Source organism: Sabethes cyaneus, chromosome 2 (genome assembly GCF_943734655.1).
Source record: "Sabethes cyaneus chromosome 2, idSabCyanKW18_F2, whole genome shotgun sequence".
Taxonomy (NCBI): domain Eukaryota; kingdom Metazoa; phylum Arthropoda; class Insecta; order Diptera; family Culicidae; genus Sabethes; species Sabethes cyaneus.
In genome coordinates, this window is record NC_071354.1 from 81,352,755 (window position 1) to 81,496,933 (window position 144,179).

The window sequence follows — 144,179 nt, forward strand, 5'->3', positions numbered from 1 at the left end:
TCCTAAACGAATTGCTCATCAGATGAGTAAGATTCTTACTGGACATCATCCTCTGAACGCACAATCTACTGGAAAGGTATAGGGTAGAGGATCCATATTTCGCCAGGAGCCATATTTCGCCAGTTTGATGAATCCAAAGCCTTTTTGCATATTTTTGGTACACTTAAAAGAAATTATCTAACGAATTGGTAAATTGTAGGAACTGTTCCAGCAAAAATCATTCATATTTTTCACTTTTTACTAAATTATCAGATAGTACTCAGAATTTGAAAACACCATCTCATAAACGGGGTATATTTTTTTACAAAATCAAAACGAGCGGCGAAAATATAATTGGGGAAAAATGTAATAAAACTGTTTCATTAATTAATTATTCTTGACTAACATGATTCTGTGTACAATATTTCAACTAATTTTATACCAATTTCACTTTGAACTTCAGATAATTTTGAAAAATTCACCAAAATTAAAGTGGCGAAATATGGTATTCATTTTTAGCCATGGATCCATATTTCGCCACTTGATTTTTTTAAACCTTTTTCGTTGGCTGGTCTCTAATTTCGTCATTTTTTCTATAAAATTGGTGAACTAAATGTTCATCATCTATATTGAATATTGAAGCAAAGCCTTTGGTTATACACGTCTTTAAGACTTGACACTTCTTTATCGAAAGACTTTTACGGGGCTAGTGCATCCTGTTGACACTAGTAGCACCGCCCAGCGTTTATTGAATATTACAGTTTTCTTAACTGTAAAAAGTATTAACAGTGGATTAAGACTTTTAGGACTTCATCAGTTGAATTTCAGCGCCATTCACTTCACGAAATATATTGCTATTTCAATTCACTTGTTGTCTCAAGTGAAATATTGTGGAATTTTCGGCACTACAAAGCACGTTTTCAAAATTAGACGAAAAGCTTGGTAGCGCAAGTCAGGAGTAGAATAAAGTGTAATTGACGTCGGCAACGTTTGTAACAAAAAATTTAATGATACTATACTTATCACTTAACACATTTTATACTTCTCGCAATATATAAAATGAAAGCATATTGATATTTTCATCACCAGCTAATATTTTTCGAAGGAAAATTAAAACAATTTGACAGATAATATCACATCATCAAGTTATCAGAATTGTCTCAAAATGCAACGAAATTTCTTTCTTTAGCTTAAAACAAATATTTTTTAATTTATGAATGGTGTTAACACAGAAGAAAGCGTGTTGATTGCTTTTTAAATTAATGGATTGAATAAAATGCTATCGTTTTGCTCAGGCCAATATGATACAAATGCTATTTCACCAGAATTTCCTTTCGTATATATTGCTGATTGCAAGGAAAATTTTACCTTCCAAAGTACGCAATCGCTCATGAAAGTGCTAATTTACATCAAATCATTTCGGTATCTTCAGCGCACTTTTTCGTTACATTTCAAGCAATAAGTGAGCCGAAGAGACCGGAACGATTTAAGCTGAAATAGTACTTTTATGAGCGATTGCGCACTTATTGATTGGATAATTTTCCTTGCAATTAGTAATACAGTAATGACCCGATTTTGTCACCCCCATGATGAATTTAGGGGTGACAAAAACGGGACTGTGACAAAATCGGGTATTTTTTCAATTTTTATTTTTTTGCAGATAACTTAGAACGAACAACATATATTTCATTCTGATCACTTTTAGGACATTTCGCACTTACATCTACCTCTCTATGGACATTTGTCACCTGTTCACAGCAGTCTCACAGGTATGAAAACACGCGTTTTTTAATTGCGCCGAAATGGTTGATTATACTGGTTAACTATGTTCATAGAAATTTCATAGCGTAAAACGTTCTTTCTTATGGTATGAACGATTTTTTGATTAACCCCCCTAAAAGTAAGATAGAAAATTTATTTTTCAAGCAGTAAGAGATAGAGCAAAACAACGTTCTACAACATTTTTGAGAAGATTATTATAAAGAACTTTGCCAAAGAAAGCGACCTTCTAGCTATTATAGTTGTGGAGATAAGAAACAACTTTTGTGAAAACTACATGATAATCAACACAGTTCTTTTCGCAGTGTTTTAACACATTTGACATGTTTGAAAATGATTTTCAAACTAAGCTTTTGATAAATCACAAGCGTGACAAAATCGGGTAAAAAACGTGACAAAATCGGGGGTGACAAAATCGGGTCAAAAACGTGACAAAAACGGGGGTGACAAAATCGGGGAGTGATAAAATCGGGGAGTGACAAAATCGGGTTACCACTGTATTTACCGGGAAATAAGATCAAGAAAATTATACTACTTTATGGGTAAATCTTACTCAATCCAAGATCCTACTAACAAAGCAAATATCAAAATGTAAAAATATTTCTACAATTTTGGTGTTTTTCGCAGCATCGGTTATTGAATGACTATTTTTATCGTTTTTCAAAAACGTTTCATAAACAATTACTTAAAAACGAAGTAAAATCTATTAACGAACTGGATTTATTAAGAATATAAAGAATTCAATTATCATTTTGGCATTTGCTCATCTGTCTGCATAAATCAGGATTTTCTAAAGTGGCGAAATTTGGGTCTGCAGTCTAGCGAAATTTGGCCACCGGGTGGCGAAATTTGGGTTCAGCTAATACATCTAAATAATTAATATAACGAGCAAAATACGCAGTTCAGTATGAATATGAGTACTGAATCAGTAAAAGAAATGTCCGATTAATATTGTTCACATGTTATCAAAAATATGAACCTTTAAAACCTTGATCTACCTCGTTTCAAGTAAATTTTTAGGATAAAAGTGGCGAAATATGGATCCGTCACCCTATTTGTTTCATGATCGCACTCTCACGCTTCAATGAGCGTGTAGGAGATTCTGATCCTTTCGTTCCGTTAACGAGCAAATAGTGTCGAACTGTCGTTCTCACTGGAACAAGAAGACGTCCAACTCTTTTTGTATTATTGATGTCGATGTCTATATGACAGGTTACGAACAGTGTCAATATTTGCACAACAACGGGCTTAAAGTGGATTGCCACTTCTGCAGCAGTCAGTAGACAAGCAGGCAACTAAGTGGTACTTCTGTGGGTAATGAGTTAATTGGATGGCTAACTTTCACAACAGTGCGGGTGATGATCGCTACGCGCCAGGGATCCACCGACGGAAGGTCACCTGAAGCGAGTTAAATGATGATTTGTTTCAACAAAAAGTTTAATTCTTTTGTTCAACTGGATAATGAGCACTTGATCGCACAGCCACCGCAACAGCCACTTGCAATCGTCGTTCTTCTTGCATTCCTTTTACGGGGCGGTATTTGCGCCTTGTTCTGAAAATCGGGTTTGTCGTCTGCATTGCGCGCCCTACAAGGAAACTTGCTCACAATGTTCTTGATTCATGTTCCGTTTTGCTTGCCCGTTCGTACGGACCTCGCTGTTGTGTAAACTTTCAGTTTTACGACGCATGCCGGCTGTGCCGATGCAGTTTTGTTTATACAGCTTGTCTTGTTTACTAGCTATGAAATGAACATCGCATCGTGGAGATGTAAATCTATTTTGGAATGAATTTGTGTTTGATAGGTTGGCTGTATTCATGGAATCAAATTCATTTGATTTCATATAATAAAATTGTTTACGTATCACAAATGAATTCATATAAGTCTTTTAGCAAATGTGCCTCTATAAGCAGTCGTGGCCGAGTGGTTAAGGCGTCTGACTCGAAATCAGATTCCCTCTGGGAGCGTAGGTTCGAATCCTACCGGCTGCGAACAGTTTTTTGCTTTCTTTTCTTCTTACCGATACGTAACAACAGAGCCATCTATCCCTATTTTACCGTAATCTACTTGCCATACTTTTATAGCAAAGCAACATTGGTAGTTTTATCGTGAACTAACACGCACACAGCGGAGCACGCCGGACTGAACGCACAACTACTAAAGTTACGGCAGCTGTCAACCACCGGACGGGGGTGCAAAAACCAGTTTTTATCCAGTCGAAGTCGTCTACCGTATGGGAATCGCGTTTGTTGTTTTTTTTTCTCGTGATAAGAAGACGTAATTAGGGTGTGCTTATGTGCCTTTGAGTAAAGTGAAGGTTGATGTTGAAAGTGAGTCCCTTGACGTCGTCCAACAGCTGGTGGCGAATTCAAGTTCTAGGCAAACTTGTCGCTTGGTACAATGGTGAGTAATGCGCCATACAGGCAATGGAAAGAGGCGGTGTGTAGTAGATATGTTTATTCCGCAATCTGTGTAGCAGTGGGCAATGACGTACCGGCCAATTTTCACGTTGTAAGCTGATGTAAACAAAAAAAAAAGCGGAATTATACCTAGATGGATTTTACGGAACAAAACTAAGCGCGCGTGAATGTGATGATCATGAAGCAAGGCTGGGTTCTGAAATTGTTTACCAATTTGTTTGTTCAGTTCAAAATGCACTTCCAGTTTGTAAATTCTGTCCCGCACTGCTAGTTTTTCTAAGCAATAAGCTGTAATTGAGCTAATTTAAATCTCATTAACATCGGTCACCACAACCACAGCTAGAGAGCTAAACCAAAGTGTTCCCCCGAAAAGGGAAACCCCGTGAAGACTGAAGAGTAAGAATGCGTGATAAAAACAATACTGTCCTCAAATGGATAAGATGACGATGACACAGCGGCTTTCTTTGTCGCCGTCGTCGTCGTCGTCATGGCTTCTGTACCAATTGACAAAGATGGCAATCTGGACCATTGACCGTTGAACTTCCTGCAACCTCATGATGGAACACCAGAGTTGTTGCGTTGTAGGCGTAGTGGGAAGTGGTTAATTTGCAGCAATCGCTATCGTGCACTGTCGTTTGTTTGTGTTCGATAGTGATAATTCTGGTCCTAACAGGCGCTACCATGCCTATGTTAATAGGACGATTTAAAATTCTTGCAGCAATTTAGCTTAAAAAAGTATCGTAAATTAAAGGTGATCCGATTTGGTTAAAATTTTGTGTACCTACTTGTACTTTTTCAGAAAAGTTTAGACCCATATCGTTTTATTTGGCGCATAGTAGTGTCCTGCTCCTTTCTAAGTTAGGGTAGTACCAAAAATCATGTTTTTCACCAATTTGTCTTAGTAATTCACTCGATATCGATTAATTAGCATTAAACAAAAGGTATTTCAACTAGATTTTCAGGAAAAATTTTGGATGAAGCTTCAACTTTTTTTATAACTGCAATATCAATTCAAATATTAGAACAACCTCGTGTTTTTGTCTTGACCTTTTATGAGGTCAGGCATTTAATTAATTTTCTATAACGGTAGTTTTTGACGTAGGACTACGTCTCACAGGAAGGTAGCTGGTACAGGGGGTAATTCCAAAAAATCAAAAATGCGAGCGTCACGAAAAAAGGAAAGATTTTGAATGCTAATAGCTTTGCCAATTATGAACGGATTTTGATGGTTTGGATACCAATCGATTCATAATAGATGTAGCAATTATGTGGCTTTTATTATTACAGTGGGATTTCGAATTTGGCATGCCTCGATTTTGGCAACAAAAGTATGTTTCTGGCAACACAAAATATTTTACTTCCAAAAATATGCTTAAATATCAGTCAGTTTTCACATACATAGTTTAAATGACGAAAAAATATTGCCCTAAGTGTGTTCATGAAAAAAAGTTTGCGGTTTCGAACAATAATATTTTTGTTGCCGTAGGACTACGTCTTGCCGCAGGTCGCCAAAAACTTACATGCACCGCACGAATAGCTCTTGGCGGATTTTGTAAACAAAAAGGTTGCAATCGTTGATTAATAACATTTACTCAATTTCTAACGCATTTACATTCAATTTTTTCATATTAAACAAGGGTCTCGATTTTGGCAACATAGGCGACACGCATTTGTTGCCAAATTCGAAGTCCAACTGTATTTTCATTTTCAATCACTAAATAGTGAAAATTAACAAAGAGTTTCAGGTTCCAATTTCCCTATACATTTCCATCGTGGGTACCTTGCTTCACAGACAGGGACAACAATTAAACACATCACACATCATCTGTTTGATTTCCTTATACAAAAAGGTAATAAATACCCCCCCCCCGTCCTGTCAGGTCGTTTAAACCTATATAAATTTGGTGCATAGAAAGTACGCCAGAGTGCAAAACCACCTCTTTCCTTCAACCGATTTTAGAAGAAAATCAAAGAATAGGTTTTGAGCGTTTCATTTGCTGCTTTGCGTCAGTTAGTTGCTGGAAATTCTTTACATAGTTTCAGTTGTATTTCTGTCAAGTATGCAAATAGCTGTGAATTAGAGTATCGAAAGGAACCAGTAAGATACAGAGGACGTTAGCTAATTGATATTTTAACTGGCTGTCCACATGTTAGTTGTAAGACAATTATACTTCAAATCAATCTATGTGCTATGAACAAGGCGTTCCGGGTTGCAAATGATAACCTAGAATACAATTCGAACTCGATTATCCGGCGATTCGATTATCCTGGTTTTTAGACTCGATTATCCGGGTGAAAAAACTGGTTGTCAGGTATTGAACGCTATAAGCTTAGTAATCGATTCGATCGGATAGATTTTCAATATTTTTGCATGAAATTCGTAAGCGTACACCATTGAAAAATTGAAAATAATAAAGCATTGTCCAACTAGAAATCCTCGCATCCTGGTTGATTGGAAAAGACGTCATCAAAGTTTGAACGTGTTTTTCACAAAACAGTGGCAGAAATTCCCCGTACCAACAGGTCGAAGATTTCTTTACGACGTTTAAACCTGCAACAATCTGAAAGCTGTGCTTGGGAAGTAAGCCCGAGTGCAGTACCACCTCTCTTCTTCAACCGATGTTATCGTTTGAGCATTTAACCTAGTTCAATTTGATGTCCTGAACGTGAAACGTCTTTAAAAAGTGAGCGGTCTTTCATTTTTTTGCCATATTGTATTTATTTATATATGTACTGCAAGCACTAGAGATGCCAATACCGGGAGGTATTTTGAAAACCGGTTTTTCGGTATTGATAAATGTTATACCGGTAAAACCGGTAAAAGTTAACTCTAAATATAGGCTTCCCGGGAATAAAACCACCGAAACGTCGGATATAGAAGCAAAACATCGTTTTAGCTGCTAAATACAGACTACATAGCCGAAAAACAAAACCTGAAAATTAGCACCATGTATGATCGATATTCCCAAATATTAGCTTACAATAGGAGTATCATGGGAATTTTTAGGACTGCAGTACCAGCGCACCGGATATGGACAGAACGAACTCGTAAGGGCGATGTGTGAAGCTTCCAATAAATGTTATGTATATTTTAATGTTGTACCGTGACCGCACATAATTGCGATCAGCTCCTAATTCCGATCACTCAAACTTAATGGTCAATTTTTAGAAAATTGAGCCAAAACCTGTAGTAAATGAGCACGCTTAGTTATTGTGCTATGTATTTATGTGTCAGTTGTTGAAAAATGACTGCCTTTGGGGCACCATGCACCTCAAAATAAATTAAATTCGACAGGCAGAAGCAAAAAACGCCCTCAAAATGTATTTTCTTAGCCGAAGTGCTAAGTGCACGATCAAATTTGCTAAGATCATAGCAGCGTGAAAACATATTACCTTCTTCGGTATTCTATGATAGCTAATAGATACAAGCATATATAATCGTTCTGTATCAAATTTGGCTGAAAAAATGCTGAATTTGCGGAATTTATTCCATTAAAGTACTTGATCGGAATTCTGAACATAATTTTTTTTCTGCTTCTAATTCCGATCACTATATCAAAGTTATAAACTGGCAAAATGCAAGCTAACGAAGTTACTATTTGGATTTTAGGATTGATTGCAACATGATAACATGGTAGGATTATCGAAATTTGTTGACGTAGGACTAAGTCTTACGTCATCTACGTCATAGGTGTCAACCAAAATTTGGAGTTAAGCCACCGTCACGAAAGAATGAGAGATTTTGAACGCTAATAGCTCTTCCAATTTCAAACGGATTTTGATCATAAACGATGCAGCAGTTGTATGGCTTTCTTGAAAAGATTGTTTGCCAATCGCTAAATAGTGAAAATTAACGAAAGCTTTCAAGCTAAAAATTCTCCATACATTTTCCGTACGATGGTCTTGCTTCCCAGGCACGGACGACCATTACACACACCAAGCTTGTGGCTGGTGCTGATTAGCATAAGCAAGCATAAGCATAGGCACAAGCATAGGATTCCGCCCGTGTGCTGCTACTCCGTTATTGATCAGGACCGATGAAAATTACAAAATGATGGCTGGAAAAAGCATGCTTAGGACAGCGCACTGTTCCTTTTGTGCAACCTTATCAGGTCCCTGCGTGCTGATCAATACAGACGCCAGCCACGTCCGAATGCGGGTCCTGGTGGGATGGGAAGGAATGTTAGTCCAATACTTGTTGCCAATAAAGACCAGGGAATCCTCTGCATCTTCACAAGCATCAAGCTTGTGGCTGCTGCTGATTCAAGACAAAGAAGCAAAATAAACTTGCGTATATTTTATTTACTACAAAGCACAGTATAGCCTAGGTGCTCATTCTGATTTGGAATTTTGACCTGTTTTTATACGACAGACTTCGTAGCCTGTAAGAATACGGGACAATTGTGCTACAAATCCTTTGACTCTTTCAGTCGAGATTCGAAAATGTGACTGTTTTTTCTCACTTTACGCTATTTTACGCTACACATATACCAATATGGTTTAAAAAGTTTTCTTTAATATTCGAGGTTTCTTCGCGAAAACCAGCCTCACGTAGTTCTACACCAACTACGCGGTCATGTCTGGAACACAACATTTCTGATTTGATTTTTACTATTATTTATGATCAAAGCTTTATGAAAACGTCGAAGTGACCCAATTTTATTGTAAGTGTAACAGTTGAACAAAGATAAAAGAAGAGGAAAGTTTTATAATCCGCTTGTCGATCATTTGAGTACACAAATTTTATGGATATTAAGCTAATGATAATAATGATCATTAACGCAAGCAGAAGATGACTGGTAGGGGGATTGTCGTCAAACTACATAAAAGCAATACATTTCAGATCCATTTGGTACGAGTTGACAAAAGTTTTTTGCTTTAACAGCTCATTATGACGTGATCGGAATTAGATACACCTGTGATCGGAATTAGAATCACCCCTTATAATTGATGATCGGAATTAGGTGCACTGATGCATCATACTATGATGCATTTTTTTAACTTTCGGTAAATAATTTAGGTATTTTAGTATTTTTCCATGAAACATAATTGAAAATACTTGCTAAAGACATATATAGTGTTAATAAATATCAAAGCTTTATTTTTCAGTAGGCACTCAAAGATGAATCATGCCTTCCTTAGGTGATCGGAATTAGGTACTTTCACGGTAAATGTTTAAAATATGATGGGGTTTTTATGCCTTTTAAGCCTACATTATATCTCAAAAATGCTTTTCAAAATGGGGGGATGCGCCCATTCCCAAGTAAATTCAGGAGTGTATTAATTACATCTTGTGCAGTTAGCTACGGTCAAGTTGGAAACAAGTCAAGTGGAGATGCGTAAAAGAATTTTGTTCACTCTTTTGAAAAATCTGAAACCGTCCCATCGTGCTTTGGAAAAAAGCTGAACATCTGGAATTCAACCATCTCAAGAGTGTTAAAAAGGTTCAAGGATTGATTACCGATTACCGTATCACGAACCAGGAGCTGCAAGGAAACCAAGAGAAGCTTGTAGAAAGACTTTGTAGGATATATCTGGTCAGTCTGCCCTATAAAAACAGAAGGTCAAGTTTCGATAACGGAATGTAGCACCCAGGCTTTGCTTTGCTTTGCTATAAAAAAGGGGATAAAATGCACATTGAAAATTATCCTGGTATCTCTGCCCTGAGGTCGGTTGGTAAACTTTTTGAGCTTACTGTATTAGATCGCATTTTTGGATTTTGCCAACACTACATTGTTGAGGACCAGCACGGATCTATGCCAAAGCGCTCTACTGTGACCAATCTTTTATCATTTACGTTTATTTTGACCTAACAGCAGCATTTGATAGCATTAACCACGAGATTGACATAGCCAAATTGGAAACGCTAGGATTCGGCGGCAGTTAAATTGATGATAATTATTCTAATGAATTTTCTGCTCCATTTAGAATTCCCCGAAGCCGCCACCTTGGACCGTTGATATTGCTTCTATATATTAATGATGTGAATTTTAAACTCAAAGTTCCCCGTATGTCCTTCGCCGACGATTTGAAAATCTTCTATCGAATCAGCTGTTAGACAGCTTTGCAGACTGGTGTTGCACAAACAGTATCCGAGTAAATGTGCCATCATGACTTTCTCAAGAAAAAAAAAGAACCTCTCTTTCGACTACAAGCTTTTGAGTACTAGCATTGGAAGAACTAACTGCATCAAATATCTGGGCGTGCTATTAGATAGCAAACTATCGCTCCAGCAGTATATTTCATATGGAATCGGGAAAGCCTTTAGAAATCTTGGTTTCATGTTCCGGATCGCTGATGATTTCTGCCAAATTTAGAGTCTACATTACCAAAATGGAGTTGATCGTATCGAGGCTGTACAGTGGAGGTTTGTGCGTTTTGCTCTTCGACGCCCATTCCATGGAGGGATCCGTTGTCAACAGAATCAATTTGGATACATTAGTTGTCCGACGCAATATTGCCCGTGCTATTCTCGTGTCTGTTCATGAAAATATATTCGTTGTGTTCAGATTGGCTAGGAGAGTGCAGTTAAAGCATTTTTAAATATAGAACCCTTGTTTAATGCCCAAAAACTGCTTCCGAATTTTGACTTTCCGACGAAAAGTTAATGACTGCTCATATCCCGTTAAATCCATTGCCAGGTACTTCAATAGCAATTTCTGAACTGCCGTAAGTAGGATCATGACGGGCGTCAGATTATTCAAGCCTCCGTGAATTCGGAGCTAGGTGAATGATGTAAATCCTTGACTGAAACAAAACATGTTTGGTGGAGAACGGTCCAGATGTTCTGGAGTTTTGGTGACATGCAACTCAAATTCACTTTTTGTTTACATAATTCGTTTTTTGATAGAAGCCAGTGATAAAAAATGGCAAGTTCTGGTAATTTTTTCACAAATTTAAAAAATCTGAATGTAGGTCTGTCGTAAAGCTCACCACTTTATAAATTCAAGATGCCTGACAATCACAACCTAAAAGTAAGTATTTGAGAGCTACGGACTTTCTGGTATGTAACACCTACAAATCAGTTACTTTCACATAAGTAAACGGTCTTTACTAAACGTCCCACCAGCCGCCGTGCCTTTCTGGCCTATCGTCGGGATCTGTAATTTCCGAACAGTGCCGAATCAGTAATTATAAAACACATTCTATTTATCTTCATTTTTCTCACCTCAACCCAACCAAAAAAAAACCTGCCGGGCAGGTAACTCGATGACAACATCATTTCGCACGCACACAGTCTCAACCAGCTGCTGATGATCATTTGTTTACGCACATCTTATCGGTCAGTTGAAATGCTTTCGCATGTTGCATTACAGCTGAGCTGATTCCTTTCGGAAGCAATTGCATTAGCAGCTGAGCTTTATTATGCCTACTCCATACGAGTACTGAGCATAAACATACGAATACTCGCCACCGCATAGTGTGATAGTGTCAATAGTTTTTTTTCTTGCCTCCTTAGGCGTTGTTTTTGTTATCGTCTATACTTGGTTTATACCCCTCGCAGTTTTGCCTTCCGTTGTTGGCTGATGAACTCCTTTAACCACAAACGAACAATACAAACAGGCTATCTACACTCACCCGCTGTTCGTCATAGCGAATTAGTTACCACTTGTTTCTTGTTCTCTGTTCATTTGGCTCTTTTCCCATTCAGCCCTTCTCACCGGGGTCTATCAACATTAGACGCGAAACTTCCAGCTGTTGCTGTTGTTGTTTCAAATGTTCCTGGCTGAGCTGAGCTGAGCATGTATGAAAACGGATTTTGCCTCCGACGCCTGCCGTGTGCGGATGTGCACATTATTGCCGGCTACCAACGGATCCGAACAGCAGCGCCACCGCCACGCCGGAACGAGTGGGTATAAAAGTGATAATTCTTGGTCCTCCGGTGTTCAGAAGTTTGGCCGAAGGGAGTAGCGTCGCTGGTCGGATAGCCTCGATGGTAGCAGGAGTGTTGCGAAGAAGTGCCAAACGGTTTTGTTTTAATTGTTCACGATCTGAAGCGCTCTCGGTGGTTTCGTTAGAGTGAGATTCGAAACAGAGAATAAGCAGCAGAATGGGAATCTATCGAAAGGATCGTAGCCCAACTGGTAATGTAATTAATCTGTGTGATTTTTAGATGCTGAGTTTGAACGATGAATTGTTGGAAATAGCTTGTGGTGATTTGTGGTTTTACGTGTCGATTATCATGGACCTATATATGAATGATTCTTAGTGCGTTACAGCATGTTTGTGATGTTTTGTGCTGGGTAAATCAAGTTTATCGTAGCACACTCAAAACATTGGCAAGAAAATCATGTAATAAGTTTATGTTAGTGTGCACTTCTTGTGGCATTCAATAAATAGGTAAAGGGCAAGCTGTATCAGTCCTTCAGGTTCGTCTCTCCGAATTGAAAATTATCAAACCCAATTTTTTGGCTAATTTTAGAACAACGTGCTAATTGAAAACATGCTTGTTATTAATCTAATCTTGGGCTTAATTGCATACCTTGTTGTGCTCAAGCAGCAATGTGCGTCAAGTTTATGTATTTGGTCCTGGTTAGGTTTGTTGTACTGGGGACACAACAATATCCTGCATAAAACGGTGGGTAGTGTTGTTTATCCGTCGCAGTTTCACTGCTTTTCTATAAAACTTAATCAAAAGATCTTCATTTACTGAGTTAATGTAGTTAAAGTTAAACGAAAATAAACTTATTTATGTGTTTATTTTATTATAACAGGTTCTCGTTTTTGATATTCTGTTTGATAAATAAGGATTAGATAACACTGACAATACTTTTCTACAATTCATTGGTACTCACTAGGATCTATGAAAGAAATATTTTATAGGCCGGTAGAATGGTCTACGGATGGTAGAAGAAAGCAATGAAAACAATTGTTTTACAGTACTACTCTGCTAATCCTACCAATTTATGGCGGGTTTATCGGATTTCGACTCAATAATCTGGCAGTCAAACTAATGCCAATGGGTTTGAGATTTAGTCTTGTTAACATCCATGCCCATAAAAAAACTATGCAATTTTTCGAAAAGATTTTGTTGTAAACGGGCAGTAAATTTGTTTTATAATAAGTAAAACTCAAATTAATAAAAATAAACAGTTTTACATTCTTGCTTCTTGGTCAAAGTAAGCGCGCAAGCACGTCAGCCTATTGAGAAAAGCGATGAAAAATTGAGGTCCTGATAAAATTAAACGCAATTTGAAGAAGCACTATTTACCATTTCCATTTAGTTGAATGGAGTGTCATGTTCACTCAAACGGAGACACCTAACGAATGCCGTATTTGACTAAAAGAAACTAAGCACAATGCTTGTGATTCGAAATTTTCCGGATTAGCGCGATCCGGACTATCGAATTTCGTATTTCGAACACGAGATTATTGAAACACCGGACCACCGATAGTATTAATGTTTTGTACATAGCTGATTTTGTAGGCGTCCGCAAACTTCGTGATTTTAGCTGGCTACGGAGTGCGCAGAAAGCCCTATTTTTTTTTGCTGTCGTGCTTCAAGCACACGAAGGCTAAGACCAGACTTGGTCCATCTCGCCAGAAAGCCCTATTTGCAGAAGCAATACGTGTCTTCACATCTCGTTCGACGTCATTGTCGCATGTTATTAGAGTTCCCAGATATGTGAATTCGTCGACAACCCTGTACCGTTCCCCATCTCAGATTCAACATCATTCAGACTGTCATGCTCCCTGCCAGCAACCATGCACTTCGTTTTGACAGTGTTTATGATGTGTAAGTCCGATTCTCGCAAATTCTCTTTTGAAAGGCACAAATGCCTCTACAATAGCTTTACGATCAACACCAACAATGTCGATGTCATCCGCAAAGCCTAGGAGCATGTGCGATTTAGTGATGATGGTTCCATTCCTTTGCACGCCTGCTCTTCGTATCGCTCCTTCAAGTGCTATATTAAACAGTATGTTAGAGAGTGATCGCCTTGTTTCAATCCGTCTAACGTCATGAATGCATCTGATATTTCACCAGCTATTTGCTTGATTTTGATTTGTCTAGCGTTGTATGACACAGTGTTGCGGCACAAAGCCGCAATATGACCGCGTTGACCTTCACATCTAGCAGAACAACAATAGCGCTTTGTCTCATTGTTGTTCTGGCTAGATATAGTGACAATAAGCTTTTATCGAACGATGTACCTATAAATAGGGCAATAAACGTGAGTCTGGAGTTCAGTCCGTTCGCAACCGTGCAAAGCGCAACACTTTCGTCACATATTGTATAATAATATCACAGTCCCGTTGGTAACCGGCCCCCCTTACGACGATCACGGAACATTGGTGCCGTGACCAGGATTTGCCCTGGCACAGACAACGTTTTACCAACGGGACTTCAGTTTTATCGTTCGTGCTATCGGTTCGCAGTAACTCGTGATATTTTCGGTAGTGGGATAGTGACTTGAACAGTAACAGTTTACTAACGGGACATCAAATCCATCGACCGTGTTGCTGCATTGCTACAAGAGTGTATTACATTTGGCATCCACGTAGTGGGACGATGCCGCTGAACCTTGCTGTGCTCGTCGTACCAGAGGAAGTACGGCATATCGATAGTCGAAATAGGATTTCATTCACTACGCTTCAGCTAGGCCGGTGTGGGTGACTTCGCAGCCGCTTAGCAACATATCCCCGAGCGGAGCTATGCCGGTGTGGGCGAATCACAGCCGTTTAGTAACATACATTCAGCTTCTGAATCCCCGGTTTTGGATTCAGCTAGTAGTAGGAGGGCTGTACAGCACCGAAGCTTGCAGCATCCGAGGGTGTATTCTTATCAGCAAATGCTCAGTTGCGGATAGAAATTTCATCTGGGTCGTTCACCAGAAGGAAGCTAACTCGCTGGCATTCTGTCGTTCATCCGGGTCGTTCACCAGAAGGAAGCTAACTCGCTGGCATTCTGTCGTTCATCCATTTCGTTTCATCGGTACATCGTAATGAGAATTCATGTGTGATAATCCGGCCACCAAGTGCCAATTTGTGTGGACACCAGATCCAGTTGTAACCTTCGGCCACTCTGCGCCAACTTGTGAGGACGCCAGGTCCAATCGTTATAATCCGGCCACTCAGCGCCAATTTGTGAGGACGCCAGGTCCAGTTGTAATAATCCGGCCACGCAGCGCCATTTTGTGAGGACGCCAGGTCCAGTTGTGATAACCCGGCCACCCAGCGCCAATTCGTTTTTGATAATCCAGCCACTCGGCTCCATGTGAGGACACCAGGTCCAAATTTGTTATTCCGGCCACTCCGTGCCATTCTGTAGGGACACACGGTCCAGTTACGTTATTCCGGCCGCTCTGCGCCAGTTCAAGTGATAGTCAGTCTACGAGATTTCAACTACAACTCACCAGTTAAATTTTTTGCCTTACTGCTAAGACCTAGAATCATTCTCGTTTTGTATATCGCAGTGTAAAACCTTCGGTTTTGGTGCGGGAGTATGTTGCGGCACAAAGCCGCAATATGACCGCGTTGACCTTCACATCTAGCAGAACAACAATAGCGCTTTGTCTCATTGTTGTTCTGGCTAGATATAGTGACAATAAGCTTTTATCGAACGATGTACCCAAGGTGAGTTAAAATAGGTGATCTAGTTTTCACAGTTTGTAGAACAGAAGTGCGCGGAACGATTGGTTAGCAACCATCGATGTTGTTTATACATTCAACAGTTTCCGCATTGAAAATTTCGGTGATCGTCAAGGGTAACCCAGCGGGGGTGAAAAACAAATTTGAACATCAGAAAACCTCTCTTGACTAACCTTGGATGTACCTATAAATAGGGCAATAAACGTGAGTCTGGAGTTCAGTCCGTTCGCAACCGTGCAAAGCGCAACACTTTCGTCACATATTGTATAATAATATCACAGTCCCGTTGGTAACCGGCCCCCCTTACGACGATCACGGAACACACAGTTTTATTAGTTTGGTCGAAAAGCCGGTTCGAGAATTATCTGCCATAATCCATTTCGTTTAACTGAATCTTACGCTGCCTTAAAATCTACAAACATACTTGTATTCCCGAAATTCGTCAAGGATTGGACGCAAGCTGGACATTTGATCCGTAGTCGATCTTCCTCGAAAACCACACTGGTAATCGCCGACAAAGGATTCTGATATCGGTATCAATCTGTTGAACAGAATACGGGAGAGTACTTTATAGGCGGAATTTAGAAGAGTTATGCCCCGATAGTTACTACAATACAATACTACAGTCCCTTCTTGTATAATGGGGAAATGAGACCACCAAGCCAGTCCGAAGGCATTTCTTCTTCCATCCTGATTTTTTCGATCGTGGCATTGATTGCTTTGTGCAGCTGCTCACTCTTCACTTTAAAAAGTTCGGCCGGAATTCCGTCCTTCCCAGAAGCCCTTCCGTTTTTAAGCTCTTTTATCACCTTTTTAACTTCAACTAGCGTGGGTGGCTCCACATCTTGACCATATTCCTCTATTGTTCAATTATCTCATCATGTATTTTTTACACCTTCTCAAAGTGTATTATTTATACCCTGTTTATACGTAATTGTGCATTTTGTTCCAGCCAAAAATTTTTTTCTGCATGGACTCATCACTGTGAGAGTCCAGTGTCGTTAATCTAATGTGATATCGCCCGGGTGTATGCTGTAACCCGCACTGCATTTAGTTTTGCTATAATCGCTATTGATTGAGCGATTGATGCTTATTGAGTTTTATGCGTGCTTGTGTGTAATTGGGCACCCTTCCTTGAATGGTTTTCTCTACTTCACCCATCTCGTTTCACATAACAGTGCGCAATTATAGCCATCCCTGACGTGGCAAAACCAGTGCATTTTACTATAAGAATCATTTTTGTACTGGCAATAGGCCATATCGGGATAATATAGAATTCAGCATGAAGGAAGGGTGATGATGGGCCTGAGAATAAACCCATACTAAACTCATTTTGACATCGAATGGCCTGATTTTACTAAGATTCGAATCCAGCCAAGATGGAACCTAATTAATGGGGAGACACTTGAAAAACAATTTGCGCTCATATGGAAAATCCGGAGCTATCCCATCGTGCTGTGAGGAAAAAGCTCGAACTGTAGATCTGTAACTCCAGCATCTGAAGAGTATTGAAAAAGTTCAAGGATTGATTGTCATTGGACCACAAACCAGGAACTGAAAGTGAATTAACTAATTTCACTCGAGATCCAATATTTCAACACGTGATATGTACTACCAAGAAAGGTGGCTTTTCACAAAACTACGTCCAAAAAGTCACGACAAAAGTCTTTAAGGTTTAAGACATCCTAAATTGCGATGAACGCCAGCAAATTGTTTTTTCAAAATCCGCGCTAGAAAGCTTTGCATGGATACTGCTATGTGATGGATGACGAAACATACGTCCAACAACTCCCAGGACAGGAGTTTTACACCGGAAGATATAAGTTCAAAGTGCACGATTGTTTCAAAAAGAACTTGACTTATGTTGGTGCGATGTCCCTTAGGACTTTAGCTCCGTAGCAATGCTCCGTCAACATACTCGGCCCATGGCTGCCGTCTCTAGTTTCTTGAATGTCTCAAACTTTCCAGGTCTTGCTCCACTTGGTGTAACTATCGAGCACACTGCGCACCTCTGCGTCTGATACGAATTAAAGGTGAACACAATTTTTCCGGGGTGGGTAGACAGTATGGTGGTGACAGGTTGGACATGTCCCACCTATTGCACCCTTCCAGCTTTAGCGACATTCTGGATACTGGATTCACCGGAGAGTTACACCAGCACGTGGTTCATGCTTCTCCTCCAAACACTGTTCTCATATACCCCGCCAAAGATGGTCCTAATTACACGACAGTCAAAACGGCCAGTGCTTTCGAGTTCCCATCGAGAATTACCCACATTTTGTCCCCTTAGATGATTACCGGTCTTGTTGGCGTACTGCTTATGACAGATTTAGTACAGAGGTGAAGTTTACCAGACATTCCCAGACCAAATCAGCGTCTTGTGGGATCCGTAGTAAGCACGACTTCCGGCAAGAATACGTCCGCGTATTTCTCAGCTGCAATTATTATCCAACGTCATCAAGGACCCTAGGTATACAAACTCATCCACAACCTCGAACTGGTCCCCGTCGATCGCCACTCTATTGCCTATGTGAGCTCGATCGCATTCAGTTCCTCCTGCTAACAGATACTTGGTTTTAGACGTATTCACCAGCAATCCAACATTTTTTTGCTACACGTTTCAGCTTGGTATACTACTTAGCAACCACCCGGAATATCTCTCCGATAGTTTCTACGTCGTCAGCGAAACAGAGAAATAGGCTAGATTTATTGAAAATCCTGCCCCGTATGTTGAAACCAGCACGTTTCATTACACTTTCTAGCGCGATGTTGAACAGGCAGGCGGTAAGGCAGTAAATACCATCGGAGTTTCGAATTTCCCTACGTATTGATAACAGGCCCGATAACGCACCCGATATCTCCACACAGCAATGTACACGGTCTATCGTGTCGTGACCTTAATCAGTCTTATTAGTTTCCCAGGAAACCCATGTTGTTTTCCAACCATGTTTTCCATAGCTCTTCACAGCCGATATTATTATAGACGGCCTTGAAATCTATAAATAGATGGTATGTAGGAACTTTGTTATGACGGCGCTTTTGGAGGGTCTGCCGCAACATAAAGATTTGGTCCATTGTCGATCGCCCATCCACAAAACCGGTTTGGTAACTTCCCACTAATCTATTTGCTAGCGGTGATAGACGGCGAAAGATGTTCTGAGAAAGCATTCTATAAGCAGCGTTGAGAAAGGTGATTGCCCGGTAGACCCTGACAGCTAGCCAACCGCTGCTGTTGTGCTGCTATGCCATCTTTCCCAGCAGCCTGGTTGATCTTGAGCTGTATGATGGCTTCTATCACTTCACTTATTGTGGGAGTCGGTACATCAACATCATCCAACGTACTGATGTAGTCATTCCCCCTGCTGTCTTGGTATTTCATCTCCGCGCCATTCAGGTGCTCATTGCACCTGAACCTCATACCTTTCAATCACCTTACGTACATTCGACAAGATTCCTCCGACTTTATCTAAACATGTTTCTTCTCGCGGCACAAAGCCTTTGCGGGATACGTTCAGTTTCTTGTAGAATTTAGACGTTTCTTGAGAACGACACAACTGTTCCATGTCCTCACATTCCAATTCTTCCAGGCGGCGCTTCTTATCCCGGAAAAAGTGGGTTTGCTGTCTTCGTTTCTGGCTATATCGTTCCATGTTTTGACGGGTCCTCTGTTGCAGCATCAACACCCGCGCTGCATTCTTCTCGTCTAACATCCTCTAGCATTCCTCGTCGATCCAGTCGTTATGTCGACTTTTTTCAGCGGACCCGATGGCACCTTCCGCTGCCCTGTTGATGGCTGCTTTAATGTTATCCCAGCAGTTCTCGAGAGAGGCTTCGTTTAGCTCGTTTAACGCACCCGGCAGCCAGTGTTGAAAAATTCATAGCAGCAAAAAACTCAATGAGATTTCAAGCACCATGAAATTTCAACCTTGATCAAAAGCGCCGAACCCACATATGAATTTCTCTCGCTATTATACGCGATGTCTCTGTTGCTATGCGATGTGAACCAAATTCAGCTGTGAGCATTTTGCTTAATTCTTCCACAGCTGGCATTTCATTCAACGAACTGGAGAGCGAAAGAGAACTAACCGCCAGAGAAAACATCAGCAGCGAACACATTCATGATTTGAGATGGCAAACGTATTGGCGGAATTTACATTTTTCTTTCGCGGGAATCGACATTTTCATAACTAGAAAGTAAAAAGCCTTATAAGAATTAGATAAACATGTAGTTTAAATGTGTGTTTTAGTTTAATTTTACGATTTCTTTAGAGGTTCATTCTTTCACGTTCACTCACAGTTACGTATCGCACGAGAGAATGCCTATGCTGTTCAACAACGAATTTGTATGTATATGTGTATAGCTCCGGGTAGCAGTTGGAGCAAAGCAGAATATGATCAAGCGGGATAAAATATGTATGAGTTTTGTGCTTCTTACTATTGGCCTTGCCAGCGTTAAAAGAGATTTCGTAGGCTGCTCGCACTTACAGAAAATCTCCTGCCGAACTGTCAACGCGTGAGTGTTCACAAAAGCAAAAATACTTCCCTTTCTTTTTTTCTCACGCAAAATCCTGAACAATATCAGCAACGCTGGCAAGGCCAATGAAAGCAGACAAATTCACGCGTGAGTTTTTTATGCAAAGGACCAAGGTGACATGTGACCAAGGTGTCACTGCCGGCAGCTCAGCCTCATGGCGTACTCAGGAGTGACTTCAAGTAACTTCAGTCGTTTCAGATTGTACCGCACGTGTGCGCTGAAGTTTCCAATAACCGGTGTGAATCCCTCCTCCGGTCCCAAGTGGTCTTCAATAACTTCGGTTTGACGATGGCTTCAACAGATACCGGCTGCAAAGTTTACGAGTAGCAAGTAGCTCCGAGTAAGTACGTCGGATTCTTATGAATCTAACGGTTAATTAGTCAGAGGCCTAGAGTTTACCAAGTTCTTCGCCTCCACGGCCAAAGTCTGTAACCCTTCATCGTCTAACTTCCCATCCGAGTACGCATCTTCCATTGCAGTCTTCACCAAAAGAACTAAACGTTCCCACGTACCACCCATGTGCGGGACTCCAGAGGGAATTAAGGCCCATTTGGTATCTGCATTAGTAAATGTTGTCGAGAGTCCAACGTTCATCTGCTCACAAAGAATTCGTTCTGCTTCTTGAAAGCTCATCCCGTTGTCACTAAAAAGCTCTACTGGTGAGCCGCGATGGCTAACGAATCTCCTAACGCACGAAATGCAGGAAGCCGTGAATAAGTTATAAGCGACTTCCAAGTGCATTGCACGTATAATGAGGCAGGCGAACAGTGCGATCCAGTGTTTGACTTTAGACCTCCCAACTTTCATCGACAGTGGTCCAATGTAGTCTACTACAACGTAGCTGAACAAGCGGACATGGTAAACTAGACGTGCTGACTACAGGGACTGTAGATTACAGAGGCGCCGAGACTCTCGAAAACCGCTAAATTTTGAAACAAAACGGAGAGTACCATCATAAATAAAGGTAATTCTCCGCTTTCGTTCAAAATTTAGCGGTTTTTGAGTGTCTCGGCACCTCTTTAATCTATAGTCTCTGTAATGTTGACGATAAAGGGGCCATCGTCGGTGCTTTGGGAGACGGTTTTCACTACGTAGATACCTTCCAGCATACCTTCTGAAACGCTAGAATGTCGAACTCTCGGGTCTTCAATTAGTCGGAAAGGTTGCGGGTATTTCCCAGAAAATTGAGAGTCTTGCAGTTCCATGTCCCAATCGCTAGTCCTTTTCGTTGCCTTGGTCTAGCTGGTTAAACCACTTTATAATGAACTCAACAAAAAACTTCCATGGTCTATGCTGATTGGTCCCGTCTGTATTAACATCATTTGAAAAGATAAGAAAGAAACCAAACAAAATTTAATTTAAACATTATTTGTTTCCTGAACTAGCATTTTTTACGGACGGCTTATAAGGCTTGCCCAAATTCCCTATGTCGCCCGATGACCATCATGACAGTGCTGTTTAGCGTCCCACAATAACAGGAGGACGATAATTTTCCCTTCCTTCTCAGTATACAACCTTAGTTTGCACCTTAAAATGCCGAATTTCGCAGTAAAATTTCTCATTTGGCAGGCTATCTGCACATGTAGCAACCGTGTTCTATTTTGGTCACAAAAAATACCAATAGTAGTTAAATTTACTAGATTGATTTAGCGGATTTAGCTTCATGTTACTATTCTGAAAGCATGTTGGAATGATATGAAGCTAATTGGGTGCATGCGTGTTGTCCTCAAGGACATTCAGCCACCGAACTGCCCTGAATTACATCTGATTGAAACCTATTGGACCATTATGAAGCGGGAACACAGAAAGACTAAGGAGAAAGTAAAAAATACCAAGGACATGTAAAGTAAAAAATGGGAAGGTACCGAATACCGGTGTAAACTCTTATCGACAATAAAGCGAAAGTGGCGAGTATTTCACCTTTAATAATTGATCCAATTAATGTAAATTGAACTTCATATATGTATAAAACTGCCCTACAAATTTTCGTTTGGTACGTTAAATACAAGAGAATTGATAGTAAATTTACTGTGTTGCAATAATTTCATTTCGAGTTCGCGCTTCTTGGGTGTCGGATTAACAGGACGATACTGTATATTGAAATTATCTTGTATCGAATTTTGATTTTTCACAAATTTATTCGCATTGTTAGTAATAATTTTGATCTTCGTTAGACCTTTTTGGTTTTGGTTCTCCTAAGAAAGATGAAGGTTTGCTCACAAACCTACCTTCGAAAGTACTAGACATAATGGTGGGGGAACTTACTTTCAGGGAAATATTTCAATAGATGTTGGTACCTTAAGACTACAACTTTGGCTCTGATTGTGCAATAAGATGTTCTAGAAAATATTAATATCGACGGACAGTTTGAACTTAGAAGAAATCAATCATGTCCAAATACTTCCTTTCGTATAGATTGTCGATGAAGAACATCGTGTTTTCGAATTCACGTAGAGATCCTTGGCATCATTAAGTCTTAAAAAACGTTTACCATTATCAGTGTTATTTTAAACTTGACATAACGTACTGTTTCAATTTTCATGGTCGCCATATAATATCCTTATCTAATGATAAAGCTAGATTTGATTTGATTTGATTCTTTATGGCAGTGGCTTTCAGCCTGCGACTGGGTTGTTTCTTGTAAAGCCTGAGATATTTAAGTACTGTGTCAATACAGTCAATTGTGCAACCACAAACCTAAAACTGTGTTAAGTGGTTTGATCCTTGACCGAGTAAAACACTACTGGCTTCGAACTGTTATTGTAATTGTTTCGTAAGACTGAAGTGGCACACGATACCTTAATGTTATGTCAATTCCCATACCCTACTGATCCTTTGCTCCCACGAATGCTACACCCTCCTCCAAAGTAGAATGTCATCTATATTTATTATTTCATCCTCAAGTTCGATAACATACTACTACAACACATGCAGTACAATCGCATTCGAATTGATTGCGCAGCTGTATTTTATTTTTGACTTGACTGTAAACACTGTGTGTCGCTGTTTTATTTTAGGAACTGAAACTTCTGGCCGTCAGCTGGACACCGGTTGGCGCTACCACGGGTCGCTGGTTTCACCAAGCAAATTAGCATTGCTGGGTGTTCGGAACCTGCAACCTGACACATTTTTTGTTCGGTTCAACGCTGATATGGTGCATTGAATAGTACACGCTGATAACAGGAGCCGGTAATAGGGTTCCCGACGGGTTAACAGTCGCGTTGTTGTCGTTGTTGTGTGTTTATATAAAAGTAACTAGCGCTTAATCATGGTGTGGTACGACACACTCCAGTCCACAAGATAAGAATGAACGCCGCCAATATACGATAACCGCCATCCATCTAACCATCCGTTCAGCTCGTCCGTAGTTCTAATCGGAACCGTTCGAACGGGTGAAGTTTTTTTTATTTATGTGACCATTTAAAAGTTTGAGGGAGTATTTCCAACAGCCGTATTTATCGTATTACACAATTGTTATCATACTACAGTGAATAGTGATTCTCCGATTTTTTGGTGCGCTAAACAGTTCAAGTGATGCTGGTCATGGTTATAGACCTCACACTGAAGGGTTCCCAATGAGTACTGACGGAGAAACTACACGGTTACTGAAACAACGTCAAAAGCGTGAACAGAAACGACTTCGCGAAATCCAACACGGTCACAATATGAGGCTACTGGTATCCGTTTTAATCGGTATGTGCCTTTATCCCACCTTCCTACTTATACGATTAAACGGTGCGATAGGTCTATAATCGGAAACAATTAATGTAACAACTAGTATTAGTACTGAACTGGTGACTAAGAAAGGTTGACTGTATGATGTAATTTTCTTCCTTTATCAGAGTTGTGTTGCCATTCGGTTTCGGTTTGATGAAAAAACATTTAAAAAAATTGTTTCGACATAAATAGAATTACACCTAAAAGTCCTTGTGACAGCCAAGTCCCTCCTGGGGTCGGGAAGCCATACTCCAGTAGGTTCGTTTGCAACCAGCACGGTACCGGGTTTCGCCTGTGTCAATGAATTGCAGTATTAAGGCGATAAAGAGTATCGAGCAGGCACGTGGTTCACTGTTCAGCACCGCCACAGATAATGCTACACAGACGACGCGACGTACATATATCGATGCCAGGTGTGCGCGAAGGAGTTGAACTTGATACTGCTTCGTCGGAATGCCGCTGCAGTGGGCTGTGCTGTTTACTGGTGCCATCGGTAAACGAAGTGGAACTTTTTGTTACGAACAGATTGCAATCTGTTGGTACAAATTGTTCACCATAGTATAACAGATATCGTTTTGAAATTGAAATGAAATCTAACGAGTCCAAATTTAAATCAATCGTTAAAGTTGGCATCATTTAAACGTTAATAACGTTATATAATTCTTAAAAATAGAGTACACTCAAGTCGCTTTTTACGCGAAGGATACGTCCCGCGTAATTCAAAACCGCGTAAATTCCGAAATTTGCGTAAAAAAACCGCGTAAATTCCGAAAATCGCGTTAAAAACTGCGTAAATTCCGAAATTCGCATAACAAAACGTGTAAATTCCGAAATTCGCGTAAAAAACAAACCGCTTAAAAAGCGATTTCAGTGTATTTAGATTCATCAGCTCTTGAATATTTTAATAGTGTTACAAAAATGTCTTAAAAATGTAATCTGCGAACTTTATCTCGTCTCGACTTTAGTGCAGAGCGACTTCATTTATACGAAAATAGTGGTCTAAAATTACTGCTCTGCGGAACACCTTACCGCAAGTTTGTACATTCATTGCGGCGTACCGAGGTGTGACGAGACTATGAAAAAACTTTATTGAGACCGGATTTTTTTTAAGAAAACACACCTTTATTGCATTTAAATCAAATGAAAAACTCTTACATACTTTTACTTTTTCTGCGACTCGAATCTGGGTCGAATTTAGTAGTCGTCTCCACGCTTGTTGGTTTTGGGCCGCCACTTTCCAGTCGCCCCCAACAACCGCTATTCTTAAATATTTACTAGCACACCCGACAAACTTCGTATTGCCACAAATTAAACTGTGTTGTACATAAATCGTGAATCTCGGATGATCTTTGTCACAATCTCGAGTTTTGAAAGTTTCTGGGGAGTCCATGGGTGTTTTAATATACAAATTTTCCTCACAGTAAAGTAGAAAACAACTCCCCCCCATTGCTTAGCCCGATAAAATAAAACGGATAAAATAATAGCATTTAAATATTCGCCATCATTACAAACCATTTCGCCGAATACCATTTTACGGAACACCAATTCTCGGTTGACCATAACGCGGGAATATAGAGTTTCGCAGAATACCGTTTCGCGAAAAACCTTACGCAGGAAGTACTATTTCACGGAAAATCTTTTCGTAGAAAGTACCATTTCGCAGGGGTGACCCAACTGAAGGAAAGTAATAGAGGTCAGTAGATCTAGGAAAATAAATAAACCTAGATAGACCCCCCCACCCCCCGCAGTGGCCGGCGCTTCCGACGGAAGGTCGCCAGCAACACCCTCGGCCTGTGGCCGTCTCGCGCTGAATTATCTAATGTTACTATTGATAGTTTTTGTGGGTCTTATTATTGACTAATGTTTTATGAAAGAGTCTAAAACTTCTCGAGTTTGATTAGTTTTTGAGTTACACAAAAATTTCTGTTTTATTTGTATGAGAGTCCTTATCCCCCTACCACAGGGGTGAGTGGTCTCAAACCATCATAAAAAAATTCCTGCCTCCAAAACCCCCCACATGCCAAATTTGGTTCCATTTGCTTGATTAGTTTTCTAGTTATGAGGATATTTGTATTTCATTTGTATAGGAGCCCTCCCCACTATTGAAGGGGGAGGGGATATAATTCCCCTCCTACAGATGGGAGGGGCCTCAATTCACCATAGAAAAGAAATTGCCTATAAAAACACCCACATACTAAATTTGGTTGCATTTGCTTGATTAGTTCTCGAGTTATGAGGAAAATTGTATTTCAATTGTGTACGAGCCCCCCCTGCTAAAGTGGGAAGGGGTCATAATTCACCATAGAAAAAATTCTTGCCTCTAAAAACCTTCACATGCCAAGTTTGGTTCCATTTGCTTGATTAGTTCTCGAGTTTGCAGAAATTTGTATTTCATTTGTATGGGAGCCCCCCATCTTAGTGGGGGGAGGGGCCTCTAACCAGCATAAGAAGCTTCCCTGGCCCCAAAACCCCCTATATGCAAATTTTCACGCCGATCGGTTCAGTAGTTTTCGATTCTATAAGGAACATACGGGCAGACAGACAGAAATCCTTTTTTATAGGTATAGACTTATCAACATATATAATATCAGCAGACACAATTGCCCCAACGATAAAGGAGACGTCTTAATATTAAAATAATTTTCGAACGCTGTACGTTACGCGACAGATGACAGTCGAAAACGGCTGACACTCTGTTGAAAACTTTTTGTAAGCCAACAATCGCACTGTTGGCACCATAGTTGGTTCATCGGAGGGGCAGACGTAGTATTGGAATTGGAACCATCCTTAATATTCTGGAGGGGACGTTTACGTTGATCAACTGGAGGATGTCTGGGCAGTCGATACGGGCAGTTAAAACATCTGCGACAGTCATTTCACGGGAGGTATTGCGGTGAAGATGGAGTCTGGTTCCTCCTCAGAAGAAAAAAAGAGAAGAGAAAAATTCAAACTGTGCTCAGTCTTCAACGCGATTTATTCTGCTCCGTTTCATTTTAAATTTTCTCTTTCTTGCTGAACGCAGTTGTATGAGCAACCGCACACTGTGCTACTCATTGAGGAGAATGTTAATACACTTTGAATACGTTGATGCGATGCCTTGACGTATGACAACTACGGGTAGTTTTAACATGGGTAGTGCGTTGAGAAAAAACGACGATTTTCAGTAGCGGTCATTACCATCAGAAAAATATTAATCCATTAATGCAGTTGAATCATGATTCTTACATTTAGTTTATTCAGTTGAGTTTGGCTGCCCGTGAACGCAACTGCATCATATGGTTAGGCATGTCACAACGGCAACAGTGCGAAAAATGTTATTTAGATATGACAACATTTGAATTCCCATGTATTTGCTTCTTGACGCGTACCAACAGGAAAGTCCCATTATAAACAAAGGTAATTCTCCGCTAAGATTCAAAATTTAACGACTTTTGATTGTCTTGACGCCTCTGAGTCTATAGTTGCTGTACGCGCTCCGGTTGTTTTGTTTTCACGTTTACTGCTGTAGCTACCGAGTGGACCGGGATCGGGAGCAAAACCGAAAGTTGCTCATTTAAAGAGCGCATTAAGAAGTTTTTCTGCGCGTTAGTTTTTCTCACTGTGCTTAGTCTGTTTCTCATTGTGTGGATTTATTTCTCATTTCTGAAAGCAGTTCTGCTCATTGTGTTGAACAAAAAAAGTTGCACTTTTTGCACAATGAGTGAGGAAATAACAAGCCTGCTGGAGTGTGTCGAGTCGAAGAAGTTGACAACGTTCCTCATAAGGAGTGAGCTGCATAAGTTGTCTCCAAGGTAGAATGCGTAGAGCAGCGTCTCCCAAATGGGGGTTTGCCAAAAATTTAGTACGCTGCAGAATAGGATAGGGAATTCCGACAGGGGGTTCGCGAACCACAAAACGTTGGGAACCGCTGGCGTAGAGCATAACGAACGAACCTACGTTGGATATTTTCGATGCGGTATACAGCGTTGTAGTAGTGTGGATTCCACACCGACGAGAAGTATTCGAGAGAAGATCGTTATAATGAGCAGTGTAAGGCAGTAAGGCATTGTACGTTTCAGAATTCTCGTGTCATGCGGATAGTTAGACCAAGCATTCTAGAACAATGAATGATATTCTAGACATAATAAGTGACTTATGCTGTTAATAAGTGAGACGATAGTCCAGTATTACGCCGAGGTCCTTCACGTGATCGAGTTGAATCTAGGCTGTTTTCAAAGTTCAGTGGCTGCAGCTTTTTGGTAAACGTCACTATTGAGCATTTTGATGGGCTGAGTAGCATGCGGTTTAGTTCACACCAATGCACGAAAATGTCCAATTGTTTCTGGAAGTAATGAGCGGTAAATCAACGAAATCTAGTCACGGGAAATCAAGCAAGTTATGCACATTATTAAAATAGAGCAGGAAAACCTGCGGACCCAAATGACTGCCTTGTGCAATCCCAAACAGAAACGAGGCGGAAAATGGATCCAAAAGCTTTTGACCAATTCTCACTCGGAGAGTTCGTCCTGTTAGATAGGATGTAAACCAATTCAGCAAGCTCGCGTAGAATCCGAGGCGGTCCAGCTTGGCAATGACAATGCGATGTGGTTGACTTTGTCGAAGGCAGCGGAGAGAACAGTATATATTGCGTCAGTTTGCGAACTTTCAGTGAAGCTATCAGTCATGTAACTAGTGAAATAAAACAAATTCGTAGCGTAGGATCGCTTTGGCAAGAAACCATGCTACTCGTTGGCGGTCGACGGTCTCGATCGGATTCGCTTCTGAATATTGTTATCGTTGGTTTGGCATATGGCATCCTCGCAACGTGCCCAGCCCACTGTAGCTTGCCTTGTTTTATTCGCTTCGCAATGACCGCATCTTTGTATATATGATAGATTTCGTGGTTCATGTACCTGCGCCACACTCCATCTTCTAATATGCCACAAAGAATTGATCGCAAGATTTTACGCTCAAATCACTCGTCGGTCGCTCCCTTTCAACGTCCTGCGAAGTCTGTCGACTATATTTTGGCAGAGTCTATGAAGCAGCTTCATCCGTGTACGTCTCTCCCACAGCCCTATCGATGGCTTCCGCGAACCTTAGGAAGATGTAAGATTTCAGTATGGTGGTATCGCCTATCTGCACGCCTGCTTTTCGAATAGTACCTTCCAATGCAATGTTGAGTAGCAAATTTGATACCTAGCAAACAATTTGGTTCGTATATCTTGATCGCGTCTGAGGTAGTTCTTCCTTAGTTCATACCTCTAGTATAACCTGATGGATTGTACAAAACAGTCGTTAGCTCCCGAACTTTAGAAGTTCGGTGGGGATGCCAGCCTTGCTAGCTGCTTTCGGTAATCACGTTCCCCTTCTTGTCGTTGTACTTAACAGGAGTTGGCACGGTCCGGTTCCTGATCCCGTTGATCGTTTTAAAGAAACTTCTCGTATCGCGCCTCTCGAAGCAATTCTCCGCCTCCGCAAGAACGCGATGTCAGCGTTGGCAATTTTTGGGACTTTGTCGTAAAAGAGACCTTATCCTTTTCGGCAGCTCTAGCATCTTGGTATCTTTCGATCGGACAGTTGTAGCCAATATGTGACTTCTGGCTCGATTCTTCTCGTTGGTCACCCATTAGCACTCTGCGTCAAACCAGTGGATGGTGCTTTCACTGCTCGTTCAGATTCCCTTAACATGTTCACCAATCCGCTCATTAGTTTTCCGAAAGAACTCTGCAGCAATTCCTACCGTTGGTAACCGCCCAATATTCAGTTGTTCTTGTTGGTCTCGATTTGAATACGTTGGATAACCGGGCGTGAATTTTGCTTACTACGAGATAGTGGTCCGTGTCGATGTTTGGTCCCAGGAAGGACCGCACGTCTTTTTTATATTGTTTATGCAGGGAGAAAATCTTCATACACAGCACCTTCATGGTGCCGAATAGGATTCACAAGGTGCCAATATGCGTCTACCTACTAAAAATTCTCCTGCTGTCTGTTCCTGAACCCCTCCCGGAACTACCGTTAGGTTTTCCTTCAGGAGGGAAGACGTGCCTAAGCACTCCGACTTATCCGTTGCGTATGTGGATTCACACAACACCCTTGTCACTTCATATCGCCACTACCCTTCATCTAGGGCCTGGGCTGCCCAATCAGCCCAATACTGACCCTAGCTAAGCTATGGCCCCGGAGCTAAGCTAAGCTTCGTTATCACCTCCGTTGCCGCCCTATCGACGGCACCCCATGCGCGCTGCTCAGCGCACATTCTCTGCACGATGTTGTCGGCGTTGGTGTCTTCCCCAACGACCGTAAGCATCACCCGCCGAGTGGTCGTAAAACGCGGGCAGTGAAACATCACATGCTCCGCCGTTTCCTCGGCTATCGTGCAAACGGGGCAAAAGGGTGAGCCTACCCGCCCACGCGTATGTAGATACTTCTTAAAGCATCCATGTCCCGACAGAAACTGGGTAAGGAAAAAGTTTAACTCACTATGTCTTCTACCGATCCAGGACGATATGTTCTGGATCAGCCTATGGGTTCACCTGCCGTGATCCGTTCGATCCTATTCCGCCTGCCAACGCCTAATAGAGTCCAGCCTAATTCTGTCAGTAGCGCCCCTGACGTTCCTCTGCCTATGGCACTCAATGTCTTAACCTAGAAGTATGCATATGGGAATTATGGCTGCAATAACCCTAATCGCATCCAACGATACGGTACGGTAGCCGCACGCAACGCGCAATACTAACAGCCTGAACACCTTGTTAAGACATGCCTGATTGCGCTTACTCTCCAAAGCCGGGGCCCACGCCGGCGCACCATACCGTAGCACCGACATGGCAACGCTGGCCATCAGGCGTCTCTTACTGCTGCTAGGACCGTAGCCGTTCAGCATAATCTTGGACAGCGCAGTAACTGCCGTTGACGCTTTACCACAAGCATAATCCAGATGGCTGGTGAAGTTCAGCCTGTTGTCTGCCATAACACCCAGGTACTTCACACTTCGTTTAGAGACAATCACCGGTCCTCCAACGATTATTTTGGCCTCTAAGGCCGACTTGCGGTTACTGATCATCACCGCTTCGTGACATTAGAAAAGTGCCGGTCATCAACCAGAGAGTGGTCGATCTGCGAGCACTCCCCTCCATGAGGGTGTTTTCAGATGTTCTTCCGAATGTTCCGTCGTGCAAAACAGGTGCTATAGATAGCCATTCCTCAGGTTGCAGCGAATTTGATTAGCCTCAGGCCATTGTTGTTTTTGGTAGGATGGACTTTTTTCTTTACTAATAAGGCCATTACAAATATTTTATAAAGTTTTTGTCCTTCCGGTGTCCGGCCACTGAAGGGGGAGGGCGAAAAAAAATTATTTAAAGTTTAAACGTGAAAACCCAATCTATTCTTGCTTATAATACATACGTTATTATTTTCTATGCAAAATACTACGAAAAAAAGACAAAAACGAAGAAATATTTTTTGGGACGATTTTCGGAAATTCCATTGTTCGAATTTCCATTTTTGTTTCGTGCTAGAAGCGTTAACTCAACTTGTACACTCATTTTTCGAGTTTTTCAGACTGTAGAGCCCACAGACAATTGATTTTATAAAAAAAAATTGACTCATGTCCTACAAATTATTTTTCTGCCCCCCGATTTTTCAAGCCAATTTCCAAGGGGGGTGACAAAAACTTTGGAAAATAATTTGCAATGGCCTAACTAGACGAAAGAACTCTTCGCGTCCGACCTGAGCATTTGTATTCTCGATGACTATCTTTATGTTATGTTCTGGGCACTCTCCATATGTCCTTTTAAAAAAATCACAAGAGAACTCGTCTTTCACATCATCGAGTTCGTCGTTCGTCGGTGCGTATACATTTATCAGGCTGTAGTTAAGAATAGACGGTCAATAGCGGGCATTTTTGAAAAGAACATGATTTGAACTTCTACTTCTGTTTCATGCTAGAAACGTCAACACTCCATATGCCCATTTTTCGAGTTCTTTACGCTAAAGTGCCCACAGACAATAGTTTATTTTATGCAAAATTATTTCAATTATTTCTAGCAAATTACCCCCCTCTTCCTATTTTTGAAGCCAATTTCAAAAGAGGTTCACAAAAACTTTAAAAATAATTTGCAATGGCCTTATTTAAATTTTTGAAAACACAAAAAATCAATTTGTCATGCTCTATTCGAAGTTTTTAATAAATCTGATTCGAAATATTATATGAGCAAAACCGAAAACGAACTTCAGTTGACTAAATTTCCATGTAAAAGTTGGTTTAAGGTGAAATTAGTCGTCATCGATTTTGTCAACTTCAAAAGCAGTTTTTTTAATTAAAACAGAAATTATGTTCATGAAAATATATTCGCTGTGTTCAGATTGGCAAGAAGAAAGCAATGAATGCATTTCTATAAACAGAACCCCGTTTTGGACCCAAAAACTGCTTTCGTAATTGGGGTCTACGACGAAAAGTTAATGACTGCTAGTTTCCCGTTAATCCGACTATTTTATTGATGTTGCCTGTCAGAGGGTCCACGTATTAAAGTGTTGCTCCTCTCTTTCTTGTACTTAAATCAACTTGAAGTCCTCCACTTGCAGCTTTGGCACATGGAATTTTATGACGCTTGACATTCAGCGCACTGAATACCATTAGAACGATTCCATCCGGGTGATGTGTAATGTTTTAATAGATTTTATGAACGTTAACGCCTGTATACCGAGTGACGTTCTAAAATCGTTCGTTTAGAAAATTGGTTAATTAAACGTTGTTATTTGTACTATAGTACAATTATACATAGATTATGACACAATGTGAGGTTTCAGGATGAAGGACTTTTCTTCATCGTACTCAAAATTCATGGAGACCTGAGTAAATTTAACTATAGATGAAAATACATAATAACGGTTGAACATGCAAAAACTGAGACACGAACATCTTGTTGGTGTAAGATTATGCGTTTTATTTGTTTTTATTTTTCAAACGGGAGTACATTACTGCGTTTTGTGCTTGCAAACCTATTATTAAATCTTTAATTCTTACCTTAGTCAGTGTTGCCACATGTTTATCTATACTAGAAGTGGTGAAAATCTTGTTAACCTGTACTTTTTCTCTCAAAAACCTGTACCAAGATCTATCCAGCTTTTTACGAGCCATAATGGCGGACGTGTTCGTAATATTTGGACAGCATTTTTGACATTTCCCTAATACATCGCACGTTTTCTTTCCGCGCGTTCACGGTGAAACTAAAGGAATGTACGGAAAGAAAACGTGCGATGGATTAGGGAAACGTCAAAAATGCTGTTCAAATATTACGAACACACCCGCCATTATGGCTCGTAAAAAGCTGGATACATCTATTTTGTTTTATTTTTATAGTAGAATCAATATATATAGAATGCCAGTGTCGCTGCAGTGCTCGTGGTAAACATCACACATTTGAAAATTATGTTTTTGCATTGTATGCGCATATGTGTGAGTGATCGATTCGAAACGGGAATCTGATTGTCAAACTAAAAAGGCAACCCAATAAAAAATCCTTCTGCCTTTCCGTGAATCACGTAGGATAAATCATCCGATTTGATCGTTTTGGGGTATTTCGTCGGCAGGAAAATTTTCTATTGGGCCATTTGACAATGTAGATCCCGTATCTAAGACACGAACCAGCAACATGTTTGCCACCAAAATATCCATGAAATACCAGTGACACTGGCATTCTATATATATTGATTATACTATTTTTATTCATGTCAAAAGTTTCTTCACCGTTAATTTCAAGTTACAGTACTGCGAGAAAAAAACAAGAGTTTTTGACACTCAGTAAAATCTGCACCCATTTGCACTTTATTAGACCGTAGTTTTAGAACATAAAATGACGAAGTTTCATTTTCGATGCAACACTCAATTGCGTTGAATTGACTTCAGGTATTCAGGTTTGATTATGTTCTCCAACTAGTTTCAAGACTACTGAAACGGCTGATTGCTTCGGATTATTTTGTTACTAAAAGCTGCGGAGTGAACAATAGATTTTATATATTTTTTAGGTAAACTTTTATAATCAGGACCGTTCAATAAGGCTATCAGTGCAGGACTGCCCACTTCTCTCCATCGCGTACACGGCTGCAGCTTATTTGTCGATTTCATCTCAATTTTTCTCAGGGTTGAAGCCTATGGTGTTACAGGCCTTGGTTTTGGTGTAATTCAACAAACTCATGAGTGGATTATCCTGGATTTTAACTATGAACATGCAAAATCGATCAGTAGCACACGCTATGTCCGAAGGCAATTATTATTTAACTTTCATGCACCTCAGATTTTTCTTCACAGGATGTTAGTATTGGTCAAAACAATTAATTTAGAGAAGGTCCTAAAATATTCTATCTTGTGTTTTTTACAAAATTCAATTTTCAAGGTTATATAGAGGTCATTCCCTCTCAAGTGATCATATCCGTTGTAATGGACCACCTCCGATTTCAATTAAATTTGGAATAATTACTCATTCTAACCCCACATTCAATTTCCCAAAGTTTTGTACGGATTGATCAATCCTCCTGGCAGTGACATGCAACGAAAAATGAGTTTTTTAGAAAATCTAAGAAAAATGGAGAAGCGTCACTGCAAGGGGGATTGATCAATCTGTACAAAACTTTGGAAAATTGAATGTGGGGTCGGAATGAGCAATTATACCAAATTTGGTTGAAATCGGAGGTGGTCGAACACAACAGATATGATCACTTGAGAGGGTATGACCCCTAAATAACCTTGAAAATTGAATTTTTCAAAAAACCCAAGATAGAATATTTTAAGACCTTCTCTAAATTAATTGTTTTGATTAATACTAACACCCTGTGAAGAGAAATCTGAGGTGTATGTAAGTTAAATAATAATTGCCTTCGGACATAGCGTGTAGCACGCTTGTTTCGGTGAGACCATAATGTAAGATATCTCTTTCGTTTATTTGAAATCGTGGTTCTTCGATATGAAACGACTTCCCGTACTAAAGAACTGGCTTTTGGATATTATGAAATCAGACACAGACCTTATGAGAAGTTTTTGTTCCATGGGATAATATTGTTAATAGCTGCGATTCATGTTTCAGGAAGTACCTGGTTACAGTTATTTTCGAAGCGACATCCGAGAAAAAGGGTAAGGACCACTGAATTTGTGACAAACACTAGCACCGCAGTGTCCAATGGTTGGTGGTTCCGCAAAATTGAACAATATTTGATAACAGAAAACCTCACTGAACCCACTGCATGATCCAATGTCGGCTTATAAGTAGCGACGAGATCTCATTTCAGTTAAATTCTATAAAGTAAAGCAATATTAGTTCTTCGGAAAAGCCAAAATCTATGACATAGAGAGAAGCTCGAGCAAATGGAACACAATCACACAAAACTTTGCATAAGTTCTACAAGACTACCTAGCAAATCTTTTATAGTTCAATCTATCAAACATGAAACATGGCTGCAGAACATCTGAGATCTGACTTGTTTCTGTGGGACTCCAACACTATTGATTCTGAGAAATGTTTGGGTAAGCTTCGTCACTAACTGTATACGCTAACTGTAAGAACAGAACTACAACAAGAAAATATATAAAACAAATTATCTACAAATTCTGCAATAGATTGCAAACGAAATTGGACTATTATTTATTTTTGTGTTTTCGTTTATAATTTCGTTTCAAACTTTGGCATCTCGCTGATTTGCACTTCAACGTCCCGCAAGTAAAACCACTCAATTTAGCTTAACCCTCTAACGCAGTGATGGCCAAACTGCGGCCCTTCGTGATGATTCGTGGGGCCCGCGGACTGATTTGAGGGATGGCAGACTTATGAATAATTTTTTTGATGACACAGGGGTCACTCAGTTTAATCGTAGTACCTTGTGCATATTGTAGATCTTATTGCTTTCCGGTTTAAATCTTGTGGTGATTCCTAGAAATCGGCTTTTGTTGCCGCCTATTTTACATTTTGCTATGCGCAATAATGGCCAGAGGTCATTGCGGCCCGCGGACTCATGTGGTGATCTGATTTGGCCCGCACTACGCCTATGCCTGGGCACCACTGCTCTAACGGGCAACATCATAAAAACGATGCAATCGAGCTAATGGCTATTTTTTCATGGAAGTACATTCAAAAGATGCTCAAGTGTTGATTTTCGTGCAAAAATAATTGCCTGAAGGAGCGCTAGGTCAAAAAAATTCTAATTTTCTTTATTTTCCCATGTCTAACGCCACACCAAGAAACCGTTTCTTCTGATAGTAACAGAGAATAGCGGTATAGTAAGAGAATAAACAGTAGATACCCATGATTACTTCTTTGGGTTACACGTAAATAATAGTTTTAAATTAATGTTAGGCTAGATGTAAACATCACTGATATGATGTTTTACCATTGATTGTAAGAGATTGATAAAATATTTGTTTTGTGACACAGAATATGATAAGATGCAGATATTTAGAAATGGGAAATAAGGATCGGTTTTAAATGGTTGCTTATTCACAACCCAACTCACTGTTAAAACATTTAAGCGAATCGAAGCCGATCTGCAAACCGATGTTCACTTTGCCCTGGAAACGCCAATACAACGTACCGTACGATCGTGAGATTTAATTATCGAACGGATACACTCGAATGGAGTTAGTTGGTATTAAATTCTGCGCAAACGAAATGCGTTGACAAACGCAAGAAAACATATGCCATCTCGCCTGGTCGCTTTTTATCACACCGCACCGTTATCAGCGTTAATACAGTGAATCATTTCATGAACAGAAATTTTGGCTGTATTAAAATATGTTTACCGAGCTAATTCAACATCAATTTACACGATTCCGGCCCGCTGCGGCACTGGCTGGCGGCCTGTCTGTCTGCCTGCCTACTTGCCTGCCTGCCCGGCTGGCTGGCGGTAATCTTGTAAACATTCCCCTTCGACCCTGACGTAACCGTTCGGAGTTGAACCCATATAGTACCCAAATAACGAACAACAACTAATGCGCTATCGGATACTCGGATACACTTACTCGCAGTTCGCCTCAGTCGGAATTATGTTCTAAGCCCCGATGGAGTTCGGTGCGTCGCGTCGTCGTGTTCTAGTTCTTCTGAGTCCGAGAACGAATGAGTCGGTGAGACAGCAGTGGCCAGTCAGTCAATCAACGGGCGCGTTCTCATGTCGTAATAGTGGATTTACAGCAGTTGGATGCCGCCATCAGCCCCGCGGGAAGCAGTCCTAGCCTTGGGAGAAACGAAATTCCATGCGAGTGCAGCATAATTTTTTGATGTGTGATAATAGGATATTGATTTGTGCGCGACCTCCACAGCAAATCGGTGGGGGCGTCAGTAGGTGGATTGTGAGCGGTGTGGTGCAAAATTTTCCCGCCTTCCGGAGTGTTTCGTCCGATGAACTCAGTGTGATTGCCAGCTTATCCAAGCAGGATTACGTGACACACGAAGAGATTCGTGTGGCTGCATGTTCTGAAATTTGCATCGCGTAATGAAGTTATTAGCAACTATCGGTCAAATGATCAGGAGGAAGCCTCGAAGAATGGCCTTCTTGACAGGTGGGTGGCAAGGGGCGGTGCGCGCGGACGGGAATCATACTGTCATAGGCACCTCAGGGTGTATGAACAAACACGATAAATGTTTAATGCGATGTTATAACAGCAGCGCGAAGTGATGTTAATGGGTGGCTTGCTTGAAGTAAATCAATTGTGAAACAAGGTTTATCACAACTGCAGTACCACTTGTAATTGCCTGCAACAATTAAAAATGATTTGAAGCATAGGTTTTATTAGCAATGCGTTTAGCAATACAATAAACTACTAATTGTCCTTGATTTGCGCTGTATATTTTTGTAAAGTATAAACACAGCATTATTTGATTGAAACAAAACTATCAATTGAATGTCGAAATCAGGAGGTTAATCTCATAATATTCGTCTTTTCACATTCATTTGAAAGCCGTTTCCTTTTCGACAAAATTGGCAGAAGAAAGTACAATCTGCTCGGTTCGGCTTGATTTACACACAACGGAAGGGTGATTTCGGCTTGATTTGTTTGTATCGTGGTGGAATTTTATTACCCCTTTTTAGGCCTGATTTGTTTACCTCGTTTATCAATTGGAAGCAGGCGTGTATATCGGCCGACCGATCGGTGTTGGAACTAATTACGACAGGGAATGGGATTTGTTTGAACTGCTGATCGTTCTAGTGTCGAAATGCGAGAAATTGATTTGACTTGATTAGTTTGCCAAGCTAAGCAAACGGTATCGGTCGATACATAAACCTAGTCATTTTCTATATGGCGGGAAGTGTGCAATGCAAACCGTTGTTGATTCATCGTGGTTTCTTTGGTCATTAAATACAGAGGTAATTTTTTAACAGGAAATACTTATATTCCGATTAACACGATAACTGCACATTAAACTGATTTTTTACAATGACTCAAAGTTTGTTATACAGTGCCTTAATTTAGATACTTTGAAGGTGAAACAATTTTTAATACCCATTACACATCGTCAAAATTGAGCAGGATATATTCGGTAGGAAGTCATATTCGTACAGTAATTGTTCAGAAACCGATTACAGAAACAATTACTCGAAAATCATTTCACTGAAACGCGTAACGAAATTCTTCTATTTTCCCAGAGAACTGCATGCGAAATTTTGCGATTTTCTTTGACATCGCTGAATTCAAAAATTCTTAACTCTAGAACCAACCATCGTAGAAAAATATAAGCAAAATTAAAATATCATGATGGTGTTACTTGTCATTTCTGGGCCATTGCTGCTGTTTTCGATTAATCTGTGTAGAAGGATATTTGGTGTTCATCTGTGTGCCTGTGAGAAAGGCAAATTACGCCCCCAAAATCCTCCTCTACGCTACGCCAGAGCAAGTGCGAACTTTCCCAGTTCAACTATTTGCGACCACAGTCAAGTCTGACCAACGCCCGGAGCCCTCCACAACACTGAGAGAAAAGAAATGAGTTCTTACTACTCAGAAAACTCTGTAGCTATCTGTGTCAAAAATCAGCGATCTGTACCTAAAAAATCGAAAAAAGTCTATGTCTTTCACCCGTTACTCGAAAATACTTGTGGCCTGCGACTTTCTCGCCCTAGATCATCTAGGAAAACGACCATTTGATCAAAAATTATGTTTGAGGTTTATGCTATCTTTTGATTATGCCAAATGGTGTTATGCAAAACTGCATTATACCTTTATGCCAAATGAGTGTCTCCCGCATTGCAGCAACAGCAGCAGAGGAGCTAGTTTTCCCGTCTACATCTCTACATTCGACTCGCTACATAGTGGGCAAAATCGGAACCTTTTGTAGTCGCATTATTGAGGGGTAAAAAGTTACTTTCCTTATGTAAAAAATCACGAGAAATCGATCGGGAATGCTGTCAACGTGCGGAAACTGACAAAAAGTGACACCATTAACCCCTAAGCTCAAATATTCGCTCGCTGCTGAATCAGATGGAAATCCTTCCTGTGTTCTAAAGATGTGCGCTGCACAGCTATTGTTCGCCCACTGTCAATGTCATTCGACACTTCTCTGCGACTGAATGTATTTCGTACATCTTGAGAAAAATTCATCATGTTTTCTGTGCACAAAAAAGGAGATAAGAGAAACGTGGAAAATTATCGTGATATCACACCACTTTGTGCTTGCTCGAACGTGTTGGAAATTATAATGCACGATACACTTTTATGGGCAGCTTGCAAAACTTATCCATTGATCAGCATGGGTTTCTTTCACACTCATCAGATGGATGAAGTTTTATCTTTATGGTCGCAATCTATGTGTCAAGATCGGTCCGGAAGAATCGGACCTGTTCTGTAATCTATCACGGGTTCCTAAAGGAAGCAACTTGAGTCTTATGCTTTTCACACTATTCGTCAACGAGCTCTCTATACTGATAGGGTAATTTGGGGGAATTTGGAAACCCTAAGCAAATCACTTATTATCCCAAAATGTATGCATCAAAACTCAAAAAAGTTGAATCGTATACTGAGATTTACTTGTTTTCTGTTTACCAGCGGAGTTTAACAATTGTATCTAGCTTAGTTTTGCTAAAATAGGTTAAAATAAAAATAATGATTTTTTGGCAGCAAAATTTTGTTTGGGGTGAAATGGACAATGTGTAAAAAACGGTTGTTTTTAACGAAATAACATACTGAGGCTCATAGCAGATAATTTAGAAACACATATTAACTAGTAATAGTGTTTCGAACTCAATTCCGTCTATCTGAGTGGAAGAGCCAGTTCATAAGTTATACCAATATCACTTTAGTTTTTTCGCAAGTAAACAAAACCTTACTTCGAAGAATCTAGATCTTATTTAAATTCTTATTCGACATGTGTCAAATGCAAGTGCTCCTGCATTAGTTCCTGGTGGCTCATAGAGGGTGGTCAAACCTAAAGCTGAAGCTATAATGACAGTTCGATATATCGATTGGGATAAAATAGTTACGATAACAAAATGAAAGTGACATTGCATTTTGCACAACCATAGACATTCAGGGATTAGCCCCGAGTGCCTCAAAAATCACAAATTTCAATATGAATCTGAGTATGAGGGAAAATGACCAGAGAAATATTTCGTTCAGTTAGTTCTCAAACGCATCGAAACCCAATTATTAAAATCCCTGACTTTTGTTGCGAATGTTCCCTTTGGCGATTGGCGGGATTGCAAATACTCTCAAATACTCAAAACCTATTCTTGATTGTCTATAATGATCTTTTCGGTGGATTCTTGTTTTAACATCACATGCACATCTTTTTTGTACTTTTGCGGTATCTAAAATTAAAGAGACCGAAGAAATGGTTTAAAATCAACTGGACCATGTCACCCCAAAAAAACTGTCCATTTCACCCCACACAGCATACAACACTATGAGTTTAAAAAATTGGACTTATTTTTATATAATCTAGCTATAATTTTCTGTCAAACAGTTTCTCTTATGTAGCCAAACAGAACTGCACTGCACAATAATTTGAAAAGTTTGTTAAATCACTGGAAAAGCCTTAAAACCTAGAGCATCAAAATTACATTTGGTGTCGTTTTAGGCAGTTGTTTTGTTTACATTTACATTTCACAACACCTGTCAAAGTTAAGCACAATTTTTTTTACGTAAATAATGGTGTATTAAGATAAGGAAGAAGTTGAGAATAGTGTGAATGCAGAGAAACTGCTAGTTTCCGAGATAAAGCACCTGTATATTTTACCCCAGGTGTCCACATTACCCCAAACGACCCTACCAGCTGTGATCTGTTTTACGCGGACAATGTTAAGAAATGCCTGTTCATAAGACCTATTGACTGAAGTTTTTGGAGCGTCTTAGTAGAATACGAAATCTAAAAATAAAAAATAAGAAAACTTATCCAATTTAATTCTACTATGTGTATTTTATTCAATAAAATACAGATAGTAGAATTAAATTGGATAAGTTTTCTTATTTTTTATTTTTATTTTTTTTTTATTTTTTTTATTTTTAGACATAAGACCTATGCTTCGCTTCGAAGACTTATGCCAGCTATTGGATTGAGATACACTAGACAGTCGTCGTAAGAATTAACAAGCGACTTTTGTAGCCATACTAAGAACCAACAATGAACTTGATGCTCAGGTCCCGAATTGATGTTCGAGTTTCACGTAGCTTCATTCATCAAGTCTACTGATAACTAGATTCTACCGGAATTTTAAACGGATTTTATGAATCACTGACGTCATGCACTCGCACCTTCACGCTGGTCGAAAACTTATTTGTCTTCGGAAATGTTACCTCATTCGCTTTCAATAGAAGAATAACAAGGTCCAGGATGTTGCAATAGATTAGTTTTAGGTTTAATTTTCTTGTAGAATTTTAAATTCAATTGTCAAATGAATCGACCAATATATACAATTTAAGTACCACATTTGAATGTTTGAGATTGCAGCACCTGGTTAACCTAATTAAGGCGTGGTGTACGAATAATTTGACAATCAGTAACTCCAAATGCATTATTATCTCGTTTCACCGCGAACTGAACCCGTTTACTGTCAATTACTTTATACTGGGCCTTACGCACTGCAGCGGATTAATCATATTCGTGATCCAGGAGTGAATCTTGACTGTACACTCATCTTTCGGTTGCACTTTGAAGAGATCATCTAACAGGGGCTAACAGACAACCGTTTCAAGCTAGCTGGATTACGAGGGCCGAAGCGGTATAAAAAAAGTTCGTTCATTATGCTCTTGAACTTTTGAAAGTCGGGAGCGAACTTCTGCATTGTGCATTTCATTAGGTTGTACCAAAGGTATGCACTGGGAGGAACTACCTAAGGTCTCATATGTCCTATCTAAAAAAGGACCATCGACTTGAATGCAGTAATTACGGAGGCATTATTCTCCTCAATTCTGCATACAAAATTCTCTCCCGCATTCAGTCTCTCAGACTGTTGCCGTTGCAGGAAATCTTTGTTGGCGAATACCAGTGCGGTTTCCGAGAAGGTCGCTCCATGACGGACCAAATCGGCACCAACTTTTCAAAAGGGTCAATCTGCCAAATGTAAATAAACCGAGTGAGGGTTTTTTTTTCAGTCTGCTGCTGTCCAGTAAAAAATAACTATCACACGGTTTGTTTACATTTTTCAAATTGGCCCTTTTAAAAATTTTGTGCCGAAATATTCAGCTTGCGACAAATCCTAGATAAATTCCGGGAATTCAACTTGCAAACTCAACATTTATCTAGAGACTTCAAGGCAGCGTACGATCCAGTTAAACGAAATGAGCTTCTGTAGATTATGCTTGACCATAGTTTACCAACAAGACTGATTAGGCTGATACGTGCTATCTGCTACCTGCTTGATGGTTCAATATCAAGCGTCAGGATAGCGGGTAAGACATCGGACTCGTTTGTGACGTTAGGTGGTTTGAAGCTAGGTGAATTTGCTGTTCAACATTGCATTGGAAGGTGCTATTTGAAGGGCAGGCGTACAGAGAGACGGTACACTCCCTCCACAATTATGGATCACCCACAATTATGGATCACTTTTGTGTTTTAAGTTAAATAACTCAGTTAAAAAAACTGCTTGAAAGTATGAAGCATTTTTGCAACAAAATATACCCTATTAATTAGCTTTTAACACATAAAACATCCTTTAAATCCCGACATTGATGCTTTTTCAATGAGCGTACAAAGTTGTTATCAAGAATCTATCAAAATGTCTATCGTTTTTTCAATCAGCATAAGCAGTACGTTCCTCATTCATAAGGTTGCAATGTGACATAATCACCAATTTTCCTGCAAAAAATGTCTCGTACATAAAGATTAAGCAAAGTTCTTTACGATTCAGCGAAATATTGGTGGTTGCCAATGGTTTTCCTGTAAAAATAAGTAAATTTCAAAGTGATCCATAATAGGGACTAAAACAAGGTAATTTTTCACAATTATGTATCACCTTGATTCCAGTGTAATTTTCACAAATTCAAACAGTTTAGCACCTATTACAAACATTTTTTAAGCAGAATCGAAAGCTGCACAGAGCTGAGTTTTTGGAAAATGCTGTTTCTGAATTACGCAGGACAGGAAAGCTACGCAAGGCAGTAAAACGCTATGATGGTACATATGGAACGGTTCATCGCAAAAGTTAGGTGAATGTTAGCTCTCATGTAACAATCTTAAACGTTAATTTTTTCCTTAACTTTTTAGAGAGTTTGAATTTACTGGTTTTTCGAGCTTTTGGTCACGTACGCGCGATTTCCTTCTATGTTTATGTTTCATTTTTTCGGTTTATTGTCGCCTTTCCACTGTTTCATACAAAGTTGCATCATAGCAACGATTAAGTTAAACTCTTGCATCGATTGACTTTTCCGAGATCCACTGTACTTACATCGTAACAATTCGGAAAAAAGAAAACTTCATCCTATACTAGGCTTTTCGGAACCAACGCAGCTGGTGAGCCTTAGATTCTTTTTCCAGGACAAAAAATCAGTCGTAAAATCGCGAAAAGCATTCCCAAAGGCTGATCGGTAGGTGTCTTCGAAGAAGGACGGCAGGCATCTAAAGACAGACCAAAAGCCACACAAGGTCTTTCATACGATTTGAAACATGTTATTTTTATGTTCTTACATGATTTGAATAAAGTTCATTGAGTGAATACGCTGCAAAGAGTGTATTTTTATTTTGATCCATAATATGATGAAAATTGTTTCATAATTGTGACCGCTTCCAAAAGTGATCCATAATTGTGTATTTGATCAGTCATAATATAAGCTTAATTTCCGTGGAAAACTTACACTAAATGGGGTTAATAACTGAATCAACTGAAGGATTGCATATTTCTGTAACTAAAAACATTTATAAACTGCTTTTAAACAACAGTATGCGCTACAGTTGATTGTTTTAAAATCACACTTCTGCTTAAATGGCCCGTAATTGTGGGGGAACTGTACCATCATCATGAAATCTCATATGCTTCTAGGATTTGCGGACGATATCGATGTCATCGGTGTTAGCTGTAGAGTAGTGGAAGAACCGTACACGCATCTTAAGGAGAAAGCTGTGAGGATTGGGCCTATCATAAATTCTACCAAAACGAATCGTGAACGATGAAAGAGAGCGACGCTGTTGGCGTTTTGGAGTGTAAGATCCTGCGATCAATTCTTGGCGGCATCTTAGACGAAAGAGTGTGACGCAGGCGCATGGATCATGAAATATACCAAGTATACAAAGATGCTGATATTGTGAAGCGACTAAACCACGGCAGGCTACATCGGACTGGTAGCAAGGATGCCGGATGAGAGACCAGCGAAAACAATATTTAGCAGAAGAACCCAACAGAGGCCGACGATTTCGAGGCAGACCCCGTACCCGTTGGATGAGTGCTGTTGACACTAGAGCAGCGAGTGTTGGGGCCAACTGGAGAGCGGCAGCCCAAGACCGAGAAACGTGGTGATGACTCCTGCATTCTGCACGGATTCGATAAGCGGATTGTCGCCGAACTGGAAGCCGTTGATGAGGTCCTATTTTGGGGATCTCTGGTCACCGCCGACAATAATACGAGTAACCAAATTCAACGACACATTTAAGCTGAAAGTCGGGCCGGCTTTGCCCTCCGCAAGACGCTTTGATTAAGAAGCATACGCCGCCGTACAAAACTGACAATGTACAAAACGCTGATGAGACCGGTAGTTCTCTACACCTGGGGAAAGTTGGGACCATAACCATCCCGGACGACTGTGCAATGAAATCCATTCTCTTCAAGAACCCCACCATCACTAGGAATAGAAGGGCCCAATGTGCTAGATGGCTGGACTAGTTTGAAGTCGACAAGCGTATGTCGAGACGCTCAAAGAATTGACGACGGATAGCCCAGGACCGAGTACAGTGGAGACGAATTCTTGATACGGTAAGAGCCACCCTGGCTCTAAGCTGCTGGAAATAACAAGTATGTCCGTTCTTCAGGTTGAAAAGGTCAGTAGATCGATTTTGTCCACTGTGCGTTGGTAGCGACTAAACTGAACTTTCGTACCATCTGCTTGCCGGTCATTCATTGTGAAAGCTCCCTGTGGAAGCAGCGAACACGACGTAGAAAGCAGAGAAGTATTTAGGTTATATGCACCATTGAGCGCAACGCATGGTTCGTTGCACTGTGGTATCAAATATGCAGTCCAAATAGTCTGTTATTATTGCCTGATTCGTCGTGGAGACATCAAATCGACCAGTGTAACCATAGGAAATGATTTAAAATAATCGACCCTTTTCAGGGCCATAAAAATATGAGAGTTAGGAAATTTTCTCATACTTTATGACTTTGTGAGAAATATTGAATAGTTTATAGCTTTTTATCGTGTGGGAAACAATTTAGGAAATTTTGACTGAAAGCAGCTAAGAGCGTAAATTTTTTTATCACAATCTGATGTGGCTATTGAGATGGCGTCGGAGCAAGAATAGATTCGTAAAAAGGCCATGTGCACTGACGAGGAAAATTCGACAACGTCCTACAGATGTATCGGGACAGATGGTAAATCTTGATTGCCGTGATTGCTGAGGTCGATGGAGTCTATATCTGCAGCTGCTACGCTCCACCTAGGTGGTCACCGGAGCAGTTTGACCAGACCAGGGCTTGAAAAGGGATCGCAAGTTGAATGTGACTGCCGTTAATGCGAACTTTCCGCATTCAAACTCCGCTTTTTGAACGATCATTTGACTGTTTTTTGAATCCTGTCAATCTGCCGCTTGCGTTGCTGCCGTCTTACAATTCGTGCGGCATCTCAGCAAAAGGAAACAGTCGATCTCCCGTTTTGCTTTGCGCTTTGAGAATATAAACTACAAACTGACTGGAAGCATACGGTGACGTTTCTCTTTTTGTCTCCAAATCGGTTGCTCACAGTAATAGTTTGTTACCCGGTCGTCGGTCCGACGCAAGCAAAATATTCGTTTGTATTGGACGGAGTCCGACCGACTTCTTCCATGCACATGTAGTGGTTGTTTTTTTGTAGTATTGAATCATATGATTGTGCGGTTGCTTTTCGTTAGCGTGGTGATTGCCAGTCATTTGACTGTTTTGCAGTCGTTCGCTGCTCCAAACGGTAAAGGCAACTTGATCGAAACGAAAATGTCAAAAAGCTTTAGAACGCGTTCGTTCTGCTGCGTGCAATCGGTGTTTGACTGAGCAAACTGCCAGTTGTGTTATGCATAGCGTTCGTATTCCACCTCTAAACGGACGGTGTGAACTTGAATGCGCGTTGGTGTGACTGCGGTAGAAAAAAAGGATCGGTCGAAGCCCTGGACCAGACGCTAGGTATGCTTACCGACGAGCTCTCGGACCGTAAGCCGGTTGTCATTGGAGGCGAATTCAATGCGTGGGCAGTCGAGTGGGGTAGCAAGTGCACTACCCCTAGGGAGCAGGCTTACTGAAAGCTTTGTCCAAGCTGGACGAAAGTCTAGCAAACGTGGGCTCCGTCAGTACCTTTTGCGGGGCTTACAACAATCGATCATCGATATCACCTTCTGCAGTCCAACGTTGCTAGCCAACACGGACTAGAGGATGTCCGATGAGTACACGCATAGCGACCATTAAGCTATACAGTACACGATTGAACGACGGATGCCACGGTCACGCGGGTTGAAGTCGACCGGGCGCAGGTGGAAAGTAAAGTTCTTCGATAAAGACCTGTTCGTTGAAGCACTCACTGCAGAGAGCATTATCCTTTGTCCGCACGAACCTGAGTTCCCGTGAGCTGACCAATGTTCTAATACGTGCATGTACCACCATGCCTAGGACGGGGCAACCAACGAACGGTCGTCGCTCGGTTTACTGGTGAAGCGAGGCAATCGATCTCCTCCCTTCCAGATGTTATAGAGCGAGAAGGGCTCGAACCGAGGCGGATGTCGAAGCGCGTGAAGTTGAGCTTAGAGCGGCCAGGTTGGCGCTCAACAAAGAGATTAGGCGTAGCAAGAAATCCTGTTTTTCAGGAGCTATGCCGTGATGCGGATTCGAACCCCTGTTGTGGTGGGGTGGTGCTTACCCGGTGGTGATGAAAAAGATGACGGGTGTATCTACTCAGCAGGAAACCTGCCCCCGTAGGCTGAAGGTCATCGTGTAAGGGGTTTTCCCGAAACAAGATCTACTGTGGTGGCCTCCGACCCCATACGGTCAATCGAAGGAAATGCTCTCTCCGGTCACAAACGAGGAGCACATGCGATTGCCAGGAGTTTAAAAACGAAGAAGACGCCCGGTCATGGCGCGATTCCGCATGAGGCACTCAGCGGCGATCCAAGCACACCCTGATGGAAGACAAATGGAAAATCCATAGATTGGTACTGCTACCAAAGCCGGGAAAACCACCAAGGGATCCCTCGTCGTACAGGCCAATTCGCCTACACGTTAGGCAAGTTACTAGAGCGGGTAATCCTAAACAGGCTGTCGCCTGTTGTGGAAAGTACTGTCAAGCTGCTAAGGACGCAGTTTGAAGTACGCAGTAAGACGCAGTAAGACCTAACGGTAGTTCCGGGAGAAGTTCAGAAAACGGGGAGCGGGCGAGTTTTTAGTGGGTAGGCACAAGTTGGCACTTTACGAATCCATCTCGTGGAGGTGTATCGTCATTTTCTAAAACTTGCATAAAAATATATATAAAAAGAGATGGTAAATCTTCATTTAACGGAGTCCCGGTGGTGAAGTCATTCAAAGAGACCCAGACGATCCAGTAGTGATCAGACAGCAGCAGAAAACCGAAATCAGCCAACTTGGTGAAAGCCGAGTTGCTGCAACGTCGGTCGAAACTTTCGATTCGCGATGAACAAAGGACAGTTGTGTCCATTTGGTTTGTCCAAGAAACAATGAAGCGTGCTGGCCTCCAGTTTTTCGCGGTCCCGAAGGAATCGGAACGACAAACAAAACACAGTGACCAAAACTCATGCCAGAGTGCCAAGGTTGGCTGACGAAACAGAGATGCATCGTAATGAACGACGAAACATCAAGGCACAAAGCACAAAGCGATTGTCGGGGTAGGAATTTGGTAGATGGAGTCGCCTTCAGAAGCATCTGGTGCCCTTCCTGTGATCTCACGGAGGCGAAAGGCTGTTTCGGCCGAATTGGGTATCATTCCACGACGCGCGCCCGTGTTCGACTGGTATAGAGATAACAATATTGTTTTTGTAGCAAAAGACGTCTCCGCACCGACCTCGCCGGAGCTTCACCCGATTGAGAAGTTTTGAGCCATCATGAAGGCCAGACTTGAAACACCTAGTGTGTTGGAGAACAAACAGTCAAAATCTTTAAAAATTTTGTAATGTAATAATAATTTTCGGGTATCGATGGTCGAAAGCCAGGAAACCTGGACCGCGTTCAAGTGAAAATCTACTTCGTCCAAAATGTCTCAAACAAGCTGTAAGTGTCGTCTACAACCGTGTATCGAACAAAACACGAAACGAACTGTCGACTTATAAGTAGGTAGTGACTTCAAACCATATCCTGGAAGCTGCAAGTGACGATACTGAAGAAGCGCGATTGTGTGGACGACTAATCGTACGTCAAGCCCGATGTCAAAGAGATTATTGGACAGAATTGCATACGGCAATCTGAAGGGGAAAAGGGGAAGCTAGCAGACATTTTCAAGTATATGAAACCGCCGTAGTTGGCTAAGAACTATCTGGTTTTGGCAGGCTATCTGTACCAGTGATTTGAAAAGGGACATTTTTATTGCCAGAAAAAGCAACACGATTGTTTCGTGCTGTTTTGGTTGGATTTAGCATTCTGTCATTGCGGAGCAAAGGCCCTGGAGTGGTATGTCGCCAACAACGTGCAGGTGATGGCCAAGTACAAGAACGATTCCAACATGCCAGTGCTCCACAATATCAAGAAATATTTGACCACGGAAGCGGAATTTGAAGAAGATCTAAACAGCTGTTGAAAGACACAAGTAGTTTAATTGGCAATTTGGATTGAATCGTTAAATTCTCATAAATATTTGAATTTTAGTTATTGTAGTTTTACTTTCATAGAAATAAAACAACATTGGAACAAGCATTGTCCCAAAAAAATTAAAAATGCAGTGATTATAACTTCTTTTAATTATTTCCTTTTAGCATTAACGTTTCTGATTATGGGAACCATCGGCTACATGGTTAACACAGTATTCGGAGCAATGTTCACCAATGGCAACGAAACCTCGACGACGGGTTTGTTGTACCCCGTGTAAGCATGAACCTATCGTGTACCAGAAAACTCCAATTTTTAATTTTCCCTATTTTAGTGAATCAGAAACAAGAGAGGTAAAAAAACTGGACGGAATGTGGAATTTTCTTCGTGCCGATATTGGCGACCCTGGGAAGGGAATCCGAGAAAAGTGGTTCAACGATGATCTGAGTAAGATTCGACCGACCATAGCGATGCCGGTGCCGAGCAGCTACAACGACGTAACGGAAGATGCCGCCCTGCGGGATCACGTCGGTACGGTGTGGTACGATCGGCGATTCTTCGTCCCGAAGTCCTGGGGCAGCCAGCGAGTGTTCGTGCGCTTCGGGTCGGTACACTACGAAGCCATTGTGGTAAGTTGCTATGATTATAAACCGTGGGATCTTTGCTGATGGGTGAATTTGTTTGATTTCAGTGGATCAACGGTCTGCAGGTTGCCAGGCATGAGTTCGGTCATTTACCATTCGAAGCTGACGTCAGCAGTGTGCTCCATTACGGGACGGAAAACCGCATAACGGTACTGTGTGATAATGTTTTGCTACAAACTACGGTTCCACAGGGTAAAATAGTGAGCCAACCGGCAGATGGAGGTTCTGAAGTAGTGCAAACATATACATTCGACTTCTTCAACTACGCCGGCATTCATCGGTCCGTAGCACTGTACACGGTGCCACGGGTGTTCATCCGTGAAGTTGTGGTTAACACTGATCTAACGGGCAACGAGGGTCAAATCTACTATACGGTGGATAGCAGTGTAAACGCGACCAACGACCTTCAGGCCACGGTAAAAGTAATTGATAAGAATGGAACGGTAGTAGGAGTAGATACTGCCACCGGTGCGAGCCTGAAGGGTGTGATTACGGTAAAGAACGTTAAACCCTGGTGGCCCTTTTTGATGCACGAGGAACCAGGCTACATGTACACAATGGAGGTGACGCTAGAGGGCAAGTCTAATGAGGCTTCCGAGCCGGTGGGTGAAATTTATGACGTCTATCGGTTAAAGGTTGGTGTGAGAGTGCTGGAGTGGAATAATACCTCATTTCTGATTAATGGACAGCCGATTTATTTCCGTGGATTCGGTCGGCATGAGGATTCCGATGTAAGTTGACAAGCCGTACGATGAATTATGCTCGTTAACCTGTGTTATTTCGTAGATTCGGGGTAAAGGTCTAGATTACGCCCTACTGACGAAAGATTTTAATCTGCTTAAGTGGGTCGGTGCTAACGCATACCGGACATCCCACTATCCATACTCGGAGGAGAGCATGCAGTTTGCAGACGAGCATGGAATTATGATTATCGATGAGTGTCCCAGCGTAGACACGGAGTGGGTAATAAACTGAGAGTGCAATCGATATCTTTCTCATTGCGTTTGTTTTAGGAGCTATTCTCAGATCCTTCTGGAGAAGCACAAATCCAGCGTGGAACAATTGATCCATCGAGATCGCAATCATCCCAGTGTCGTGATGTGGTCCATCGCGAATGAACCTCGTACAAACCAGATGGCAGCGGACGCATATTTTGAGGCTGTGGCAAAATACACCCGGGAATTGGATCCCTCTCGACCAGTGACAGCTGCAATTGCTGTTGGAGTTGATGATGATAAGGCGGTAAGTTGGTTCGCCTCAGCACTGCTGTTGAAATCTCTCGTTAATTGGATGTGCGAAAACAAAGCATTTGCCGAATGCGCAAAAAAAATCAAATAAAAAAGGTGCGCAGCCGGTAGGATTCGAACCTACGCTCCCAGAGGGAATCTGATTTCGAGTCAGACGCCTTAACCACTCGGCCACGACTGCTGGTAAAAGTCGGCAGCTCCCCAATCGATGCGCACAGTTAATCCTGTTTCGAGGATAACGAAAACCTCAAACAAGCTATAAAAATTCATTTCCTTTTTCTTTAGGCCAAGCATTTGGACATCGTGAGCTTTAACAGGTACAATGGATGGTATCAAAATGCTGGCAAACTGAACATGATTACTAGTCGAGTGATGGATGAGGCGCGTGCATGGAATTCCAAGCACAAAAAACCAGTGCTGATGTCCGAGTACGGAGCGGACACCATGGAAGGTCTTCATCTGGTGAATACCCTACCACAGTCGCACCACCTTATTGTCACAGTTGATCATTGTTTTTCTTTTTTGTTACAGCTACCTGCTTACATCTGGTCCGAGGACTACCAATCACAGGTATTTAGCCGTCACTTCCGTGCCTTCGATCGGCTTCGGCAGGAAAAATTCTTCATCGGGGAATTTGTGTGGAACTTTGCCGATTTTAAAACTGCTCAAAGTAAGGACCGCTCGTACACACATCACCCGATCGAGGATAATCCTATTCTTCTTCGCCTTACAGCGTACACGCGGGTGGGTGGTAACAAGAAGGGAATCTTTACGCGCAACCGACAACCGAAGGCTGCCGCCTATTTGTTGCGCCAGCGATACCATGCGCTGGCCAAAGAACACAACAATACCGTCGCACTACCGGAGGATCTTTTCCTGTATACGGCAACCGACAATGGGCAAACAACTGCTACCAAGAGTGAACTATGAGCGCGGATTTTCGGCTGGAAACAGTTTGAAACGCTTTCACAGGTCATTGATTTTGTAAATACGTTTTCTTACAGTATAATATTAAAACAAAAGTACGAGGTTAGGACGAAGTTAGAAGAAGCTCTTGTGTTTCATTTGCGTCCGGAGGGTCAACAACCTTCAGACACTCGTCTGCGAATTCCACGAACAGGGGTTCCATCATGGCCACTCGAATGGCTCGTCTAGCGTCCGAGGCGGAGTCTATCTCTTGCAGTAGTTGTCGGAGGTGGGGGTTGTAGAGTAGATTTTTCAGGTGATCCGATTGACCTACAAATTAACAAAAAAAGTTTTCAGAAGAGGAACACGATTTACGGTTTTAATAGTATTTTACGTAATAGTTCCAGCTTGTCTGCCTCTACAGTGTCAACAGTTGTGTACAGCAGGGTTCTCTGGGGTTGCCGATCCTCCTTGAATAGTGGTTCATTTTGCACGGGTTTACAGGTCACTTCTTGGTGTTTTTTGTAGCACTCTAAAGAACAACTGGCGAATTAAAAAAGAAATGTTAATTGTGCTTCAAGAGCTTGCAATCGTCCATAGAGCTAAAAGTGTTTGAAAATTAGGTTCGCATTTATATCCACCATGATCATGCATTGTAGAGCATCCATAAAAGCATAATAAACTGTACCTTTTATTTATTTTCATAATATTATATGCAATTATGACGAGTGAACACATAAAAAATATATAATATGTATATAACGTGGTCTGCCATTCACAACAATTTGTGGCATCATTCATTACCATTATGTTGATTTTTATAGCAAACTAAGCTATATTCTAGATAAAACTGGGCTTTGATTTGTTACACACTGGTCACTTTCGACGTGGGACTACGTCTTACGGAAGCAACTTGTGACGACGATTGTGAATCAGGCACGATTGTCGATGTTGACTTGACTAGGTTGATTATAATATGCGTTACATTGTAGGAAATGTTACTAAAATTCAATTCATTTACATTCAAAGTTGCTGGCCTTTTACTGAATATTTGATAGAAAAGTACAAATTAAACTTTAAAACCGATCGTCATGGTGAAGTGAAACCCATTCATGGCGCTGATTGAATTGTTAAGCGAAGCCGTACTGCTTCAGTTGAAACCGAAGCTTCATTGTTGAATGACGATTTCCAAATATCTAACGGGTCATAATGTAGGGTTAAAAGGCCATATCTGGAAATGGTTCATGTGCATACTGGAGCTATGCTACGAGAAACGAACTTAAGCGCTAGTTCCCCAGGTGAAGGGTAGCTCAAACAGCGTTTTTCTTGGAGCGAGCGGCTGATTATGAAATGCTGTATTCCGCAAGCTTTACCTAAGATGACATACCCACCAGCATGGTGTAGGTATCGCAACCCGCGAAACTCTCATTTACCACGAAAAACGAAAATGGATATACGGAACGATTAATGAATAACGACTGAATACTTGTCACCTGGATTGTCCAAACTCTCCACGAACCCTGGCTTGCTCGGGAGCTACATCGACTCGGAGTGGAGCTCGCTGCTTTTCAGGAAGTTTGGTGGCAAAATTCCAGAGAAATGGAATCCCGCGAAATAGACCCTATTACAGGCACTTACAGTACCACTTCTACTACTGGCTGTAGAAAGGCAGAACATGTCGTTTTCGTAGTGTTGGGAAAGCAAAAGCAACAAGTTATCTCGAGGGGTCCCTTAGAAGACCCTTATATGTGTATTGAGAATTAAGAGCAAATTCTTCACCTACTACCTAATCTACGTATACCCACCAATAAATGACAAATTGACTGACGCCAAGGATGAGTTCTACGACAGACTCGAGAGGACCTGTGGAGAGTACTTAAAACATGACGCGAAACTGCAAATGTGCAGATCGAGAGGGAGGAATTCTCCCGTCCTGTCATTGGAAGACATAGTCTTCATCAGTTAAACAATGATAACGGTTTGAGGCTCATAAATTTCACCGCGGCCAGAGGAATGTCCATCTGTAGCACCTGCTTTCCACGTCTGAATATTCGGAAACACACCTGGAGGTATCCAAATGGAGACTGTAGCTCTCAGATCGATCAAGTCTTGATTGATGGTCGACACTTTTCGGATGTCTTCGATAAACGATCTTTTCGGGGACCAAGTATCGACTCTGACCACTTCCTCGTCGTGTGTAAGATTGGCGCAAGTTTGTCGAACGCGGCGAAGGCTAGCACTGAGAAGACGCTACGTTTTAACACACAGCAGACGGCGTGGCAGAAGAATACACAAGAAAGTGTGATCAACGAATCGCAGAACAGCAGGAAGAAAAGAAGGAATATATAAGTGGCCTGTGGAGGTATCTGGTGCCATGGTGCCATTGAAACAACTGCGAAAAATAGTAGGCACGACTCGTGGAAGAAAACGTACCAGTTGTTTTGATGCTGAATGCTAGACAATGACAGGCGAGAACTAGGCCAGGAGTGCAGGCTCAACTCGTCAAAGCAGAGAAAGGTATAGAGAGAGAGAGAGCTGCGAAAAGAACCCACCATCTAAAAACAACACGAGCACGTGTTAGCTGCCGCAGAGGTGATTCCATTGCTTGCGAACACACGGAGTTTATACAAAACGGTGAGGTGCAGGGATTTTGCTATGCCTGTGATGTGCAATGATAGTGATGGCAACATGCTTACTAACAAAACGGCGGGAGCAGCCAGGTGGAAGGAGCACTATCAGGCGTTGTTGAATGGAGAGCTAAACACGGATTAGCTAGAACAGAATAAGACTTGTGAGTGATGGTTAAGCTGTCAAGCCACCAATACAGGAGGAGGTTAAGAAAGCAATCAGTGAGCTGAAAAACAGTAAGGCGGTAAGGGAAGGACGGTATTCCGGCTGAACTTCTAAAAGCGGTAAGCGAGTGGCAGTGCGAAGCAATCCACCGGATCATTATTAGGATTTCTGAGGCAGAACTGACGCCGGAGGAATGGATAGCACCACTTGCCCTATTTTCAAAAACGAACATTGACTCGAGTGTAAAATCTTTCGAGGCAATACATTGCTCAATTCTGCCTATAAGGTGTTCCGTTTCCTGTTCCGATAGACTGAGACCGTTAGCAGAGTTCTGCGTCGGCGAGTACCAAGCTGGTTACTTCACGATGGTTCAGACCCTGTCAGTAATTCGACAAGCTCCGGGAGCACAACTTGTAGACTCACAACCTGTTTGGGTACTTTAAGCCGACCTACGACTTAGTTAAACGAAACGCACTATGGCAGATAATGCTAGAACAGTTTTCCGATGAAACTATTTACACTAGTGACCAGATTGTTTTTGGATGAATGCGGACATATTGAAAGACTTATTTGCTAAATCGGTTCAGTAGTAAAGATGGGATCATTTAGGAAATGGGCACTTTATTTTGGTGATAGCGGCGCTCCAAGTGGCCGTGGATGCTAGCTTTTGGTAGCGTTGTATTAGTTGTAAACAGTTCTGCTCGGTATATTATTTTCGCAGTTTTGAAGTAACGTGGTCTCGGGATATTCATCATGCAGGAGGAGAAATGAAAGTAATTGTGTGCAGTCACCTGCAGAATCCATCGGGAATCGGGAGTTGGTGGGAGTCCCACCGTGGGACTGACAGATTATCCTAAACGAGCTGTGGCGAGTAATTGAGGGATACAAGGAAACTGACAGGGCTGTCCGCAAGGCGCAAGCCTAACGTTGGAGTTTAACTCTTGATCATCAACTGCGGTTGAGAATCATTTGGAAAGCCAAGGCTGATCTCAGCATCACAGATTGTGGTTTGGCGAAAAAACTGAATACTGGCCGCTGTACTGTACGGCGAATCCGTCTCGGAATGGCTACAAGTGTTACCGAGCAAGTGGGGAGTCCAACAGAAGCCTCAAACAAACAAAAGTCTCATGGGCTGTGTGGCCGGGCGGTGACGAAACGCGATGCATGTGTCTGACTCGATGATGAATAAGCTTCAGAGAAGGCCGATTTCAGTCAAACCCAGGAGTTAAATTCTACATGCTCTGGCTTGCGGCAGGGTTTGTAGCAGATTTGAGATTGGTTTTGGGGATGGTTTCGTGATAAAAAGTCATGATTTGGCAAGAGATCTGTTTAAGGTGAAACGGTACTGAATCCAAACATGGCCGGAAAGATGGCGCCCATGTGAGGTTGTGGCCACACATGGGCACCATTTTTCCGGCCATGGTTGGATTCAGCACCGTTTCACCTTAATTGGCATCCGTGTGAAAACCAGTGTTTTATGACGGATAAGAATTAGACTTCAGTTTATCTCAAAAAAGCTGAGTGCACCAAATTTTCCCCGGGTTCGTCCGGTATTGAAAGATGAAGAGAACAGTTATCAGCGACAACGGTCAGATGAGGAGTTCGAAGTGCCGGCTGGCCGGGGCCGTGACTGGGGAGGGTACGTGCCGGCTGACGAGCTGTCAGCAGTAGGTTTTTTCATGCAATGTAACATAATTTCCTATGTTTCATCCTTAGAAACTTTTTCGATTGAAGAAATAATTAATGCGGAACTTTCCGGGACGCTTAGTAATCTGGGACAGGTCATCTAAATCCGGGACAGTCCCGCATAATCCAGGACGTCTGGTTAGCCTAAATTAAACTGATTCGTGCGACGCTGAATGGGTTAAAAATGCGTCAAATTAGCGGGTGAAATCTTAGCTGCTTTCGTGACTCTCTAACCTGCTATTCAACATTTCCTTGGAAGAAAGAAATGAGACTATCATAACGAATTCTCGCTTCTTTGTTTTGCGAAAACGTAAAAGATGGTTGCACATTTTACGTTCAGGACACTAAATTTGTTTAGATTGACATAAGGGACATAATTTGTGACCTGTAGGGACACAAAGACCTTGTTACTGTTTTTCCGAAATGGAAACGAAAAGTTGTCGTACCACATTTAAGAAGCAAAAATGTACTTACACGTGATTGGCTGATTAATCAATTATGATAATACTTGACGTTCATGCAATCATCAACGGTGAATTTTTCAAAATAAACTATTTCCTAAGTAGCACGTTGAAAGATTTCTGGCCAACTGATATAATTATTTTTTGAATTGGTTGATCAATGACCGAGCTATTAGCGCTCGAAAGCTGATCATTTTTAGTGACGCTTATTTTTGGATTTTTGAAATGATCCTATGACTTACAATAAGACATATTCCTACGTAAGAAAACAATCGATATTTTTTTTTGCCGGCCAGAGTAGCCTTTTAACTGGCAGGATAAAGTTAGTACTGAGAAAAATCAGTTGAATGTTGAATCGCTTAGAACAATGCTAAATTTGGAAGAATTGCCTATAATATCCCTACTGACGAAGAATTGTGAACACGTGTATACTCAGCTGTAAAATACATGTAATTTCGTATTAAATTGTTTTTAAATAGCTTGTTTTGGCGCTACAGCAACAATTTTTTGAGTTCTAATTGACGTGCCGTCTAACATGCCCTGCAGGTCCTACATCCAGCTAGAATACTCTGCAGAGTTTAAATAAAATTGTCCACAAAAATATAATAGGTACAAAAGTCAACTTACTAGGGAACTTCACAGGTTTTACACTTATACTTTTTATCATTTTCACCACAAACCGCGCACTTTTGAACCATGTTTGTAATTTAAACTGCCGCCTCTGGAAAGATAATACACACTGCATGCACCAGCCAGGCTACAAGCTACAACTTGTTTACCTCTGAATAAACGTCAAAGTGCTATAAAAATATAACCTGCAAGGAAATCTCCCTTGATGAGGGATTAGTTTTATTTTATGGCATCTATATGCTGCTCTAGAAGCTATAAAATAGGTACATACTTGAGTTTTATTAGAAAAATAAAAAAAATTATATGTCGTATTCGTATTTTTAATAAACAGATTTTTAAATTTGTTAATGCTTAACAATTTCAGTTCAGTTTCGATCAGAGAAGCAGTAGGTATTATTATCGTTTCGCCATGTTGAACAGTTTACCATAATTTTCCATTGCAGCTTTGTGTTTTATATCAAAGGCGGCAGCACTGAAACAGTCAGGCTAAAAATAGAATGCATACGGAGTCGTTCCATTATTATCGCACACATATTCAATATCATGGACGACTGCATTCATTACATTATTCTGCTATTGAATATGTATTAGTTTGTTCGAAGTTCTGCTGAATATCTGCCGCCTTTTTCACACCAACTACATTGTCAAGCGTAATGTAAACAAGAGTGAACGTATGTTGTTTAGGTCAAATAAAGCTTTATTAGAGTAAATAAATACTAAAACGTTGTGTTTGGTATTCGGGGTGATTAACAAAATGACGGTTGTTCTTAGTGCACCAAGTTTAGCGTGTTAGCAAATGAGAAACTCATTAAAACAGTGGATATTTTTCTCAAACGGTGTAAGTTTGCCGATGCAGCAGCAAATGCGTTCTGGGCTCCGGCATCGTTTTCTCTCAGTATGTGTGGGTTGGGAAGGGTGGCCAGATTTAAATGTGTCAGCTGGCAACTTCGTCTGCATCGCCCCAGTGGCCTAATGGACAAGGCACCGGCCTCCTAAGCCGGGGATTGTGGGTTCGAGTCCCATCTGGGGTAACCAGTAGATGATTTTTTTTACCATCGGTCACCAACTAGATTTTAGTATTCCCATTAAGTAGAGCTATAAGAGCCTAATTTGTATTTAAACTAGTTTTTCTTGACTTCAGTTAAGTTATGTGTTTTATATTATTCCGCACTCTTAAATGAGTTCACTTGTAAATAAGATGGATTTAACTAAAATTTGGAACTACAGTATCCCCCCGCTAATCCGACATCCAATAATCCGACGACTCAATAGTCCGGATCTCGCTAATCCGGAAAATTCCGAATTAAAAAGTATTGAACTTGACTTCTTTCAATCGAACACTACCTTCGTTTGGCGTCAGAATGGCACTCTTTCTAACTAAATGGAAATGGTACTGCTTCTAACTACGTTCACGTTTGCTATGGCCATAATATTTTCATTGCTATTCTCAATAGACTGATGTGCTTGCACTTATTTCGACACTAACTAAGAATTTCAAAGTATTTTGTTGACGAAATTGAGCATTACTGAGTATAAAACATTGTTATTGCGTTCTTACGACAAATATTTTAAAAAATTTCCGGAGTTGTTTACGGATGGATGTAAACAAAACCACATTTCAAACTCACGCTGACGTCAGTTTGACTGTCGGATTATCGAGTCAAAATTCGCTAATCCGGCTTAAATTTGTCGGATTAGCGGGGCGGTACTGTACTCAAAATCTGCAGTCTTAGATTCTGAGTAGTGTTCCAACCAAAAATTGGCAATTGGAAACTTTGAGGGCGTTTTTTTGTCACAGTGAATAATCCTATTATTGGTTGCAAGTAGTCTAAATTAGGTAAATTTTCTACTCAAAATTTGAGTTTGTACACTTTAAAGGCATTTTAAGTAAGTTTGACCAAGTTTTACCTACATCCAGCCTATTTACAGGTAAACTCATTTAAAAGTTTGGATTATTAGGTATGTAGGATATATACGCATGTATGTACTGTCTTACATGAAACATAACGTATTGTATTATGCTCGTGGCAGAAAAATTCGTTATGAGTGATGGCCCTTCGCTTAATTCAGACCTCTAAATGAAAGTAACGTACATAAACCAAGGGTAAGTCGCTTGGAACATTGTTGCAGGCTCAATTTAGGGAACAGCTTACCTCCCCGCATAAATGAAAACAGTTGTGAAAATGGTCATAACCTCGGTCATAACAGTATAATCAATCTATATTGATTTTACTCTTTCTCCAGACTATCTGTCTTCCATCAGAACCAAACATGTTAATTTTCGTCTCATCAGTCAAAATAACCTTGTTCCAAAACTCCTGCGGCTTATTCACATATGCTTGGGCAAACTCCAATCATTTTCTCAAGTTCACCTTTGAGATAAAAGGCTTTTTACGAGCAACCCGACCTCAAGTTGTTTTTGTGTGCCACCCGCCGGATAGTATCTGCACTTACGGGCCTTCCCTTGGTGTCAGCAACCTCTGCAGCCAATTTCGGAGCACTTGTTCTAAGATCTCGTTGTAGCGTTCGCACTATTGCCCGTTCATCAGCAGAATTCAAAATTCGTTTGCGTCCTGTACCAGGCAGGTTTTTCAAGGTTCCCTCGTATTTCCATTTATTTATGATTTTCTGTACTGTAGCATGTGGTCGCCCGACGGCAGCTATTTCCCGTAGAGATTTTCCACGACAAGACATACTAACTATTAATGTTCTGGTAGCTATATCCGTTTCCTTCCTTTTATTCGACATTTTGATTAAAGGCAAAAACAGAATGCAGCGTTAACGCATCCGTCAGCGTCAATTCGACAGTAAACCCATGGGAAAACTGTCAGAATAACGCTGACGGACGCGTTGACGCAGCATTCTGTTTGGCCCTTAAGTCACATTGCAACTTCGATAAAAACGTAAACAATCACTCTCCAATTAGCTGCTGGTAATTGACATTTGGCACTGATAAAAAATGCTACATTATTTTGTTATGATCTTGGTGTTATGCTGGTAAATGTAAAAGTGTACGCTCAATTTTGCGATACTGAAAGGAGTGCATTTTAAAGTGTTTTTAGATTTACAAACTAACTGAAAACTTGTTGGAGGCTTTATTTATATACCAATCTAGATAAAAGTGTAACATATTAGATAGCATTAAAGAAAATAATTTATAAATATTATTGCACCCCAAAAGGGCAATAAAAATAATTTCGTCATGTGTGTACGCTCATTTTCGCGGTTAACTGTATGTGTGATGTACGTGTGTATGTATGTATATTATGTATGTATGTGTGTATGTGTGATGTATGAATGTATGTATGTATGTATGCGTGTATGGAAATTTGTATTTCATTTGTATGGGAGCTCCCTCTCCTAAAGAGGGGAGGGGTCCTAATTCACCATACAAAAAATTTGTGCCTCCTAAAACCTCCACATATCAAATTTGCTTCCATTTGCTCGATTACTTCTTGAGTTATGAGGAAATTTGTATTTGACGGGCAATGGCAACTTGCTTGAAATACAAGAAAAAGTGAGAAACATTTTATTCTTTCATAGTATTTTCTTCACTTGCTGATACTCCCAATCAGACAAGAAAAGCAGAATAGCGAAGAAAACCACTTGATTTGAGCATACAAGGTATACAGGGATACCTCGATATAAGACAATTTATAATTTCTAAAAGTTGTCTTATATCGAAACATGGTTTTTTTTTCCAAAAAAATTTGCATTAGCGGACGCCAGTTTTGCTCTGTGTTATGTGTTTACGGTTTTTGAACTACTTATTATTGTTTGAACTATTAGTTTTTTACTATTTTTGGGGTTATTTTGAAATAATGAACATCTTCATGGCACCGATTTCAGAAACGTGGCTAATGCTTCAGGAGGGCCTGCGAGTGCTCGGAGTTTTCGGGAAACGAGTGCTCAGAACGATCTTCGGCGGCGTATTCAGGAGAACGAAGTATGGAGGTGGAGGATGAACTATGAACTATGGTGAACCCAGCATTCAAAAGATGACTAAAGCTGGATGGATACGATGGGCAGGGCATGTTGCAAGAATGCCGGACAACTACCCTGCAAATATGGTGTTCGCTTCATATCCTGTAGGAACAAGACGACTAGGGCCGCAGCGGGTAAGATGGTTATAGACCAGGTGAAGCCAGATTTTGCGGAAAGTACGCGGTGCCCAAGGAATTGGAGAGTAGTAACCCACAACCCAGTAAATTGGAGAAATTTTGTTTATCAGGCATTATCTTAGGACAACGGGCCGACTTAGTAAGTAAGTAAGCGACCCCGGCTTTATGTTGCTAGAGGAGAAGGAGGAACCTGTACCAAAAAATGTAAAATTATGTTAGCCGTTATTTATTAACAACCGTTATTTTATTGATAACTTACTTATCTAATATACCAGTCTTTTTCAAGTAACCGAAATGGTGCCCCCTCAAAGAGGCGCTCCAAGCACCTGCTTGTTTTGCTTAAGGGAAGCGCCGTTTTATAAAAAAAAAACACCATGAATAAGCATTAGCAGTCGAAGTTCTTGTTTTGACATTGTCGATCGAATGCAAAGACAGTTTTACGTAAAACTTTCGTTTTCCTATTAGCTCACCTTGACTTATATTTGACATCCCATTTTTAACTTCCCAAAGTGATGCTGCTGATCGTCATCGTAAAGGCAAAGTTTTTTTTACATCCGTCTTGCCGCTCGAAGTGAGAGCTCCCAAGTAAATCCGGTTCAACGAATTGCTCATATGACTAAGAGGTGACATTTGGTTACACAGCATCCAACAGCCCTCGCAGTTATGCAACGCTTTAGCGTATAACCTGCCATGAATGTTAAGAAGGCGTGGAGATGTAGGTATTATTAATGTTGTTTCTCAGATGATTTGAATATATCTAAAGTATTTAATTATTATTATTAATTCTATAGAGACATTGAAAAGTATCATCTAATAGCAGTCATTTTTGAGTGTCTTGAAAGAAATTCTGAATCAACGAGACGAGGTACGAGGATTTCATTTAATTTTACTAAAGATGCACTCAAAACAATGTGACATATAAATGGTTTTTTTATTTTTATATTTTTTAAAATGTTTTACTGGTCAACAGAAATTCATTTTAAGTCGGATTTTCTTCAAACTTTCATGGGTAGAAAAAACCGTGGATACCCTTGTTGCAGACCGACATGCCGATATTTTCATTAATTTATAATATAAAATTACGATTAATACACAATAAAACGCACCTTACCCTTGACCTTACTCATTAGGTATTGGGCAATGGTGGCACTAGATAAATTTGAATAAGAAAATGGACAAAGTAATTCATTCAGTAATAGTAATTTATGCAATTGTACGTAACCCTGTTCGCTGTTGTTCGAAAGAACTGACAATGTTATTTTTGGTTCAACATTCAGACCAATTTGAATCGTCCCTGGGCATGGCATAACCTTGAGGATTGCTTAACTGCAACCAGGTCCCAGGGCTGGTCTGTATCTTTACACAAATGGAAGATGCACACTAGTGATGCCAAATGTGGTGAAGCCTACCAAAAGTATTTTTGAATCAATATATTTGGCAGAACGTTCAAAATGGTAGCAAGACGTTCGAAGATTCGATTTACGAATCTTAATTTATATACATATACCTATTTTCTATTGATTCAGGGCTTTTGGTAAGGTTAATCACAAAGATATTACCTTTGACGTGGCTTGCCCGAATCGCGAATTTTAATCTATCCAGGGCAGTTGCCCAAGGGGTTTTCGTCTTTTTTTTCTTGTTTCAGTTTGTTTTCGCTGGAAGACCAAGTAAATGTCGACAAACTAACACGACCTGAACAAGAAAAGAATCTGGAACAACATGATAACAACAATAATATGGACCAATAACTGATTTAGGTGATGTGACGGGCTACAGAGAATCCAGGTAAAGCTAACAAAGAAAAAGGCAAGAGAAAGGTAAGCGAACCAGTGATATTCAAAATTTATAATGTTTTCTAATAGGTTTAAATATTACTAAGTTTATTATTATTTCTTCAGCGAAAAACATAACATAGTTGCATACTAAATGAAAACTTGCCTAGAAGCGGGTGTTAGATTGGTCGACAGTAACTCAAAAATTCATTAATACATTTGTCAATCAATTCAGTTTTCTTTTCAGTAGTTTTCAGAAGTATTAAGCGAACAAAGTTTAGATTCACGTCAACGCAATGCATATACTGCCATTATGCACATATCAAGTATGTACACTGTTGATGGAGATATGCACATGATGTTAGTAAAACAATATTTTAGTGGGTGACATTACCTCTAAAGACTCAAAAAGACAAGATTTAGAAATTCTAAAACCCTATAAAGTATCTTAAAATCGATAAAGCATTACCAAATTTAAATTTGCTTCCCGACTTGTTTCTTAGTTAAGAAAGGAGAAACGTTCGACGCGACGTACCTACTCATCTGACTTTATCACTCGTCTTCAGACTCATATTCAGCCACCATGAACAACTACATCGCACTACAGTCAATTTGTTTTATTTTGGAAACCTATCTAAAGACAGTACTGGCCAACCAGTGTTCAACCGGCCGACATAGGCTAGTCCGTCTGGAAGTACTGTTGCAAGATAGAAGCTAAAATTTATTATTCTTTTGGGTTGAGCCTTGAAAATCAAGCTGCCAAGCAGCTCCAACTCAACACCCCATAAAAAAAAAAACATTCAGACCAATTTGAATCGTACCTGTGTTACAAATGTGACTGCCGATTGTTTTCATGATGTAGCACGGATAGATTTCGTGGTGATGCGATAGGATTTATTGCCGCTTGATCACCAGTAGATATTTTTCTTCCCCATATTCGTTCAATTTCGATTATAGATTTAAATTTTTATCACGGTATTTTCAACCATTAACCTAGGGACGGTAGAAGAAAGGGTATTAAATGGGGAATGGGCAACTAGGAGAAAGCGCCCAATAAAGCTTTAGCTAGCCCAAGCTCCTACCCAAAATCTGGCCAAATCTGGAAATACTTCAATTTGTATAATTGAGTAGTCCAGCTAGAAGGGACGGGATCGTGCGATTTTCATTTCCTAACCTTACAAGGTGTGCTACTTGGGTACAATTGAAATTTTTGACGATACGCATAATCAACCCCAAGTGCATGCAGGCCTTGTCAACAACCAACGAAACATGGTGTTTGAGTGTCCATTTGGAGTCCTGCAGTACCCCAAGATCTTTAACGTTTAGTACCAAACGATTGTGTTTGCATCATCCAACGAATACCAACAGTTGCTCCTGGAGTGCGAGAGTGCCCGATGAATCGTTGACTTTCGAGAACAGTTTTAAGTCATCGGCGAACACAAGTCGGGCATTAAGTTAACGCCGAAATAAATAAGGAAAACCAATGGTCCGAGATGGCTACCTTGTGAGACTGTGGAAAAAATGGTGAGATGAACCCATCAATATACTAATTAGACGATTCGACAGATACGATGGATACTGAACCACTGGATCAGCGGCCTTCCAATGGCCAGTTTGTTCAGTTTTGCGACGGTGATTCGATGATTCAGCACGTCGAAAGTGGCGGAGAGATCCGTCTAGATGACGTCTGTCTAAGAACGGTCATCAAAACAATCCGTTACGAGGTAGTGAGTGTTAGTAGATTGGTGGACGTTGAGTGCTTGGGTATGAATCCGTGTTGCTCATGGGCTGGGATGGGATGTATTGCTGGACAAACGAGGTAATTGACACGATCAAAACGAGCTCGAAGAGTTTCGATGATGCACATTAGACAGAGATCTCTTTGTCCGTAGTTGTCCATGTTTCTTTCGTTCCTCTGGAGGTACGCCATTCGAGCCACTGTGGAAGTCGAGCTTTTTAACTTCAAAACGACGTGCTTGATAATAAAATCATCAATAGTCAGGTTAGTGAGAGAATCGCCGACATTTGGAACGCTGTCTAGCGTAGTAGATACTTCAGCTTTTCATCGACAAAGACGCTGGAAGAAACATGGCTGTTGGAGGATCGTCGTCTTTCCGTTGAACACTAACATATTTCCAGAACGACATAGGATTACGCTTTAGTCTACGCTCAACGTTGTTTAGTTATTTGCGGAAGCAGTGTCGGCTAAACTTTGTAGCGCCTGTTGACAGCCAGATGGTGATTTCACAGTAATTGGGTTTTTGATTTTGAATAAGATATTAATATCATCTTAGCTAACCGTAGAACTGTGGAAGAGCCGTATTCGCATCTTATGAGAGAAGCTGCTAGGATTGAATCTATGATATAAACCTCATCATTAAACAAAACATAACACATATACATGGTGCCTGGTAGAGAGCGTGATAAGCTCTCGGGTGTGGTGGTAGTATTAGATGGAGATACCACGGACAACGTTTCTTGGTTTAGTACTGGAGGTTATTGGTTTTGAAGTTTTCGTCTTCTACCTACATGATGGCAAATTTTAGTGCTGAACTGAAAACCGGTTACATCGCTCCATTTTTGAATGCAGTCTATTTTTTTGTATGTTGGAACGAGTCTATTTTGCTGATTTGGTAAGAAGAGTAAGAGTTAGAGCCCACGGATTCAACTTCTGCAAGCAATACTCTAATTGACAATATGAATTTGAGGATGTGTTTCGTAGATGATGATGCTGTACCGATGTGCATCCTTGTTGGACCTCCTGAATTGTTTATTCCAATTGACTCTTTGCACCCCCCGTTCTTAGTGCGTTTACAATGCTCGACTCCAATACGATTTAGCGAACCGTTTGATGACCAAACACTCGACTTCAATCGTGCTGACTTTGAAAATTTGAAAGTGGCTCTCTCATCCGTTGATTGGACTCCAGTATACCAAGCATCGGACGTTAACGAAGCAGTACAGAACTTCAATGACACCCTTATGCAACTTTTCCCGAGATTCATCCCAATCCGACGCCCACGACTGTCACCTTCATGGTCCAATAATCGTCTTGGCCGTCTGAAACAAAATCGTGCCAGGGCCCTAATGCAATACACCAATCACCGGAACTCAGTCAATAAACAATATAAATTTTAGGATCGCAAGCTCTAGTTACACATCGGATAACCGAACTATATATGGTCGGTATGTATTGCGAACACAAAATGCGCTGAAAAACAACCCGAAACGTTTTTGGTCGTTCGTCAACGAGAAGCGGAACGAACGTGGCCTCCCATCTAACATGTTTTTGGGTGACGACAGTTCATGCTCCACCCAAGGAATTTGCAATCTGTTCGCCAAACGATTTGGAAGTGTATTCGATGATGTAACGCCTATCCAACAACAGACTCTAGATGCGCTAAGAGATGTTCCCATTGGTATGGTTTCAACGAGAAACTGTGTGTTTGATGATGCAGATATACTGGCAGGCATCACGAAAATGAAACCGTCAAATACTCCAGGACCAGATGGAATACCTTCGACTATACTAATAAAGTGCGCCGACGCTCTCTGCGCGCCTTTAAGATCTATTCTAAATCTATCATTATCACGTGCAGTTTTTCCAGAATGTTGGAAGAAATAGATAAAGTTCCCGGTACGAAAAAAAAGTGATAAATGCGACGTATCTAATTATCGTGGAGTGACCTCACTACGTGCTGGTTCAACACGTTTTGAGATACTAATTAACAAACGAACTTTTTCGAGTCGCAAAACATTACATCTCACCAGAGCAGCCCGGATTTTTGCCTGGCAGATCTACCGTCACCAACCTCGTACAGTTCTCATCGCTGTGTCTTACATACATAAAACGGGGGCTTCAAGTTGATGCAATTTATATGGATCTAAAGGCAGCCTTCGATAAAGTTAATCACCAAATCCTGCTAGCCAAACTTGACCGTTTAGGGGTATGAACAAACCTTATCAACTGGTTCAAGTCGTACCTGACTGATCGTCAACTGTGTGTAAAACTGGGCTCAACAGAATCAGGAGAATTCCATAATCATTCAGGGGTCCCACAAGGCAGTAATTTAGGGCCATTACTATTTATCATATTTTTCAACGACGTTTGCCAATGCTTACCGGAAGGTTGCAAACTACCGTATGCCGACGACCTTAAAATTATCTGGGTAATCAAAACTTCCACTGACTGTCAGTTGTTACAGGGAGTCATCGACAAATTTCACGACTGGTGCAAACGCAACTTCTTGGTGATTAGCGTAGCGAAATGCTCAGTAGTCACTTTTACAAGGAAAAAGCATCCGATTCAATGGACGTACATGATAGGAAACGAACACGTTGATAGAATAAACACAGTACGTGACCTTGGGGTTATGCTAGACTCTGAATTGAACTTTCGGGAGCATTATAGTTACATCATTACCAAATCTCGAAGAAATCTTGGGTTTATTCTTCGCGTCTCAACTGAGTTCCGTGACCCGTACTGCTTGCGCGCCTTGTACTTCAGCCTGGTTCGATCAGTCTTGGAAACAGCAGCCATTGTATAGCTAAAATCGAAAGGATCCAGTCACGGTTTATAAAACACTCCTAGAGATTCCTTCCATGGCGAAACCCAAATGAGCTACCGTCCTACGAAGCACTATGCCGTCTGCTGGGAATGGACACCCTTGAAAAGCGGCGAAATATCCAAAGGACGACCTTCGTCGGCAAGGTTCTACTGGGAGAAATCGATGCACCTTGGATCCTCGCCAGAAGAAACCTCAATGTAGAGCCACGCTATCTCCGACATTGGAACATTATGAGACTACAACAACACAGAACAGACTACGCACAAAATGAGCCGATCAGATCAATGTGTTTGTTATTTAACCGGTACTATTGTTTGTTTGATTTTAATGTTAGCTCTAGTGTTTTTCGTGACCGTTTGACAATTTTTATGTAAACCCCTAACTTTATCTCTTAGTTCGTAAGTGTTCATGTAGACCATTTGTCATTATGTATCGAAAACAAAATACATGAAAGGAAGAGGTTCTAGAGAAGTGAATGCTGCCCTCCCTCCCCGGATTCATTTAGTGATGAAATTGAGGTGGTAGAAGAGTTCGTGTATCTGGGCTCACTGGTTACCACAGACAATGACACCAGCAGAGAAATACAAAGACGCATTATGGCAGGAAATCGTGCCTACTTTGGACTCCATAATACGCTGCGATCGAGCAACATTCGCCCCCGCACGAAGTTAACAATCTACAAGACGCTGATTAGATCGGTAGTCCCCTTTACGGTCATGAGGCATGGACCATGCTCGTGGAGGACCAACGCGCCCTTAGTGTTTTCGAACGGAAGGTGTTGCGCACCATCTACGGCGGAGTGCAGATTGAAGATGGAACATGGAGGAGGCGAACGAGCCATGAATTGCTTCTGCTGCTTAGGGAACCACCCATCGCCATCGCTCAATTCGGTCGCCTGCGGTAGGCTGGGCACGTCGTCAGGATGTCGGACGACAGCCCGGTTAAAAAAGTTCTCAATAATGATCCGACTGGAACGAGACGGCGGGGCGCGCAGCGAGCAAGGTGGATCGATCAAGTGGAAGGCGACCTGATGGCTGATGAATTGCGGCCATGGACCGTGTGGAATGGAGACGACTTCTTCGTACAACAACTACGGCCAGGAAACTACGGCCTGGAACTGATTGAGTGTGAAGTGTGTGTGATGTAATCTAATTAGGGTAAAATGTAGCTTAGGAAATTCTTGATCGTCTAGGGTCATTAACCCTTTATAAGGCAGAGGCAATTATATTGCCACCAACGAAAAATATTTGTTTTGCGTCTATGATAATATGAATATAATTATAGAAGCAAAACAAATATTTTTCGTTCGTGGCAATATAGTTGCCACTGCTTTATAAAGGATTTTAACTATTTTTTTTTAATTTTACCGCCTGGTCCGGTCGGATTTAACACCGAAGGCTGTTGATTTTAAAACTCATTCGAAAGCAATGACTCATTTCAAAAGAAACCAAAAATGGTCATCGAGAAACGTAGCAGGAGTTTTAAATTCTTTTGTTCAAAAAGTAAAAAGTGGTCTGGTTTAACAAGCTTTAAGGAATAAGCGAAGCAAATTCTGGAGACAAAGACACAGGGAGCTTCTTCTACGAAAATCTGTTGAAAACCTGTTAATCTGATGTTTTTGTTTGAACTATCCGACCATAAAGGCAAGTTCAATAACACACGTTACTTTTTGCTATCGTTTCTCGTACGCGATAGCAAAAAGAAACATGTGTTATTGAATTTGCTTTCGTTAAATGTTATTTCAAACTATGCTCCAATAGATGAAAAACGTAAGCTGTTAATGTTGTCCTTCATGTGTTTTATTAGATTACCTAGTAATCGTTCAATTTTTGAATATTTGATTAATTGAATTGATTGAACGATTAATTGATATCTAAAAGTAATTGACGCGTTGAGAGATGCTTGTTCACTGGTCAAATCACTTCGACGCTGGAATCTGAGCTTACGAATGAAACTCAAGGCATCTCTTCGCAAAAAAAAACATGAATGAAAGTGCTGTTGCACACAGTTCAGTAATAAATACATAATTCAAACAGCACGTGTGCCTTGGTGAGCCCTCAAATCATCTACGGCTGGGTTTTCCCTCAATGTGGTCAGTCGACCAAAGAAACTTCCGTATCGATGCCACTTAGTGTTTCCCACGGTATTGTGGATCCGTCCGTAACAGCTTACCGTTGAATAACGTTTATTTGGACGAAAAATTATATTACTTTTCAGACTTTAAAGTTAACGATAGTTGTTAGCTAGGTTGCCTACTTCAAACCATAGGGTATTGAATCGTAAACGACATCAAACCAAGAACAAATTACCACAAACTTTTTGTGTCAACTATTAAACCACCACACACTAAAATGTTCCGGTTTAGAAACACACCCTCATACAGCCCTAATGTGATGTGAAACAAGGAAAGCGAAGTGAACGCTGAGCGTTGGGCACTAATGCTGTTTGACGAAAGAAAGCCCCGAAATCGTACAGAGACTAACGTTGTTAACGTCATGTTTCGGGGCACAGTGCCTCGTTCTTCCAGTTCCCCGGGGGAAGCAAGAAACCAATAGAAAGATCGCGCAAATTAGCTGCTAAAAGAAATGGCAAACATTGGGCGTGCAAAAATATCAGCAAACAACTTTAAGCAGGCTTTATCGCGATATTTTGTCGCGTCGGTTGGTGGCTCGTCGGGTGTAAAGCATCCTGTTGGTGGAAATGATGGGTGAAAACATATGTTTGCAGCAATGTTAGCAACTAGAGACCCATGTTCAACAGTCGCTTTCCACAGATTGTAGTTTGTAATACGTACAGTTAATTGCAAAAGTAAGTGAACACCAAACTGTTAGAATAGATTGACTGTATATAAGTAATGAAAATATTTTAACATGATAATCTGTTGTAAAGCATACTTGAAGAAATTGAAGAAATGAAGAAATTATAGATTGAGGCTTTTAATTTATAGGGTCAGTGTTATATCTATGAGACAATAAATGTTTTCTTCTGCAGTTTACTAGCCAATCCATTACCAACCAAACTGAAGCATTGTCCTCTTGCAAAGAGCTGATGGCTGGACAGCGGCCAATAAGAAAGCTGACTATTTGCTACACTAATTGCTGATTGCTTATACGGTTCCTTTTTTGATCATCGTCAGAATCAAAAAACTATATGATGTCACGTTAAACTAATAACGAAACCACTAAGGGCTCGTCCGGGAATTGAACCCGGGACCTCTCGCACCCGAAGCGAGAATCATACCCCTAGACCAACGAGCCGCACATATTTGGGGATCCACATCTGTGGTGAGCGCGCACGCAGTTGGTCACTGCGTTGTATGGCAAACCATAGGCCATTGGCACTGCTAATCGCAGGCATTGTTTTTGGGATAAGGAAGTCTACTCACTCGTGTAGTTATTTACAGTAACATCGGGCTCAGCAATGCGTGGTATGGAACCGAAAAGCGCAACTACAAATACAATATAATATATTCATATACAACATACAATTTGTTTAAAAATCCTAGATAAGCGAGTGTTCAGGGAAGCGTTTTCCATGCGATGCACAGTGGTTGGAAACCTTGAAAACCTGGCCAAAACCTCCAAAATCGAAAGTTATCATTCATGACATATTCTGACATAATTACACGTAGAATAAGTCATTTTATCATATCCTGTAATATTAACTATCGATAATGTAGATTTGTGGTTTGGCGTACTGTCAAACGTCAGTGTATGAGAGACTCTTCGCTAGTGCGGCTTGCATACGTTTTGTGGCTCTCGGCAATAACGCATGTGGTTCGTTATCGCATTATCTACTAACAATCAACCAAAATGGAAAACGTTTATGAAGGAATGTAGTTCATTAGCGTTATATGGGAATTCAGTTTTTTTCGTTATATATATACTTTTACAACGCTTAAAGTTTCCTTCGCAAATGCTAGTTTTTTCAATTAGCGCGCGCAATAAAATTGGTATTTACTTTTTGTGCCGCGAGGTGCCGTCGAATGTTATATGTTTTTGTGAGCGTCAGATTGTGACGGTTCGAAGGGTGTGTAGCTTTTTTGCAACTATTTGCAACTCCACGAGAAAATGGAGATTTAGTGTTGACGCGCATTTGTAGGCGAAATCAGGCGTGTGAGCTTTTGATGCTCCAAACAACCTGTGCTAGCTTTTAACTTATTTTTTGCTATTTTCCTGTTCTTTACAAATAAATCGTTGATGGTGCAGAGCAATAACCGTCTTTAGACACTACCCTTCTTTATCGACAGACTTCGCGAGTACAGGACAATTACGGGGCTAGTTCAACGATCCTACTAACTCTAACAGCACCTGATCCTTCTTAATGTGACAGATTATTAATAATAACTCTTACAATTCATTTTATAGCTTCTGCAAATTAACGAATGGATGAGGGTAACCGGCAGCAGGATCTCCAAAAGGAGAAATTAAGGCAGACGGGCCACATTAATATTTGCCGAATTAAGTGAACGCTCAGAATGTTGAAAAGAAAACGGTTGAAACATGGAAATTATAGATACAAACATGCATAAGCATTCAATCTTGCTTGTTGATCGCTCGAAACCAGGATAGGGCAATTCTAATGACGAAAATACTGCAAGACGTATTATTGAACATTGGAAAGTATCCGCACAAATTCTGGAGCTTGGGAATCGCGCAACATGAATATAAAGCATCAAGGAAATACACGAGTGAGAAGATAATGAAACATATTTTTCGAAGAATGATTGCTTGCAATCGCATTGTTGCGCTACACAACATTGAATGACACTGACAGCGATAAAATCGGCGACGGTGATGAAAGTAGCAGCGATGATCACTCCGATTAATATTATTTTTTAAAGTAATGTTGCATAACCTAATAGAATATAGAATTTTGCGATTTTAATAGGGTAAATAAGGCTTTATATTTTAAGATTTTAAATTTTATTTGTTATTTAATTCAATTAGGTTTCTTGAAAAAGGGACCAAAAACGTCCTGAGCCAGATATAAACTAAAAAGGATTAAAAGATACAGAAGTGGTCCTCCATATTGGTCAGCCATTTTACATTTTGAGTTTTATTGTTGAGCTCAACGACCAGAAAGTCACCTTTAGATGAAATTTACAGCAAAAACTTTAAAATTTAACAAAAAGGCCGCCATTTTGGGTCAGCCATTTTGAATTTCACATTTTCAATATCAGTTTTGAAATCAGCAGCCCGAAAAACATGGAATCTCATCATCTTGAGGTTTTGGCCAAGAATTTTAAATTTCCGACCACTGTGCGATGGTTAAAAAAGTTGAAGCTTGCGTCTGAGGCTCTACCACCGTTTTAACGTAGGACCACGCAAAGTTGGTTTTTATATAGTTGAGAGTTTGCTTATTCAAATTTATATGAAAACAAAAAAATTAGCAATTTTATTCAAGAAAATTCTAAATTAACCTGTATTTCATAAAGAGAAACAGCGAAAAAACATTGATTTGATAATTTGTTAAAATTTAGTATTTAACATTTTTATATTACAAATGTCATTGGTATAAAAATCTTTTTGGCCAGAAACAGTCATGAAACAATAAGAGTAATAAATTATATCTATACCTATAAAAAAGGATTTCTGTCTGTCTGTCCGTATGTTCCTTATAGAATCGAAAACTACTGAACCAATCGGCGTGAAAATTTGCATGTAGAGGTTTTTGGAGCCAGGAAAGGTTTTAGTGACCCCCACTAAGAGGGGGGGCTCCCATACAAATGAAACACACATTTCTGCATAACTCGAAAACTAATCAAGCAAATAGAACAAAATTTGGCATGTGGGTGTTTTCGATGACAAGAATTTATTCTATGGTAAATTGAGACCCCTCCCCTCTTTATAAGGGGAATTATAACTCCTCTCCCCTTTAAGAGGGGGGGCTTCCATACAAATTTCCTCATAACTCGAGAACTAATCAAGCAAATGGAACCAAATTTGGCATGTGGGAGTTTTAGATGGCAGAAATTTTTTCTATGGTGAATTACGACCCCTTCCCCTTTTAAGAGGGTGGGCTTCCATACAACTTTCCTTATAATTTGAGTACTAATCAAGCCAATGGAACCAGCTTTGGCATGTAGGAGATTTTTGAGTCTTGAATTTATTTTATGATAGTTAGAGACCTCTCACCCCTGTGGTAGTAGGATATGGACTCTCATACAAATAAAAAAAATTTTGCGAAACTCAAAAACTAATCGAACTCGAGAAATTCGAGACTCTTCCATAAAACATTAGTCAATAATAAGACCACAAAAACTATCTATACACTGGAGTCTTTTTTTACACGGTTTGTTTTTTTCGACTACTCAAGAACGGTGCAATTTAGGGACCATTTACAAAATACGTGACGAATGTCGGGCCTCTCCCAAACGTATTGAGAAAGAAATTAATGGTCCCTAAATAGTCCCGTTCGGATCGCGGAATGGTAGTCCTACGTCAATATACATGTTTCCGTTCACAATGTTAACCCAAAAAATGCTAGAACGTATTGAGTTATAGAGAAGCTTATACAGTGCAAACTGCAGTCTTATTTATTTATTACTAGTTGACCCAACCCGGTAACAATGTGACAGCTCCCATACTAATCAAAACTGCTACCTAAAACTGCTGGTTCATGGTTCACGACAGATGTTTGAAAGCGGCGTAAATATCGAAGAAAGGGTTTATTATCATTTGTTTTGGCTAAAAATCCCTTGTGCATATAAGATCTGAATTGGTTTATTATTTCAATAGAGTATTTTACGAACTGACAACATTATGTCAAGTACCAAAACGTTTCCGTGGTAATGACAATAGCAGCATAGGTGGTTCTTCTGTCATAATAACATGCTCTATTTGGTTCTGTCATGTAACAGAGTGCTTTTTGTACAACTGCAATGATCTCTATTGCTTGGATTTACTCTTGAATTTTGCTTAACTTGTTCTGTTAACGACAAAATCGATCCAACAATCATGAAAGAGCATTTCATCTTGAATTGCGCAGCGGATAACTTTCAATGAAACACGCAATATTTAAATACTTTAGAGCAGACAACTCGTACACAAGAGTGACAATCTTGTAATAAATACCGCTTTTTATCTTGTAAACAAATCAAGCAAACAACCCACCAAGAATTTAAACAGTTTTACCGAAAACATAAAACAATGCTGAAATAATCAATACGCACTTTTCAAATCGTTGTCCAGACAGCTTTTTGCGTTCACATTTGACGTAACAAAAATTAACATTTCCTTTGGAAATCGAAGGTGCGTCAATGTTGACCGGCACGTAAAAACGATCGTTGCGACATTTTTGACACTGGCGGGTGTTATGGGAAACTGTTAATAACTGTCACTTTGTTACGGGCTAGAGTTGACCCGACAAACTTCGTATTGCCACAAATTAACCTGTGTTGTACATAAATCATGAATCTCGGATGATCTTTGTCACAATCTCGAGTTTTGCAAGTTTCTGAGGAGTTCAACCTTAGATGATTCATTTTGGCAGTTACGTAACTATGAAAGCATCCTAGGTAACCAATAAGCATCACCAGTGCTATTCAAATATAGGCCAATAAGCATTTAAGTCGCCTTAAATGCTACTTAAATGCTATTTTGGCAAAATATACAGCTACTTTACTGATAACCTTATAGTGCTGACAATGCTAATTTACAGCTAATTACCGACACGAAGAATTTGAATACAATTTTGGATGCCAATTTACAAGACCAGACCAGTTTTCCTATACACGAATTTATCGGAATACATTTATCGGAATAACATTATTCATGTAGCACTTTTCGAAACGTTGATTCATGCAGCAATAGGCACGAAATGGTATATTTCGTTGCGTTCGTTTTCGCACGGGACATGAATTTTGAGTACATTCTAATACTATAATATTGATCCAAACTGGATCGGTTGCACACTTTACGGGCATATTTTACGCTCAGGACATCAAATTCATTTATGTTGACTAGAAACCTATTGGGAAGAGAAAACTTGGTGACCAAGTCTTGGTTAGATTAAACTTAAGGTACCCTGTTGCTCCCGGTTGAGTTTTTTTAAGAACTGGTTATTCGCTTCTGGTTCATTATAATCTTCACCAGTATTATCCTGTGATATCATTACAGTCTGTTCGATTCTTTCTTTAATTAAGAGTTTAACTACCGCTATCATATTAGAGCCGTTATCACATGTAACGGAGAATATTTGGGGTGTCAGTATTGTGTAACTCTCGGTAACTTCAATTATCTTATTTTTTAAAAATTGCGCGATTTGTCTTTCTTTTACTTCAATCATGCCTTTTATTGTAAAAAAAAATTTTCCCCGTAGGAGAGGACAGTAATAAGGTTATTTTGAAATATGTGAGACGCACGGTGGTATTTAATGCATCAACAAAAGAATCGTTATATTTCTTGTCGCTAGCTTTTCGAAATACTTTAGAAATTAAGTGATCTTCTTCTAGCTGTGGAGTATTTTTATTTTTTTCAATTGGAATGAAAACCCTTTGCCAAAATAATCAACCTGAGTCGGTAGAGGGCCGGTAGAAGATTGGGGTGATCATGTGTTCCTCCGTTTAGTCGCAATAAAGAGAATTGATTCTGCAGGAAGTCTTGATTCAGCTTGTAAGTCATTATAAATTCTACGTTCAATTCAGGATCGGTCGTTACTACACCCAATAACTTTTTCGTTTGAGAATAGGATAGCCTTTTGTAACAGCTAAAAGAATTCAAGAAGAAGAAGTTAAAAGGATTTCTCCCTGAATACAAGGAAAAACTGCAATCTTTTTCGAGCAGGGTAGCTACACCAGTAATAGCGAAACTCACTTTACACTCTCTATAGTCCTGTACTGAACACTATTACTTGCACAGCTTCCCTAATTTCTCCATTACACGCACAGCACATACATAGCGTTGCACATACGGGTATACCTCGATAGTACTTACACCTTGCTTCGTTTAGCGTACGTATTATCGAAATGTACGTACTATCGAATAGATGTGGTACTGGCTTTTGGTCACGGGTTTCGTGCGAAAATATTATATTTCGTTGTCATAAATTTTTCTTTGCATACGTTCTGTCCTGAGGATGAAGGGATACCCTTCGAAACGTCAACTATAAACGAAATATAATATTTTCGCGCGAAACTCGTGACCAAAAGCCAGTACCACATCTATAACAAAACCAACGGTTGTTTTTATTATCATCGTACTATCGAATCACAATTTTATTATGCTTAATATTGCATGAAATTTGCAAATATGCACACACTATTGAATAAATAAATATTTTAGTGATATTGACTTAGTATAATTTTTTTAAATCAATGATTTTGCTCTTTATGAAGCTTGGAATAAAACAAGTAAAGTGTTGCTAGAAAATGTACGTACGAATAATTCAGGGTACGTACTATAGAGGTACACCTGTAGTTGTTAAGTTTCTACTAGTATTTTGTTCTTTGCTTCCCAAGTAACAATCCAATAGCAAATTGGTCTTATACATTTCTTATAGTAGTTTTATCAGAGCATTGCAAAATCTATCAGGTTTCTATAATGTTTTTCCTCAAGTGAATGTTATCTTATTTGATTAACATTTCTGAAGTATGATTGAAGGAGACTTGAAGAAACACGCATAAAACTGAAATATCAATAAGTGTAATTCACCTTATAAGTGGTTTTAAAGGATACTTGATTTCTGCTCAAAAACGACGCTCCTTAAAACCTAGCAATAGTTTTGACAAAAATTTATGACATTCTTCTGCAAGTTTGGTTTGTCTTAACAATACTACCATAAACCCGTCTTAAAACCGTATATTCTTGTAAGAGAAATCATACTCTGAAGAAAGAACATTCGAGCGTAAACAACTGATCTGTCAAAATGGGCACCTGAACCAGGAGAAAATTGAACAAATATGGATCTTTTAATCGAAACTTTAGCAAGATTTCATATGAAAAATCAGCGAAATCAAAAAACAATGAAGATTTCCAAATGAGCTGAGGAAGGACTATGCCGGTGATGATGCATCAATGGTAGATTTGTATGTTATTAGAAAATTTGGTTCGATTGTATTTTGACGGAGGCGGTGCCGGTGCCGGTTTGTAGAGTTGTTTGTATTTTTTAAACTGAATATAGAGGTCATTAGCCGGTGTTGGTGAAATGTTCGAAAGGGTTGAAGCAGTTGAAGCATATTTTTTTAAAGACGGTTGTAACGACAAAGTATATAAAAAATTTTGCAGATTTAACTTTACGCATGGAACTGCCGTGCAGCCCTCTTATAATTTTTAAAATCAATTTGTATTGGTAATCATAATGACCGCTGTACTTAAAAAATATTAAAATCAATATAAGTAGGTGAACCTCCAGCACAAAAAACATCTTATATTGACACTTTGTTGACGTTTTTTTTGTGATTATCTATGATTATCTTGCAAAAAACTTGGTCCCCTTAAGTAATTCAAACAATTCTTGTTCAAGCACAACTTGTCTTCTTCAAGAATACAATAAGTATAGATGAACTTATCGACCACTTGGAAAATTTTTCTTTGTCTTGTGCAAGAAATGTTAGTCTAATAAGCGCCTTCAGGTTGATTTAGATAAAACCATTGAAAAAATGGCGAACAGGACTGTTTTGATTACTTTTGAAATTCTAGCCAATTGCATATGGGCGTTTATAAATATGTTGTTATACAATACCATAAGTGATCTTATATTTTTAAATAAATGTTCGGACACTTAAAAGACTTTTTGCCGCAATTTCTTAAAAATTTGGTAGCTATCAACTTCTTCATGAAATTATTGAATATTTTTTATTAATTAAATTTTTAAATAACTAGCGAAAATAACCGGCGCGTTAAAATTTTCTAACTTTCATGATTGACAACAAAGCAGCTGCTTTTATTTTCAATTTTCATTTATATCCATTTTGGAAAAGCAATATCTGTGAATGCTTTTTCTCTCATAGCTTTTAGTCAATTTAAACAAATTAAGACTGTGAAAAGTGTATGATGTCTTGCAAGTGTTCTTTAGAACGACCACAAAATCATCAACACTTGTGGTGGTTTTCTTTTAGTTTCAACCGACTCTTGGAAGTCACTATAAATACATATCGATAAGAATTACAAGTTTTATAAGGACCTTTAGAAATATTCTTGAGAACCTTCTTTAGTGTGGGCCTCCCCAGATTTATAAGGGTTTTATGGCTGTTTTATCGCAGATTTGTAGAATTGCAAGTTTTATATTCGGTTTTAAGGAGCAAATTGAATTTGTTACTTGGGTTTGCCCATCAGTCTAACAGCTACTTTTTCTTTATCCTACTTCTTTTGTTGCTTTTACATTCTTTTTCTTTTGCCGTTAGCCTTATTAATATCCTCACTTCTTCCGAAACTCGAACCAAAAATATTCCATCTAGAAGACTGACATCTCTCCATCGCTCCCACTATGACAATTAACATTAGCAGAACAATCTCTCTTGACAAAAGTGGACGCTCAACGTAAATGTAGTTGTCTGCGAGCGTGCCGATGCATTGCGTACAAGTATACGTGCATACATATTTTAATATACACCTACTGGCATACGTTTGTTCATCGTACACTCGGCAGATAGCATTGTTCTTATTGTCTCTGAATTTCTGGCCGAATTGACAGTCTTTTTGATAGAACGTCTTTGCTCTAACTCTTATCCTAACTCTTGCGGGTATGAGGGTATGAGAAGCGTCCACTATAGCTCTAGCCATCCCAAGCCCCTACCTAGCGCCTCCTCGTGGCCATGCCTGGTAATGCTCTATTGAGTAGCCCAGCTAGGAGGTGCGTTGCTGGGTGGTTCCCGGCTGCCTGGTCTCAAAACCGCGGTTTTGGGCAGACGTGCAAATTAAAAATGGTTCAAACGTCATACTCAATATGACATCATTTGCTTATGCAGACAATGCACATAAACACGATTTGTTTGTGCTGAAGTAGCGTGTTTAATCTGTTTCACATTGCGTTTTCCCAACGATTATGGCAGAAAACCGATCGGAGAATGAATATTCTCTGCTTGCAACTGCCAACTGAATGAAACCACCAAAACAATAACAAAGAGCAGGGCAGCCAGTTCACACAAGTTGCAGCATATTTAGGGTTACCAGTTGTTCAAATTAAAAACTAACCCCGTTAGTTTGCATGAGGAATCGTTCAAACGAACGGGGGCCACTGTAATAGGTAAGCCTAATAAGTTATTTTAAATATTTTCTTCGTTTTAGCTTATGAAGCATCTCCTGCTATATACAGGGATACCTCGATATAAGACAGCCTCGTTATAAAACAACCTCGATATAAGACAATTCGATATAAGACAATTTTGTCTTATATCAAAACAAATCCCTTTGACATAGCTGGTTACGATACCAGAGTTGATTTTCCATCCTGAAATCGGTGCCATGAAGATGTTCATTATTTCAAAATAACCCCAAAAATAGGAAAAAACTAATAGTTCAAACAATAATAAATAGTTCAAAAACCGTAAACACATAACACAGAGCAAAACTGGCGACCGCTAATGCAAATTTTGTTTGAAAAATACATGTTTCGATATAAGACAATTTCGATATAAGACAACTTTTTGAAATTATAAATTGTCTTATATCGAGGTATCCCTGTAGTAAAAACTTTGGCCAAAACGAGCTTTAATACTTCATATGCATACCAGAATGAAAAATTAAATTAACTATTAGAAGCATTTATGGAACCTCAAAGGACGCTACTCTATTCCATACGAAGGACTGCTGGTGAGATTGTTCTATATTTACCATATATACAGGGATACCTCGATATAAGACAACCTCGTTATAAAACAGCCTCGATATAAGACAATTCGATATAGGACAATTTTTACCTCGATATATGACAAATTCTTATGATATTGTTGGTAACGACACCTGCACCAATTTTCCAATCCAAAAGCGGCGCCATAAAGATGTTTATTATTTCTAAATAATGCTAAAAAATTGTAAAAAACTAATAGCTCAGACAATAATAAATAGTTCAAAATACGTAAACCCACAACACAGAGCAAAATTGGCAAGTGCTAATGCAAAAATGCTTGAAAAAATCATGTTTCGATATAAAACAATTTCGATATAAGACAACTTTTTGAAATTATAAATTGTCTTATATCGAGGTATCCCTGTACCACATTTCATCTTAATATCATATTATTAACAGTATTATTATTGATATCATAAATGTGGAAGGCTGGATGATGGAGTGGATTGCCAACCTGAATCCTTAAGGTCTGAAGCAAATCTGGCACTTCTCAATTCAAAACAAACAAATCATCACGTGGGTTAAAGTTGGTACAGCGAAATTGATTATTACATGGAAGGATCCTAATACTGGAAGGCGACTCTTATAACCCCGGAATACGCACAAGTGCCTCCGCTTGTGGGTCCGCCCAATCCCTTTTGGCCCTTTCTTTAACAACATTAGTGCGAAATTCATTTGATAATAAAATTTAGATCTACTGTAATTCTACCCACATACATTGGCAAGTCCTTGAAATGATGGTGGCTTTCCCCTACTACTACTACTAACTCTAATCCTAGTTCTTGCGTTTAGCAAAAATGAATAATTAAAATAAACTTTAATTTTAAGCCCGCAGCCAGAATTTCGTTCTGTTATTCCAAATGTAAGCCATAGCAGTCATAGCCATAGTTTGAAGACGAATATTTTATGATTTAAATGTGTGAATTTTCCCTATTTCAAAAAATATTCTATCAATTACAAGCTGGTAAACAAGTCCCAAAAAGATCAGATACTGACGATATTTTTTGGCGAAGATGCGGAAGCTAAGTACGTTTCCGTATGAAAATACACGGTTTGTACTGCTCGTTCTTTGCACTGTCTGCGAAAGAATCACTTAAAATTCCATTCCGGTCCTAAGCACTGGTTGCCGGCAACTTTCTTCATACGTCATCCGAAAACCAAGCGAGCATCTGCGTTCTACCTTTGGATACGAATGCAAAATATTCCTTCACTCTAATTCTACCATTTAACTAAACTCAAGAAGCAGATTGTTGCAAATTTATTATTGCTACAAGAACTCACGTCCGCGTAATAACTCGTCACACCACAGTTAGCGCCGCTGGTAAAAAAAATCACTCTTATTCTATTTTGCCGCAGGGACACTTTGCCCATCCTGAGCGTGTCCTGGCGTTTTCGGTATAATATCAGCCGCAGCAGCAGCAGTGGCAGATAGAGCAAAGGGATTTCGGTCAAATTTATGATTGCATTCATGTTTAATGTTGGTTTCAAAATAGACCGAAAGCAATTTTTGTGCAGTGAGTGTTTCTTCCTCCTTCTCCAGGCGCCCACATTCCTGCCTATTAGAATAAAAAGACGCTAGTTTCTTTTTTGTTCACAACTGAAGTAAGAACGACTTCCCCTTCAGTAGCAGTGGCAGCTCACTATGAAGCCGCGTAATTGTGCCGTGTTGACTGAAGAGAAGAAAAGCCTCCCTCCCATCCCCAGCAAAGAAGCAAGGTTTGGGTCGCAGGAATTAGTTTACTGGCTGTCCTGAAAATGACGATTATTTTCACGCTACGGATTGCGGCAGCTTACCGAAAATGTATTTTTCACCTGCTTTTCCGGTCGGCCGAGCTCATCGCTGTAGGAAGGATGAACTATTATTCTGGTTCTCATGGCTCTTTCCGCATTTTCACCCAAGCTTTAGCCTGTTTGCCTTTGTGGTAAAAATGCTTTATGTGTAGTGCTTACCGACCTGTCAGGAAAAAGAACGAAATGACTGCAGTTAATAATTTTTCAAACCTCGGTTTTGCTCGATGGCGGTTTGTCCTACCGGCAAACGTCAGCCGAGTGACACACCGAATACACCGTGGAACTAACCCCTCCGTTGGCGTTGCCAGAGTAGCAGCATTATGTCAGGGCGGAGATTTTCCGGGGTTGGGATTTATTTAAATGTGTCATATAAAAATTACCTCTTCGTGACTGTTGGGTTCCGTTTTTCGGGGTGACTGATTCATGAGTTGTCTTCCATGGTCTGAGGCACCCCAATTTTCGTTGAGGTAAGGACTAAATCAGGCATATGTTGTTAGCGTAAATATAGCAAGCACTACTTTTGCCGAAAAAACAAAAAGCGATTTGCCGGCTTTCTTCAAACAGAGAAAAAAACAAGATTAATAAAATTGATCGGTTTAAAATTCAGAACACACACAATAAATAAACAAATGTTTTGGAGTAAAATATGTCTTACTAGACTGTCACATTACGTCCTAAAATCCCAAACCCAAGTTGGCAATAAATCTATCATTCTAAGTTTTAATTCTCCAGAAGATATAAACAAACTATGGGATAAGATTCGCCAATCAGCAGGCCCAACACACATACTAGTTATAAATCACTGCAAAAAATTTGACGAAAATAACTCAAGAAAACAAAGTGCTAAGAGGCTATCCGGGGGATATGGTGCAGCTTCCACTTTCGGTAGACTTTCAGTCGTCGGCTTTGAACCGTGATCTGGCTGCATAAACTCAATCGCCGTAAGAAAGGCCGCACGCAAGGCATGAAAAATGTTTCTGTATCTGTGCTGATCTAGTGACAATTGATTCCTGCCGTTAAACAGAATCTAACGAGAGCGTTCAACATAAAACCCAATCGCGGAACCACTGTCACAGTTTATTAGTTTTTCTATTAGTTACTTTTTTGTTTAACGACCTCCTGCTTTATGGCTGTAGTTTTACGAGTTTTCTCCTCATAAAAAGAAAAGTGCTACAAGGGTTTGCGATATGCTGTATGATTAGTTTGAATTAGCTTTCACGCTACAAAGTGATTCTAAATTATTTTGAATTCATTATCAAAAGTAGATTATTGAGTTTATTAGTACCGTTTACATATTAATTAATATTATATTGTTGCATTTATTTTAAAAATATTACTTATCTAGGTGTGTTTCAGAATACTACTAAATAACATGTGTAGTCTTTTATCTAAATCTTCTATAATTTGAAAAATTCTTGAGTGAACATGTAACAAAATATGCCATTGGTGTTTGATTTAAAATTTGATTAAATTTTTTTAAATTATAACGCTTTTCTCTGTGATTAAGACATAGATAGTAAAACCACAGACAAACAGACATAACACTTCGAAGAAAAATCAACAAAAAATACCTTACCACACATTTTGCCTGAACACTAGCACTATCGACATTCCCAAATTTCAAATACAGTCGTATTTCGCTGGTTGCGCCTCCACCTCGGCCCAACTAGTGTAAGCGATTCGTTAGTTGGACCTACTGAAAGAAGGGCAAGATTTCATGAGGGGTGCATGCATCGTTTTTTGTTGGTGTTACAATTTTGTAAAACGTTGAATCGATATAAGGGTTGCTAGTGTGTGACTGTATTGGTGGTTTGTGTGCATCGCGAAACGATTTCGCCTTGGAAAAAAAAATTCCCGATGAACGCGAATCGCGTAGACATATACGCTGCGAAGTGTGCGTAAGAGAAATGTCAGCAATATCTATTGAGCTAAGATAACAGATTTTTTGTTTGTTTGAAGCATAAAATGAGATGTTTGAAAACAGGAGTAAAGTGCACATAAATATACATATACAGTGGACTCTCAGAAAAGTTAATCGATTGGGGAATGGGTTGATTAACTTTTCCGAGTAGTCCTAAAAATTGAAAATGATAAATACAAAAACGAAAAATGCATTCGGGGATATAGGATACACATTTTTATGTATTTGGAAGGTGTAATGAAAAGAAATATGTAGCAAGATCTTTATGAAATAATACTTAGTTCCTTTCAGTAAGTTTAAAATAGTCGGATACACTAGTTTACTTTTATTTTTTTTCGTATAGTCTGCGACTACGTTTTGATAATGTTCGCGCTTATTTTTAGTTCCTTGCTGTTCCTTGTTTTGCATTTAAAATTCAATCTGAGTTTGCGCTTTTCCAGTATGTTATCAATAATCCTGATGTAACTATATGCTCGAATTAAACTATGGTCGCAACCAGGCTTGGCATACACTTTTCGCTTTGATTTTGTCTTTTGATTACTGCTCCTCAGCCAAGCAGAATTTCAGAAAGTGATATATGGGGCATTTGTAGAGCTTGTAATTATCTATAATAATGCTGAAAAAAGTGAAGTTGTATCTTTAGTATTTACGGCGCTGTAGGGCAGCAATGCCGTTGGTAGCAAAAAGAGCGCTCTTTTTGCTACCAAGAGGGTAGCAGCCTTATCTATACCTATAAAGAAGGATTTCTGTCTGTCTGTCTGTCTGTCTGTCTGTCTGTCTGTCTGTCTGTCTGTCTGTCTGTCTGTCTGTCTGTCTGTCTGTCTGTCCGTATGTTCCTTATAGAATCGAAAATTACTGAACCAATCGGCATGAAAATATGCATGTAGAGGTTTTTTGGGGCCAGGAAAGGTTTTAGTGATGGTTAGAAACCCCTCCCCCCACTAAGAGGGGGGGCTCCCATACAAATGAAACACAAATTTCTGCATAACTCGACAACTAATCAAGCAAATAGAACAAAATTTGGCATGTGGGTGTTTTCGGTGACAAGAACTTATTCTATGGTAAATTGAGACCCCTCCCCTCTTTATAAGGGGAATTATAACTCCTCTCCTCTTTAAAAGGGCGGGTTTCCATACAAATTTCCTCATAACTCGAGAACTAATCAAGCAAATGGAACCAAATTTGGCATGTGAAGGTTTTCGAGGGCAAGAATATTTTCTATAGTAAATTAGGACCCCTCCCCACTTTAAGATGGGGGGCTCCTGTACCAAAGAAACACAATTTTCCTCATAACTCTAGAAGTAATTAAGCAAATGGAACCAAATTTGGCATGTGGGTGTTTTTGGAGACAAAATTTTTTTCTATGATGAATTGGGACCCCTCCCCGTTTTAGGAGGGGGGGCTCCTATACAAATAAAATGCAAATTTCCTCATAACTCGAGAATTAATCAAGCAAATGGAACCAAATTTGGCATGTGAAAGTTTTCGAGGGCAAGAATATTTTCTATGGTGAATTAGGACCCCTCCCAACTTTAAGAGGGGGGGGGCTCCTATACAAACGAAATACAAATTTCCTCATAACTCGAGAACTAATCAAGCAAATGGAACCAAATTTGGCACGTGGGTTTTTTTGGAGACAAAAATTTTTTCTATGATGAATTGGAATCCCTACCCACTTTAGGAGGGGGGGCTCCTATACAAATGAAATTCAAATTTCCTCATAACTCGAGAACTAATCAAGCAAATACAACCAAATTTGGCATGTGGAAGTTTCTGGAGGCAAAAATATTCTCTATGGTGAATTAGGACCCCTCCCAACTTTAAGAGGGGGAGCTTCTACACAAATGAAATGCAAATTTCCTCATAATTCGAGAACTAATCAAGCAAATGGAACCATATTTGGCATGTGGGTGTTTTTGGAGGCAGCCATTTTTTCTATGATGAATTAGGACCCCTTACCTTTTTAAGAGGGGGGGCTCTCATACAAACGAAATACAAATTTCCTCATAACTCTAGAACTAATCAAGCAAATGGAACCAAATTTATCATGTGGGTGTTTTTGTAGGCAAGAATATTTTCTATGGTATATTTTATATGGATTTCCCCACTTTAAGAGGGGGGGGGGGGGCTCCTATACAAATGAAAAACAAATTTCCTCATAACTCGAGAACTAATCTAGCAAATGGAACCAAATTTGACATGTAAGTGGTTTTGGACGCAAGATTTTTTTCTATGGTGAATTGAGACCCCTCTCTTCTTTAGAAAGCGAGTTATAGCCCATCTCCCCTTTAAGAGGGTGGGCTTCCATACAAATGAAATGCAAATTTCCTCTTATCTCGAGAACTAATCAATCAAATGGAACCAAATTTGGCATGTGGGAGTTTTAGATGGCAGAAATTTTTTCTATGGTGAATTACGACCCCTTCCCCTTTTAAGAGGGGAGCTCCCATACAAACGAAATTCAAATTTCCTTATAACTTGAGAACTAATCAAGTAAATGGAACCAAATTTGGCATGTGGGAGATTTTGGAGTCTTGAATTTATTTTACGATAGTTAGAGACCTCTCACCCCTGTGGTAGGGGGATATGGACTCTCATACAAATAAAACAGAAATTTTTGCGAAACTCAAAAACTAATCGAACTCGAGAAATTCGAGACTCTTCCATAAAACATTAGTCAATACAAGACCACAAAAACTATCTATAGTAACACTAGATCATTCAGGACGAGACGGTCGCGAGTGTTGCCGGTGACCCGCCGTTGGAAGCGCCGCCCACTGGGGGGCTTGCAAAACTCGAGATTGTGACAAAGATCATCCGAGATTCATGATTTATGTACAACACAGGTTAATTTGTGGCAATACGATGTTTGTCGGGTCAGCTAGTCTTCTATATAAAAATGGATTTCTGTCTGTCTGTCTGTCGGGATGTTCTTTATAGAATCAAAAACTACTGAACCAATCGGCGTGAAAATTTGCATGTAGAGGTTTTCGGGGCCAGGAAAGGTTTTAGTGATGGTTAGAGACCCCTCCCCCCACTAAGAGGGGGGGCTCCCATACAAATGAAACACAAATTTCTGCATAACTCGAGAACTAATCAAGCAAATAGAACAAAATTTGGCATGTGGGTGTTTTTGGTAACAAGAATTTATTCTATGGTAAATCGGGACTCCTCCCCTCTTTAGAAGTAGAATTATGACTCCTCTCCCCTTTAAGAGGGGGGGCTTCCATACAAATGAAATACAAATTTCCTCATAACTCAAGAACTAATCAAGCAAATAGAACCAAATTTGGCATGTGAAAGTTTTCGAGGGCAAGAATATTTTCTATGGTAAATTGGGACCCCTCCCCACTTTAGGAGGGGGGGCTCCTATACAAATGAAATACAAATTTCCTCATAACTCATGAACTAATCAAGCAAATGGAACAAAATTTGGCATGTGAAAGTTTTCGAGGGCAAGAATATTTTCTATGGTAAATTGGGACCCCTCCCCACTTTAGGAGGAGGGGCTCCTATACCAATGAAATACAAATTTCCTCATAACTCGAGAAATAATCAAGCAAATGGAACAAAGTTTGGCATGTGAAAGTTTTCGAGGGCAAGAATATTTTCTATGGTGAATTAGGACCCCTCCCCACTTTAACAGGGGGGGCTCCTATACAAACGAAATACAAATTTCCTCATAACTCGAGAACTAATCAAGCACATAGAACCAAATTCGGCATGTGGGTGTTTTCGGAGGCAACCATTTTTTTTATGATGAATTAGGACCCCTTACCTTTTTAAGAGGGGGGGCTCTCATACAAACGAAATACAAATTTCCTCATAACTCTAGAACTAATCAAGCAAATGGAACCAAATTTATCATGTGGGTGTTTTTGTAGGCAAGAATATTTTCTATGGATTTCCCCACTTTAAGAGGGGGGGGGCTCCTATACAAATGAAAAACAAATTTCCTCATAACTCGAGAACTAATCAAGCATATGGAACCAAATTTGACATGTAAGTGGTTTTGGACGCAAGATTTTTTTCTATGGTGAATTGAGACCCCTCTCTTCTTTAGAAAGCGAGTTATGGCCCATCTCCCCTTTAAGAGGGTGGGCTTCCATACAAATGAAATGCAAATTTCCTCTTATCTCGAGAACTAATCAATCAAATGGAACCAAATTTGGCATGTGGGAGATTTTGGAGTCTTGAATTTATTTTACGATAGTTAGAGACCTCTCACCCCTGTGGTAGGGGGATATGGACTCTCATACAAATAAAACAGAAATTTTTGCGAAACTCAAAAACTAATCGAACTCGAGAAATTCGAGACTCTTCCATAAAACGTTAGTCAATACAAGACCACAAAAACTATCTATAGTAACACTAGATCATTCAGGACCAGACGGTCGAGAGTGTTGCCGGCGACCGGCCGTCGGAAGCGCGCCCACTGGGGGGCTTGCAAAACTCGAGATTGTGACAAAGATCATCCGAGATTCATGATTTATGTACAACACAGGTTAATTTGTGGCAATACGAAGTTTGTCGGGTCAGCTAGTAGCTCTATAAATACAAAATGCACAGTAATGCTTACTTCAGCAATATTGAAGATAATAATAAATTCTACAAATTCTCCATACATCACTTTTTCGAATTTTGCTTGGCTGAGATGCAGTAATCTAAAGAGCAAAATCGAGGCGAAAAGTGTATGCCAAGCCTGGTCGCAACTGTCCGGTACTAGAGTTTAATTTAATCCCAGTTACAATGCGAATCTGTGACAACCGAAAAATAAGAAATAAAGATAGAAGCACTGACGAACTGGCATGACACATAGAAGAAAATCTTTTAAAACCATCGACCATCGCAACACATTCTGCTTGCGCATTAGCACCCTCTGTTATGCATGTTGCGGAGTAGCTTGCATTTGCAGGGTATCATGCTGTAAGGTTTTTACATCTGTATGGCTTTATACTAAAACATGGTGTGGCCATGTTGCGAAACATGTTGTTTTGAAAAATGAGTAGTTTTTGATTGGACGATGGGATTAACGCGAGTGTGCCGTCTGTTTGTCTGTGATAGAAGGTAAACACGTGTGTGGACGAACGCTTGGATAACTAATAAATTCAAACTATCAGAAAAGTTAAGGTAAAAATTAACTTTTTAGAGCGTTGCATGAGAGCTGATATTCGCTTAACTATTCTGAACAATTAACTTTTCCGAGAGTCCACTGTGTATTATTGTGTTGAATATATTGCTACGTCAGATATGTAAATAAGGGTTGCACTAAGAAGCACTGCAATAGTCCTTTACTCTAGCCGCGAAGTCTGCTAAATAAAAAAGCTACTTTTTCAAAAAGACCTCAGTAAGCTGCTGTTCTAAAGCGCATTTGCATAACCGTAGATTTAGTCGAGTTTATTCATTCAATTCGAGAACAATGTATCAGATGCTACGCGACTTGAATTCTTTGAACAAATCTAATGTTTAATGAAGCAAAACGGGTAATATGCGATTTTCTTTTTCTTTTTCAAAAATTTTTTGAAAGTTTCAAATTAATTCGTGAAAATTAATTAACGCGAATTATAATTTGATACGCTTTGGCTCACCCCTTGAAAGAATTGACATCTGATTGTCAGTTCTAATTTGATAACCAATTTTGACATCCAGTTTCTTTTTAGTTGGGCCATAGCCCAACTAGCGAAGGCCCAACTAAACCGAAGCCCAAGAGGTCCAACCAGCGAAATTCGACTGTAGCAACAGGAGTATCCCTCGAACTAGCAAGTATTTTTAATGGGGCATTCCCCTTCTTTTGGAAGCGCCACTTTGACCAAAACGGAGACATTCCCAACTAAGCCCAAATTTGAAATGACGGTTTAACGGGTACGAAGAATGGAAGACGAGTGTTATGTCTGTTTGTCTGTAGTAAAACTACGGATTTTTATTCAGCAAAACCTGTAGTGCCAAGACGAATATTAAGATGCCGCTAATGGACAGAACTGGTCAGTTACTGACTGACCGTATAGAACAGCTCCAGCGATGGACTGAACACTTTGAATAACCCTTCCGAGTTTCAAGTAACAGAGACCTACAAACTCAGCAGCGCTTGTCGCCAATAGTCCTTACCTTACAGCCAAGTAAAGCCAAGGGTGCTTTTGCAGTCTGATCCGCTTTACTGTACGCAGTTAAATCCGTTTTACTGTACGCCTGTGAAACGTCTCTGCGGCGACAACGCAAAACCTGCAGGTGTTTATCAATAGTTGCCTGCGATATATTATTCGTGCCAGGTGGCCTGACAACTGGTCGACTGGACCGAGGAACTCGATCGGCAATGTCATCAACACCGATGGGAACAGAAATTAGAGAACTTAGGTGGAAGAGAATCTATTTCATCTTGAGGAGAGAAATGTACGAGTTCTGCAGAGTAGCACTCGATTGGATTCCACAAGGACAACGAAGAATAGGCAGACTTTGAGGCTCATGGCAACGCAGCTTAGCCAATGATTTACGGGCTGTTGATCTGGATCTGTCATGGTGACAGGTGAAAGCCGTGGCTGGTAACCATCGGCAGTGGAGCACTCTGATTTCATCCCTTTGTTTTGCTGGACCGACGAGCATAGACCAATAAGTAAGTAAGTAAGTATACATCTTAATAAGCTCCGGTTTGATGCTATTTTTCTCTGCAGTTTATTGTTCTTGAGTCGATTGATAACGTCTTTCGCCTATCGTTGGGGATAGCACTTCTTCCCCGTTTGTCACTTCCTACTTTCTGCTACTTCCACCATTTGTTGTTCGTTTTTCATTCATCCCTTACATCCCAAGGAATACAGTTTTTATACTTCTAGTTGCGCCGACTTATTCATAACTTATATTATTCATACATCATTTACCAAAACTGGTTTTTAATAGCCGTGCTAGAAGGACTCTTAATCGTCCGTCAAGACGTACATTTTTATTCGACACATTTCTGTGGCACAAAGCCCTGGCGAGATGCGTTCAGATGCTGGTACAACTTTTGCATTTGTTTTTTTTTGTGTGGATATTATCACTACGGCCAGCATTTTGATCTATTGTGATCTTATCCAGGTGTTGTTCCGCACTTCGTTGTTATTGCAGTATCGCTATAGAGTAAGCGAACTGCTTTTATTATCCGTGCTTAAAGTGTCGGTGTGTTTTTCACCCCTTTTTCCCTCTACGCTTCTTACTACTTTTCAACCAATCTAGCTCTAGAGCCAGGAAGTGCGGAGACTCGTTACAATTTGTCCTTGGACAAGAGGCTTCATTCGCACCTCGAGCAAGTATCATTCTTATAACCAGTCCCGGCTAAAGGCTTCATGATCGGTAAAGCAGAGTTCAGCACAGAGTGAGGGTGTGTATGTGTGTATGTATGTGTTCCTTACTACTTATGCATTACTAATCTCGTTCCTAGAACCAGGAAGCGGAACAAGCTATAATTTGCCCTTGAACAAGAGGCTTCATTCGCACCTCAAGCAAGTACCACTCTTATAACTTGCCCTGGCAAGAGGCTTTCATTGTTAGTAAATGCAGAATGCAATAGGAAGGATCTCCACATCCTCCACGGGCCTGAGAATAAACCCATGCTAAAGTCACTTAACATCGAATAGCCTGGTTCTACTAAGATTCGAATCCACGACCACTCGCTTGTCAAGGCAGACTATGTAACCTTGCGGCTACAGGGCCCCCTTCGTATTTGTTGGGAACGATGCACTGATTAAAGTTCCACGCTGTTTTGAGCCGCTCATAAGATGGAGAACAGACGCCCGGAAACTCCAAAGAGCCTCTCTTCACTGTCAGCATACGATTAAGTTCCCACCACTTGTTTACTCACATGAAGTTAGGGATTGAATATGCTGGATAAGAGGTTATGAACTATTCTGGGGTTTATTTTATGGCTACAGATACGCGAAGCACAGAGTAACAGACGTACCACTTGTAACAATCCACTTGAAACAATTTTCTAACAAACCATTGTTTCAATGACACCCCTAAACTTTGGAAAAAAAATACTGGCATCATCTGGTGCAGTCTTCGCGTTACGCAGACCAACTCGCTATAAATTTAGCATCGCTATAAACTCACTTGTATACTATGTAACAGCGCCAGTGCAAGCGAGCAGAATTCTCGCGCAGCGACTGTTGTTTGAGTCTTGGCTTAAGTGAACATTTGAAATGGTCGTTTTTATTGGCGATGGAATGAGGCTTCAGTGTCACGTCTGTTAGTCTGTGCACGAAGCATCGAGGATACGCATTATCCAATCATTTGCTTAGCTTCTGCTGAATCAATTTCCAATCAATGCATCACTCTCCAATCTTCGACGACTTTATCGGTAATCAACAGCCATTGACATGGCTTATCACCGTTTTTATACCAACCAATTCGATACAACCTCTTCTGGTCATGCACATTTTGCTTGATCACTAGCATCGATATTCTCAAACATCAAGTTCATTGGTGAAACTAGCGCTCATGTCTATAGCCCCTGGATTTTCTTACCATTTTTTTTCGTCGGCATATTAAAATTAAATGCACATTAACGCTTGGGATCTTATAACAGTGATGCAAATAAAAATTACTCTGAAGTTTTTCTTACCTATAGTTATCTAACTATTGGTTTTTCAAGAATTGAAAAACTTGATCGTTTTTTTGGGGGAGGGGGTGGGCTAAATCTTTCCTAAAGAGGGCTTAACCTCCCCCTAGTTCCGCCAATGATCAACTTACAATGAAAGTATCTTTTGGACACGCAAATCTATTTAGATACTTTACTGAACTGCTCGACTGAACTGTTCGATTCGACGGCTTGACACATTTGCTTGACTACTACTCAACCCGAATGCTCGACTTAACTGCACGGTTGAACAGCCTGAACTGGAGCCTCGACTGAACAGCATGATTCATCTGCTCAACTAGACTGCTCGACTCAACTGTTCGATTCGACGCTCGACTCAACTGCTTGATTCCACTGCTCGACTGGACTACTCGACTCATCTGCTCGACTCGACTGCTCGAATGAACTGCTTGACTCAACTTCTCATTTGGACTATTCGGCTGCTAGACTCAACTGCTCAACCCGATTGCTCGATTCAACTGCTGCGATACAACAACTCGATTTGATTGCTCGACTCAACTGACAGCTTGATTCAATAGCTCAACTAGACTGCTCGACTTAACTGCTTGACTTATTCACTCAACGCGACTCAACTGCTTGACTTAAATGTTTGATTCGCCAGCTCGACTTAACTTCTCGATTCAACTGCTCGACTGAACTGCTCGACTCAATTGTTCGACTTAACTGCTCGACTGAACCGCTTGACCTGACTGCTCGACTAGACTGCTTGACCTAGACTTCGATTCGAGTGCTCGACTCAACTGCTGGACTGGACTACTATATTCAATTGCTCGACTGGACTACTCAACTTAACTGCTCGGTTAAACTGCTCGACTGGACTGCGCGACTCAACTGCTTGACTTCTATTTGATTCGACTGCTGGACTCAGCTGCTCAACTGACTCTAAAAAACTGTTCGACTGGACTACTCTACTCGATTGCTCAATTGAACTGCTCGACTCAATTGTTTGACTTAACCGCTTGACCCGACTGCTTGACTAAACCATTAGATTCGACTGCTCGACTCAAGTGCTTGACTAGACTACTCGATTCAACTGCTCGACTGAACTACTCGGCTCAACTGCTCGATGAAACTGCTCGACTGGACTGCTCGATTTAACTACTCGACTTGACTGTTCGACTCGACCACTCGATTTAACTGCTCGACTCAACTGCTCGACCGGACTGCTTGACTGAACAGCTTGATTTAACTGCTCGGCTAGACTGCTCGACTTGACTGTTCGACTCGACTGCTCAACCCAACTGCTTGATTCGATTGCTTGATTCGACTGCTCGACTCGCCTGCTCAACTCGATTGCTTGTCGCAACTCGATATCATATGGTAGGTGTTAAATCAGACCGGACCAAATTGCAAAATTTTAAAAAGTGAGTTAATGATAACATTCGATCAAAGCAACATTTTACTCTAATCAGACTACATAAATGTTGCAAACAGTCAGATGTTTTTATTCAGTTAAATAAAATCAAATACGACCATAAAAATTATTTGTTTCAGTTTCCGGCTGACTCTTTTATGTACAACATCTTAATGCTATACTATGCAATATAAGAACTCAAAGAACTAATACATCGATTAACCATCTTCGCAAACGCTGGCCAATGGAATGTATCCGCAGTTTTCTGAATTTTGAACAGACATTTATATTTTCCGGATCGTAGGATTCGGGCTCAACTAGTATTTTATGAGTCCATTCGTTAAAAAGCGTCACTTTGACGAATACCAAGTTATTCTCAACGCTCCAACGCTCAATTTACAATGACCATTGCAGCGTGCGGTGAATTAGACAGCAAGTGTTATGTCTTTTTGTCTGTGCCTCAAGGAAGCCACTTCCGATTTCGTCTTCCGATTTTGTTATTTTATTTTTATTTGCCACGACAGATACTACGTAAATGATTTGATCGCTTTTTTCTAGACCGGTAAATCCCAAACAATGTTTTTTATTTTATTACTTTGACATGTATTGTGTAAATTTATTAGTCCCATTATAGCCTCATCGAGCTTCTTGATTTTGGTTTTAATTAATAATGTTATTTTCGAAATATAAAATAACCGCTTTTTAAAACTGCGGAGTTATAGCTCAATTTTTAGTAATACAAGCAGTCCCGTGATGCTTACGTCGAGCATATTCAAAGCTCAACCCGTTTCATGTAACAGAATAAATTGTACTAACATTGCTTTTCTTCCGACTCGCGATCTTCGCCTTAGACTGTTAGGCGCCGAAATTGATCAGAGCAGTATTCTTTGATCAGGAACAATATGTACGTATGTGAAGACATGTATACCAAAAAATCCAATTATGTGTGAATAATGTTGCGGAAATAAACCCTAATAGCATTTGAATATTAAAATACAACGCGGGAAAAGAATAGGACCTTCACTGCACCTTATCTTACATAGGAACTTCCAGCGCCGGGCGGCCAATTTTCACATCCAAATTGTAATTTTTGTTTCCCGATGAATAGCCAATTAATATGCTGCCACGTTTTCAACTGACACGTGACGTCCGACATGTTCCTGTTGTGCAGGAAACACTATCGAGCCCGTTCCTTTGGGGGACGATGCGATGAGGCAGTGCACAAAACGGGTGATGGAGAAAAACAATTTCCACAAACTATCTCATTTAATTCAACCGAATCGGGGTCGTACGCCTAGCGTCATTGTTGATGAGCGGAATGGTTGGTCTATGCAAGTCCTGCCTGAAAGGCAAAATTTCGGAGTGGTTTGAATCATTAGCACGCGGTTTCTTTTAATTTGCAACCCTTCTTTTCAAGCTGGTGCGCTTTCTCTTGAAATATGTTTAGAATACATTATTTTTCGAATGACTGTCAGTTTGTGTTTATCCTGCTATCTAATGCTGTATGCGTCGCTTCGTGGATGGCGAAAAAACTAATCACTCGGTTGATTTTCGTTCTACCATGTTCCAGCGTTGGGCCACGCAAGGTTTAATTTCTCCCATTTTGTGATTTTATGTCAGCTGCGTGACCTGATTTTATTTTTTTTCTTTTCTGTCCATCATTCAATCCACTGCAAGTTCCAAAATAAGCGGCAAGCCTTCTAAAGGATTGATGAGGTTGGTGCCGCATACGCAACTAGCAGTACATTATAACGATGAAAGTATGCGCTCGGCAGCTACTACAAGGAAATCACTGAATTAATGTATAGAATATCTATATGTTTGCTGCTGTTATCCCCGCGGCGGCACTCAGCGGATGCCGGGCTGCAGAAAAGGAGCGCTGAAAATTCAAATGCGCTGATGAAGCACAGCATCACGATGGACGGCGAAGAAAAATAACTTCCTTGGCGCGCTGGGGAAAAACTAACTGCAGATGTAGTGAATAGTTAAAAGATGCTGGGCCGTCAGTGAATGACAAGTAGTCAAGTGTCGCAGTGTGGATATATAGAGAGATGAAAGGATGCGTGTGTAGAATCACGAAAAGAGCAAGCGAATCTGCCCAGCAAATTTGTTCTGGACGTGACGACAAGATTGAGACCAAGCGCCTCGTGCCTTAGCGGCTGAGTTTCAAGTGAGATTGCAAATAACTCATGTATTTAGGGAATAGCAGTGCTAATAAACTTGTTTAAAAGAAAAAATTTAATCCAAAGAAATTCGTTGTATGACACTAGACAATTTTTTCTTAGAGATAAATTCTAATCATTCATGGTCTATTAGACATAATAGAAATGACCTAATTATGGTAAAACATAATAAACCAGGTTGCTAGCCCCGACAGCATCTGGAACAAAAGCTCCCCAATACTTACCAATTGCTTAATTCGGTTAGAAAATCGCTGGATGGATGAGATGAAAGTTGGCCATTGCGGCCTGGCCAACAAGGCGTGTAAACCTCATGACATCAATCATTTTCGCGGTTCAGAAAAACCGTGCCATACAACAGCGCTGGAATACATCAGCATGTGAATATATGCGAAGAGATTGCACCGTTTGCAGGTGCCAAAAGGGTAGCACGCTGCTGGTTGGCGTCAGATGCAGCCAAAGCCTTCCGAACTAGGCTCTAAAAACTTCCTCCCAATGGTTCGGATTTTTTGTTTGAAAATCGTTTGCATTGTGCTCGACGATGCCATTTTCCGAGTATGGTTCAAGTTTCCCTTTGTTGGTTATTATCCTCTGTTATGCGGTATATTACCCTATTGTAGTTTATCATTCTCCTAGAATATTGTATCCAAAGGCTGAACAAAAAAAAAAAGTATTATATAGTAGCTAACAATCTCAACGTATGCATTATTCTTTCGGTTCTATCGCTCACGGAACTTTATGAGAATAGGTACTGCTACCCGTTAGAAGTTTTTGTCGCCATTCATCAATCGCCCTATTTTGGTCACTGTTGTCATAGCCTCGAAACGATAACTAAATTGAAAACAAAATCAATGATGATGGAGTCGCCGCGGTACGATCCCGGTCCCGGCATGCCGGGGAAGCAAAAACATGTCAAAGCGATGGTGGCACTTTTGAAGTCATAAAAATAGATAGCCAATGGCCCCCGGCGGATGAGCCTTTGCGCTAGATTGATGCTCTGTTCTAGGGCTTTTTTTTCCTATGTTTGCTGTTAGTAGTTTCATACTGCTGTATTATTTTTACCTTTTTTGTGCAATAATAGAGATATAAAAGTCGATTGAGAAATACCAAATCAATTCAAATTTTATATATCATTCAACTCATGATGAATTAATATGTTTGTATGTGCGCGGCATTTGGCCAATTCATCACTCTCTCTCTTATCATTTAGGGAATACAGAAAAGTTACCATACCGTGAGGATATGCCTTTGCACTCTAAATATACCACCAATACGGTTAAAACTTTACATAAAAATACCATAGCTACGACAGACTTAGTTGATACACAATGATGTAATATCCTTTGAAAAAATAATTTAGTTCACAATTTAATAACACGTAAAAATTTGCCTATTATTTGAAATAGTAGTGAGCAATTTTATTCTTGCTAGAACAAAATGCCATGTCTTCACTGGACAACGTGGATTTATGCCTAGTCGAACCGGAAATACAAACCTTCTGGATTTCACGTCTACTTGTATATTCTACATGGAACAAAAGGCACAAATTGATGTGATCTACATAGATTTAAAAAAGGCTTCGTTCAATCGTATTGACCATAAAATACAGCCGCAAAAAATTTCGCGACTTGACACATCCCAGAATTAGTTCGGCGGAATTGGTTCAGCATGGCGAAATGGTTCATTGTTCCTACTTATGTGACAGAGTTCTACGTCTTCAGCTTGACTCCTGCTTCTCTTCCCAGTTTACCAACCTTTCGGATGTACCTCATGGTAGCAACATGGGATCTCTTCTCTTTTGAAGGCGCTGTCATGTTCGTTAGTACTTACTTACTTTTCTTTACTTTACTTTAGTGGCAACGGTCCGTTGCCGATGCTGCGCCGAACGAATTATGGTCCTCCAATACCGTCAGTCCTGGGCTGCCGTTCTCCAATCCCCACGAACATCAGCTGAACGTGCATCGTCTTCGACAGCACACACCCACCAGGTGCGGGGTCTGCCTCGGAGTCTACGGTATCTTCCTGGTTCTCTGGTGAAAACGGTTTTGGCTACTCTTTCATCGAGCATGCTGGCCACGTGTCCAGCCCACCGCAGCCTGCCACATTGCACTACCTTTACTATATCAGCATATTTATATACTTGGTACAGCTCGTGATTTATGCGTCTGCGCTACACTCAATTTTACATTCTGCCACCAAGTATAGATCGCAGAATTTTACGCTCAAAAACCCCAAGCACTCGCTGATCAACTTCCTTTAGCGTCCATGATTCGTGTCCGTAAAGGGCCACCGGGAGGATTTGTGTTCTGTAGAGCGCCAGTTTTGTGCGAATTTGCAAACTACGGGACTTCAGCTGGCTACGTAACCCGTAGAAAGCCCGATTCGCGGCTGCAACTCATCGTTTCACTTCGCGGCTTACATCGTTGTCACATGTCACGAGTGTACCAAGGTATATAAATTCCTCCACTATTTCATATCGTTCCCCATCTAACTCCACCTCGGCACCAACACCACTTGGGCTCCCGCGTTCCCTAACAGCAACCATGTACTTCGTTTTGGCGGTGTTAATGGTAAGTCCCAATCTCGCCGCTTCCCTTTTAAAAGACCGTTTTGTCGGTAAGCAGGTTGCCAGCACTATCATTGCACATCACAGGCATGGCAAAATTCCTGCATATCACCGTTTTATAGAAACTCCGTGTGTCGTTGCTGGCGTATCGCTCCTCTGCGCCGGCGAGCACGTGCTCCTCGTACTCGCGTTTCCTTAGACGATGGATTCTTTTTTCCGCAGCTCAAGTCTCTCTGTATCTCTCTCTGTTTTGACGCGTTGCCGCAGTGAGCATGCGACTCCTGGCCTGGTTCTTTTCATCTGTCACTCTGGCGTTCGGCATCAAACCAGCTGTTACGCTGTCTTCCACGCGTCGTGCCTACCACCTCTATCGCAGCTGTTTCGATGGCACCATGGATGTTCCTCCATAGCCCATTTATATCTTCTCCTTCTACCTGCTGTTCTGCGATTCGTTGGTCAAGCTTTTTGGCGTACTCCACTGCAACGCCGTGTGCCGTTAACCGCTGGATGTTGAAACGCAGCGTCCTCTCAGTACGAGTACGATTCGCCGTATTCGACAGGCTTGCGCGAATCTTACTCACTACGAGATAGTTGACAGAGTCGATATTTGGTCCCCGAAAAGAGCGTACATCGATAACATCCGAAAAGTGTCGATCGTCAATCAAGACATGATCGATCTGAGAGCTAGAGTCTCCATTTGGATACCTCGAGGTGTGTTTTCAAATATTCAAACGTGGAAAGTAGGTGCTACAGATGGCAATTCCTCTGGCCGCGGCTAAATTTATGAGCCTCAGGCCGTTATCATTGATCGACAGATAAAGGATATGTCTTCCAATTACTGAACGGAAGTTCCATAGGTCCTTTCAAACCTGCCGTAAAACTCGTCCATCATCGGATTTATCATTTGTCGGTACGTATAAGTTGATTAGGCTGTAGTTGAAGAATTTGCCCTTAATCCTCAACACGCATATACGGTCATCTACGGGCCTCCACCGGATAACTCGTTGCTTTTGTTTTCCCAACACTACGAAACCGACTCCATGTTCTGCTTTTTTACCGTCACTGTAGTAGATGTGGTACTTGAAAGAAGTGCCTGCTATAGGGTCTACTGCACGGAACTCCCTTTCTCCGGAATTTGGCCACCGAGCTTCCTGAATAGCAGCGATTTCCACTCCGAATTGATGCAGCTCTCGAGCAAGCAAGCCAGCTCGTGCCGGTTCATGGAGAGTTCGGACATTTCAGGTACCAAGTTTCCAATCATTATCCCTTAATCGTTTCCTTGTCCCTTGCCGTGTCCTATACCGATTGTTTCGTCCTGAATTTCTTTCTTCGTTGTTCGTGGTAATTGAGTTTTCGGTATACTACCTCACTGCACAGTGGTCAAATTTTGAAAAAAACGCGGACATTAGCAATTGGGTAAAAAATGCTTAAATTTTCAAGGGTGATGTCCTCAGAGAAATTTAATAATAAAATATAGCGCATCTTTTTGCACTATTAGGGGGACCATGAATTCACCTATTAGGGTGATACAGACTTCTGTTTTTTTAAAATAATTTAAAAAAAATTTTTTTTCTTCAAAAAGTTGCAAACTATAACAAATTAGGCTATATAAATTCTATTAAAAAATAACACATTTTTCAATTATTTTTTAATGAGATTCCTTCAGAGTGCTCCCAATGGAAATATTTTTTTTATAGATAAAATATAGTACTTTCACCTAATGCATGTCTGGTTTGGACGAAGCTGCCCGAAATTAAAAATTTTTTGTTTTTGAATATTGCTATTTTTTTTCAATTCTTTTATAACTTATTAAATATGCGTCATAGCGACAAACAGTCTTCAGTGAAAATGTGTATTTTAGCATACTGAATAACTTTGTAGAATACTCGAAAGCAGTAAAAAAAATCCTGTGCAAAATTATTGAGCATAATTGATTTTTAAGCGCTCCTTTTTAACGCATCATTATATTTCGCAACTGGTAAGAGATAGATAGTTAATACATTCGCCAACGAATGATGCGTTTAAAGGGAAATACCAACAAGTGATAGTGAGGACAAAACGAGTTTGGAAAAACTATCTAAGATACATTCCAGCGTTACGGAACACCATCCCTACTAAGGAAATGATTGGCTATTTCATCAAATCCCTGGCATTCAAGTGGAAGGTAATGTCCTCGTTAATCAATTATATTACAAGATATATGCCAAAGAAACAGAAAGCAGTTCACACAGTAAAGATGGGTGCTAATTGTGTCCCGTAACGCTGAAATGTGTTCTGAGCATTGCCATGAGGGAGAAAGTATCGATGAGCGCTGAATGAGTTGACTACGGTCCTGAGGAGGAAAAAGCGTCAGAAGGAGGACAGAGATCGTAAGAAGCTAGAACAACTAGTCCGGGCTAATAAGACGCGCAAGTTCTATCATAAGTTTAATCAATTTCGTAAAGGTTACACACCAAAGCCGAATATGTGTAGCGATGAACAGCATAACCTGGTCACGAACGAGCGCGAGATGGTCGAAAGATAGAAGCGGTTCTTCGACTTTTCTACGGTGATATAACAGAAGGAGGTGCACCTGAAGTTAACCTGGGAGTACCTCAACAGCGTGTCGGCTCCTGATCCCGAAGATATCCGGCGAGAAATCGGACAGCTGAAGAGCAACAGAGCTAACGGAAAGGACCGACTTCAGGCAGAACTCTGCAAAAATGGTCATGAACCGCAAGCAACAGCACTTCACTGGATAATCTCAAAATTTCACTCTCCGACAAATGCTCTAGAAATGTCGGGAGTACAAGGTGCCACGCACCATATTTTCATGGATTTTGGGGCAGCATAACGTATGGCCGAGCGTGAACAGCTAAGGCATAATGCACGAGCACGGTTTTCTAACAAACGGACGCGGCTAATAAAAGCTGCCCTGGAGTGGAGTCACTGCAAGAGAGCAAATTTTCTGAATTGTGGAAATCCTCATAAATGATTCTATCCCAAGCGGTCTGTTGCGAGAAATTTGACCGAACTTTCATCACTATGCGTTCGCAAAATGGACTCCGGTGGACAAGTTGATACTGTCTACATTGATCTTATAAGGTAGCATTTGATCGAGTAGATCACGAAATTATGTTGCATACTAGTGAAACTTGGAATCTACTGATCCTAATTCACCTAGCTCAGATCCTATTTGTTTAACCGACCGCTATGCGTTCAGACCGGAGCTTCTTGTCCTGAAGTGTTTACGAATGTTTCGGGCGTCCCCCAGGGGACTCTTTTTTGTTCTCGCTATTTATTGGTGCAGAGTTGGTGCTCCTGACATTTTTGTCATCAACAAATGCACTACAGATTATCTGTCAGATTTACGTAACCGTAATCATAGCGTACTTGTTCTGTGCGGGCCTGAAGCCTTCTTCAGCTCCGTACTCTCCCATAGAGATATGGTATAGTAGTAATAACATACATACAGTACAGCACATACAGTAATAACATGTCGGATAACATATATTTAATTTATAGAATAAAGTTAAGAGCTATGTTTATCTAAAAGATTCAATTTTCAGTATACACCCCTGATGTTAGATATTTGATTACTGACAGTTATAGAATGGAAAAAGCAAAATGAAGCGGGTTTATGAAGATTTGAGTCACACTCAAAATTTAGTATTACCATTTTTGCTGTGTGAATTAGTTCCAGGTTCGCCAAATTTTTGCCAAATAGCTGAAAAAATATGTTACTACTATTCTACGATTGAATATTTTTCACAACTTCAATAATAATTATAATAATTAATAATACAATAAATAGTCAACGACGCACTTTACATATAAGTATTAAATGGCAATGTTTACATCCTAAACCGAATCAATCTAATGATTAGTTTTGCTATAGTATGACTGCCGCATATTTCTTCACCGTTGTTCCAAAGAAGTAACTGCTTATTAGGAATATTTATTACAATTTTTCCGCAACTACTGCATCCTTTCGAAATATCGTTGAACAACTCCGCAACACAAGTGATAGCTTCCAGGCAATACGTTTCTCTACAAACGAGCCTGCAGCTGTAGAACACCAATAAATATACATGACAAGTTGACAGACCATTGCCTTGAAATGCATTTCGGCTGACATACGCTAGTTTCCGCCACTCTAGCAGCAAGACAACGACGATGTACCGTTACTACATATTATAGACTGCGAAAAGTGACAAAAAAATATAAACTGATAAATCAGACATCTCGTCCCGGCTTGTTTGGCTCATTTTGCGGTCCATTAAATCAACCCGGATTCCCATCGGACTGCAAAGCTAAAGAGCTTCCTGGCAGGACAGAGCACAAAAACCAACTGGATTAAAACCTAAATTTCGGATTACGACGACTACCCAAAGCATCACACCGGCCGACGCGGTCGGCCATAGACCAATCTGGTCGGATAAAAACTACACCGAATGGGTTCCGAACCCTGGAGGACTATTGCTGTTGGCACTGCATTTAGCCGCGAGATGAGAAAAATGACCGTCGGCCAGCTTTGGGTTTACCGACAACGACAGTGTTACGAAATGGTCTTTTCATGGTTGGCAAGCCACTTTCTATTGCTTGATTAACGCAATATGCAGATGAGTAGTGTGACTGCAGTATTCGTTGACCAGCAAGTCTTATGCACAGATTGGATTCAAACAGCCTTTCGGTAAATGCAATTTTCGGGATTTCTCTCCAGAGGATTTCACAGCTGCAGTCCCCGGAAGTGAGATAGATTAGAGGTTAAGTCATTTAAAATTTATGATTTTGAATAGCCAATGAATAGCGAACTTTTGCTTGTATGGTAATGTTTCCAAAGATTATTCTGGTAGCCTTTCATCGAGTGCAGGATAAACACAATATCGTTTCCCAGTTCGCCAGGGATCTACTGCCGTGCGCGATTCGGGACCTGTTTGATAGCCGATGACAGAGTTTCAAATCATTCTGCCATACATTCTTGCAATATCAACCGCGCGTCCGGCCGATTTTCATCACTTTCGCTCGGGTCTACACTGAGCCATTCCGCCACTATGCTACTGAGTTCACGGTTCGCTGCAAGTTTTTCCCATCTGGGATATGTTTTCCCAGCTCCCAGAAAGATAGAGTGTACAGCAGAGAGACAGTGAAAGAGACAGAGAGAGATGACAACATTCGCTTCCCGGCGAGTCGCGGCCACCACCCGTGGTCGTTGTGTCGTTTTCCGTTACACTGCAGATTTTCAATTTACCAATGCAGATAAGCGCGCGCGTTCTCGCTTTCCTAGGGGACACCACCGAGTGTACGTGTATCCATCGCTATCGCGTTCCATGCGTACGGGTACAACCCTAACCTAACCAATGACGGCAAAGCAAACGGCAGAGGCCAAAGTGTGCCAGAACTACTGGCCGGTAGCCCCACTCGATGGAGCCACACGGCCAGCGTCACACGAATCGGCTGTAATAGCAAGCCCTTTACAGCAATGTATGCGAAGTTTAGACTGCTCCAGCAAAAGGGGAAACTGTTTACATGTGTAATCTTCTAAGTTTAAGCTCATTTTTTTATTTCATTTACTATAGTTCACGAGGAACTAGAACTGTACATTTTTTTTCAGAAACAATTTAGCTTGTACAATTTTCAAATAAATTTTTTAGCAAAAATTCTTAGTGCTCTCAAGATCTTCCTTCAAGTATTACACACTTCTGGAGAGGTGACTAAAATTTAAAAAATATAATTGCATTTGTTGAGGTTGTGAAAAAAATCCTTATTTTTCATTTCAGATTTGTATGTAGACTTTTCCGATTATTTCCGATTAAGTCCGAATGCGGGAAGTGGATTAAAAATATCATACAAGCATTGCCTTTGGAAACCACCTGCACGTTATTAGACTTTCCTGCGTAATGGCAGGGTACCAAATCTGACCAAACCAACACGGAACAATCGTGTTGCTGCACAAAAGTCCACAAATGTTTTTTCAGACCTTCGTTCGCGTAAATTTCTTGGTTGATGTCCCCAGTTGCATTGAAAATGTCGCTTTCAACGCACAGGTGCAAACAGCCTTCCAAAACCAGAGGTTTTTCAGCAAACTTGGACAGTTTCATATGCTTGAAAATGTCTGTAACCTTTCCCATCCGTTTGCCGTTCAAAACTGCTGCCCAGGATGCTGTTTGAAGTTTGCCTTGATGCTCGTTTCGTCGTCCATCGGCACACGATCGGACCTCAACAACTTCGTCGTGTACAGCCTCCGGGCTCCGGGATCGTGTTTTGTCCATCTAGTGTTGTTTAGTGTCATGATTCGTAGTCTTACTTATTTTGTTTGTAAGCCTAATGTATTATGACGAGGCTTGCATAACGGTATTCCTCCACCTAAATCGGTCCATGGACGATAGTTTCCCAGTGTCTCGCACCCAGTGCTCGTCAGATCTTGCTCCACCTTGAATTATCACGTCGCTCGGTGCACTCCTCTCTGTCTTGTTTCTACTGGATTCGATACTCGCATCTCCAGTTTGTCCAGTTTGTCGTTTTCTAGTAAATGTGGTAGATCTATCAAAACACCTTCTTTCTTGTCTCTGTATATTGCGGCTTTTGATAGAAGTTTCGTGCATAAAGAGAACTCCTTTTCTAACTGGAGGTTCTTCTTCTCCTGAAAGAGACAGTTTTGCTTTCTCAGCTGCTGTTTGTACTTACACACTTTACTTTTGTAGGCGATATTATAGGAAATTCTTATTAACACGTTTATCCGTTCGTTTCTGGAAGACTAATGATAATTTTACAGTCACCCGTATAGATACTCGTACTCTACGCTATGCCTACTATATCTGCTACACTTTTTCGACACCATTCCGATTATTGAATCTATGCCGAATTTAGGAAGCATCTTCACATTTGTCCACGTACATCCGGCGGGCACGAGGCTACTTTAAAGTTTTTGGCCTCTGTCGGACTCTCTGTTGAATATTGTTTCTGCTGGTCGCTCACCAGGCATCCTTGCTACGTGACCAGCCCACTGTAACCTGCCGTGTTTTAGTCGCTTAACAATATCTGCATCTTTGTAAACCTGGTATATTTAGTGAATCACTTCTTCTTCTAGTTTGTCTCGTTTTACCACAGATAAACAGACATAACACTCGTTTTCCATTTTTCGTACCGATTAAACCGTCACTCTAAATTTGGGCTTAGTTGAGAATGTCTTCGTTTTGGGCAAAGTGGCGCTTTTTGACGAAATAAGGGTAATTCCCCATAAAAAATACTTACTACTTCGAGGGACACCTAGGGGGACTGGGGGTATAATGTCCACGTTAAGAAGAATATCATATTATTCTTCAATGCGGAATGCATTTCCAGAAACTAGACTATAAACCCTAAAGTAGAACAGTTTTCTACCTAACATGCTCGTCCTGAAGCATAAAAATCAATAAAACACGTTTGAATCGTGAAATTATATAAGGCATTTGAAAATTTGGTTTTCAGATTCGTTAGGGGTAAAATGCGCATAGGCGTGTACAAAACGAACCACAACAAAGGGTCAAAATGCACCACAACAAATTGGTAAAATGCGCTGTCTGTTTTATTTTAATGCAAACCCGGCACGACTCAGAACAGTGTGAGGACCTACCTACTTGTTAAATCTGTTATTCCGGGTCGCGGTTTTGCAATCGCCATGTCCATCTTCGTTGGAGCGGTCGATGCTAAGATATCACACAAGGCTTTTTCTTGGTACCTTGCCGGCAACGCGTCTTTCACTGTTTTTCACTGGTTTTCACTACCGCCGCAAGTGGCAGGCTCCGGCCAAGACCGACGGTGGGTTTTTTATGTAGCTTCGCGACATCTCAACTGGGTTTTTCGGAGCGAATCAGAATTCAAACAACACTTTGCCTTTTGCTTTTACAACGTTTTGACGTTTGCCTAAAAGTGTATGGGCTACTAGATCGATTAACGTTTGGTTGCACTGCAAGTAAATTCATGCTTCTCACGGCGCATTTTGCCCCGCTAGAACTAGTTTAAAAAAATCGTTTAAATCACATAAATAATAATTCAATTAAGCAATTTTACATTGGCTGCTGGATACCGAGACCATTGTTCAAAACAATAGCCATTTACAGATACGTAATATTGTTTATTGGTGGCGTAATGTCTTACGAAAAAAGTTGCGAAAATTGTAAGAAATAAGACGGCAAATAATAATTTTGTTTTTTCATAGGATTTATGTAATTTACAAAGCTTATATGCTCAACACAAGTTTGTAATGTAAAATAGAAGCGATTGGCACCTTAATTACAGTTTAAAAGTGAGTAATTCGTGAAATATGACAGCGGCGCATTTTGCCCCGACTGGGCATTTTTCCACCAGTTACCCTATGTAGCTATTTAATATTTGGGAATGTCGATCATGGATGGTGCAAGTGTTCAGGCAAAATGTGAGGTACGATAATTTTTGTTGATTTTTCTTCCAAGAGTTATGTCTGTTCGTCTGTGATTTTACTCTTTTACTGATTTTACTTTACACGTACTGAGCTAGACATTTTCGTCGACCTTTTCAAAAGTTTCGCTATCGATTACAACCGTAGTTGCAACACCCGAAAGGCTACTACGCGTTCTACGAATCAAAGGATCATTGCACTAGCCCCGGAATTGTCCAGTACTCTAACAGCTGACTTCGCTGTGATATAAAATACAGAAGATCAAGTTTCGAAAACAGGCTGTAACATCTTGGCAACTACTTAAGATGCGTGTACGCCTTCCACATCTATACGGTGAACACCGTGTTGTCGTCCGTGTACTTTCGGAGCATATGAGATTTCGTGTTGAAGGGGTTGCTGGCTGCACGCCTGCTCTTCGAATAGCACATTTCACTGTAATGTTGAACAACAAACTCGATAGCCCGCCACCTAGCTACGATGCGTCAAACGTCTCGAACGATTTCGATATATCACCCGCTATTCTGACGCTTGACTTTGAACAATCAAGGGTAGCCTAATCAGTTTTGTTGAAAACCCATGCTCAACCCATGTCCAACTTTCAAAAGTTTAGTGGGGATGCCGTCCTTTCAAGCTGCCTTTCTTAGGTCCTAGATGGCCTTGAGGTACGTCACTGATCTGAAGGCCCCCATACACGTAAGAACATGCTGGCCGAAAATGTTGGTGAATTCATTTTGTCATTTTGACTAACACGCTTGGCTGTGCGTGAGTGCCACGAACCAAGCTGGCAAAAGCAGATGTTGGACTCGGCGCTCGACCTGAATGACCCGCCAACACGAATGCATTGTCCACACGAAGGTAAACCCGACGACCAGAAGGAAGGGTTCTATGCGCAGCTGGAGGCAACGTACGACAGCTGCTCACCACGGGACATCAAGATTGTCATCGATAATATGAACGCCCAAATCGGCAGGGAAGCAATGTATAGACCGGTGATCGGGCCCCATAGCCTGCACACCGACCAGAACGATAACGGCCAGAGATGCATCAACTTTACGGCTTCCCGAGGCTTGGTGATCAAAAGCATCTTCTTTTTCCACAAAGATATCCACAAGGCCACCTGAAGATCACCTGACCAACGCACCTCGAACCATATTCGACCATATCGAGGGCCTGTTTTTCTCGAACATCACTAATGTACGCTCCCTACGGAGTGCGGATATTGACTCGGACCACTACCTAGTAGCAGTACATGTGCGCTCCAAACTATCGACGGTTTATACCTCGCGACAACGTCGCCCTCTTCGGCTAAACGTTCGGCAACTAAACAAACCCGCGAAAACCACGCGCGCGTACTTGGTGAAGCTCTGCCTTCCTTTGAGCTAGATGCTTCGACCCTCGAAAACGGATGGAGTAGGATACGCTCGGCCGTCAACGAGGCCGCAACCGCGGTGCTAGGTGTGGAAACCTCGAGTGCGCGAAATGATTGGTTTGACGGGGAATGCCAAGAAGCGATAGAGACGAAAAAAGAGCTTGAGAAAACTATCTGAGCATATCCACGAGAGAAAATTTGGTCAAGTATCAACTCATTCGACCACGATCCAGAGGAGAAAAAAGCACCAGAAGGAGGACTGAGATCATGCGGAGCTAGAACAACTATTCCAGGCTAATGACACCCGTAAGTTTTACGACAAGGTGAACCAAACTCGCAAGGCCCACATACCAAAACCTGACATGTCAAATCTGACACACACCAAAACCTGACATCACAAACGAGCGCGAGGTGGTCGACAGGTGGAAGCAATTCTTCGATGAGTACCTCAACGGCGATATAGCAGCAGGAGACGCAATGGAAGTTAACCTCGTAGTACCTACAAACGATAACACCGGCTCCCGATCTCGAAGAGATCCGGCGAGAAATCGGTCTGCTGAAGAATAATAAAGCCGCCGGAAAGGACCGACTCCCGGCAGAACTCTACAAAAATGGTCAAGAACCGCTTCACTGGCTGATTTCAAGGATTTGGGAAGAAGAGAAACTACCGGAGGAGTGGATGGAAGGCGTAGTCTGTCCCATCTACATAAAGGGTGACTGGCTAGACTGCTCTAACTACCGTGGCATTACGCTGGTCAACGCCGCCTACAAGGTGCTCTCCCAGATTTTGTTGCGTCGTCTATCCCTATAGCAAGAGAATTTATAGGGCAGTATCAGGCGGGCTTTATGGGGGCCCGTGTTACTACGGATCAAATTTTTACTCTCCGGCAAATCCTTCAGAAATGTCGAGAGTACAACGTGCCCACGCATCATATTTTCGTGGATTTCAGAGCAGCATACGATACCGTTAAACGCGAACAGCTATGGCACGTAATGCACGAGTACGGTTTTCCGGACAAACTGACGCGGCTGATCTTCAGCAAGAGTTGCCTTTGCAGACGATCTCGACATCATTACTAGAAACCGTGGGACGGCGGAGGCAATCTACGCCAGACTGAAAACGGAAGCTAGGAGGATAGGGTTACAAATTAATGCATCGCAAACCAAATATATGGTAGGAAGAGACTCCCGAGAAAGTAACGTTTGCCTCCCACGGACAGTGACTATTGACGGCGATGAACTGGAAGTGGTTGATGAGTTCGTATATTTGGGATCGCTGGTCACCGCCGACAATAATACGAGTAAGGAGATCCAACGACGCATTCAAGTTGGAAATCGAGCCTGCTTTGCCCTCCGCAAGACGTTTCGATCTAGGAGCATACGCCGCCGCACAAAGCTGACGATGTATAAAACGCTAATAAGACCGGTAGTCCTCTACGGACTTAAGACAGTAACTTTGCTTACGGAAGACATACGTGCACTTGCCGTTTTTGAACGAAAGGTGTGGCGGACTAGTTTTGGCGGAGTACAAACGGAAAGTGGAAAGTGGCGGATACGTATGAATCACTAGCTACAGGCACTGCTTGGAGAGATTCCCATCGTACACTTGGCGAAAGTTGGGAGACTACGGTGGGCCGTCCACGTCGCAAGGATGCCGGACGACTGTGTAGTGAAATCCGTTCTCTTCAAGAACCCCGCCGGCACCAGTAATAGAGGGGCTCAATGTGCTAGATGCCTCGACCAGGTTGAAGCCGACTTGCGTGTGTCGAGACGCGCAACGAATTGGCGACGAGTAGCCCAGGACCGAGTACAATGGAGCTAAATTCATGACACGGCAAGAGCCACCCCGGCTCTTGGCTGAATAAGTAAGTTAGTAAGTAATGTCCGATTAAACGTGACCCGCTTCGCAATGTTATACCATTTTGTGCTGGAAATCGAATGTATGCCAGTTATTATTATTATACACGACAGAAAATCAACTTCTTCTTCTTCTTCTTCAGCAGCAGCATAGAGCCGGGGTGGCTCGTGCTGTTTCAAGCACTCGTCTCCATTCAACTCGGTCTTGGGCCAATCGTCGCCAATTTCCTAGTCGTCTCAGAAGTCGCAAATCGATTTCGACCTGGTCGAGCCATCGTGCACGTTGAGCCCCCCTGTTCCTGGTGCCGGTGGGGTTGTTGAAGAGGACTATTTTCGACGCACTGTCGTCCGGCATCCTTACGACGTGTCCGGCCCACCGTAGCCTGCTAACTTTCGCTAGATGTACGATGGGAGTCTCCCCAAGCAGTGCCTGTAGCTCGTGATTCATACGCCTCCGCCACTCTCCGCTTTCAGTTTGTACTCCGCCAAATATCGTCCGCAGCACTTTCCGCTCAAACACGGCAAGGGCGCGTATGTCCTCCGTAAGCAGCGTCACGGCTTCAAGTCCATAAAGAACTACCGGTCTAATAATGGTTTTGTACATTGTTAGCTTCGTGCGGCGGCGTATGCTTCCTGATCGTAGCGTTTTACGAAGGGCAAAGTAGGCCCGATTTCCCGCTTGGATGCGCCGCTGGATCTCCTTACTAGTGTTGTTGTCCGCTGTCACCAGCGATCCCAAATACACGAACTCCTCTACCACTTCTAGTTCGTCGAATAAATATAAGAGAAGCACAAACTAAAATACTCCGTATTAACGGTAGACCACGTAATATGTGTATTGCTATTAATAATCAATGAGCTGTTAATGACTATTTCCAACCTATTCCAACAATCGTAAAGATAGAGTTCCATCAAGATTACCCAATTTCATTATTTATGTTATATGTAAAAGCCCTTAGTAATATCCTGCATCAACTTCCTCAATACTCTGGAGCCATCTACGAAGACCGGTATGTACATAAACTGTGTAGCTCTTCCGTTTGCCCCTTCCATCTCTAGGCGTGCGTTCCGTGTCGAGTTTAATGTTGGTGAAAACCTTCACGTCATTGCCGGCCCTGGGTTACCACCTAGCATCCATTCCGCGATAGTAATATTGTAGAATACCCTGTGTTGCAAAACAAGCGACAACGAAAAGTAAATGTTGACCTATATCTGGTTGGGTTCCTTTTTTTAAATAAATTTATCTGTTTGGTGGTGTAAAATATAACCATCACTTCAAACCCGAGCAGCGGGCCCTCGTGGCCATCGGCCTTCGGCCTTCCGCATGGAAGCGTACCATACATAGTCAAACAAAACGAAACCCTGCTACACTGCTTCCGTTGCAAAATTGAACGATTTTTGCGGGAATCATCCCCGGCAGCTAGGAGAGCAAGGCGCGAACGCGCGCGGAAGTGGATTAATGTAAAAAGCCAACAACGCGGTGTCGCTTGTTAGTGTATAGGCCCCCGGCAGGCACTCCCGACAAGAACAACAACGCTGCCAATGATGGTGTTTGGCGCGGTTCACCACAAAACGGACCGCTTGGCTTCCTCCTAGTAGCGAAATCGAACAAAAAAAAATATAGAGAGAGATCACAGAGTGTGGGGATAATTTTTGTTGTTCTTTTTCCCAAGAGCCAACCCAGTTGGCTCGTTCATCTATCGGCGAAATAATGGTTCTGGTTCGATGACAGTATGGTTTTGTTGGCACTTCTATCGCTAATTTTTTTTTCACTCCGACCTACCCAGTTTTGTTGCGAATTGTGAACGACCATACATGATGATGAATCGATGAAGGATAAACGTTCTTGCTGGTCTGGATAGGAGTTGGCAGCGGCTGTTCCGATTGTGGGTTGGAGGTTATCTTAATTGCATTCGGAAGAAACATGGGTTGATAGGGTGAACCCATTGAATATTAAATATAGGGAATCTGTGATTAAACTCTCGTGACAGGCGAAGTTTATAGATCGTTGGGATGGGACTCACTGTCGCTTCGTTGGGCCATCGGAAAATATACACCCGTGAATGATGAATAGCTATTCTCATGATCTTGTGGCTGGTGATATGGACGGAGGACTATCTTTTCTACATCAGTATCGATTTCCGATTCAGGGCGAGGGTTACTTTGGACTAAAAGCTAAAGTATACTTTAACACAGAATTCTGTTTAAAATTAGTGTAAATTTTTGAACAATTCTCAATGTACTTTGAACAAACGAACATTTTATAGTATTTCCACAAAATTTTATTTGTAGGTTTATTACAGGAATGCACAAAAAGCTGTCGAAGATTGCTGCTGCTGCTGCTGCAAAGAACTACAAGAACTGGAAAAACGGATCTGTAACACAAAAATTATTCGGCTCAAATACGAAAAATTGAAGTAAGAAAAGTGATAAAAAGTTCAAACAACAATTCGGTAATAATTTACTTATGTGTCCATGTTCGCCGGTCCGGCAGAACAAAGGGATGAAATTAGAGATCTCCACTGCTGACGGTTACCTGCCATGGCTTTTACCTGTCGCCAGGACAGGTTCTCGTCTACAGCCCGGATGTCGTTGACTAAGCTCCGTCTCCATGAGCCTCTGGGTCTGCCTCTTCTACGCTGTCCTTGTGGATTCCAGTCGAGTGCTGCTCTGCAAACCTCGTTCGCTCCTTTCCTCAAGGTGTGTCCGATCCACTTCCACCTACGCTCACGAATTTCTGTGGCTATCGGCCGTTGATGACACCGACGATGGAGTTCCTCATTGGATATCCAATTATCAGGCCACCAGGCACGAATAATATATCGCAGGCACCGGTTAATGAATACCTGCAGTTTTTGCGTTGTCTCCGCTGAGACGCACCATGTTTCGCAGGCATACAGCAGTACGGATTTAACGTTTGAATTAAAGATTCGGGTTTTCGTACGTAGAGTGATCTGGTTTGAGCGCCAAATGTTTCGCAGACCTGCAAAGGCACCCCTGGCCTTCCTGATCCGTGTGGCTATATCAGTCTTGGTACCACCATCGGGCGTTGTTTGGCTACCAAGATATTGAAAGACGGCTACCTGCTCAACTTGTTGTCCCGCTACTGTAAAGTTGGTGGAATTGTCAGTGTTCACTACCATAGACTTAGTTTTCGCTACATTGACTGTGAGACCTGCTGCCTGGGAGCTCTCGGAGAGGTCGTCTAACTTGCTCTGCATATCGTTTCGGCGTTGTGCGAGCAAGACAATGTCGTCGGCTAGGTCGAGGTCATTTAGCTGCTCCATCGTTAGAGGATTCCAAGGCAATCCTCGATTTGGTCTACTGTCAATTGCTCCAACTAATATCTCATCCATAACGATGAGAAACAGAAACGGTGATAAAATGCAACCCTGTCTCACGCCAGCAGTAACCCTTATGGGGTCGGACAAGACGCCGTCGTGCAAAACCTTGCATGAGAACGCCTCGTACTGAGCCTCGATGAGATGGACTAGCTTATCTGGAACTCCTCTACGCCTAAGTGCGCCCCAGATGTTTTCGTGATTGAGTCGGTCGAACGCCTTTTCGAAGTCAACGAACACCAGCAAAGAGAGTCCTGGAATTCGTTGATCTGCTCCAATATAATGCGGAGCGTTGTGATATGGTCTACACATGATCGGCCAGCACGGAATCCAGCTTGCTGCCGCCGGAGAGTAGCGTCGATCTTCTCCTGGATCCGGTTGAGGATTACCTTACAGAGTACTTTGAGAGTAATACAGAGCAACGTGATGCCACGCCAGTTACCGCATTCCGTTAGGTCTCCTTTCTTAGGGACTTTGACCAATATGCCCTGCATCCAGTCCACCGGAAAAGTTGCGGTTTCCCAAATATTGCTGAAAAGCTGATGCATCATCTGGGCTGCCAAAGATGGGTCAGCTTTGAGCATTTCGGCTGAAATACGATCTATCCCTGGCGCTCTATTGGATTTCATACTCTTGATGGCTGCTACAATTTCATCCAGCGATGGCGCCTCCGAGTTCACGCGATTTATTCGACGAACTGTAGGCGTCGTACGCTGCTGGTTTTGTTGGTCTCTGACATTTGAAACTCGGAAGAGTTGTTCAAAATGTTCAGTCCATCGCTTAAGCTGTTCTGTACGGTCAGTCAATAGCTGACCAGCTCTGTTCTTTAGCGGCATCTTTGTATTCATCCTGGCACCACTAAGGCGGCGAGAAATATCGTACAACAAACGGATATCACCATTGGCGGCGGCGGTTTCTCCTTGTTCGGCTAGGGAGTTAGCCCAGGCTCTCTTGTCCCGCCTACAAGCACGTTTAACAGCCCTCTCCAGTTCGGCGTATCGTTGACGGGCAGCTGTCTTAGCCGATCTGGTCCGCGCTCGCTCAATGCCGGCTTTCGCCTCTCTCCGCTCGTCGATCTTCCTCCAAGTTTCATCCGAAATCCACTCCCTCCGCCCACTGCGCGCTTTGCCGAGGGTTTCATCACTGGTCGTGATGAAGGCGTTCTTGATGCCGGTCCATTGCTCTTCGACGGTTCCACCAGATGGCAACTCCGAGGCTCGAGATTCAAGTTGTTCAACAAAGACCCTTTTCACCTCAGGATTCTCCAATCGGCGGACGTCGTAGCGGCACCCAACTTTCTCCTCCCGTCGTTGGACACGTGCGACGCGCAGACGTATCTCAGCGATAACAAGATGATGGTCGGATGCAATGTCAGCGCTGCGTTTGTTGCGTACATCAAGAAGGCTCCTTCTCCATTTCCGGCTGATGTTCGGCCGTCGCGGGAAACCCACGTGACTTTATGTACTGGTCTATGGGGGAAGAGCGATCCACCAATGACCATGTCGTTATTACCACAGAATTCTGTAAACAGCTCCCCGTTTTCACTCATCTCTCCTAGGCCATGGCGTCCCATGACGCGTTCAAGGTCCGCGTTGTTTGAGCCAATCTTCGCGTTGAAGTCGCCCATGTGAATTTGGATGTCCCCCTTCGGGATTTTCTCAACCACGCTGTTCAGCTGGCTGTAAAAGCTCTCTTTCTCCTGCAGGTCGGCAGCATCTGTTGGCGCATAGCACTGGATTGCCGTAAGGTTCCTAACCCGTGTTCTAAATCTGGCTACGATTATTCGCTCATTTATTGGTTCCCACTTCATCAGGGCCGCACGTGCCGGTAATAATCAATAAACAATATTTTCTCAACATTTACAAAAAAGTTAAAAATAAAATCAAGGACGAATACTTAAAAGACAAGGACAAAAACTCTAATCATTTCTCCATGCTGTATTTAACGGCTGCTTTTAGCAAGATTTATCAACTGGAAATTGGCTGCTTTGTGGCATGAAATTGTTCTATAAGTTGTTGGTTGCAATCTGTCTAGCATAAGTAAGACCTGTAAAACACAATAGTGGAAAAACTTAAAATGAATGAGTTCTTGACATTTTAGTAGAACATTTCAGTACACGAAGAACTGTAGTGATTTGACAACATTTAAAAGTTTCTGTTTCGGGGGATTAAATTAGATTCGTTTGCCGGCATTCCGAACTTCTTAAATCGCCATTCGGCAAAACTTTCCTGTAAGCTCGAAGAGCTATTATTTTTAATAACCACGCACTAATCTAACCTGCAACTATAAATACATAAACGGTTCTAGAAATAAGACCGCACGTATCAACAGCAACACTCCGCTATAGCGATAAGGCGTGAAGCAATCCATACCACAAGTACAACCAACCCAATCGAGCGAAAACGGTTTATGCCAAACCTTTCGTCGCATAGCCATAGCATAGGGGTGCTTCGCCGCTTGGTGCGCCATGTCGTACCGCATTGCAACCCGATCTAAAATAGAAGTTATAGTTCGAATTAAAATGAGGATTTGGCCGGCGTTGTGGCTTGAGGCAAATGTACGCAAATTGGCTGCGTCGCTGCTGTTGCCATTCACGGTCTTGGCGGCGTCATCGTCCCCCTTGGGTTGAGTTGTGCTTAGGGGGCAGCCAAATTCACCCCTTCCTGCGTAGCCTGATGCTTGCCTGGGTATACAGCTGGGACACCCCGCAGAAGATCAACGCGAGATCCCCATCAGGAATAAGTGCACGAATGAGAAATAAACTTTTTTACTGCTCTGCACAGATTTCTACCCCGTTATCTTGCGTTTTAAATCGCAAATCACGAGCGATATTATGTCACCGCATCATGCTTTATGAAAAATTCATTGTTTTTGTTTTGCCCTGATCTGCTGACGCAAATTTTTTCACGCTTTTTAGGGAAGAAATCGTCCGTCGAAATGGGTGCGATAACATCCGTGTGCTCCCTTTGGGAGCTCATCATTGGTGCCCAGTTTGCAGTTGCTTAAAATCACTTTAGGTGCATGTTGAATGAATTATATTGCTTGATTCACGACTTACTGACATGATTTAGCACGTTTCACACAATTGCTGCGGTAACAGATGTGGTAATAAAAGTAAAACATTTTAGAAGATACACCACCTTTCGCCAACTGTGACGTTACTTGGACTAACCGCTTCCAAGAGTTATGTCAATTTCTTTAGTGTGTGTTTAACCAATCAGTAAAATTTGCTATTGAGCTACTTTTTTGCAAACATCCGGCGAAAGGCAAAAAATTGCTACATTCCGTTATCGAAACTTGACTTGACGACAGATTTCCAGGATAATTGCGGTGCTAGTTACTTAATTACTTTACCAGCCAAGAGCCGGAGTGGCTCTTGCCGTATCAAGAATTCCGCTCTATTGTATTCGGTTCTAGGCTACTCGTAGCCAATTCGTTGCTATCTTCCACGTTGGGCCCCTCCATTCCTGGGCCGGTGGGGTTTCTCCCAATTCCCGTACTCTCCCCACTTTCGCTATGGTAATCTTCTCAAGTAGTACCTGCAACTCGTGGTTCATACACCTTCACCACTCTCCGCTATCCGTTTTCATATAGGGTACGGGTGGGTATTTCCAGCCCATTAAGCGGTAGCCTGAACAATATTCAGGAACTACGATTTTTATACCAGTTGCTAGAATAATATTTACTGAATATCAGCGTGTATTTTGGTCTTAATAAAACGCTACTGAATTTGAGTTAGAGTCGCGAGAAATGATGAAGTCGCTGCGACTAAATTGAGCCCATTTTCTATAGTGGTGTTTGTGTTTTTAAAATCCGACAGGCCGAAATAGCTAGCACAGCAATTAAATGCTTTTCAAAAACAGATCAAAAGAGACAAGAAAAGAGAAACCGATAAATAACTCCTCGCTATTGCCTACATTCCGGGCTCATTGAAGATAATTAGTTTTGCAGTGACAACAGCTTGCTCCTAGCGCTAGTGTATCACTGAATCGGTCATATACACTAGCGCCAGTTGTCACTCAAATACCAGATATGTCAGCACATATATTGGCAGTAGTGTAAGTAACGCACCATACGCTGGAATTAAAAACAAAATGCTGCTAATGGCTAGTGAATGAAAATTGATTTATATTTTCATATCAGAGGGGAATTTTTGTGTTCTTCCGTGATAAAAAGAAGTAGAATTGTTCTGTGATAGCATATTCACAGCTGTTTAGTTTCTAGAATAAGTAAACGTGATCATAATTGTGTGTTTTCCAAACCATCATCGAGAGCGGATACGCGTAAGCGATTGCTGCTTGTTTTTTCAGCCTGGTGCCAGTGGAAAAACAGTGGTTTTGATGTTTATTGAATAAAATTAAGCAAACTACTTACATTTTTATGAAATTAGTTATAACACATTAAAGACTATGAGTGCTACATTCGTTTCAGTATTGTTATATAGCGGCAAAGTTTTTATTTGGGAAAGTGTAGCCAAAAAAGGTAATGTATGCCGAAATTAGTAGCGTGATGGGAATACCCTCCCGTACCCTACTCTGCCAAAAATAGTCCGCAACAAGCATCCTAAAGCGTCTAAAGCGTTCGACACTATTCCTCACCGGTTACTCAGCTCGAAATTGGAAACGCAGCTCAATTTTTCAAGGGCTGCAGTGAGCTGTAGTTGGAGTCCTACCTTGATGAACGAACGCAAATTGTGTTTTGCGGAGACTCACAGTCCGACGCAGGTTACTACACCTGTGATGTGCCGCAAGGAGCCCTAATTGGTCCTGTACTGCCCAAGTAATAATTTTGGCTTTATTTTACTCTTATGATGGCATTTAAGACCAAAATTGGGTATGAAAACCGCCTTAAGAGTACAATAAAACTCACATTGTTGCTTGGGTGGTTTGTTGTCACGTAAATGATTAGCTTACAATACGTCGGCACTGTTCCTATATAGTTCCTATCCAGCTAAAAATTAGCCGTCGGGTTTTTAGTTCACGAGATCTCATCGAGCTGAAGAATACAGATCTTACCAGAATTGCAGAGTGTTCACTAAGAAATCAGTTGCACATTAACCAAGCTAAAAGTAAAGGAATGTTTATACGAGGGCGATGCAAGAATACTACGCAAATGCATCTGCTGTCACTTGTTACCATGGACGGTGAAACCATTGACTGGACGGATCGAGCGATGAACCAGCATTCGCTTCATAGTTGTGTTTCTACTGTTCCCATCGACACTCGGTTTAAGCTTTTCAAGACCTTGATATTACCTCACTTCCTTTTCGGAGATGTACATATTGCATGTGATTCCAAGTGCCGATTCCATGAGCCGATTACGTGTTGCCCTTAGCTCTTATGTACGTTTCGTATATGAACTTAGCCAATATGCTCATGTGAGTCATCTCCAGGACAATTTGATTGACTTCCCACTTGATTCTTTATATTCTTACCGTTCCTGTGTAAGCTGATCACATAGCGCTCGCCGCCAACACTCTTTCAGAAACTGGTACCATCTCAAGGACGCTGCCTCCAAAACCTGATTATTCCGCGCAGTAACACGAACAGCTAGTCCAATTCACTATTCGTACGAGGTGTTGTAATTTGGAACGCTTTACCCACTGTGGTTAAACAACGGTCGACAACTGAAGCAGATTTTAAGAGTGGTTGCCTAGAGTTTTTGAACCATAAATTCATGTTTAGTATGTAACATATTTAGAATTTATAAAATCGATTTATCAACTGTGACCTTCGGAGGTAGCAAACAAAAAAGGTTTAACTTACGCTCTCAGATAAATAAATAACTAAACTAAATACCTTTCGATCGAATACGGCAAATTAACGTATGTCTTCCGTAAGAAAAGGAACTTTCTCAAGTCCGTAGAGAACTAGGTACTGGTCTGATTAGCGTTTTGTACACTTTTTGTAGTTTTGTGCGGCGGCGTATGCTCCTTGATCGAAGCGTCTTGCGGAGGGAAAAGTAGGCTCGAATTCCAGCTTGAATGCGTCGTTGGATCTCCTTACTCGTATTATTGTCGGCGATGACCAGAGATTTCGAATATACGAACTCATCAACCACTTCCAGTTCATCGCCGTCAATAGCAACTGTCCGTGGGAGGCAAACGATGCTTTCTCTGGAGCCTCTTCCTACCATATATTTGGTTTTTGATGCATTGATTTTTAACCCAATCCTCCTAGCCTTCGTTTTCAGTCTGGCGTAGATTGCCTCCGCCGTCCCAAGGTTAGCTCCTCACGATCTCTGTTCTTCTTTTGGCGCTTTTTCCTCCTCAGGATCGTGGTCAACTTATTCCGTAATTATGGACGTATGCAGCACTAATCTAACATTACTGATTCACGTTACGCTTGAGCAGTATACCTCAGTAACCGCCTGGAACATCCTTCCGACAATGTCCTCGTCGTCAAGAAAACAGATAAATTTGCTAGATTAAGATTTATTGAAGATCGTGCCCGCGTGTTAAAACCCGCACGTTTCATAACACCTTCTAGCGCGGTATTAAACAGGAGGCAGGAAATGCCATCGCCTTGTTGAAGTCACCTGCGTATTTCAAACGGGCTTGATAACGCGCCCGATATCCTCGCACAGCACTGTATACCATCTATCGTGGCCTTAATCAGTATTGTCAACTTTCCGGGAAAGCCTTTTTGGTCCATAATTTTTCAAAGTCCTTCATGGTCGATAGTATCGTAAACTGTCGTGATGGTGCGTAGATTTGAAGGATCTGTCGCGATAGACGGTGAAAGATGATCTGAGAATGCATTGAGAATGGTGACCGTTCGATAGTTCTCTTATTCCAACTTGTCGCCCTTCTTGTATACAGGTATACCTCGATAGTACGTACCCTCGTTAGTACGTGCCATCGATAGTACGTACCCTCCATAAAACGTACATTTTGCCTCGATAGTACGTATCCTCGATAATACGTATATTTTGCCTCGATAGTACGTATATTTTTCAACAACACTTTATTTGTTTCATTCCAAGCTTCACAAAGGGTAAATTATTGCTATATTAAATCAATACCACTAAAATATATATTTAAACAAAAGTGTATGGAAATTTGCAAACTTCATGCAATATTAAGCGTAATACAATAATGCTTCAAAACCTAAAATTGTAATTCGATAGTACGTACACTTCGGTAATACGTACGCTAAACGAAGCAAAGGTGTACGTACTATCGAGGTATACCTGTATTTGACATATAGCACACTCCTCCAACACCTCCAGTAACTGACTCCGCTGGGATGCCAACTTTGCCAGCTGACTTGTAGTCCTTGAGCTGCTTGATAGCTCCGATCGCTTAATCTATTGTGGGAGTCGGTACATCTCCGCGCCATTCAGGTGCTCATTGTAGTACTGTACTCACGTTCATCCGACAAGATCTCTCCGTCATTATTCACGCGTTACATAAGAATGATATAGCTGTTCCATGTCTTCGCGCTCCATTTCTCCCAGATGGCGCTTCTTATGCCGAACAAACTGGGATTACTACTGCCTTCATTTCTATCTATATCATTCCACGTTTGCACGGGTCCTCTGCTGCAGCATCGACACCCGCGGTGCATTCTTTTCGTTTAACATCCCCTAACATTCCTCGTGGAACTAGTCGTTACGTCAATTTCTATCAGCGAACCCTACGGTACCTTCCACTGCACTGTTGATGACTGCTTTAACGTTAAGGGGTGTCCCACATCAAATTGCATCACGAAAAAACGCTATAGAAAATTACTAAGGTTCTCATAACATCTGGCTGCAGCTTCTTCTGTGCAGCAATTCCAGTTCAACTAGCCAAACGATTTGACTCGACTATTTTTGATTGGAATGAAATTTTCCTAACCAAACAAGAACTCATTTTCCACTAAACTTGTTTTTTTTCGTCAGAGTTACTTTTCAAAAGGGCGTATTTAGGTATGACATTACTTTTTTGACGTGACTACGTCTTACGGCAAGTTTTTGATTCCAAAAAATCGAAAAATGCGAGCGTCACGAAAAATGAAAGGTTTTGAGCGCTGATAGCTCAGCGGTTTTCCGATCGATTTTCAATATTCTTACACCAATCGATCGGAAAATCTTCTAAGAATTGACCCAAATGAAGAAAAGTATGGATTCTTGATGTTGAACTATTGAAAAATTGAAAATAATGAACCTATGTTTTACCAGAATTCTCGCTTCGTGATTGGTTGGAAGATTCTTTACGATGATCTAAACCTATACCAGTTTGATATCTGTGCTTGGGAAGTAAGCCAAAACAAGTGACCAAGTTGCCACATTTCAACAAGATTTCTTAACACCGTGATTAAACCTAGACCATTCTGATGTCCTTGCTTGGGAAGTACGCCAGAAAGAGTGACAAAGCCCCCTCGTGCCAACAGATTTCTTACGAACGCGATTAAACCTAGTCCAATTTGATGTCTGTGTTAGGGAAGCGTGCCAGAAAAAATGGCACAAGCTCGTTGCCCCAACAGATCGCAAATTCTTTACAGCGAGACGATTAAACCTAGGCGAATTTGATATCTGTGTTGGAAAAATGTGCTACAGCTGTAGTGTACGGTTATAATATGACTCTGCATGAATACGCATGCTTGTCGTTTCATTAGAAGTGTAGTGAAAAGATGTACTGTTGATAATAGGGATGGGAACTATCATTAAAAAACGTTACTGATAACTATCAGTAATTTCAGTACGTTACTGATAACTATCAGTAAATATCAGTAATTTTACTCATCAGAGCATTGAAGCAAAAAATAGGAAATTGTGATATTATAACTGCATTCTTCATTGTAAGTTTACTTTGTAATTTACCAAGCGGGCTTTATGGAGGCTCACGCAATTATGGACCAGATTTTTACCGCCCAGCAGATATGTTGGGAGCACATCGTGCCTACGGATGACAAGAACCAGTCGATCAAGACTAGCAATTGCACTTATTGGTTGAACACGGCCCAGATAAACTGACACTACTGATCAGAGCTATTGGATTGGACACCCTTCGATACGCGGCGAGGGCTGAGACAAGGTTAAAAGATGACTGATATCATAGCTAGGAACCCTGCGATGGTTGAGGCAACCTATGCCAGGTTGAAAGCAGTAGTCTAGGAAGATCAGATTAATAATAAATACATCAAAGATCACATACATGAAAGGAAGAGACTCCAAGGAACCAAACGCGTGCCTCTCACGGATGGTAACCCTTGACGGCGACGAACTAGAAGTGGTAGATGAATTCGTGTACTTTGGATTGCTGGTGACCGCGGACAACATTAGTAAGGAAATCCAGCGGCGCATTCAAGCGGAAAATCGAGCATACTTTGCCCTTCGCTATACGCTACGATCAAGAAGCACACGCTACCGTACGAATCTGATAATGCACAAATCTTTTATTAGGTCAGTAGACTCGTTAGGTCGCTCACGGAGGATATACCCAGTAAACAATTTGGTTTGTATATTTCGGTTGCAACTGAGAGATACGAAATCATATCCGCACGAAAAAGTTATATTTCACACCACATAAGAAGATATACGTACCAAAGTGCAGGCAATATACGTGCAAAAATTTTGATAATTCTATCTTGCATTCTATACAACAATTTTTAGAACATGCAACTTAATAATCCTCAATATACGATTAAGATATAACTAAATGTTACAATCTTCTATACTGCTTTACAATTCACAGCCATAAATTGTATATGATGACACGCACGACCGCAAAACAACTTATTGTACACTTCGCCTTGACATACTCTAATCATTATGCAATTCCAATGTAAAATTGACATGCATACGGCTTAATGTGCACTTTCTATTACGATCTTGTGTTATCTGGGTATGCGCCCTTGTCGTATCCGGGTAGTGCGGATATTTGGCGAAGTACTGAAAGCGAAGAGTGGTGGAGACGTATGAATCACGCATTGTTTGGAGTTAATCCCATCGTACATTTGGCGAAAGTCAGTAGGCTACGGTGGGCCATACACGTCGTAAGAATGCCGGACGATAGTGCGACGGAAACAGTTGCCTTCAACAACCTCACTGGCACCAGGAGCAGGGCGCTCAACGTGCAAGATGGCACGATCACGTCGAAAGTGATTTGTGACTTTTGAGACGACTAGAAAATTGGCGACGAGTGTCCAAAGTTCGAGTTAAATGGAGGCGACTGCTTGAATCAGCATGAGCTACCCCGGCTTTAGGCTACTGACGTTGACTACGATATATTGTGTCATTTATTGATTAACTGATTGATAGGCTTCGCCCGTTATCATCATTAAAACTAATTAATTATCACATAAAATTTACATAAAACAATCTAAAACTACACTTAATTTGCTGCTTTGTCATTTGAACATTAACAATATCTCGATAATTATTAAATATGGACATCATTCTGTATACTGGTTCGTTTCTAGCATAGTTTTGGACTCTATTTGTCAGTTGAAAAGGCCTAACCCGCCTCAACGAAGAACGTCCATCGTACACGGTTATCTGACTCAATAGATATGGCGAGTTATACCTGCCGCTGAGTAGATCCTTTAAGAAAAGAGCATCTGTGGTACGTCGTCTGCTCTCTAAGCTTTCCGTTCCAATCAACATGCATAACGACTTGTAATCGGGCATCTCTCCAGACCATCCTAAATTCCGAAGGGCATAGCGTATGATTTTTTTCTGAATTCGTTCGACTCGTTTCTTATGAACTTCATAGCATGGTTGCCAAATTATGCTCGCGTATTCAATACCACTGCGTACTACGGAATTGTATAGAGTAATGATAGTATACGGGTCATTCAGATCTCCACTAAGGCGTTTGATTAAACCGAACAGCGAATTTGCCTTTGCTACTATCTTTTCCACATGACGAACAAAGTTGAGCTCATTATCTATTTCTACTCCAAGATCACATACACAATCCTTTCTAGGAATTACGTCACCTTCTATTAAATACTCAGACAACAATTTGTTTGGTTTTCGAGTGAACGAAACCACGCTGCACTTCGTTGTATTCACTTTGAGACCAAACATTTCGCAAAAGCCGACGAACCGATCGACGCTATCTTGAAGTATGCGACAATCTTTCATGCATTTTACTGGGAGAAAAATCTTAACATCGTCGGCATAAATTAGGACGTAAACATCGGGAAGTAGTTCCGGAAGCTCGTTCATGATAGTTACGAATAGTAAAGGTCCAAGATGACTCCCTTGGGGTACACCAGACCAAACGGGATACGACATTGATTTGCTTTTATCAATCTTGACATATTGCGATCGGTTTCTTAAATAATCGTTAATCCACTGCAGATTCATTCCGTCTATTCTATTTTGGTAACACAGCTGTAATCGCATCTATATTAATTACGTCAAACGCTTTCGACATATCCGTGTAGATTGTATCCACCTGATAACCATCCATCATCCATTGCGCAGTTCTCGAGACAAATTCTGCCAAATTCGTTACCGTTGAGCGTTTTTTAAGAAAACCATGTTGAAAACTTGAAATTTTTGGTTCAATAACAAGATACAATTGCTCATATACCAGAGATTCAAACATTTTAGGTATGGCCGAGAGAATGGCAATTCCTCTGTAGTTCTCAACCGGCAGCTTAGAACCTTTTTTGTGAATGGGTATAATGTGCGAGATCTTCCATAACTTTGGGAATGAACCTGTCGCTAATGAGGCACTGAATAGGCTATGTAGTGGAGCTAATAAACCATCTACACAACTTCTTAACAAAGCATTCGGAATTCCGTCAGGCCCACTGGATTTAGAAGTATCTAAAGACAAAATCGCATTACGAATGTCTGTCAACGATAGTTCGAATGTAGATGGTGTTGGATCTGATAACGGAGATACAGGGTATCCTGACCTTGGATTGGAGTTAAACACATTTTTAAAGAACTCAGAGAACAACTCAGCTGCTTCGAATGCATTTCCGGCTTTTTTGTCTTTATACGCAACATTTATCGGCAGTCCTTTGTCCTGGCGCTTCGAATTAACATAAGTCCAAAAGGTCTTCGGGTTGAGCTGAATGTCCCTCTGCAACCTGTCCATGTATAGTTTATGTTGTGCTCTATTCCTGGATTTAAAAGCATCACGAACTTGCCTATATGCCAATTCGTCGGAAGATAGCCTGCTTTTTCTGAATTTATTATACAACTTTTTCTTCCTTTTTAATAGCGAGATTGTTTCACCGTCAAACCATGCGGGATAATTGGTTGCTAACTCACGTTTACCAATTATTGCGCAATGCCGGGATAGAACTTTATATACTGCATGGTAAAATGCTGTTACGTTGAAATCCAGTGCCGTTTCTACCAGAAAATAATTATTGTCCACACGGTCAAACGCTTCAAAACGATTAACAAAATTAATCATTTCGTCAGTTATCGGTTTCATTAAAGCAGCATCAAATAAGTCAGGGCAAATGAAAATATTTTGCCAGTCGATATGCGAAAGCTCGTCAGAAATTGCGGCAAAATTAGCGTGTCGTAAATTTAAACAAATTTTTGAGTCACCCTGTTCTCGAGTGGTATTGCTTCGATATGTTGCAATGTTGATAGCAATTGACATTGCGTTATGGTGCAATTCGTGCTGAATCAAGGGATCACTCACCTCAATTTGACAGCTTTCCTCGTCGTTCGTAAACACAAGATCCAAAAAACGATTATTATTGTTTGGAATTCCGCAGACTTGTGATAATCCGCAAGCCGCAAAATTATCAACCAGTACCACTTCTTCAGGAGAACGGACGTTGAAAGGTAAGAAAGGTCATCCACGTTTATCGTACGCAATTACCGACCAATAAGTTTAATCTAACTAATTTTTCTAACAGGACAACGTAACTATATCAGTAAATATCAATACTAGCGAAACCTTACTGATACTTAGTGATATTATTGCTTACTGATAACTATCAGTAGTTAATGATAGTTTTCCCATCCCTAGTTGATAAAATAGGATTGAATTGGTAAAATCCACCCCATCGACATCTCTATATCGAGCTGCAGTGAACGTCAGCGACAGCATGTCCTGGACTCAAAATTTGACAGCGGGCCCAAATCAAGCTGCTGGCAGTCGAGTGAAACGAAGTGATGAAATGCTATCTCATTTTCGCACACACGAGATGTTGGCGGCGAAAACATGGTTGCCTGCCGATGGGGTGGTAAAATCCCTTCAACGTGGGGAGCCATGGGTAATAAAAACAATCTTTAATTTCTGTACGGTAGCAGGAAAGCAATAGTTTGTGTTCTTGATTTTGTTAAATTGTTTGCAAATGCACATAGAAATAACCCTGAAATCTTTTGAGGATTGAACGTATGCAATTTTACTACTTTGATAAATGCTACATACAACGCATGTAGGGCATGTAGCATGGATATAAGTTGCATATAGCATGTTTACATGAAGAACCGAATGATTTCAAGCATGGATACATGCTACTATCACTACAAAGAGACTTACGTAGTCCTGCGTCCCATATATATGCGGTCGTGTCTTGCACACAACTCCTCTGATTTTTCCAATTTTCGAAAAACTGACGGCGATAAAAATACAGTGTAAACAATACACTCTGGACTGTTTGTACCCAAATTTTCTAGATAGAATATCCAATGGGTAATTTTCTACATCGTTTTTTCTGCGATGCAATTTGATTATCCCAGCAGTTCTCGAGAAGTCGGAAGTCGGTATTTCATACGGTCATATTTTTTAAAGCGGCGCCGTCGATGGCCGTTTTCATTCGTAAGCGGGTATGTGCTGAGCTTTCCAGCAACTGGTCTGAGTTCCTCCTCCCGGCCAACTTGTACGCTGAGGTTTCCGATGATGATTTTCAGAGACTTGTAGTTCCATGTTCAAAGCTTTAAATGCGTTTTTGTGACATTGCGTCTTATCATATTCGAACGCGTTACTTGATGGAATTTTCCACCGATGTTTGGTATAAAACACAACACATATAATATGTTTTCAATGGTTATCTTAGCAATTGCATTGTTCCTGGACCACTCACTCCTTAAAGACGAATTCATTGCACCAGGAAACCACCATTTTATAACACAATCAGAACTCACAATAATAATCAACCAAATGAATTTTAATTATTTTGAGGTAACTCTAAATACTACTGAGAAATAATAGCACAAATAATCATTAATAGATAGTTCCAAACTATCAAGCTCCAAAAAAGTACGAAATTATAATCATTATTGCAAAGAATAGGTAAAAAGTCATGATTCGATATAAGACAATTTCAATGTCAGACAACTTTTTGAAACCAAAAATTGTTTTATATCGAGATATCCCTGTATTAAACCTCAAAGAGCAGTTCTCACGACCACTACAGTGTAACCAAACAGCACACTCCAATAAATCGAATCTTCAAGCTATTTTTTTAAATTAAAATTACTTCACAAACATTTTGATAATAGGATTAATCACTTGAAACATACTGACATACTGACATGCTGATATGCTACATTTCAAAAGAGATTTCCAAGTTCAGATATATATCAGCGTAGAACGGTTCTCAATCTCGGGTTGGTGGAATTGTAACAAAAAATAATTGAAAGGAGCAAATATATCAGGTATCTGGTGACCACAATCCCAGTTGCACTGGCTGTAACCGCTTTGCCTACTGATAGGATCGGCAAATAGTGCAGTGACTCGATTGTGATGAGTGGTCTGAGGCATAAAGTGGAAAAATATCAAGTGCTGCATCTCACTACTGGCCATTTTTTATCCATTATCAACAAAGTTTGAAGAGACTATTGCTGCAGTTAAACGATAATTCTTCTTTCCAAATTATAAAAGTACTTTGTTGTTTTTCGTATATGTACATGCCTATATATTGCATGCTACCAACAAACGGTTCAGCCTGCTTTCCGTCCCGGTAAATTTTAAGAGCAACTAACCGTCTACAGAAGCACATAAATCGAGCGTGAACGGAAATCGCGCAACTGACCAAACTTCCGGAAAAAGAAACTTTTATCTTATCATCAACCAAATGCTATACCGGTCAAATAAAGCTAGGCGACGATGGATAGCCGAATCTTTACGATGTTATGTAGAAATTTATTACTGCTTCTCTCAAACCTAGAGAGTCCTATGCCAAATTTATTCTGCTGATTAAAAAAAAAACATTTGAACATATCTTTTTAATTTTTTTGTGAAATTTGAATCACTGACCGAGCTATATTTAACCGTTAAAAAAAATTTCAACGACCGTGACAGGACTCGAACCTGCAATCTTCGGATCCGAAGTCCGACGCCTTCTCCATTAGGCCACACGGCCACCGTTGGGGGTCGCTTGCCACAACGCAAACGCCATATCTCTTAATTCAGGACAATTAATACATATTTGTTTCCTACCTTGGCCGAAAGCCCTAAATCTTCGTCCAGTTTCGAAATTTGTCAAAGACGACGCCGTAGCGCCTGCTCTCGTGCAGCGTGCAGAGTGGAACGGGGGAACCTTAAAGTGTGCGGAACCAGTAATAAATCTATCTCCTCGGCAGTCATCTAGGCCGCACGGGAAAGAAGCAGAGTAGGATAACAAAACTATTTCCCATGGAGCGGTGGCCGTACCGGCTTGCGAAGCAAACTATACAGTTTGATTTGTGAATGCGTAACTGCGAAAATGTACAGCTTCCGGTTCACAACGGTGTGTGTGTCTCTGATGTCTCTAGTCCAGTAGTGTACATAACACACCAAGCCTGTGCTCGATGTGGGGCACGTCCGTTCCGAAAATTTCCTAGCGTTCCAAAGAACCGTCTCCTAGAATCGAAGTCCCGCTTGCACCGGGCAGTAGTCACATGCCTAGTAATCTGGAACACAGAAATCTCATTTTTACGCAGTTGGCTCTGTTCCATAAGCGCAAATAGAATGAAATAGGGAGGAAGAGAGATAGACTGACTGCGTTCTTTCACTTCCTTACCGGTCGCCTTGTACGATTGTGTATTATTCGGAAACATTGTGGCACACAACGTGAAGCCCCAAAAAGACTATATTGCGTTTAATCGCTACTCGTCTATTGCGTGTGTAGAGTTCGTGGTTCGAGTGCTGACTTGGACCATGTTTCCATGTGATTGTTTTAGGTGGAAGAACCGTTCGCTTCCGGGACGACCTGTCGAACTGACTTCTTCGGCAGTGCACATGCACACGTGTAGACGCAATGATAAGACCTTCAGGCTTTGGATCGAAATTGAAATCCTGCACATATCTTTGTCGTTAGCAAATGCATTCCACTCCGGAGGTCCCCTGCCGAATTGGTGCAGTGCTATATAGATTTGTTGTCGTCGGTTGGCGGCCGAGTCATTTTACGAGAGCTTAGGGCAACGCAACTGTTAGAAACTTTGTGCTGTACTTATCACTTGTAAATTCATTTGTGTTAAGGGATTTAGACGGTTAGTTTAAAATTATGAATGCGCTCTGTTCACTCAGTGAGGGTGAATCTGATTAGCCAGAAGCTGGATAAATGCAAACTCAAAATAATAAAGTTTGTATACAAGCGACACTTTTATTAACTCTTCAAATGAAATAATTATTGTTTTTGCCGACTCCATACAAAACATAATTTGTAATGCATATTCATGATTTAAAAATTTTGAGATTATATAGTAATAATTCAAACATTAACAAACTGAATATTTTTATTGGAATATTTGTCAAATCTTGGAATCTGGCTAAATAAACTTGGCTCAGATCGATTAGAGCTCAGTTTTGATCTAACTGCTGTCAAAGTGTTCATACGGGGTATGAAATGGGGAAGGCAAATGAGCGTCCAATATAGCTCTAGCCATCCCAAGCCCCTACCTAGCGCCTCCACGTGGCCATACCTGGTAATGCTCTATTGAGTAGCCAAGCTAGGAGGTGCGTTGCTGGGTGGTTCCCGGCTGCCTGGTCTCAAAACCGCGGTTTTGGGCAGACGGCGGAGCCACACGGCCTAGCTAATAGGTAAGCCTAATAAGTTATTTTAATTATTTTTTTCGTTTTAGCTTATGAAGCATCTCCTGCTATATAGTAAAAACTGGCCAAAACGAGTTTTAATACTGCACATGGATACCAGAATGAAAAATTAAATTAACTTTTAAAAATTAAAATTAAATAAGAAGCATTTATGGAACCCAAAGGACGCTACTCTATTCCATACGAAGGACTGCTGGTGAGATTGTTCTATTTTTATCATTTATACCACATTTCATCTTAATATCATATCATATATTAACAGTATTATTATTGATATCATAAATGTGGAAGGCTGGATGACGGAGTGGATTGCCAACCTGAATCCTTAAGGTCTGAAGCAAATATGGCACTTCTCAATTCAAAACAAACAAATCATCACGTGGGTTAAAGTTGGTATAGCGAAATTGATTATTACATGGAAGGATCCTAATGCTGGAAGGCGACTCTTATAACCCCGGAATGCGCACAAGTGCCTCTGCTTGTGGGTCCGCCCAATCCCTTTTGGCCCTTCTGTAACAGCATTAGTGTGAAATTCATTTGATAATCAAATTTGGATCTACTGTAATTCTACCCACATACATTGGCAAGTCCTTGAAATGATGGTGGCTTTCCCCTACTACTACTACTACTAACTGCTGTCAAAGTGTTCATGAATTAACAGAGATTTCACCTGTTAAACTGACTGCATCCAGTTTGGAGTGGAGCATGAAACTGCTTATAAAGAGAATGTTATGTGTTATTCCTTTCTGTTCATTTGGGAGCGAGTTATACTTTAATGGACCATAATTTAGAATGCGCGACAGGCCTAGGTTCGTGCATGCCCTATTTCTCAAAAGTTCATTCACATGTCTGGTGTTCTGAGGATTGACCCTAGTGGAGAAACAAATATTGTGATGGAATTTAGGGTTGTGCAAGACATTGTGTACAAACACGATCGTTTGAGAGTCACACAAGCCTCGAATGGGAATAACTTTGTGATGTAAACTTGTATAAAGTGAAACTGTTGGGTATAGGTGAGGTAAACCGTAAATTACTTTTAAGCATCTATTCTGCAAAGTTTGAATTTTTTTAAGCTTAGATTTAGCAGCATGACCGCAAACAATAACTAAATATTGCAGTATGTAATGAATGCATGCGTAATAGAATCGTAGCAATGCTTTATTGGGAACAAAACAACGCACTCTTTTCATGAAACCACGCAATGCTGAAATTTTACTCGATACATGCTTAATCTGAGCATCCCATGAAAGGCAAGGATCTAAATGCAGCCCTAGGTACTTAAAAGATGGAACTTTTTCAATGGACAAGTTACCCATCGATGGGTCAGGGTGTTGAAGTATTTTTTGCGCGGCGAATGGAAAACCATATATTTTATTTTAGCGAGATTCAGAGTAAGATGATTGCCATTAAAATATTCCAAAAGAGTCACTAAATCCGTTTCGATGTCTGTTACAATTGATTGAGTACTAGAGCGAGGGTAAAATAAAGCTATGTCATCTGCAAAGAGCCTCGGTATTCCACGCAGCTTCAAATTTCCAAAGTCATTTATGTACACTAGGAACTTATTTAAAAGTGGAATTGTATTAGATTTGGAATTTGATTTGAAATTAAAGACGAAATTTGGTATGAAATTCGATTTGAAATTGAACTTAAAATTGGAATTAAAATTGTACTTCAACTTGGACTTGCAATCAGAGATTGATTTTGACTTAAATTTGAACCTAAAATTGGAATTAAAAATTGAAATTGGGCTTAAATTGGCTGAAATCGAAATTGAACGCGAAATTGAATATTAAATTAGACTTGAATATGGAGTTTAATTTAAATTTGAAATTTTATTTTAAACCGGGCATGGATACCAACATGAAATCAATGCTGTAAATCAAGCGAGAAGCCAACGGTGCCTACTGTCACGCGAGAGAAAATGAGAAGCATAGCATTCAACTGTTACGCCGCTCACACAAGCGTAAAACAAACAACCGCCATTGCTGTGTACAGACATTCTGCTACCTACACACTCGCGAACGCACAGCCTTATATCGTCTGCCTGCATAGCTTAAGGGCCAAACAGTATGCTGCGTCGAAGCGTCCGTCAGCGTTATTTTGACAGTTTACCCTTGGGTTTCTGTTTCATTGTTCCACTTTTCACCGTTTCCAGTACCTTTTTACCACTGACGAACTGACAGGACACATAGAAGAAAATTCTTTAAAAACCATCGTCCTGCACATTTTGCTTGCACACTAGCACCTTCTGTTATGCATGTTGCGGAGTAGCTTGCATTTGCAGGGTTTTATGCTGTAGGGTTTTGTACATTTGAATGGTTTTATACTGAAAACTCAAAGCAACACACGCGCGCCACGATGTGGCCATGTTGCGAAATATGCTTTTTTGAAAAATGAGTGGTTTTTGACTGGACGATGGAATTATGGCGAGTGTCTTATCTGTTTGTCTGTGTTTGTACCATTGTTGGGGAAGAATAAATCCTTAATGCGAAAAATGTAGATTCAGGCAAACTGAAAATTCCTGATATTAGGCCAAAAATATAGACTTAGCAAAGGTGAGAGTCGAACTCACAGCTCCCAATCTCTAGTTGAGCGTGTTGTTTAACCAATTACACCACTAGCCGTCTATATTTTTGCCATTGTTATACTATAACAAAGGTTTAGGAATTGGTCGAAAAACACGAAGTTGATCCGAGGCCGGAGGGCCGAGCCACATATCGCCACAATCGATAGGGTTCGACGAATTGAGCAATATTTAATATCTGTGTGTGTGTGTGTGTGTGTGTGTGTGTGTGTGTGTGTGTGTGTGTGTGTGTGTGTGTGTGTGTGTGTGTGTGTGTGTGTGTGTGTATGTGTGTGTGTGTGTGTGTGTGTGTGTGTGTGTGTGTGTGTGTGTGTGTGTGTGTGTGTGTGTGTGTGTGTGTGTGTGTGTGTGTGTGTGTGTGTGTGTGTGTGTGTGTGTGTGTGTGTGTGTGTGTGTGTGTGTGTGTGTGTGTGTGTGTGTGTGTGTGTGTGTGTGTGTGTGTGTGTGTGTGTGTGTGTGTGTGTGTGTGTGTGTGTGTGTGTGTGTGTGTGTGTGTGTGTGTGTGTGTGTGTGTGTGTGTGTGTGTGTGTGTGTGTGTGTGTGTGTGTGTGTGTGTGTGTGTGTGTGTGTGTGTGTGTGTGTGTGTGTGTGTGTGTGTGTGTGTGTGTGTGTGTGTGTGTGTGTGTTTGTGTATGTGTGTGTGTGCAGCTCTTTTTCGATCGCCTATTTCTCGGAGATGGCTGAACCGATTCATCTGCTATTTTGTTTAAAAGGTATTTACCAAGCCACGTTCATAGTGCAAGTGACACAACTCAACCTGAACCACTGCAGCACGGCTCAGCAGTTGCCACACCAAGCAGTTTCTGAGTCGGCAACGAACATTGCAATCATCTCGGAACCATATCGCGTTCCTGCCGAAAACGGCAACTGGGTCTCGGATAGGTCCGGGACAGCACCTATATGGACGACAAGCAGGTTCCCGGTTCAAGAGGTTGTGTCAACTGCAGACGAGGGATTTGCGGTTGCCAAAGTGAGTGGAGTGTTCTACTGCAGCTGTTATGCTCCGCCGAGTTGGCCTATCGAGTAGTTTACGCGGATGGTAGACCGAGTATCAGTTGTGCTGACTGGTCTAAGGCCGGTGATTGTGGCGGGCGACTTGAACGCTTGGGCGATAGAGTGGGGAAGTCGTCGCATGAACCATAGGGGTCGGATTCTGCTTGAGCCTCTGGCAAAACTTAACGTAAATCTGGCCAACGTCGGCACCACAAGTATCTTCAGTAGTAACGGTGCGGAGTCTATAATCGACGTGACATTCGGCAGTCCTGGTCTGACAGGAAACTGGAGGGTAGATAATGACTACACTCACAGTAACCATCAGGCGGTCCTCTATGGTGTTGGTCAGATAACGAGGCGGCAGGTAGCGAATAGAGTCACACTACTACCACCCGTGGATGGAAGACATCATACTTCGACCCCAAAGTATTTGTGAAAGCAATTCGAAGAGAGTGCGGTGATCGCGGTATGCCCCATCCGAACGCTGATCATTTAATTGTAGTACTGTCATGAGCGTGTGACGCTACCATGCCTAGGAAAAGCCGACCTAGGTATGGGAGGTCACCGCACAGTGGGGCGACTCCATACAAATGCTGGCCAAGCAAAAAAATCTCTTTAAATCAAGGATAATATGTGGTTCTTAAGTAATTTGGGGGTGCTGAGCCCGAATTTCAGGTTTATTTTGCATTAGAACGAATATTTTTTGTGTAAGGCAGAATTTTCAACTATTTTTCAAGTATTTTTAAGTATAATGACGTATAAGAAATGAGGGTCATTTGGAAAACTATTGCAGATGGATTTTTATAGGATAAAACATTATATAAAATAATACAAGTATGAGCTTTAATAATCAACACAAAATCCATATGAGTTAATATTAATCAACAACCAAAACTTTTCCCCTTATTAGTTTTCTTAATCTTCTTTATCCATCTTCTTTTTCTTCTTCTTCTTCTTCTTCTTCTTCTCCTTCTGCAGAATCACTCGTTTCACGTTTCGTCTTCAATAGTTATATAGCGTTCTCAGAGAGATTTTTCTAATTACTTTTTTCGTTTCGAAAAAGCTATAAGCTTTATCCGGAGAAATAAGAAGACGAATAATTCTATCACGATTTGTATTTTCACACTCATTTTTGTATGTAAAATATTGTCTTGTATTTTTAGCACTATTTTTAGCTTAAAGCAATAACCTTATTTTCGGGAGGGTCAATACCGGTGTAGTGGACCGTGGTTCAATTCCCAACCCCGCAGAAGTCACGAATGACCCGAGTTGTTGAAGTGACTATAATTAAACAAAAAAAAACTTATTTTTGTGCTTCTTCTGTCATTCATCCTATCAGCAATATTGTTGTCTAGATTCATTTATGAGCGCGAATTCAAATTCTTTGCATTGCAGTGGACGTATTCTACGAGGACTATACCCTGACATAAAGGTTTTTGGTATACAAACAATAAGTTTCGAATTTTTCTGAAATAATGTGTTCAAGAACTTGGTATAAGGAAATTTCTCAACCTTTTAATTAATTTCATATCTATACCCGTGATTTCAGAACTAATACCAGGATTGGTATAAGATCTTCAAGCTGTATTTCCGTCATTACTATGGCTGTATCCTCCAGATTTCCTCCAACCTCTAAAATCTAGTCAATATGCAATATGGACCATACATTCGAAGCAGGTTATCCAACCATGTAAAGGAGATATCCCATAATAAAAATATCCTACGTTTACTTTGAGTGTTTGCATTTTGTCTATATTGTTGAATTCTGATATAGTAGCCTTACAAGCGTAACATCTGTGCTCTGCGCTACTCTGCGCTAAATGAGACTATATCCAATTGAAAGCTCATATTTGACGCTAACTTTTACCGGTAGTGTCAATAGTGGCGAACCTTGGCTTCAAAACTTTTAAGCGTGTTTTACGCGAAAATATGGCACTTTTTTAATGAAAATTAAAATTGTGGCATACTATGATAAAATTACTGCAAACTCAATTAATGGACTTTATTCAGCACTATTTTTTGAAGAACTTTTCCTTAGACACTGTTGAAATCCGAGCTACCATTAGACCTCTAGCATTTTTTGAATTATTGGGTTATTTTTCAAAAAAAACGCTAAAACATGCTGAGATTGCCTACTTTCAAGATTTATAGAAAATTCAAATTTTGCCATATTGATCTAAAATTTTGGATTTGAACACTTCAATAGTATAGAATCATAGCAAAAATACAACGGAGAGTCGAAATGAACTTTCATTTTTTGGCTGCTGGCCAGCGATTCCCCACTGTGCACCGGCTTACTGGTGGACAGCTGAAATTTAATGTATTCGTGCGAGGAGAATTATGCAAAGAGCTCGTTCGGACGAAGGTAGGGCTGAATATAGCGTAGCACTTGTTGCTGCACGCGCAGCGCTTAAGATAAAAACAAGTAAACGAGCCTGCTTCGAAAGGTTATGTGTTAATGCCAATGGAACCCCTGGGGTGACGCCTACAGAGTCGTAATGGTAAAGACCAAGGGCGTGATGGCGCCCACAGAGTGATCACCAGAGATGTTGGAGCGGATCATCGAGGGCCTCTTTCCGCGCCACGAGCCAAGCCCCTGGCCCCAGGCCGCCGAGTCGTTCAACGGCCGACGTTCCAGTATCCCAGACCATAGCGTAAGATGACGAACCATGCCGAACATCCAAAGTAACGTGGGCGATGGCGGTTTAGAGGTCGGGGAGGAAGCGACAATTATGAACGAAAAACTCACTGAGATCGCTAAATCCCTAAAGGTGAGCAAGGCACCGGGACCAGACGGAATTCCGAATTTGGCTATTTTGGAGGCTCCTGAACTATTCGGAGCAGTAATGAGTAGATGCCTGGAAGATGGCCACTTCCCAGACAGCTGGAAGTGACAGAACCTGGTCCTATTGCCGAAGTCGCGAAAACCTCCGGGGCTCCCCTCGTCATATAGGCCGATCTGTCTGCTCGATACTGCCGGCAAGGTGCTGGAGAGGGTTATCCTTAACAGACTCGTACAGTACACTGAGGGTACAAACTGTCTGTCAAGGAACCAATTCGGCTTCCGAAAGGGCAAATCAACAGTGGATGCCATCTGAAAAATTACTTCCAGAATCGTGTGCTATGCTACAACACGGAGGAGGGTCAGAAGTGCGTTTCAATCACCGCAGGGTTCCGCAAGGTTCCATACTGGCCCCGGTGTTGTGGAACGTCACGTATGACGAGGTGTTGAAGCTAAAGTTCCCGGTAGGGGTTGTGATTGTCGGCTTTGCGGACGACGTCACCTTGGAAGTCTACGGTGAATCTATCAGAGAGGTTGAGTTGACGGCCACCCACTCTATAAGTATTGTTTATTGTTTATTGTTTATTTTCTATGGAGTAGGGAAAAGCCCTCGGGAGTGATACTCTATGTCGTTGTATCTTCTCCCGTGGGCACAAAACCTCTCATCTTTTAACTGTACAACAGATAACATGTCATCCTACAGTACAACATTGCTTATATACTATCCTATGCGCTAATTCACAAATAATACACCTAATTTATACACACTGAATAAATACTTATGAGGCAGATATAACAAGACAAAAATTCTTCTTTAACGTAGCACGAGAGACATTGAAATCGAATTCTTCATTACAAACGTTAAACACGCGACATACACTTACTAACGGTTCATTGTGGCCGTAGTTTGTGCGAGAGCCAGGGATGAACAGGAGATTATTACGACGTAAATTTCGAGGCCTCACATTGAAATTGAGACGGTTAAGCAAATCGGGGCAGTCAATATCCGAGCGAATTAGATCGGCAACAAAGGTAGCCTTAGCAACATCGCGACGAACGCTTAGCAGGTCAAGTCCAGCTAGCTGACATCTACTTTCATAAGAAGGTAAGTTGTTAGGACCATTCCATGGAAGGAAGCGAAGGGCAAACCGCAAGAATTTGTGTTGAATTGCTTCAATTTTCTGAATGCCATTTTGGTAATATGGTGCCCAGATAATAGATCCATATTCCAAAACTGAGCGGACCAGAGAACAGTAGACTGATTTAAGACAATGGACGTTTTTGAATAATTTAGTTGCACGAAACATAAAACCTAGAGCGCGCCCAGCCTTTGCAGAAATGTAAGCGATGTGTTCTTTGAAGGTAAGCTTAGTATCCAATAAGATGCCTAAATCTTTGACTACAGTTACTCTATTCAATATTTGGCCAGACACTTTATAATCGTATGGCAATAGAGAGCGTTTTCGAGAAAATGAGATGACAGAGCATTTCGAAGCATTCAAAACCATTCGGTTGGTAACGCACCATGAGTAAAAGCTATCCAGTTGCTTTTGAAGAAAGATTTGGTCGTCTATGTTTTGTATAATATGAAACAATTTAAAGTCATCGGCATAAGATAATTTCTGGCATTCAATAGGTAGGTGGATATCATTCAGGTATAGTAGGAATATTAAGGGACCTAAATGACTTCCTTGCGGAACACCAGATGTTACGGCAAAAAATATCGATTGAGAGTCACCGATTTTTACTGCCATCTTGCGGTCATCCAAGTACGAGCGTATCCAATTCAGTATGGAGCCGGAAAATCCAAAACGTTCAAGTTTAGCAATTGCAATTTGGTGGTTTAGTTTATCAAATGCAGCAGAAAAATCTGTATATATAGCGTCAACTTGGAGACGTTGTTGCAGCGCACGGATGATTGCAGATGAATACACCATAAGATTAGTGTTTGTAGAGCGCTTAGAAATAAACCCATGTTGTTCCTCCGCTATAAAATTACGGCAATAGTGAGTAAAAAAGTCGAGTGTAATCTTTTCGAACAATTGGGAAACGGAGCTCAGAGACGCGATTCCACGGTAGTTGCAGCAGCTTGCCTTATTTCCTTTTTTGTGCACTGGAAAGACGAAGGATTGCTTCCAGCATTTTGGGAAGGTACCTGAGCCGAGTGATAAATTGAACAGGTACGTTAAAGGAACAGAAAGGCTATTTGAGCATTTTTTGAGTACGATTGCAGGGATTCCATCTGGGCCAGAATTGGTGGAGCATTTCAGTTTGGCACAGGTACTACTGGTTGTTTCGTTTGAGATGTTGGGATGCATGGTTAGTGATATGTGACATGGGACATTTGCGGAAGCCAGTTCTACTTGATCACTAGTTAAAGTTTCGGAAACAAAAACACTGCTAAATTGTTCGCGAAATAAGTCGCAGATACCTTGAGTGGTGTCAGCTGTATTATCACCGAAAGACATGGAGGTGGGCAAACCGGATTCTTTTTTCTGCTCATTCACGAACTTCCAAAACATTTTTGGGTTGCTTTTCAGACTTAGTTGCACTCGGCGTTGATAAGCTCGAAAAAGTTTTAGGTTGAGGTTTTTATAGCGTTTGTTGGCGGAAACGTAGTGTGATCTGGTGTGAGCTGTACGATGCTTGTTGAACTTTTTCAAGGCAGATCTTTTTAGTGATTTGAGATGTCTAAGTCGATCATTCATCCAAGGAAGCTGAGGTACGGGTCGAAGTGTCCTTTTGGGTACAAATTGATCAATGGCGTACAGGACGATATGCGTAAAAACCTCAGCGGCTCTGTCAATGTCTTTATCGTCAAAAATGTCATTCCAGTCTGTTTGTTCAATGAACTGATTAAAGGCACGGAAATCTGCAGCGGAGTAGTCGTAAATTAGAGGCTCAGATATATCCTGGTACACTAGTTGTGTGCATTTCGTAATCGTTATTTGCAAAGGAGGGTGGTGCTTGCAAATCTTGACAAGCGGAGCTGGCGCGGTCGTGATCGAGCAAGAATTTAAGAAATCCGAGCTAACGAAGCATAAATCAAGGATACGATTATTCGAGTTAAACACTTCATTAATTTGGCAAACCCCGGCTGTGTTGTAGACATCAATCATATCGGATATACTGGGACGAATTGAAGAGTGGCTAACATCGGGATATAAATAGTTTGATGAGCTGCGTGTCCACCGTATTCCAGATAAATTAAAATCGCCTAATATGATTATCTGGTCATTCATCTGCAGTTGTGATACGACCCATAAGAGCGAAGCAGAATGATGAGCAATATAAGTTACGTCATTGATGCGATCGGGTGGTATATATAAAATGCACAGGTAAATATTACGTTCAGCGAGCGAAATGGCGATCCAGATCTGTTCAAGCATAGCACAATTTGGGGGACAGATCTCTTTCGCTTTGATGTGGGAACGAACGGCTAAGAGAACGCCGCCACCGTGTTTTTTAAGACTGTTAACCGCGTTACGGTCTTGCCGAAAAACGCTATATGAAGGAGTGAATAATTGATGTGAAGATGTATTATCATTCAACCACGTTTCGGTAAAGGCAAAGATGTCATACGTATCATCCGAACAAGCTATATAGTAATCACTAATGCGGGTGTTCATCCCTCCAGCATTTTGATAGAATATCGAGATATCATTCATACCAACGATTCTGCTACTGGACGATGGTTGTATCGTTGAGGAGGGTAGCGGGGACTGAACGGATGAGGGGAATCGACTGTGCGCTGTGCTGGCATGTGCGAACTGTTGATTAGATATCTGCGTGGAGCGGGGGACCGAGCTATTGCATTCCGAGTGTCGGTGACTAGTTGTAGTGGTGGGTATATGGTTTGGTTGAGCGGTCGGTAACGGTTGCCTACAATTGGGCGCTTCTCTAAAAAAGGTGAGATTGTCACACCTATTGGCCAAAATAGTTCTGAAAAAATTGCATTTTCGAATTGGGCAGGAACAGAGATTTTAAAAGATACGTATGATAGTGGCATAAAGCTTGCGCGATTCTGACGTATAAGTTTGTGACACTGAATTTGGTGCGGATTACAATTGGTCTTACTTGCTATGTACATAATAATATTATCTTCCGTTTCATATGGTTGAAATTTGGTAACATAGAACCAATTTTGATTTACAACTGAAGGTGCCACAGAAAGAGTAACAGCGGTCGGGTTGGTCATGTGGCTACGATCATACATACTACTTACATTCAAATTATCCGATATACTACCAGATGCTGTTCGATAAGATGGTGACGGTTGAGCATAATTTCCATGTGTTCTGGCGATCGAATACGTAGGCCGATTTGTGTGTATAACTTGTAGAGAAGCAATAGTCGTGTTTCCAGCAGCAGTAGCAGGTGCAAAATGGTTAGCGTTGTTTGTCTGGGTCCTAGCCGTTGAGATGGTTGAGAATGGTTGGTTGGTAGAAACAGCAGTTTGCAGATTGAAATTGAAGCCGGTAGCTTGGTTGGTGACTGGCAGAGGGCGAGGTGGAAACGCAGTGACGGGCGTAACAGTGTTGGCGTAGTTGGTGGGAATAGCAGTTTGCAGATTAAAATTGAAGGCGGTAGCGTGGTTGGTGGTTGGCAGAGGGCGAGATGGTAGAGCAGTGGCGAGCGAAGTATTGTTGATGTTGGTGTTCTCGGTGGCAGTGGGATTGGCGGTGACGTTAGCGTGCAGCGGTGGGACAGCAGTAGTGGTCCTGGTATTGGTTTGAGCGTGCGGTGTACTAATGGTGGGAGCTTCGTTGACTAGTGCAGGTAGAAGCATACCAGCGACATTTGATTCAGTGATTGGAACGGGTTGTAAGGCTGGCTGACTGAGTGGAACTTGATCCGGATTATCATTGTTTACATTGGACTGATTAGTGCTGGCAGTGACGGTAATGTTGCTTTCTGTAACGGTGGCGATTACGGTTGAATTTTCAGTAACGTCCATATCTGAAACAATGGAAGCTATAGTGGTTGGCAAGATCGATTGGGTAACTGGAACGTCAACTCTCTGGATTTTTTCGGGCTGCAGGACTGATGGTCGTGAAGCGCTGCTTGTGCGGGGTCGTTTATTAGTATCTTCGAATACTGAGTCGAACAGGCTTGTAAGATTCAAACTGAAGTCGTCTATACGGTCTTGGAATGTAGCCGGAATGGAGTTGTTGGGTGACGCATTAGAGGCAGCTTGCTGACAGCAGCTTGGTCTGGGCATGTTGTTCGAGTACATGCGACAGAAAGACTGCATTGTATCCATTAGACCAACTATTAATCGTAAAGCTGAGGTGGTACGTTGCAGGATGAGGTTTATAGAATCACTCGAGGTTGTGTTCCTGTTGCTGGGCTCGCGGCACTTTGGACATAACCAGCATACCCCGGCATTTTCGCGAATCGATTTCGTGTGTGAGTTATTTAGATTGGCACATTTCAAATGCCAGTTAACAGAGCAGAGTGCACAAGATATTTTTGCCTTCTGCGGGCCAGATGGACAAAAGCAGATAATTGCGTCGCACACGTCTGGATTTGCCATTCTTATGGTTATCGAAGAATTACGGCGAAAACGTTGGTAAACTTTGAAAAAATTAGAAATTATTAGCAGAGTAATTTAGTAAACAAACTCAATTAACCGTGCTGCCAGAAATTCTCCAGAAGTATTGTTGAAGATTGGATGCACTCCAGGAGACTGAAGCTAATGCATCATAAAACGGAGGTTATCGTGGTGAACAACCGCAAGTCGGTGCAGCAAGCAAAGATCAGCGTCGGGGACTGCACTATTTCGTCATCGCGGTCCTTGGTCGACGGTCGACGACAAGCTCGAATTCGGGAGCCACGTCGACTATGCCTGCAGGAAGGCTTCCACAGCTATTTCGGCATTGTCTCGAAGGATGTCTAATAGCTCAGCGGTATATGGCAGCAAGCGAAGGCTATTAGCCAACGTGGACAAGTCCATACTTAGGTATGGTGGCCCGGCGTGGTCATCGGCGTTAGGAACTGAAAGCTACCTAGGTAAGCTGGAAAGTACCTATCGTCTCATGTGCTTGAGAGTGGCGAGCGCGTATCGCACAGTTTCACATGCTGCAATCTGCGGCTTAGCGGGTATGATGTCTATTGGCATCATCATTAGCGAGGACGTAGGGTGGTTCAACCAACGTGGAACTAGAGGCATACGGAGTACCACAAGATCGGGGTCGATGATCACATGGCAGCGGGTATGGTCTAATTCCACAAAAGGCCGGTAAACACATCGACTTATTCCTTACGTATCCGGGTGGGTCGACACGCGCCACGGCAAAGTCAACTTCCACCTGACACAGATTTTGTCAGGGCATGGTTGTTTTAGACAGTATCTGCACAAGTTCGGGCATGCAGAATCCCCTTGAAGTAATACGGTGCTGCCAGGGGAGATTACGGCTGGAGACTCGAGTAGGGTTTTAGTGGGTCTGGATCCTCACG

At 41.1% G+C, this 144,179-nt stretch overlaps 2 protein-coding genes and 5 non-coding genes across 9 annotated transcripts; 3 read left to right on the top strand and 4 right to left on the bottom strand.

The window, feature by feature from the left end:
- Positions 1–3,665: 3,665 nt before the first annotated feature.
- Trnas-cga (transfer RNA serine (anticodon CGA)) lies at positions 3,666–3,747 on the top strand. Its single transcript has one exon. It is a non-coding gene; the product is annotated as a tRNA-Ser (tRNA).
- Positions 3,748–3,999: 252 nt separating this feature from the next.
- Positions 4,000–52,331, top strand: LOC128738478 (beta-glucuronidase). 3 transcript variants are annotated; one of them, XM_053833657.1, is made up of 9 exons: positions 4,000–4,159; positions 49,558–49,666; positions 49,725–50,019; positions 50,082–50,765; positions 50,821–50,993; positions 51,048–51,276; positions 51,567–51,743; positions 51,813–51,951; positions 52,015–52,331. In XM_053833657.1, the coding sequence occupies exons 1-9, from the start codon at positions 4,078–4,080 to the stop codon at positions 52,209–52,211; spliced, it is 2,085 nt and encodes a 694-aa protein (XP_053689632.1). In that variant the 5' UTR covers positions 4,000–4,077; the 3' UTR covers positions 52,212–52,331. The 3 variants fall into 3 exon arrangements, with proteins under 3 accessions (XP_053689632.1, XP_053689634.1, XP_053689633.1); XM_053833659.1 differs by lacking the exon at positions 4,000–4,159 and adding an exon at positions 12,025–12,260; XM_053833658.1 differs by lacking the exon at positions 4,000–4,159 and adding an exon at positions 37,053–37,544.
- Positions 51,381–51,462, bottom strand: Trnas-cga (transfer RNA serine (anticodon CGA)). The gene has a single exon. It is a non-coding gene; the product is annotated as a tRNA-Ser (tRNA).
- On the bottom strand, positions 52,253–57,850 carry LOC128738479 (zinc finger HIT domain-containing protein 3). The gene is made up of 3 exons (XM_053833660.1): positions 57,755–57,850; positions 52,582–52,730; positions 52,253–52,517 (listed from the first exon to the last, which is right to left on the bottom strand). The coding sequence occupies exons 1-3, from the start codon at positions 57,823–57,825 to the stop codon at positions 52,312–52,314; spliced, it is 426 nt and encodes a 141-aa protein (XP_053689635.1). The 5' UTR covers positions 57,826–57,850; the 3' UTR covers positions 52,253–52,311.
- Positions 57,851–58,715: 865 nt separating this feature from the next.
- On the top strand, positions 58,716–58,788 carry Trnar-ccu (transfer RNA arginine (anticodon CCU)). The gene has a single exon. It is a non-coding gene; the product is annotated as a tRNA-Arg (tRNA).
- Positions 58,789–71,403: 12,615 nt separating this feature from the next.
- Trnap-cgg (transfer RNA proline (anticodon CGG)) lies at positions 71,404–71,475 on the bottom strand. The gene has a single exon. It is a non-coding gene; the product is annotated as a tRNA-Pro (tRNA).
- Positions 71,476–129,615: 58,140 nt separating this feature from the next.
- On the bottom strand, positions 129,616–129,688 carry Trnar-ucg (transfer RNA arginine (anticodon UCG)). Its single transcript has one exon. It is a non-coding gene; the product is annotated as a tRNA-Arg (tRNA).
- Between the last annotated feature and the right edge of the window lie 14,491 nt (positions 129,689–144,179).

Bases quoted from the DNA above. Each gene is read 5' to 3' on its own strand.
- LOC128738478 (XM_053833657.1), top strand. From the start codon at position 4,078: ATGTTGAAAGTGAGTCCCTTGACGTCGTCCAACAGCTGGTGGCGAATT. The intron at 50,020-50,081 runs GTAAGTTGCTAT...GTTTGATTTCAG, and splicing joins TACACTACGAAGCCATTGTG to TGGATCAACGGTCTGCAGGT. The intron at 51,744-51,812 runs GTGAATACCCTA...TTTTTGTTACAG, and splicing joins CCATGGAAGGTCTTCATCTG to CTACCTGCTTACATCTGGTC.
- LOC128738479 (XM_053833660.1), bottom strand. From the start codon at position 57,825: ATGGTTCAAAAGTGCGCGGTTTGTGGTGAAAATGATAAAAAGTATAAG. The intron at 52,731-57,754 runs GTAAGTTGACTT...TTAATTCGCCAG, and splicing joins AAAACCTGTGAAGTTCCCTA to TTGTTCTTTAGAGTGCTACA. The intron at 52,518-52,581 runs GTAAAATACTAT...GTTAATTTGTAG, and splicing joins AGACAAGCTGGAACTATTAC to GTCAATCGGATCACCTGAAA.